The 144179-nt window shown below is 39.3% G+C and overlaps 2 protein-coding genes across 5 annotated transcripts; both read right to left on the reverse strand.

The window, feature by feature from the left end:
* Positions 1-6272: 6272 nt before the first annotated feature.
* On the reverse strand, positions 6273-84866 carry MAGED1 (MAGE family member D1). 4 transcript variants are annotated; one of them, XM_081042774.1, is made up of 13 exons: positions 12904-13091; positions 12302-12375; positions 10880-11593; positions 9530-10198; positions 9337-9400; positions 9029-9108; positions 8769-8860; positions 8482-8561; positions 8348-8390; positions 8031-8093; positions 7313-7427; positions 6687-7072; positions 6273-6483 (listed from the first exon to the last, which is right to left on the reverse strand). In XM_081042774.1, the coding sequence occupies exons 2-12, from the start codon at positions 12344-12346 to the stop codon at positions 6695-6697; spliced, it is 2343 nt and encodes a 780-aa protein (XP_080898900.1). In that variant the 5' UTR covers positions 12347-12375; positions 12904-13091; the 3' UTR covers positions 6273-6483; positions 6687-6694. The 4 variants fall into 4 exon arrangements, with proteins under 4 accessions (XP_080898900.1, XP_080898903.1, XP_080898901.1 ...); XM_081042777.1 differs by lacking the exon at positions 12904-13091 and adding an exon at positions 84741-84866 and having other exon boundaries at positions 6283-6483; positions 6965-7072; XM_081042775.1 differs by lacking the exon at positions 12904-13091 and adding an exon at positions 84741-84866 and having other exon boundaries at positions 6283-6483.
* Positions 84867-129699: 44833 nt separating this feature from the next.
* GSPT2 (G1 to S phase transition 2) lies at positions 129700-132205 on the reverse strand. Its single transcript, XM_081043642.1, has 2 exons — positions 132109-132205; positions 129700-132002 (listed from the first exon to the last, which is right to left on the reverse strand). Exon 2 carries the CDS (start codon positions 131989-131991, stop codon positions 130108-130110), a length of 1884 nt encoding a protein of 627 aa, XP_080899768.1. The 5' UTR covers positions 131992-132002; positions 132109-132205; the 3' UTR covers positions 129700-130107.
* Between the last annotated feature and the right edge of the window lie 11974 nt (positions 132206-144179).

Consider the following 144179-nt stretch of genomic DNA (forward strand, 5'->3'; position numbering starts at 1 on the left):
TTCTTCCTCTATGTCCCTGGCACCTTTTGAGCTGCTGCCCCAGCACTGGTGCTCAGCGCAAGTGAGTACATCAGCAAGAAAGTCTGTGTATGGGCCCTTTAAGTGGAATGCCTGGGACTCTAGATGTCCTCAGTCTCATCCAGTCACAATTTCCACTGGTTTTCAGTGATAAGTTATGGAGATTTCTCTCCCCAGCCTTGGAACTCTGGATTGAGGAACATGGAAACCCTCACTACTCCAGTGGGACCTCTGCAGCTGAGATATACCTCCCAGTTTTTAACTGCCACATGTGGTTGTGAGACCAGCCTGTTCTGCATCTCTGCCCTTTCTATCAGTCTCAAAGTGACTTCTTCTGTATGTCCTTAGTTGTAGGACTTCTATTCGGCTAGACTTCAGGTGATTCTCAATAACGGTTGTTCTGTAGTTTAGTTGTAATTTTGATGTGGTCATGAGAGTAGGTAAGCACAGCATTTACTCTATTTTGCCATGTATGATGTGCACCCACTTTTTTTCCCCAAACTTTCAGGGAAAAAATCTTTCATTTTAATTTTTTAATTCAAATTTTTATTTGTTTACATTTAGGTACTTGTTTTTTGTATTATAAAGGAATTTGAACATTTATTTTTTAACATGTTATGGTACAAGAAATTTTACGTAACAAATAATTACAAAACACAAGAAGATACAAGGTACAAGAAATTTTATGTATTGGTAACAAATTTATGATATTTATTAGAAGGCCAAGAACTCTTCATCGTTGCAAGTTCATCATAAGTTCAACAAAACTGATGATCCTATTCCAGGGTATTATTTTGCATACAGATATCATTATTGATTTCTAGAGTTACACTTTTAACTCATAAGCATAAATAAAATAATTAAAAACATTTATATAGATATGGAATTAGTAATACCCATGTATAATGCACATCATTATTTTTCCTTCACAAATTTGGACAAAAACGTGTGCATTATATATGGCAAAATACAGTACTTACTTTGCACACTTGACCAGAAATCCTGATCTCCTTATTTTAAGTTCAACTAATTTGGGACCTTAATTACATGTTGAAAATCACTTCACAGCAGTATCTAGATTAGTGTTTAATTGAATAACTCTCAGAAGGTCTATGTACATACGGGGGTTTGGGATCTTGTGGGCTATCCTAGAAATCTGTCTACCACAGTTTTGTCTACTACAAAAATGGCGGAACTGTATTATCCTAAAAGAAAATTGATGCCTTTAGAAAAGATGGATACCAATGAGACAGATATTCACAGAGTCCATTTGTCCAACATACTTTTTGCTATTCCATACTTTGGAAAAGTGACAACATGCAACTATTCTTCACACAAGCAAAAATACATTCATTCATCCCCTAAGGAGACAAACCTAAAGTCTTGTCAATCATAGCATCCAGGTCCAAGTTCAGGGTCTTCAAATGGCATCTGTTCTTCTTCCAGTTCAATACAAATACTCTATCAATATTCTTTAAGAAGGTGGGTAAATAAAAAGTCTTCCACCACCAACTCACCATATATAAAATAATAGGTAAAAGAGAGACAAATATAAAAGGGCACATTAAAACATATAAATATATGCATATTGTTGCAAAGATTAAAATATAGATAACTACTGAATTCTTCATTTCTAAAACTGGTAACAACGTCAAACTTGATATAAACTTTCTTTTCTTACTCTTCGTGTCATGTTTCCTGCCATCCAGTCAGCATATCTGTTAGATGGGTTCTTTACCAAGAGGAATGATTCAAACATTTATTTATGTGGAGCTCGAGTGATTAGTAGTCTTGCCTGTATGAGGTTGCTGTAGTTATCTGATAATTTTAAGCACTCTGGGATATGATAAGTCACCTAGAAGATGTTCATGTCTACAGACACACTCCTTTCTGCCCATATTATGTAGCAGCAACCCTACTTCCCCTTGAAAATTGAAATCAATCATCTTAACCAGCACAAAAGCCCCATTTTTGCCTATTTTCCCATTGGTATTAGGGTTCCAAAATCGCCAGGTGGCTATCTCAAATCAGCAGAATCATTGTTGAGTAACCTGAGAGAAACATACTTTTGGGGGCACTAAAATGTTTTAACCAGTATAGCCCAAAGTTGCAGGGATCAGAAACAACCATTTTGTGAATAAGTCTTGAGGGATAACTCTAACTTCCATCCTTTTGTTCTTAGACTTAGGAATTCTGGTTGACTAGATGCCATCATGTATATCAGTGGTCAGTTCAGAGCATATACCATATATTGTAAGACAACACCTCTAAAACACGTGTTGTCTGTCAACTGGTGTCATAGCTGTCTTCTATACAGTCATTTCTTCCATTGCATATGGACTTTTTTTTCTGACTGATGGAGTGCATGATAAAACCAGTGAATTCCATGGGCATAAGCCAATTACCACACTTTTTTAGTTTAAAAACGAGTCCCTTGATGAGAAGTGATGCTGCATGGAATTTTACAACTGTGAATGAGGCATTCTGTAAGATTACAGATGATGGTGCTGACAGAAGTAGTACAGGCAGTGAAGGCAAATCCATGTCTATAATACACATTTATGCCAGAAAAAATCATGAAACCAACTAACTCCTCCGTGATATAATGGGTCCAAATTAATTAACTGACCTCCAGATTCTTGGTTAGTCCCCTTGAGATTGGTAGGTATCAGGAACTCAGTATAGTGCTGGGAAATTGGGCATTCAGCAGTGGGGGTAGTCACATCAGCCTTTGCAAGGGGAAACCATGTTGCTGAGGCCATGCATAGCCTCCGTTCATGCCACCATGACCACTTTATATAGGTGCCTATTGAGCAAGCACAGGAGTCGCTGAGAAAAGAAGCTTCTTGACCTCCACTGAGTGGGTCATATTGCCACCTGATTGCTGAGAGCCTATTGGTGAGCATTCACATCTAATACTAGTAGTCTTTTGCTCCTGAGCAATCTCAAGAAGTCCATATACAATATCCCTAAATATGTTTTGTGTCTATTTCCCCAAATGTCCTCATTCAAAATCCCGTTAATTAGGATGAACCATTATCCCTGGACTTGGATCTGGATGCAACAAGTTATGAGACTAAGATTTTTCTCTTTGGAAAAGAGTGAATGTGCTTTCATTTGTATGAAGAATAACTGTATCATTTTACAGTGTCCTTTTTCCAAAGGCTGCAATGCTAACAAGTGTGTGTAGATATTGGGTCAGTGAACTTTAGTGACTATCTGTTACAATAAAAATCATTTTTATTTTTTACTTTTTATTCTTATTTAAGACTTACAAAAAAGTTTCAAGAATAGTAAAAAGAATTCCTGTATATGCTTAACCTAGATTCTCCAACCTTAACATTTTACTATATTTGTTCTATCCTCCCTGTTTCTTTCTACCCCCTCCCACACACAATTTTTAAAATAATTTGAGAGCACAACATGGATGGACCTAGAGTGTATTATGCTAAATGAAATAAGTCAGGCGGAAAGACAAGTTCTGTATGATTTCACTAATCTAAAATCTAAAAAAACAAATTCACTAATCTAGAATCTAAAAAAAACAAAACAGAAACAAACTTGTAGATACAGAGAACAAACTGATGGTTGCCAGAGGGGAGCGGGGTGGAGGCTGGGTGAAAACGGTGAAGGGGAATAAGAGGTACAAATCTCCAGTTATAAAAACAGTAAGTCAACAGTAACGTACAGCATAGGGAAAATAGTCAATAATATTGTAATGACTACATAATAATAACTTTGCATGGTGACGGTTACTAGAATTAGTGTGGCAATCACATCATAAAGAACATAAAATCGAATCACTATCACTATGTTGTACACTGGAACTAATATAGTATTATATGTCAACTATACTTTAATACAAAAACTAAGTTGAAGACAGAAAACAAATAAAAGTTAATGGGGCTTTGAGAGCAAAACTTCCTTCTTTCTCACACTGTTAATGTTGAAAAATAAAAAAATAATAAAATTTTAAAATAAATAAATATTTTGAAATTAAGTAACAAAGACATTTTCTTACAGGAAACAGTACAATAATCAAAATCAGACCACTAACATTGATATACTATTGCCTAATTTAAAGACCTTATTCAGATTTTGCCAACTGTCCAAATTGCACCTGAATTCCATGAGCAGGGAAGAGACAGACTCAAATCTCTTCTGGGGTGTGAACATGGCAGACGGTGTACTGAAGCCCAGAGTAGAGTGCCGTCCACAGGGATGGAACTAAGAGCGTTTTCACAGGCATTGGGCTTCCTCTGCCAGCCCCAAGCCCGTGATACCATCCCCCTCCTTCTTCAGGCTCCCCAGAACTCCCTTGTGACCTTCCACACCATTGTCCTCTAAATAAACATTACCTGGGACTGATGGCCCCAAGGCAGTGGCCCAGGACTCTTCCAGCATTTCACCATCTGACACAGCTCTGAGGATCTACAGAGCTCCATCATTATTATATAGATTAGATTGCTGTCCACAAGAGTTGAGGGAGGACACAGAGATCATCTCCTTTTATCTCCTTCCCATTGACAGTTGAACATGCTGAGAGTATTAGAGGAAAAGCTGGGAGGACATCCCATTGGTTGCTTCTTAGGCCTGTTTTCCTCCACACATATCTGAGCTGGTCTAAATTCCCCTCAGTACAGTGCAGTCACAACTGCACACAGCATGGCGCTGGGGGTGTGGGTGGTGATGGGTGGGGAAGGGAATGACATCTTAGGGAAGACCTGTGCTTTCCTGGGGGGGTTTATGGATGGACGGGTTGTTCTTTTTGAGGCTGCAAAGTGGAGTCCATCTACCTGAACGTGGAGGCTGTGAACACACACCGGGAGAAGCCTGAGGTAGGTGAGGGACTCCATGACCTAAGCTGGCACATGGCAAAAGCACCTGTCCCTACGGAAAAGCCACGCCAGTATCTCAGAGCTTGGGTGTTTCACACCATCACGTAGAATAACCAGCACCCAGGAATACTGGAACCACAGCGTTGGAGGCACCACAGAGAGGTGGGGCTAGAGCAACCCCTGCCAAAAGGCCTCTGGCTGAGATTCCCCCAGGCTTGCCTGAGAAAAGGTCAGGATCCAGGCCTGGCTGTAGGAGGGGAGCCTGGCAGTGAGGACAACAGACAGGGGAGGGGCTGGGGCTCCACCTGCTGTCTTCTTTATATCAATCCTGGGCTATCTCCTCTCTGAATGTGGACATCACCCGAGAACCTGAGAAACTCCTGGACACCATCCCTGCCCACTACTGAGTCCTTCCCAGGACGCTAAATTGCCTTTGCTTTTGCTTTTTTCTACCCCAGGAACTCCCACTTATGCCCTTACCTACAGGCTTAGGTACCACCATGCCTCTGAGGAAGTTATGGCCTAGGCCTAATTTCATTCTCAGCGAGAAAGCCGTTTCCAACAAAGACCTCAGCAACTCAAGCCTGTTTAGTCACAGCCAAAAGGCTGTCTGGCTCTGCATGGAGCTTTTTCTTACTTTCTCAATTCTTGCTCTGTAAGCAACAGTTTCCTCTTTTTCCCTACTGAAGGGGAGAAGAGATCATTGTGAGGCCTTCACTGTCCATAAGACCTTGTCTGAGTTGCAGGCCTGGTCCTATGGTGATGGGGATTGTGAGGTCTTTCTAGAGTGAGAGGCTCCTGGGCAGCATTTCCAGAGCCGAGAAGGGGTGTGGCCTGTGAGCCAGTCCCTTTATGGGCAATGTGGCTAGAGGTAAGAGATCTTCCTTCTCATACAGGAGACTTTGGTACCTGGCTTATAGTGTTGTCTGCTTCTACTCCTGCCCGGGTCCTGGAGTTATTTCACTTTCCACATGGATAATACAAATACAACCCACACCCTGGAGTCCCAAGAACATCATATCCAGGAACAGTTATCTTCTCTCCCCTTCAACCATCCATGCTCTGGACCTTCTCATTACCTGGAATCTTACCTCCTGTCTCCTTAAATTCAATTGTCTGACCTTCTACACGCTTTTTCATTACATCATCGCTTTTAGTGTCACTCTGGGACACTTAACAGCGTATCTGTCACATATGAATCACTTAAGTGATATTTATTAAATAAACCATATTAGTTCTTGGACCTCATTAACACTCGCGTTCATCAATTCCTTCCTTGTTTCTCATTAGCCAATCTACTCACATTTCTACCCATTGAAAGCTGATACACCCCTCCGGCTAGAACTGAGGCCCCATCTCTCCCATATAAACATGTTGATCTCTCCTCAAACATAAGGAAACAATGGGAGCACATCTAATTCATTTTGCAGTTTCAATGTTTATTTCTGATAACAAAACTTGACAGCACACAAGGGGAAAAAGCAATAGACAAGGAACAGCAAATAAATTTATCTTGCATGCCACTTGCATGTCAACAGGTTGTGGCTCTCTAGATAGCTGTGTTTAGAAGGAATCTGAGGTTTCAGCCTCACTCAGGGGAAAGACTATTGCAACTGATTAGCAATATCTGTAAACATAAGAAAAAAATTTAAAATCAATGATGTATGTCAAATAATAAGGAATATAAATACGAAACAGTGCTTCCCCATACTTCTCTTATCTCCCCGCCATGGGTTTCCTATGATTCCCAGCTTGTGCACATAAAAACATTCCTATAGTCCCTACATCTCCCAATGACTGTAGCTGCCCAATCCAAAGTGATATACCTACCCAACATCTCACTCAACCCAGAAGAAACCAATGGCACCAAAGTTGGCAGCAAAGTTGGCAGTGGCTGTACCACCAGGGCCAATAATGGGGCCGGCAAAGGTCTGAGGAAATCTGGAGCGGGCATTCTGGTGGTATCTGGCCCAGAAGGTAAATGGGATTCTGGACCAAGGATCTCCAAAATCTCCTTCCTCATCCCAGGTCAGCAGCTCAAACTCAATGTCATCCCAGCTCCAGGGCCCAGATACGGCCTCATCTCCAATCCCCATGCGGGTTCTCGCCTCAGCCCGGGCCTCGGCCTCAGCTGCAGCAGCGTCCAGAGCGTCCAAGGCCTCATCTGCAGCCTCCATGAACTGTGCAGTCCAGTCGCGAGGGTCTCTCTTCTGAACCTGAGATGAGGAATAGAAAATAAAACAAAACCAATAATAGTATTAGTTAATATTTATGAAGCACCTACTATATATTCATGCTCTACTTCATGCCACTGTTTGCTTAATAACAACCAATACCACTAGTAATGCAGCACCTACCATATGCAATACCTTAGATTTCATTCCTGCTCTGGACCATTCCCAGCCAGTCACACTTCACCCCTTGACCTATCAAGTCTGGAGAATTTCCTCTATTACCTCTGCAATAAATCTCAGCACTTTCATCTTGCTAGTCTCATGGTAGGAACGGAGGCCCCAGAGGAACTCATACTCAGGAGGGTTGCTGTTGGGCACTCGCCTATAGTCCAGGTACCTTAGAAAGAGCAAAAAGATCTCTGTTTATATCAGGGTAGAATGGTGGTCCATTAATGCATCATAACCCTAGATTTCAAATCCCAGATCTCAGGTAGCAAGTGCCCCCCGCCTCATTCTTAGACACAAACAGAATATTTATCCTCTAATAATCAGGCCTTTGAATTCCTGCATCAGTGTTTGCACACTAAGCAGTCACCTAGAGCTGCAGGGGAGGCTTGCATAGGGTCATAGAAAGGACAACACTTAATTTCACCCCCTATGTCAAAACTCTAGCTCCAGGTTCTTGCAGTCTTTTCAGTGAACCACAGATAGGCCAGCTACAATGATTACACTGCAGTACAAAAGCCTCAATCAGGCCCAGTCTTAGAGATGTCTACTGTGGGGATGGTGGACAAGCTTCACTTGCAAGATAACCGTACTGTAGAAAAATTCAACCACAAGAAGTATACTCAATAAATACTCTGAGTGCACATGTGTTTCTCTCTGTGTGTGTTTGTGTGTGTACAGTTAGTGTAAGAAATGAGCATGGGAAGGACTTTCTGAGGCTGATCAGTGCACAGAACTCAAGAAGACCAGACAAATTCCCTTAGGCATCACTTACTTCTGCTTTACAAACTCATAAGTGAGAAGTTTCCTCAGATCTCCAAGGAGGGGATGTCTCACCCTGATAGTAAAAAAAGAACCCATAATCAGAGACTATGACATTGCCCAAAGAAGAAAAAAGAGCTTTCCAGCACAGAGGTCAGAGACGAGAGAAAAGGCAAAGAATTCAGGACTATTTCCCCATCCTCCCAGGTCACATTCTTGGGGTCTATACCTCCCCAAATCCCCTAGACCACCAGGCTGATTCAATCCTGGGACCATCCTCTGTTGTCAGAGGGTGGTATAATTAGGCAAGAGATGAGAGCCCAGTCATACCCAGGACGCAGTCCCATCTTGCGTAGTGCCTCCCAGAGGACAGCTGCAAGGGGAGGCAAGGGGAGACAAGGGACGGAAAATGAGCATGGAAATCAGGCAGTAGCCAAACCCCAGCTGCAGGTCCAGCCACTCACCTTCACTGGCACGGTTGCCATTCATAAAGATGATGCCCAGAATCACTAAGAGGAGACCCAGCTTGGGTGTGTCTTTGGTCCTAAATAGTACAAAAAGAATATGCTTTCAGCAGACATTTTCACAAGACACCCCAGGCAGCTTACCTATATAGCTTCCCCAGTATTCCTCGGCTAGGGGATAATTCTACCCCAGCTCTGCTATGTGACCCTGAATCTTGGACCCTGACCTACTCCCTGAAAAAAGCACTACTGAGAAAGGCTATGTTCCACCTCCTTTCCCATCTTACGTTCCCAGTATGCCGGCCAGGGACTCAGGAGTACTGATGAGAATATATAGATGTTCTTCCTTGTCAATTTCCTTCAGCTGAATCCCAAATTTCTATAGGGAAAGGAAGACACTATGAAATTATAAAATCTAGCATAAGTTACCCATACTCAGTTGCTCACCTTCCTGTGAGATTTGCCCTAAACTCCCAGTAGGAATCCCATGAATCTTTGAAATCAAGATATTCCCCATCATTCTTGTCCCTTAGGGCTGCCTTCTCACCTTCTCCAGGACAAAGCATGCACGTTCAATGATTTCTGGATAAACATCAGTGTATTCACGGATGATATCCCTCAGCATTTCTGTAGGAGAGAGAAGGGAGCACCTTGGCTGAGCAGGGGCCATGGAGCTACAGTCCCTTTGCCAGCCCCACTGAGGAGAGCACAGTCGGGGTCCTCAAGGGTGAAAAAGGAAGAATCAGCCATGGAAGGAGGGAATTAAAGGGGAGGGTACATATTAGCAAAGGGATGTCCACAAAATATGGGGTGAGGGTAAGGGCGGAGCCACGGGAGAGGGCACTGGATGCCTACCTGAGCGCTTGATGGGCACCTTTGTGTAATCTTTAAGCATCAGGTACTTGACCAACTTGTTCGCCTGGGAGGGGAAAAAGAAATCTTTAAAGTTACAAGATATTTACAGAAAACTTGGTTGAGTTATAGATGAAAGGATAACAAAGAAAAGAGCAAGAGAGGGGAGAAGTGACTGCGGGGTTATAGTGCTTACTCTTTCCTGAAGAAGGGCCACGTCTCGGGGCTGTGAGGCACCCAGGTTCTGTGAGGCACGCGAGTTGGGAGAGGGGCGCAGATTTGGTGAGGGTCGTAGGTTCTGCCAATCAGGTGGAACTGGCCAATCGGTGGGGATCCAGTCAGGTGGTAGTGGCCAGTCGGTGGGAAGTGGCCAATCAGGCGGCAGTGGCCAGTCGGGTGGTAGTGGCCAGTCGGGAGGGCCTTGCCAATCTGGAGGACCCTGCCAGCCTGGTGGGGTCTGCCATCCAGGTGGGGTCTGCCATCCAGGTGGATTCTGCCAGGCCAGTGGGTTTGGCCAGACAACTGGACCAGGCCAGACAATGGGATTCGGCCAGATCACTGGGTTCTGCCAGATCACTGGGTTCGGCCAGATCACTGGGTTCTGCCAAGCAACTGGATTCTGCCAGGCTGGTGGGGTCTGCCTAGCTGGGGGGCTCTGACGTGCTGGTGGTGTCTGCCTGGCTGGCTGGTTTTGCCAGCCTGATGGGTTCTGCCAGGCCAATGGGGTCTGCCAGAGCACATTGGGAGGTGCGCCAGGTGGGTTCTGAGTGGTAACTGGAACTGGTGCAGACCGCCAGGTCCCTGCAGCCAGTGGGGCCCGTCTCTGATCCCCACTGCTGTTCTCTTCCACACTCAAGTTATTAATCTGCATTATCAAAGAGAAGGAAGATCCAGCGTCACCAATTGTTTCTGTGTCCTCACCCTATCTATTCCAGGAAGGCCCCCTAAAACCCTCACCTGTAGTGACAGCCTGACCCACTAGCCAATGGTCACCCTGAGTCCTGGGCTTGTCTTTCACTGTCTTCCAGGCAGGAGTTTCATCTCTGAACCAGGCCAGGAGCAACCCAAGGGTGGGGCCTGAAGCTGCTCCTCTTCCTATGTCCATCAGTGGCTCTGCTTGTACCACCCTGGACAAATCACTCAAGTCACTTCACCTCTCTGAGACTTACTTAGTTTCCTTCTCTGTAAAACTGAGACTATGATTCCTAACTGGTATGAAGTAGCGTGAAGATTTAATAAGTGAGATAACCTGTGTAAATGTGCCTAGCTCAAGACCTAACACATCATGGCTGCTATCAAAATATAAACTGAATTACATACAGGTTGTATATATTATGTCTCATCTCCCCATCAGTCTGTGGACATTCAGAGGGCCGGATTTATCACATTTACCTTATCATCCCCTATAATCTATGTAGCTGAATACAGGCAGATATAGACATAAATATAGACATAGATATCTCTATGTTTAGTTTTTAGAACAAGTAACAATCTCAGAGAAGAAAGGAAAGAGCCCAAAGCAAAGTGGAGCTAGCAGGGATCTCACCTTGCGGGTCCTCTTGCCCCGAATTATAGTCCTGGACTCCAGATTCTGAGCCTGGGAACCATCTGCTGATGTCCGTGCAGCTGCACCATCAGATTCAGAGATACCTGGGTCCGCCTCTATGTCAGCCTGGGAAGTGGCAATCTTGGCCTGGTTAACATTCTGGGTTTGGGTATCAGCTGTTGGGGACTTAGTGGTTTCATTCCAAGCCTTGAAGGCTGTCTTAGACTGAGTGTTCGCCATCTCACTGGCATTGAGAGACTGAGAAAAATTGTAGGTGGCATTTGGGCCCACCTTAGTAGTGGTATTTTGGGCCTTAAAGGCCATCTCAGACTTGTTGGCAGTTAACTCACTGGTGGTTGCTGCCTGGGAAAAATCATAGGCAGCATTTGGGCCCTTTGGGGTGGCATTCTGGGACATAAAGGCTGCCTTAGGCGGTGTCTCCTTGGCATTAAGAGCCTGAGAGAAATCATAGGCACCATTTGGGCCTTTTGTGGTGGCATTCTGGGTCTTAAAGCTTGTTTTAGGCTTGGCTGCAGCTGCTGAAACCTGATTATCAGCCATCTCACTGGCTGCTGGGGGCTGTGAACTCTGGGGGCTAGAATTCGGCCCGCAGGCAGCTGCTGGGGCCTGGCTGGTAGGTGGAGCCTCCGAGATCTGGATGGCCTCCATCAGAGTCTGCATAAGCAAGGTGCTGTCTTCTACGGAGGCCTCAGCCTGCAAATACAGGGGGTAAAATTAAATCTCTGGGCCTCCGAAGCGGGAACGAAGGGGTAGGGGGAGCAGCACAAGGGAGGTGCAAGTGGGTGGTTGGAGCAAAATGCAGGCTGAGGCAGAAATCTAGACCACAGGCTAGGTAAGGACAAAGGGAGGCACAGTGGTAAGAACACGTCAGGTAGGGGCTGAACGGCCAGGAGCTAAAAGCGCGGTGGGGTGGAAAGAGGAGTGGGGGTGAAGTTCAACAGCAAGGTGATCAAGGAGTGAGGTTAGAGCAGCAGTGCGCGGTAGGAGCGCTGGATCTGGGCGGTGCGAGGGTGCCCCCGCGAGGAGTTGAGGAGAATAAGGGGGGGGGTCGCAGGGACTGGGGAATGCAGGAGAGCGGGAGGGTGGAGGCGGGAGCTTGGGGGAGGGAGCGGCCGACTGCTCTACAATCGTCAGGACTATGGGGGGAGAAATGGTTCCTTATCCAACCCGCATTCTCTGGGCAGATTGCCCTGACTACTAACAGGGTCTCCTCTTTCTCAGAGCAGGGACTGATGGCTGGAAAGGGAAGCCCCTCCCCCCTCGATAAACCCTGGGAATTTGAAAGACGACAGAGTCAAGGCACGAAGAGGGCAAATCGGATCCAGGCGTTTGGGAGGCCAAAGGGGCCCAGGGGAAACTGTCGGCTGGGGAAATGGGATGGGGGAGGAGTGGAAATCTCACCTGGAAGCCGAGGAGGCCCGCACCACAGTCCATTTTCTGAGCCATGGCTCCTGTCCCTCTGGCAAGAGCAAAGCCTAGGGGGTGTGGGGGAGGAGCCGGGCGTTATACTAGGGAGGGCAAATACGAAGAATCAAATTTGGGGGTAGGGTGTTGGGATTTGATTGTGGGGAGGTGCTGAATGTGAGGGGAACGCGCTGCATCGATATGGGAAAAGTGAATGGGTGCCCAGAAGGAGGTTCTGAATCCCGAGAAGCTACTGACGAGGAGAAGCTTCCAATCCGGGTTAGGAAAGCAGATAAGAGTTCTGAATCTAGAGGGATTGGGTTGGGAGTCGCATTTGGAAAATTGAATGGAGGTTTCGAATAAGGAGGAATCAATCGTATAACAGTACAGTTCGAGGTCGAGAAATCTGGAGATTTTGAACGATGGGGAAGGGTTCAGAGAGCGAACAGGGGTTCTGGATAAGGGAAGATCGGGTGAGGGGTGTGAATCGGGGTTTGGGGAGTGGAAGGGGGATCAGAATCCGAGGTAAAGGGATCGGGATGAAAAAATGGGAGGCCCGCACCAGGGGGCAGATGCCCTGTCTGGGGGCTAATTCTCACCTTGCCTCAGGCCCCAACCCCAACCCCCTCGTTGCCTCCCTTCTTCACGACTCAAGAGGATCGGGATTGCAGTGCTCGGCCCTCAGCAGCCGCACCCTCTCCTTGTCCCGGAGAAAATGCCAGCGCGGCAGCTAGGACGACCCCGCCTCTTCGCCTAATATACCACCCACCGCCTCACATGATTGTGCGCATGCGCAAGAGCTGACCGACCAAATAAAAGTCTCACCGCTTTCCCAACAAAAGCCTCCTCCTGAACATCATGGTGCGCATGCGCAACGGCAGGCAGTGCCGCCCCTTTGCCAACACACCACCCCACCACCAACCAGGTCCACAGTATACAACGGTCCCTCCCCTTACTTTATATCCCCTCCCCAAAACAGATGCGCTGTGCCTCTAGGTCCCACCCCTTGCCCCACACACCAGCCCCCTACCTTTTCCGCAATGCGTCTCTGATCCATCCTTCCCCTCTTATGGCCCCTTCTGTCAGGTCAGCACGCATCTTCACCCCCTTGTCTAGCACCACTTAAGTCACATTAAGGAGGTCTCTGCAACAAGTGCCAGGCTACTTTGGGACTTAGGAAAAGGAATGGCCAAAGAGGATACACCACTGGAGGCAGAAAACATCTGCACACCATGCGACTCTACATGATACCCCAACAGCTCCCAGACTCAAGAACATTAGATTCTTTCCTGCCCTTTACGCAGCCCCCACCATGGGTTTATTTTATATACGGAGGTAGGGAAGACAGAAGGAAAGGAAGAGCACAGCTTCTACAACACAGGACGATCTGAGCTGGAGCTTGTCCTCTTACAGCCGCCCTGGGAGGTGAATGTCTCCATTTTACAGATCAAGACGCTGAGGCAAAGACACGTTGCATGAACTAGATCCAGTGAACAGAAAATGCAAAACGTGGGCCTGGGTCTTCCTGACTCCAAAGCCCATGTTCCATTAGAGTTGGCCTGGGGACTGAGACACCCTCCCCTCTTGTTGGAGTGACAACTCCACCCCCAACCTCCCCTGCCCAGTCAATGTCTGCCCAAACAAGCAAGGTGTGTGTTCTCTGAGACCTAAGCTCTTGCTCTGCACCCGGGAGGATACAGGTAGAGGCCTCTAGCACCACCTCTGCCTACTCTATGCAAGTCCATCCTACACTGAGTAGGGTCCACTTCAGCAGACTTTTTCTTTCTCCAATTGTGTATCCTCTCTGGCCATTCCTTTTCCTGGGCCCCAAAGTATTATAGATGATCTTAGCAGGAACCTAGCGCTTATTGCAATCAGAGACCCCACACAGAGACTTCCTTAAGTGGTGCTAGGCAAGAGGGCGGAGACGCTTGCCAACCTGATGGGAGGGGCCATGAGAGGGGAAGGATAGAACAGAAACGCATTGTGGAAAAAGTAGGGAGCTGGTGTGTAATGTAAGGGGTGGGTCCATTGCTCCTTAGGGTCCACTCCCCGCTCTGAATGGCCTCTTCGCAGAGAGTGGCACAAACACACTGTTCCTGAGGCCTTCCTGGTGCCCGCTGGAGTAGCTAGGACATTCACTTGTGTGTCTGAGCCATGGCAAGCCCTGATTCAGAGTAAATGTTTGTCTTGGTTCCCTCCATGGCTGGGCCTCAATTCCCAAGTGCTGGGCCACTCTATCACTAGCTGTGTGAGCCCACTCAGGTCACTCCACTTCTCTGAGCCAAGCTCTCAATATGCAAAATGGAAAGTGCAAGGAGCACTTACTGGGGTCTACCCAAAGACACACATGCTGCTGTGCTTCTAGAATGACTGGAGAGACTCGAAAAGGCAGAAAATGATATACAGATGTGAGATGACCCAGATTGAATGGGTATTTTCCAAAAATCCAAAGCAGATCTTTATACATTTCACATTTGTTCTGGCATCAGCTCCTGCCAGTAGTCTGCATATGAAAGGAAGCTAATGCTAGGAAGGATCCAAGCATTTGGTCCCCAAGGGCCAACATCAATTCTGCCTGGCTGGATGACTTTCCTCATCTGTTGCATAGCAACCTCCTCTGTCAGCTGCCTGTTTTTCCTCAGCACTTCCTCTGTAAAGTGTCTGCAGTGGGACGTGATCAGACTCAGTAAAGGAGGTCTGAAACACCATTTTATATGCTATTTGCTTCCATATCTGTATCTCCAGTCTTGACTTGGCCTATGAATTCTACATCCATAATCCAACTGCCTGCCTTACCTCAACTCTCCAATTGGATATGTCTCCGTATTAAAAAAACAAACACAATAAATTTATTGGGGTAACATTGGTTAATAACATTATATAAATTTCAGGTAGTATTTTCAAAATTAACAGGTAATAAACTGATTCTTTTGTATATATCCTCCTCTTCACCAACATTGTATTTCTCCTTTAGTTATGTCCTTCCCTCTCCATTAGAATAAAAGACTTTTGGGGAGATGGATTTTTTTCCCTTTTATTTGGGTTTTTCTGATTACTTGTTTGTTTTTCTTATTACTTTAGGTTGAAACTGCTCTTCTTTCCATAGGTTCCTAAAGTGGAAGTTCAGTTTGTTTATTTTATTTTATTTTTTGTTTTGTTCTCTTTTTTTTCAGTTACAATTGACATTCAGTATTATTTTATATCAGTTTCAGGTGTACAGTACAGTCGTTAGACATTTATATAATTTATGCAGCGATCCCTCAATTAGTCTAGTACACACCTGGCACTATATGTAGTAGTTGTTGCAACATTACTGACTATAATCTCTACGCTGTACTTTACATCCCCGTGACTACTTATATATGGAATCTAAAGAACAAAATAAACGAATGAACAAACAAAGCAGAAACAGACTCATAGATACAGAGAACAAACTGATGGTTACCAGAAGGGAGGGGATATGGGGAGCTGGGTGAAAAGGTAAAAGGATTAAGAAATACAAATTAGGGAGATGGATTTTTGTTTGTTTTATTAATTGCTGTATCCCCAAGACCAAGAACAATGCCTGGTATATTTTATGTGGTCAAAAAATACTAGTTTAATGAATGAATTATTCCCATCATCCATCCTGTTCCTCAAGCAAGAAACCTGAGAGACATACTTTTTTCCTTTCCTGTGATGAATTCACTTACTTTTCCTCATTATACAAATAATGCATATTAATCATTAAAAATTCAAACATTACCCAAATATTTTAGAAATTAAGTGAAGATCACTCCAAATCTCACCACCTTGATAACTACTATTAAGATTCTGATGCTACCTTTTAATATAACACTTTATGTATATATATTCTTACATAAATTGGATTATATTATATATGCCATAAATATTTTAAATTGCACTTTTTCTTACTGCCTCCCACTTCTTTCTTTCATTTCTACTCTCATCTGCTAGACATGAATTTTTAACATTTTTATATCCTTCCATGTTCAAAAAGTCATGTTTCTATTGTTTTATAAAAATTACGATTATACACACTTTAACGCATTTATTTCTTAGTTAATGCTAGCCTACCTCTGATTGATTCTTTTACATAGATGCATAATATTCCATAATAGGGATGTACCACAATGTAGTCAATCATTTCTCCCCACTTATGGTCATTCATTTCATTTTAAGGGTTTTTTTTGTTTTTTTTTGTACATACAAACAACATTGTGATAAAATACATGTACATATATCCTTACATTTTAATGCTTAATGTTTTTTATTCCTATGACACCAGATGCCTGAGAGTAAGACTGACATACTCTATAGCCCTTGGTATTATAATCTTTCCAATTTCTTTGCCAATGTGATGTGTGTTTTACTTGTATCTCCCTGTGGTTTTAATTTACATTTCTGATAAATAAGTAGAACACATATTCATATATTAATAGACCTATTAAATTTTTTTTGTAAAGTACTTGTGTAAATCTTTTATCTATTTTTCTTGTGTGTCTTTCTTTGTCTTACTGACTTTTTTAAATTTATTGGGGTGACAATTGTTAGTGAAATTACATAGATTTCAGGTGTACAATTCTGTATTACATCATCTATAAATCCCATTGTGTGTTCACCACCCAGAGTCAGTTCTCCTTCCATCACCATATATTTCATCCCCCTTACCCTCATCTCCCACCCCCCACCCCCTTACCCTCTGGTAACCACTAAACTATTGTCTGTGTCTATGAGTTTTTGTTTCTCATTTGTTTGTCTTGTTCTTTTGTTGTTTTTGGTTTATATACCACATATCAGTGAAATCATAGGGTTCTCTGCTTTTTCTGTCTGACTTATTTCACTTAGCATTATATTCTCAAGATCCATTCATGTTGTCACAAATGTTCCTATATCATCTTTTCTTACCGCCGAATAGTATTCCATTGTGTATATATACCACAACTTCTTTATCCAGTAAGACTGGTGCAGTCTTACTGACTTTTAAGACTTCTTTATACAGTTGTACAAATGCTTATTTAAAATCCTTAAGGCTAGATGTATTTCAATTTTTTCACATTTTAGTAAGGTAATACAGTATGTATACTCTACTACATAATAGTTCCAACTGCAAAAGCCACAAAGGCCAGATATTTACTTTTTCACATTCCATTAGCAACTAACAGAATATGATCTAGGGTTTACCACTATGGCAGGTCCTGAAGACCACACTCGGGGTCAATCATTTGCTAGGACTCACAGAACTCAGAAAAAGTGTTATACTCACGGCTATGGTTTATTACAGTGAAAGGATACTGATTCAAATTAGCAAAGCTAAAAGGCACACGGGGCAGAGTCTGGGACAAGACCAGGCATGAGCTTCCAGTTGTCCTCTCTCAGTGGAGTTGTGTGGCTAGTGTTTAACTTTCCCAGCAAGATGTGTGACAAACATGGAAGCTCACCTGAGTCTTGATGCCCAGGATTTTACTGGGGATCAGTCACGTAGGCCTGGAACACCTGTGTGGCTGACCTTAGTCACTCAGTTACCAGCCTATGCAGAGGTCAAACTAATAACACAAGGTCCAAGGCCCCACTATAAAATGCACTGTTAACATAAATGTAAACTATCTGCTGTGGTTCAAAGCCCCAGGTGAACAAAGACACTAATCAGGTAGGATATTCCAAGGGTTTAGAGTTTATCTCCCCGGACTTTGTCAAGAGCCAGACCTTTCTTTGGAATGTGCAAACCTTTTTGTGGAATGCATAGGATTTGAACACCCCAAACCTGCTGAGTCAACTCTTTACTGCATGAACAGTCACACCTCCAACCTGATACTTGGTTAGAAAGCACTTATTCAAAGATGGGATTCAGTGCCGTATCTATGAGCGTCGGAGCAGCAGCCACTAGAAAAATCCAGTTTCTAGGAGCAGCACTGGTAGCAGGGCCAAGGGCAGCATCTACTATCCAGTGTTCAGTGGTGGCAGTAATGGCATACAACCAGCTAATACTTTTGGCATGATTTTTTTAAATACAGCTGGGCCAGATTCTCTTAGCAAATTAGTTTATTAATTCTACCACTTTAAACAACTTTTAGGAACTTTTTATTTGAAATAATAATAAGTACACAGGAAATTGCAAACATTGTACAGAGAGGTCCTATGTACCTTTCAGCAGCTTCCCCCAATGGGTACATCTATGTAACTATAATACAATACCAAAGCCAGGAAATTGACATTGGTATGGCATGTGTATAGCTCTATATCACTTTATCCCATATGGAGGTTTCTATGGTAATCACCACAGCAATCAAAATACAGAAGTATTCCATCACCACAAAGATTTTCCTGTATTACCCCTTTAAAGTCACATTCACCACCTTTCCCTCCACTATCCCTAACCCATGGCAGCCATTAGTGTGTTCTCCATCTTTGTGATTTTAACATTTCAAAGCTATAAAATTGGAATCACATAGTATGCCACATTTTGAGTCTCATTTTTTCCCCACTCAGTATAATGCCTGTGAGATACATCCAAGTTGTTTTGTGTATCAATCATTTGTTCCTTTTTATTGCTGAGTACTATTCCATAGTATAGCTGTGCCACAGCTGGCTTGACCACCCACTGAAGCCACAGCTGGCTTGAGTGGCTTAATTCACCCACTGAAGGACATCTGAGTGATTTCCAGTTTGGGGCTATTATGAATAAAGCTGCTATAAATATTTGTTTACAATTTTTTCTGTGAACATAAGTTCTCATTTCTCTGGGATAAATGCCTAAAAGTGCAATATGCTGGCTTGTAGAATGTGTTAGTTTTACAAGAAACTGCCAGACTTTCCTAGAGTGGTTGTATTGTTTTACATTCCCACCAGCAATGTGTGAGTGATCCATTATCTCCAAATCCTTGCCAGCATCTGTTGTATTTTTTTAGCCATTCTGATAAATGTGCAATGATAACTCATTGTGGTTCTAATTTGCATTTCTCTAATGGCCAATGATGTTGAACATTTTTATATATGCTTATTTACCATCCACATATGCTCTTTGGTGAAATGTCTCTTCATGCTCATTGTCTAATTGGATCGTGGGCTTTTTTGGTTTTTTTGTGCGTGTTTTGTGTGTGTGTGTGTGTTGAATCTTGAGTTTACATATTTTATGTATGAGTCCTTTGTCAGATATGGTTTGCAAATATTTTCTCCCAGTTTTCTCCCAGTTTGTAGTTTGTCTTTTCATCCTCTTAACAGAGTTATAAAGCAACATTTTGAGGAAGTCCAATTTATTGAGGTTTTTTTTTTCTTTTTAAAGACTGGTTTTTGTATCATTTCTAAGAACTCTTCAACAAAACCTAGGACCTGAAAGTTTTATCCTATGTTATATTCTAAAAGTTTTATTATTTTAATTTATATAATTATATAACTTATATATAGAAGTCTGTCATCCATTTCTATTTAAATTTTGAATGAGATGTGAGGTTTAGGTCAAGGTACATTTGGGGGGACTATGGATATCCAACTATTCTAGCACAATTTATTTAAAAAGACAATCCTTCCATTGAATTATTTTGTACCTTTGTAACAAATCAGTTGACTGTACTTGTGTGAGGCCTATTTCTGAGTTCTCTGTTCTATTCCATTGATCTATATATCTATTCATCTAACAATACGACAGTCTTTATTACTGTAGCTATAAAATAGCCTTGAAATTGAGTACTATTTTATTCCTCTTTTTCAGAATTATTTTGTTATTCTAGTTCTTTTGCTTTTCCCACATACTGTGGAATAATCTGTATTTACAAAACCTCTTGCTGGGATTTTGATAGCAATTGCATTCAACCTGTGTATCAATTTAGGGAGAATTAACATCTTTTCTGTGTTGATTCTTCTAATCCATGAATACAGTATGTCTCTCCTTTTGTTTTGAACTTCTTTGATTTCTTCATCAGTTTTGCGTATTCTGCTGTTGCTGGGTGGAGTATTCTATAAATATCTAATAGATCGTATTGGTTGATGATGTTTGCTGATTTTCGCTGATTTACTCTCTAGTTGTTCTATCCATTGTTGAGAGATGGATGTTGAAGTTTCCAACTATGCAAACGTAGGTTTGTCTATTTTTACTGTCAGTTCTATCAGGGCTTTTTATTTGGATATTTTGCATCTCTGTTGTTTGCTGTTTACACATTTAGGATTGATATGCATTGTTGGTAAATTGATCCTTTCATGATTATGTAATATCCTTCTCTATCCATGGTAAATGTCTGCTCTGAAGTCTACGTTGAAGTCTACGTTGCTACTACTATCACCAATTCTGCTTTCTTTTTATTAATATTTGCATGGTATATATTTTAACATCTTTTTATTTTCAGCCTACTTTCATCATTATATTTGAATTGAGTTTCTTACAGACAGCATATAATTGGGTAATGTTTGTTTATTCACTCTGCCAATCTCTGTCTTCTAATTGGTGTGTTTAAACTATTTACATAGAGTTTAATTATTGATGTATTAGGGCTTAGTTCTCCTTTTAGGTTTTGTTTTTTTTCCTTTATTTTCCATTTCTCTTGACTTCCTGTAAGTTAAACTTTTTTTGTAGAATTCTGCTATGGTCTGAATGTTTGTGTCCCTCCAAAATTCGTATGTTGAAATCCTAACCCCCAAAGATGATAATACTAGGAGTTGGGCTTTTGGGAAGTGCTTAGTTCATTAGGTTGGATCCCTCATGAATGGAATCTTATAAAGTGACTTATAAAAGAGGCTTCAGAGAGATCTCTAGCCCTTTTTCCCATGTGAGGACACAGCAAGAAGGTACCAGCTATGAACCAGGAAGAGGGCCCTCACGAAATGTGACCACACTGGTGCATTGATTGTGGACTTCTCAGCCTCCAGAACTATGAGAAATTAACTTCCATTGTTTATAAATTGCAGTCTGTGGTATTTTGTTACCCAAATAGACTAAGATATATTGATTTATCTATAATGTTTTCGAGTATGTAACTTTGCATAGACTTTTGTAGTGGTTGCTATAGGTACCACAGTATTATATGGGGGTGCCAAAAAATGTGTACAAGTGAACACTTTGGTCAACATTGCCCAAGCAGTAGTTTGCCATAATCAGAAGTGTCTGGATGCTGATGGTAACCACTATGAGCACCTCTTGCGATTGCAGAAGTCAAACATGACTTGTATTCATCTTTTGTTATCAGTATATATGACACCTATGTTAAATATTTCATAGTAGACTGAGTACCCAACGCTCTGTTCATTTTTGTTTTTCAGTCTATATTTTTCTCTTTCGGTCAGATTGGATCATTTCTATTGTTCTATCTTGAAATTCACTGATTCATTCTTCTGTCATCTTTTTCAGCTGCTGAGCTCAGCACTTCATCCACTAAGGTTTTTTGTTTTGTTTTGTTTTTTCCTAAGTTCATGTATTGGGTTTTTCAGTTCTTAAATTTCTTTTTGATCCTTCTTTATGTCTTCTATTTCTTTTGGAGACTTTCTACTTCTTTGCTGAGCCTTCCTATTTTTTTCTACGAATGCTCACAATTGCTCATAAAACATTGTTATGATTGCTGTTTAAAAATCCTTGTTAAAAAATTACAAATAGAATTACCATATGACCCAGCAATCCCTCTCCTGGGTATCTACCCAAAGAATCTGAAATCATTTATACATAAAGACACCTGTGCTCCAATGTTCATTGCAGCTTTGTTTACGGTGGCCAAGACATGGAAACAACCAAAATACACAATAGAATACTATTCAACGTTAAGGAAAGATGATATAGGAACATTTCTGACAACATGGATGGATCTTGAGAATATAATGCTAAGCGAAATAAGTCAGACAGGAAAAGCAGAGAACCCTATGATTTCACTGATATGTGGTATATAAACCAAAAACAAGACAAACAAATGAGAAACAAGAACTCATAGACACAGACATAGTTTAGTGGTTACCAGAGGGTAAAGGGGGTGGGGGGAGGGAGATGAGGGTAAGGGGGATCAAATATATGGTGATGGAAGGAGAACTGACTCTGGGTGGTGAACACACAATGGGATTTATTGATGATGTAATATGGAATTGTACACCTGAAATCATGTAATTTCATTAACAATTGTCACCCCAATAAATAAATTAAAAAAAAAAATCCTTGTCAGATGATTCTAATATCTGTGTCATTTGGTGTTGGTGTTTGTTGACATTCTTTTCTCATTCAAGTTGTGATTATCATAGTTCTTGATATAAGTGTTTTTAAATTGAATCTTAGATAATTTGCTTATTATATTATGAGGATCTGGATCTTATTTAAATCTTCTGTTTTATTATATGTGGGAGGAAGTCCACATTCCCACTCAGCTTCCATTGACACTTGGGAGGGACGGGCTTCTTGTTATTGAAGGCGAAGTGAGAGTCCTAACTCCATGTTAAGCTTTTACTAATACCACTCTTGACTGGGAGAGACCTGGGTACCTAATTACATAGTGAATGGGTGTCATTGTTAGTGTTGGGTGGTGATAAAAGTTCTTACTGTCCACTAGACCTTCTTTTGACACCACTCCACTGATTAGGGGACATGTCCATTGGAAATGGAGATCCAGGTTCTCCACTGGTCTATGACATCATGAGGATTGAGCTGTTTCCACTCCCTCTTCACCCTTCTCTGACACTCTGTCAAGGGATTGGAGACCTCATTACAGACTGACAAGGGTGGCAGTATAGGGTCTCTAGCTGGCATTTGCTGGTAAGGGTGGGGCCATTGTTTTTCCTCTGGTATTTAGCTACAGTAAAGCAGTTACTGTCTAATTTTTATTTTGTCTTGCTATGCTGTCTTTGTCATTTGGATATAGAAAGACCAGACTTATGTTGGGGCTTTTTTGTTTGTTTGTGCCCTTTGGTGTTTCCAGTTTGCCAGCTTCTCCAGTAACTGGTCTGGGATATATGTGTCAAAAAGAAAACCCAGGGAATTCAGCACCATTTTGTGCCTTGGGATACAAGTTCCCTAGACAGTGTGCCATCTTATCTCCAACTTTCAGGGTTTTCTCAAATTATATATATGTATGTATATAAATATATATATATATGTATATATATATATATATATATATATATATATATATATATACACACACACATACATATGATGCCCAGGGATGAATAGGGAAAAGTACATCTACACTACTTACCCCTTCCTACTAGAAGCATAAGTCCCCAATTTCAGTGCTTTTTTAAAAAAAACATTATAACTATTGGGATTTCTAATGGACAATCTTACTGTACGAAAAAGAAATAATATGATCGCTTCTTTTACAATATATATGACACTTATTTTATTATGTTAAATGATTTGTTGAAACATCAATTAAAACATTGGGTAAGTAAATAACATCCCTTTCTTTTTCCTAAAATGACTTCACCATATCATTTCATATTAAGAATGTTTGTTGTGGGCTGGCCCGGTGGCTCAGGTGGTTGGAGTGCCTTACACGGAGGTCGCCGGTTCGATTCCTACATGGGCCAGGGAGCTGCGCCCTCTGCAGCTAAGATTGTGAACAATGGCTCTCCCTGGAGCTGGGCTGTGGCGAGCAGCCAAAGGTTGTCAGCAGGCTGCCATGAGGGACCAGTGCCTCAGCCGGAGGGAGCGGGAGGAGCACAAGGCTCATAATACCAGCATGGGCCAGGGAGCTGTGTCCTACACAACTAGACTGAGAAACAGCTGCTTGAACCAGAGTGGTGGGGGAGGCAGAAGAAGGGGGGAAAAAGAATGTTGCTTTTTTAGAATGAGTTTAAAAAATCTTATTTAGTAGTTTCATTCTCTTCCTATTTTACTTATAATTATTCATAATGCCTCCTTCTGCCGTATTCCCAATCTAATCCATCACCTATTTCTATTGATTCTACCATTTTAAGTACACCTTGATTCCATTCTGCTCTCTTACCTTTTACCATCTTGCTGTTAGGGGGAGTATGAAGAGAGGGAGAAATGAAGAGAAAAAAGTCAAAAAGAAAGAGATGGAGAGAGAGAGAGAGAGAGAGAGAGAGAGAGAGAGAGAGAGAGAGAGAGAGAGAGAGAGAGAAGAAGAAGAAGAAGAAGAAGAAGGAGGGAGGGAGGGAGGGAGGGAGGGAGGGAGGGAGGGAGGGAGGGAAAGGAAAGTAGAAAATAGGGATAAGAGAAAGGATGAATGGAAAATAGCTGTTGCAAGTAAATGGAATTATTAAGGTAAGGAGAAATAAGAGAGTGGTGAAAGAATGAATACTAAGTTGAAATGGAAAAAGCAGGAGGAAAGAGAATAAGCAAGTAGAATGCAGAAGGAAGAAGAGACATAGGATAGAAGAATGTGACAGAGAGGTGGGAGGAGACAGAGGTTAAGGAGTAGATGAAGAAGATAGGAAAATAAACAGAGAAGAAACAAAAAGAAGAAGGGAATAGAGGAAATCACTAGGGAGAAAAGAGAAGTGTTTGAAGTAAGAGAGATAGGGACGGTTGAGGGGAGGAGCAGGAGGAAGAGGAAGAACAGGAGAAGAAATGATGTAAAATCACCTTACTAATGCAGGTTTCATCCTGCAGAAAGAATGTTGAATGTCAGAAATTCCCCTTTTTCCTCAAATACCCAGTTCCCTTTATATTTGGTACCCAGCAAAAGTACCAGAGGTCATTTCTCACATGAAGTCACTCTTGCCCTGAGGTAAAACCATTGTGGTTTTCAACAAGTAAGAGCCATGTGACCCATGTTTTGAACAGATAAATTTGATTGTAATATGCAGCATTTATCATATACTTTCTGCTGCTGGTTGTTCATCAGGTGTGGATATTATCTGACAAATTCAGGTATTCAGGAAATGTAAGTTTTCTTTTTCTTGCAACTCAAATTAAATTTGATGTAAAATTTCCAATCTACTGAGCAGTCGAAACTCAAATCTCCAGCAGCATAGAATTTCTCTCACACTCTACACTCATTTTTTGAGATTGCGTCTAAGTTATGGGATCTTACTGTCAAAACATTACGATGGGTGATACTGTTGACTATCATATATCCATGCTGGCATTCACACCTTATCTAGTTCACCAATGTCTGTCCAAGCAGGTTGAATTGAGACTCATTCTTTACTACAAAGTCCCTTTGGGGCCTGATTCTCTCTGAGTGTGACATATACCACTCATACACATGGAAAATATTCTGTTGCTCCTACCATACGCTGGGCCTTGTTAATCTCTGTGAGGCTGTCTTTGTCTAACATATTCTTACACTCCCATGATACCCTGAGTGTAAGGAAACTATGTAAGGAGGCCTAAGGTTAAGAATGCCTATAGAGAAAGACAGCCTCTTCAATAAATGGTGCTGGGAGAATTGGATAGCCACATGCAAAAGAATGGAACTGGACTGGTATCTGTCACCATGTACCAAAATTAATTCAAAATGGATCAAAGACTTAAGCATAAGATCTGACACAATAAACTACATAGAAGAAAACATAGGTACTAAACTTATGGACCGTGGGTTCAAAGGGCATTTTATGAATTTGACACCAAATGCAAGGAAAGTAAAAGTTAAAATAAACGGATGGGACTATATGAAACTTAAAAGCTTCTGCACAGCAAAGGAAACCATCGACAAAATAAAGAGACAACCAACTGAATGGGAGAAGATTTTTGCAAACAGTGCCTCCAATAAGGGGCTAATATCCAAAATATACACGGAATTCATAAAACTCAACAACAACAAAAAAAACAACCCAATTGAAAAATGGGCAGAAGACCTGAAGAGACATTTCTCCAAAGAGGACATACAAATGGCAAATAGATATATGAAAAAATGCTCAACATCACTAATCATCGGAGAAATGCAAACAAAAACCACAATGAGATATCACCTCACCCCAGTTAGAATTGTTATCATCAACAAGACAAATAGTAACAAGCATTGGAGAGGCTGTGGAGAAAAAGGAACCCTCATACACTGTTGGTGGGAATGCAGACTGGTGCAGCCCTTATGGAAGGCAGTGTGGAGGTTCCTCAAAAAATTATGAGTAGAATTACCATATGACCCAGAATCCCTATCCTGGGTATCTACCCAAAAAATCTGAAAAGATTTATCCATAAAGACACGTGTGCTCCAATGTTCATTGCAGCTTTGTTTACGGTGGCCAAGACATGGAAACAATCAAAATGTCCTTCGATAGATGAATGGATAAAGAAGTTGTGGTATATATACACAATGGAATACTATTCGGCAGTAAGAAAAGATGATATAGGAACATTTGTGACAACATGAATGGATCTTGAGAGTATCATGCTAAGCGAAAGAAGTCAGACAGAAAAAGCAGAGAACCATATGATTTCACTGATATGTGGTATATAAAACAAAAACAACAAAAGAACAAGACAAACAAATGAGAAACAAAAACTCATAGATACAGACAATAGTTTAGTGGTTACCAGAGGGTAAGAGGGTGGGGGGTGGGAGATTAGAGTAAGGGGGATCAAATATATGGTGATGGAAGGAGAACTGACTCTGGGTGGTGAACACACAATGGGATTTATAGATGATGTAATACAGAATTGTACACCTGAAATCTATGTAAGTTTACTAACAATTGTCACCCCAATAAATTTAAATTAAAAAAGCAGAATAAATGCACAAACAAAACAGAAAAAAAATGCCTATAGATACCACACAACCATTTTTATTTTGTAGTCTTGTCCTCCCCTTGTCTTACTTAGGAAGTGAGGCACACGGCCACATTGCTAGAAGAACTTACAGAACTATCTGGGGTTTCTTCCCATCCCTGGAATATAGGGCCTAGATTTCTGTTTTTTATTTCAGAAGCCCACAATATCTCCTGACTCCTTGTTTTCCCCTCTGCTTTTCTTCCCAACAGAATCAATGTAAGGCTGGAGACACAGCCTTCACAAAAAGCACTAACAAGAAGAAAAAGCTGGACAAACTAAAAATTAATGACTTTCCTTAGGCCCAACAGAGAAATGAGGTTTTAGAGCAAACCACCTTACTGAATTTTGGGGGAGACAGGCAAATCCAGAGTCACAGATGAGATCTGCTTACCTTACATAGAAGCCATTAGAGAGAGCCATGAACTTGTAGGGACACTTAAATGAGAATTTTGACAGAAACTGCTGGAGGCTAAGTGTAGACTAGAATGAGAATGAGAAATTCCTGGGAGTGGTAGGTAGTCTAGGGGTGGAAGCACACTTTCATGGGCTTTATTTCTAGGAATATTTCCAGGTTCTCACAGTAAAGATTCAAAGAAAGATACCCTTGTGGTGCTGGCAGGACAAGGGGAAGAGGCCTTGTGAACATCCTTGTGAAATATGCCCAAGTTCTTCACCATAACAAAGACCTACTTTCCAGTAAGAAATATTACCAGAGCCTTGTCTTAGAGTCATCCAAGAGAAACATTCCTCTCACTAGCTTTCCTGTCTCACTAAAGTGGGGCATAGAGACAGGGGGCTATACAAGAAGAAATACCTGTAAAGATCACAAGCCCACTAAAACAGTGAGATTTAATTGGAATATTACAAAACACTCCTTTTCCCCATACCATACTACCATAACAATAGGGCTCCAGTATAACAACAGTGGATTACAGCTGAATGAACTGCAAGGCAAAGACTCTCTAAGGAAGAATACATAAGGAATCCCCAAACCAAGAGAGGATATTAAATTAAGGACATAAGAGGAATGGGGAGCCTCTGGCACCTATTGCTAAAGGAAACTTTAAACAAGGTCAAGTGCTAGCAAGATGAACGTATATCTCCATACGAGAAACCTGGGGAAAAGAATGTAAAAAGCAGAGCAGGATATTCAAGAACTGTGGGACAATTTCAAAAAACGCAACCTATATATAACTAGAACACCAGAAGGAGAAGAGAGAAAATGGAACAGAAGAAATATTACTAATAATAATAGCTAAAAATGTTCCTGAATTAATGAAGATAAATCACAGACCCAAAAAGCTCATAGAACACCAAGGAGGTAATACTACAAAATTTGCACTGAGGCACATTATAATCAAACTGCAGAAAGCCAAATACAAAGACAAAATCTTGAAAAACGCCAGAGGAAAATCAATGTCTTACTTAATAGCAGAACAAGGGTAAGAATTACAGAAGACTTCTCATTGGAAATTATGCAAGCAAAAAGAAAGTGGTGTAAAATATTTAAAATATTGAAAAAAAGTCCACCAGCTAGATTTTTATACTTACTAAAAATATCCTTTAAAAGTGAAAGAGAAATGAAGACTTTCCCAAACAAACAAAAACTGAAGAAATTCATCACCAATAGATCTGCCCTGCAAGAGGTGTTTTAAGATTTTGTTCAGGCAGAAGGAAAATGATACAGGGCAGAAACTTTGGAACTACAGAAAAACAGGAAGAGCATTGAAGGGGGAAAAATGAAGCTTTCTTTCAAAGAAGAAAGCAAAACTGCAATTATAGATATTTTGGGATGCTTTAATCAAAGGAAGTTTGTGTAATACATTTTTCCATTATTAAACAACTACAAGCAATTCTCAAACATAAACATATATCAAGGATAAAAATAAAAAGATGGAATATGTTATGGCTGACAACTAATAAACCAAAGAAACTGTATTAGTATCAGACATAATACTTTAAGGTGAAATGCTTTTAGATAAACATTTCACTACATGATGTAAATAAGATAACATACAAATCATGATTTTACAGAAGGGCAAAATGAAATAAAACCAAAATCATAGCATGATATTATAATACTCTTTTCTAAGTGAATGATAGAATAATTATACAAAATAATGGGTCCTTCTTGAAACTTCTACATAGCTACTATACACTGAGTCCCAAACATAAACTATTATGGTGCCTCAAGAAAACATAGGTACTAAACTTATGGACCTTGGGTTCAAAGAGGACTTTATGAATTTTACCTCAAAGGCAAGGGAAGTAAAAGCTAAAATAAATGAATGGGACTATATCAAACTAAAAAACTTCTGCACAGCAAAAGAAACCATCGACCAAAAAAGAGGCAACCAACCGAATGAGAGAAAATTTTTGCAAACAAAGCCTCCGATAAGGGTCTAATATCAAAATATATAAGGAACTCATACAACTCAATAACAAAAAAATACCAAACAATCCAATTTAAAAATGGGCAGAGGACCTGAATAGACATTTCTCTAAAGAGGACATACAGATGGCCAACAGACATATGAAAAAATGCTCAACATCACTAATCATCAGAGAAATGCAAATAAAAACCACAATATCACCTCACCCCAGTCAGAATGGCTATCATCAACAGGACAAATAGTAGCAAGTGTTGGAGAGGCTGTGGAGAAAAAGGAACCCTCATACACTATTGGTGGGAATGCAGATTGGTGCAGCCGCTATGGAAGGCAGTGTGGAGGTTCCTCAAAAAATTATGAATAGAATTACCATATGACCAAATAATCCCTCTCCTGGGTATCTACCCAAAAAATCTCAAAACATTTATCCATAAAGGTATATGTGCTCCAATGTTAATTGCAGCTTTATTTACAGTGGTCAAGACATGGAAACAACCAAAGTGTCCTTCGACAGATTTTTGAATAAAGAAGCTGTAGTATATATACACTATGGAATACTATTCTGCCATAAGAAAATATGAAATATTGCCATTTCCAACAACATGGATGGATCTTGAGATCATAATGCTATGCAAAATAAGTCAGACAGAAAAAGTCAAGAACCATATGATTTCACTGATAATGTGGCATATAAAGCTGAAAGCAACAAAGGCACAAGATAAACAAATAAGGAAACAAAAACTCATAGACACAGACGGTATGGGGGTAGGGAGGTGGTAGATGAGGGTAAAGAGGATCAAATACATGGTGATAGAAGGAGAACTGACTCTGGATGGTGAACACACAATGTGATATATAGATGGTGTATTCCAGAATTGTACACCTGAAATCTATATAACTTTACTAACAATTGGCACTCCAAGAAACTTTAATTTAAAAAAAAAAAAGAAAGAAAAATCATAAAAAAGAAACATGAGCACTACAGAATTCTTACACCCCTCTCCTATGTTTTCTACACTGGAGCTAACTTGATTTTTTATCTCCTTTATTTACACATGGGTAAGAATTTAAAAATAAATTTTAAAGTATGCCTAGTTGGTATTATGTATTGTGATAAGTGCTGGGGAAATAATAATGAGCAAAAACACGTGTATTACCTGCATTCAAGGACTAATGGATCTCAGTCTAATGTAAATAAACATAAATCCAGTCAGATTTGCACAGTTTTAAAAAAGTTTTAAAAGTACTGTGTTTTTGTTGATAATTTGCATCATGAGATCAAGCAAAGTGATATCTCAAGATTACATCAAATGATTTTGATATAAACTTAAATAGGTTTTACCTTCCCTCATACTGTACAATTCCCTTCCAGTTAATTCTTCACTCTCATCACTATAGCAATGAACATTTCATTAATAAGCAGAAGGTTATCAGAGAAGACAAGAGAAGGACACCTGCAAGTAGCATCTCCAAAGTTCAGTGTAAGGATGTTTGTTTGATATCTCATCAGATATCATTTGCCTCTGGAATCATACACCTCTGTCATTTACACTGGAAAGTTCACAGGTATATCTGAATGTTTTCATATACTTGGGATATAATTTAGCTCCATATGTGTCCTCAAGGTTCAGCATCAATATAAAACTTATCAACTGCCCAATTTGAGAATCATGAAGCATTAACAACTATACCAGATGTGGAGCTGGACTTAGACAAGTGATCATATATACTTAAGCTTACAACATTTCTTGTTTCTTTTACGAAACAAAGATCATCTCAAAAACATTGGAGAAATGGTCCATACCAACTCCAACATCGTACCCACCCACCCACAGGTGCAATGGTAATTAATATACTCCATCTGAGACTGTTTTTAGCACATAATGTTGTTACACTTCATTTTGACATAACATTTTCTATGACATTAAAAAGCCTTTGCAAATTTATTTATAATAACTACGTAATATCCCATGATATAAATTTACCTACTTGACTAATTAACAAGTGTTGTTTCCATTTATTTTTTTCATTAGATTATCATTGTGATCGCCCCCTCCCGCCCGCTACAAACCTCTGAGCATATCTCCAATTATTTCCTTATAGTATATTATTAGAAATGGAGTTACTAGGTCAAACGGGTATGAACTATTTTAAGGCCATTATTCAATAATACCAAAATGCTTTCCAGAAAGATTTTTATCAACAGTCGTAATGTAGAAGAGTTCTCATGTACCCTTGATGGTATTGAGAATCTGCTTTAAAAATATCGTTTCCAATTTGCTAAACAAAATATTTAATTGATTTAAATTATATTTCTTTTATGATTAAAAAAGGGAAATAAACTTTCTATGTTTGTTAGTCATCTGTACTTCTACAATGAGAGTTATTTAAATATTAAGGATATTAACCTATGTCTATCAAGTTTGTCACAAATACATTTTTTGTTTGTGGCTTGCCTCTTCATTTTGTTTATATATTCATGATCTTGGAAAAAAAACCCATTACTTTCTTTTCCATTGTCATTTCTTCCATTTTTTTTTTAATGCTAGGGATGTCCTTCCTCACCCAAAAGCCAAATGAATATTCACTTTTCTAGAAACTAATTTGGAAATGTGTATTCAGTACCTAAAAATACCTGTACTTTTTCAGTAATTTACCTTTGGAGATTATGTTCTAAGCGAGGAATTCTAAAATCTGAATTATTTTGGTGTTTTTAATGACAGAAGCATTCTTCTTTTGCCTTATGAAGTAAGAAAACACAATACAAATTTAACAGATTATTGAATGGGACTTTACAGTGGCTTCAGAATTTTGGTTAAAGCCACATTGCTAAAAAAACACTTTCCAGGTGTCCCCGTATTCTAAAGAGAGCCACAAGGGAGCTCTGAACACAATCCTATAGGGCTTATGCAGGGGCAGCAGACTAGTCATTCATGATTACTCATTCCATTCCTTCTCAGCCTAAATTTACTTAGAGACTAGAAAGAATTAGGGAAGAATTTATAGTGTTTGTGAGTCCTTGGCTTGGGAAAGAGTGTTTTCCTCTCCTTTGAGGAGATACGGGGCATGCAACTCCCTTGCCAAAGCCATGTAAGGAGGGATCCAAAGAATCACTTATAAAGACTTGGGAAATGTGCATGGGATAAGAACAGAGGGAAGTATTTTATCACATTTTGGATGTTCAATAGTTTATTTTCAGATAGAAATTTCTGATGATCACTCTGGTTTGACTTGCTCCTAAAGGCTTTTCAGCATTGACTACATTCCTACAGTTTGTCTTCATTATGTATTCCACTATACTGAATAACATTTGAACTCTGATTTGAAACACATGATCACTCATGATCACTACATAACATTTGAACTCATGATCATTACAATCATAGAGTCTATCTCTGCTGATGAAATTTCTGATGTTAACAAAATCTGAAGCCTGGCTAAAGGCTCTTCAATGCTCTTCACATGTTTTCTCACCATCATGACCTTGGTGACTTAGAGTCTCTGAAACTGGGCTGAAGCTATGATCATGTGACCCACTCCATGGGCTGCCCATCCTATGTATTGGTTCATTCTCATGTAAGACAGTGTCTGAGATTATAGCACAGTTTCTCTAATACTTATTAGTCTTGGAAGTTCCCTGGCTGAGACTCAAACCCAGCCCTGTATCTACTCCAAGCCTTTAACATCTATCCTTTGAAGGGAGGTTAATCTGCCTCTTTAACTTGTCTTTACACTCAGAATTTTCAGAGTCATGAAGAGTTACCCTTGGAATACGTGGTCACATTCCCTGTAATCCAAATTCTTCCTCAGATCCCTGACTTTGAATACATTTCTTATTTTTGTTCAGGCTCTTTCTCATTTGATAACAAAATTTAAAAAGTAAAACTGTCATTTACAAATGATACTTGGCAGCAGTGAAGAATCCAACCAGCTCAAAAGAGAGGAGAAAGAGAGAAAAGAAAAAGGAAAAGGAAAAGGAAAGAATTACCTAACAAGTCTCCACCATACTCATATAGCTTCCTAAGAGGCAAGCCAGGGATTGGATTTACCCTCCACCATGACAAAAACACTAAAAAAGGTGGGGAGGGGAATACGGAATAATGTTTTTCAAAACATTAGGCCATGAAGAATAGTAATCCTTAAGAGATTGAGGAAGGGAATGAGGTGAGCCTTTACTACTTGGGAGTTTCTAGTTCATGGTTCAGTGAGGTAGAATGCAGTCAGACCCCAGAGGATTCCCTTAGTTGAGGTGACAGAGATGAGAGACCAGAAAGATCAAGGGAACAGATATCAAAAAGAGAGCTGCACTTCGGGAGAACCCTGGAGATCTTTGAAGGATTTCCATTTTCAGCAGAGTACTAATCAGTGAATGCACATAAGGAAATTAGCCAAGGCTGGGGAAAGAACCTCCTGATAGGATTAGAGGGAAAAAGTGTCAGAAGCTCAAACAGGTCTGAGAATCATGCCTGTTTCCAACATCCAGAGCAGAAAAACTCATAATTCATGAGGCATGAGGCATGAGGTATTCAGATGGGCCTTACCTCAGTAGTCTGGGATAATTAGCTTTATGCAAAATGCTGCTGTGGTCCTGCTTAACAAATCTTAACAGCAAGACTCAAAAAAGATTTAACTGCTTCCACAAACTCGTAACTTTATCTCATAATAAAACTCAAGTAAGTAAATGCATAATGAAACAAAATATCCAGCACCAAAAGGTAGAAATTACCAAAATTCTACCAAAAGGTAAAGATCATAATGCCTGGATTCCAATAAAAAATAATCAGGCGTGTGAAGAAGCAGAAAAATGTGACCCATCATGAGGATAAAAGCTCATCTTACATAGATACTATATTTGGCAGAAAGCACATTTAAAAAGTTATTGTAACTCTTTATTCCATGTGTCCAAAAAGCTAGAAAAAAATGGCCATGTTTAGTAAAGAAATGAGACATATTTAATAAAGTACAAATCATACCTAGTGATAAAAATCATAATATTTGAGATGAAAAGTACCCTGAATGGAATTAACTAGTAAAGGTTAGTAAACTTGAAGATATAACAATAGCAAATATTCTACATGAAATAAAAATAAAATGAATTTTTAAAACAAAGCACAAGTGCCTTTGTTCATGCTGTTTCCTTTTCTGGGAACACTTACCCCCCCACCCCATCCTAACCATCCATCCACCCATCAACTAGTTATTTCTTAATCTGCTTTCTAGTTTGCGCTTAATCATTACTTCCTCCTTCCTTGACCTCCCTGAATAGGTCAAACCCTCTTTAAACCTATTCACAGAACCCTGTACTTCCCCTCCACAGTACTTATGACAGTGTCAATTTCACAAATATTTGGATCTGTGATTAATGTCTGTCTTCTTCACAAGACAATAATCTCCATGAGGGCAAAGAAAACATGTCTATTTTGGTTTACCATGATATCCCCAGCATCTCCAACTGTGCCAGTCATAAGTGCCCTTGCACCCTGAATCCTGTCTGTATCTGTTACCTCTGGGATTTTGATGTATTAATTATATCCTTTCTATATCTTCAACTTCTCCTTCTCTACTGGCTGCATCCCACACAACATCCTATCTTCCTTACTAAATTAATCTTGATTCTTATTATGGGTGACAATGTTCTCTGCTGTAAATTTTTATTTCCCAGACACCCTTGAAGATAGTGGTGGCCATGTGTCACAGTTTTATCCAATGGATGTAGGTGGAAATTATTGGGTAAGATTTTCAGGAAAGCTCCATATAAAGGAGACTAATTCTACTGACAAGGTATTTTGCCATCTCCTCTTCCTCATCTCCCTACCTGGAAAACAGAAATGATGGCTAGAGTTGCAGTAGGCATCTGGAAGCCTTAAGGGACCTGACAGATGGAAGCCACATACTAAGGATCATGGAACAACAACAAAAAAATACATGAGGGGCCTGAAACATTGATAAAATACTGAAGGTCCTGGATTTGGATTTGTTTTAGGTAAGATAAATATATCCCCTCATTATTTTAAGCAACTCATTTTCAGATCTGGCTTTTTTATCTCACCTTTCTCCTTATCCCCACCCCCCGCCCATCTACCAACCCTCAGTTTTTCCTCTTTGTCCCCAAAACTGTTTCTGATTAGTTCATTCACTTGTTCTTTTCTATAGATTCCGCATATAAGTGAGATGATATGGTACATGTCTTTCTCTTTCTGGCTTATTTTGCTTAACATAATTTTCTCTAGATCCATCCATGTTGTTGCAAATGGTAAGATTTCTTTTTTCTTTATGGCTGCGTACTACTCCATTGTATAAATGTACCACAGCTTCTTAATCCAGTCATCTACCGATGGGCATTTCAGTTGTTACCATGTCTTGGCTATTGTGTATAGTGCTGCAATAAACATGGGAGTGCATACAGATTTTTGAATTGGAGTTTTGGATTTCTTCGGATAGATGCCTAGGAGTGAATTACTGGATCATATGGTAGTTCCATTTTAAGACTTCTGAGATACATCCATACTGTTTTCCATAGAGGCTGCACCAATCTGCAATCCCACCAACAGTGCACAAGCGCTCCCTTTTCTCCACATCCGCGCCAGCACTTCTTGTTTGTTGATTTATTGATGATAGCCACTTTGACTGGAGTGAGGTGGTATCGCATTGTGGTTTTCATTTGCATTTCTCTGATGGTTAGTGAGGTTGAGCATTTCTTCATATGTCTGTTTGCCATCTGTATGTCCTTTTTAGAAAAATGTCTCTTCATGTCTTCTGCCCATTTTTTAATTGGGTTGTTTGTTTTTTTGGACTTGAGTTGAGTGACTTTTTTTATACATTTGTGATATTAACCCCTTATCAGATATATCATTGGCAAATATCTTTTCCCATTCAGTAGGATCCCTTTTTGTTTTATTGATGGTTTCCTTTGCTGTGAAAAAACTTTTTAGTTTGATGTAATCCCACGTGTTTATTTTTTCCCTTACTGCCCTCGCCCGAGGGGATATATCGGTAAAAATCTTACTCCGGGTAATGTCTGTGAAGTTTCTTCCTATATTTTCTTCTAGATATTTTATGGTTTCAGATCTTACATTTAGGTCTTTAAGCCATTTTAAATTTATTTTTGTATATGGTGTAAGGAGGTGGTCCAGCTTCATTTTCTTGCATGTCTCTGTCCAGGTTTCCCAGCAGCATTTATTGAACAGACTGTCTTTACCCCATCGTACATTCTTGCTTCCATTGTCGTAGATTAAATGGGCATATAGGCATGGATTTATTTCTGAACTCTCTATTCTGTTCCATTGATCTATGTGTCTATTTTCATGCCAGTACCATGCTGTTTTGATTACTGTAGCCTTGTAGTATAATTGGAAGTCAGGTACCGTTATACCTCCTACTTTGTTCTTATTTCTCAATATTCCTGAAGCTGTCTGGGGTGTTTCATGGTCCCATATAAATTTCAAGATTATATGTTCTATTTCTGTGAAAAACGCCGTAGGTAGTTTGATAGGAATTGCGTTGAATATGTATATTGCCTTAGGCAGTATGGACATTTAACTATATTAATTCTTCCTATCCATGAACATGGAATGTGTTTCCATCTATTTATGTCTTCTTTCATTTCTTTCTTCAGTGTCTTATAATTTTCTGAGTACAGATCTTTTACTTCTTTGGTTAAATTTATTCCCAGGTATTTTATAGTCTTTGGAGCAATTGTAAATGGAATTGTTTTCTTAATTTCTCCTTCTGATATTTTATCATTGGTATATACAAATGCAACTGATTTCTGAATATTAATTTTGTATCCTGCTCCTTTACTAAATTCATCTGTCAGCTCTAATAGTTTCTTGGTGGAGTCTTTAGGGTTCTCTGTATATAGTATCATATCATCTGCATATAATGATAATTTTACTTCCTCCTTACCCATTTGGATGCCTTTTATTTCTTTTTCTTCTCTGATTGCTGTGGCTAGAACCTCCAACACTATGTTGAATAGAAGTGGAGATAGTGGACAACCTTGCCTTGTCCCTGATCTTAGGGGTATGGTTTTAGATTTTCCCCATTGAGTATGATGTTAGCTGTGGGTTTATCATATATGGTCTTTATTATGTTGAGATATGATCCCTCTATTCCCACTTTCTTAAGGGTTTTTATCATAAATGATTGCTGGATTTCATCAAATCCTTTTTCTGCATCTATTGACATGATTATGTGATTTTTATTTTTCATTTTGTTAATGTAGTGTATCACATTAATTGATTTGCAGATGTTGAACCACCCTTGCATACCAGGGATGAATCCCACTTGATCATGGTGAATGATCTTTTTAATGTATTGCTGAATTCTGTTCGCTAGTATTTTGTTGAGGATTTTTGCATCTATGTTCATTAGAGATATCGGCCTGTAGTTTTCTTTTTTTGTGGTGTCTTTGTCTGATTTTGGGATCAGGATGATAGAGGCTTTGTAAAATTGTTTGAGAATCTTCCCTACATGTGGATTTTTTGGAAGACCTTGAGGAAAATAGGTGATAATTCTTTTTTGAACGTTTTGAAAAATTCCCCTCTAAAGCCATCTGGTCCAGGGCTTTTGTTTGTTGGGAGATTATTGATTACTGATTCAATTTCCTTGGTGGTAATCAGTGTATTCAGGTTCTCTGTTTCTTCTTGAGTTAGCCTTGGAAGGTTGTACGCCTCTAGAAAATTGTCCAATTCCTCCAGATTGTCAAATTTGTTGGCATATATTTGCTCATAGTAGTTTCTTTTTTTTCTTATTTTATTTTTAATTTTTCTTAATTTATTAGTTTCAGGTGTACAAGACAAGGTAATACTTAGACGTTCATCATTTATATCCCTCACACTGTGAACCCCCCTCCCCCCATCCACTATCCCTCCGACCTGACACTGAGCCATCACAAGTTTCTTAAAATTTTGTGTATTTCTGCGGTGTCTGTCGTCACTTCGCCTCTTTCATTTCTGATTTTATTAATTTGGGTCCTCTCCTTTTTTTAATGAGTCTGGCTAAAGGTTTGTCAATTTTATTTATCTTCTCTAAGAACCAACTCTTGGATTCATTGATCTTCTGTATTGTTTTTCTGGTTTCTATTTCATTTATTTCTGCTCTGATCTTTATTATCTCCTTCCTTGTGCTCCCTTTGGGCTTATTTTGATGTTCTTTTTCCAGATCCCTTAAGTGTGAAGATAAACTGTCAATTAGTGATGTTTCTTGTTTCTTTAGGTAGGCCTGCAGTGCTATGAATTTCCCTCTTAGGACTGCTCTCTCAGCATCCCATAGATTTTGGGTCGTCGTGTTCTCATTATCACTTGTCTCGAGATATCTTTTGATTTCTTCCTTCATCTCCTTCTCGACCCATTCATTGTTTAATAACATATTATTCAGCCTCCATGAATTGGTGTGTCTTCCAGTTTATTTCCTGTAGTTCATTTCTAATTTCATAGCACTGTGGTCAGAGAAGACAATTGGTATGATTTCAATTTTATTAAATTTATCAAGACTTGTTTTGTGGCCTACCATATGATGTATCTTGGAAAATGTTCCATGTGCGCTTGAGAAGAACGTGTATTCAGCAGCATTGGGGTGAAATGCTCTGAAAATATCAATTAAATCCAAGTGGTCCAATGTATCATTTAAGGCTGTTGTTTCCAGATTGATTTTCTGTCTGGAAGACCTGTCTTTTGTTGTCAGAGGTGTGTGGAAGTCCCCTACTATGATAGTGTTACTGTTGATCTCTGTCTTTATGTCAGTCAGTACCTCTTTTATGTATTTAGGCACTCCTATGTTAGATGCATAGATGTTTATTAGGGTTATGTCCTCTTGTCGGATTGATCCCTTTATTATTATATAGTGCCCATCTTTGTCTTTGAATATGTTCTTCATTTTAAAGTCTATTTTGTCAGATATAAGTATTGCAACTCCAGCTTTTTTTTGCTTCCATTTGCATGAAATATCTTACTCCAACCCTTCACTTTCAGTCTGTGTGTGTCTTTGATCTGAGGTGAGTCTCTTGTATACAGCATATACAAGGATCTTGCTTCCTTATCCACTGAGCCACCCTATGACTCTTGATTGGAGCATTTAATCCATTTACATTTAAAGTGATTATTGATAGGTACATAGTTGTTGCCATTTTTAAAATTTGTAGTTAGATTTTTCATCTTTCTTCTATTTACAGAAGTCCTTTTAGCATTTCTTGCAATGCTGGCTTGGTGCTAATAAATTCCTTCAGTTTATTCTTTTCTGGGAAACTCTTTATCTCTCCATCAACATTAAATGATATTGCTGGATAAAGCAATCCAGATTGTAGGCCTTTGTTTTCCATCACTTTGAGTATCTCCCGCCACTCCCTCCTGGCCTTCAGTGTTTCTGTAGAAAAGTCATTTGATAGTCTTATGGGAGTTCCCTTGTATGTAACCCTCTGTCTTTCTCTTGCTGCTTTTAGGATTCTCTCTTTGTCTTTAAGCTTTGCCATTTTAACTATAATGTGTCTTGCTGTGGACCTGTTTGGGTTTATCCTGGTTGGAACTCTCTGCACTTCCTGGGCTCGTATGTTGGTTTCCTTCATCAGGTTAGGGAAGTTTTCAGACATTATTACTTCAAATATGTTCTCAATCCCTTGGTTCCTCTCTTCTCCTTATGGTATTCCGATGATGCACATGTTGTTGCGCTTGATGTTATCCCAGAGGTCTCTTAAACCATCTTCATTGTTTTTTATTCATTTTCCTTTCTGTTGTTCTGTTTGGGTGATCTCTACTAACTTGTCTTCTAAGTCGCTGATTCGATCCTCTGCTTCATCTCACCTGCTGGTAATTCCTTCAAGTGAGTTCTTAATTTCGGTAATTGTGTTCTTTAGTTCTAACTGGTTGTTCGTTATTATTTCTACCTCCTTCTTTACTTCTAACTGGTTGTTCTTTAAGATTTGTACATCCTTCTTTATGTCATCTCTAAGCTCCTTAAACATTCTTATCGCCAGTGTTCTGAACTCTGTCTCTAATAGGTTGGTTACTTCTGCTTCATTTGGTTCCAGTTGTGGAGGTTTCTTCTGTTCTTTTATTTGGGACATGTTTCTTTGTCTCCCCATTCTGACTGACTCTCTGTGTTTGCTTTGATGTGTTAGGTAGATCCCCTAGAGTTCTTAGTTCTTGCTGGATTATCTTATGTAGTATGTGTCCTTTATATTTGACTTGCACTACTTCGTTCTTCTCCTCTGCATGTGCTTCAAAGGTGACTCTTGTGTTGTGAATATTGTCCTGTTAAAGAAGATCTTTAATTGCTTTTTGCTTGTGAGTAGATGGGTTTAACTCCTAGGCTGACTAGTTGTGAGACTTGGCTCTGTTCACCGCAGGGTCTTCTCCTGGGTGAGGGTTGACCATTTGAATGAGGTTTGACCTCTATGGGCTCTTGTGTCTGCAGAGAATTCCCTCTGGGTGTGTGACTTATAGGTCAAACTCAGTAATACTCTGGTTTGGTCTGGAATTGGCTTCTGGATATGTTGAATCTTTTGCCTCTTAAGCTGAGCCCTGGTAGGGCAGTTTCAGAACAAAGCAAATCACCAAGCACAACAACAACAACAACAACAACAACAACAAAGAAAAAAATTCAAGTACATTCACATGTAAAAACAACCTACAACCCCCACTCAACAGAGGCAAATATATCGAAGAAATAAATACAAAGCAAAGCAAAACAAAAAAACAATAAAAAACAAATACAACAACAACAAAAAGCAAACAAAAAAATACAAAAGTAAAAGAAAAAGAAAAAAGGGGAAAAGAAAGAAAAACCCACAAAAACAACAAAGCAAAGCAAACAAGGAGCAGCACCAGTCTTGGCTTAAGCCCACCAAGTAATCTCCAGGTTGTCCTCCGCAGTGCCAAAGAGTCCCCTGCCTATTGCGCAGGCAGCGCCGGTCACCTGGTGCCCAGAGTGATTTTGGGACTGTAGATTTAAATGTGAGGGGCTGAGGGGTCTGGATGACAGTTTTTAGAGAGTCAGTGCTGTTTCTGCCCTTGCTTGCACAAATGCATGCTGAGAGTAGCACCACCAGCCTTATGTCCAGTGCTCCTGAGACTTAGAACACTTCCTCCGCGTGTGTGGGTGGGGGCAGGTAGGAGATTTTTGAGCTGCTGAAAGCCAGAAGCTGCCTCTGCCACTTCTCCCTGCTGATCTCAGGGAGTGCCTCTGCAGTTGGCCTTGCCCCGCCCCAGGCCAGCCAGAAAGGGTGGGGGCTGGGGATGCAGGGGTCTTCTCTCGCCCAGACCAGCTGCATCACACTCCTCCCGCAGGCCCGAAAAGGTAGTGGCTGGGGGTGGAGGAGTCTCTTCTCTCCTAGCCCAGCAAAAATCACACTCTTCCCAGCCTCTTCCGTGGGTCAGAGCTGGCTGCCAATCTTCCCAGAGCCTGAGCACTGAGGCTCCTCTGTAATCTGACACTACTCCTCAGTTCAGGGGTCAGTTTAAGTCTCTGGAAAGGTGGGGGTAGGATTGGAAGAGCGGGGGGAGGGGCCCAGATGTTGAATCTGTGTTCTTTGTCTGCCCTAGGGCCCACTAGCTGCCTGCCCCTGCGGGCGAGATCATCCATGGGACGCAGGAAAGAGCCCACCTCCTGGCTTTTGTGTTCTCTGTTCTGCCCTGGGCTCCTGCGCAGCAGCGTGCTGTAGGGTTGCGGCTCTACCGTGGGGGGGGGTGCGCGGTGCATTTCCTCTCGCCCTCCTCTCTTCTCCCCCGCTCGCCCACTTAGCGCACCCCTAAGCAAACCTTCCAGGAGTCTCTTAGCTGTTCTCCTGGCTTCTGTGCTCTCCTTTCCGCCCTGGACTCCCTTGTGTCGTTGGAGCTGTGGGGGGTGCTGCTGCACTGCTGCTGTTTTCAGCGCGCGCTGCCGTGGGCGACTTTACTGGGGGAGTGCGCGTCTCCACCGGGGGAGTGTGCGTCTCCACTTCGCGCCCCTCTCTCCTCCTCCGCTCGCCCACTTAGCGCACCCATAAGCAAACCTGCCACGAGTCTCTTAGCTGTCCAGATCTGTTATTCATAGCCAAATACAATTCCAAATGCCCATCACAAAACATGAAACCTCTCTCTCTCTCCCTCTCTCTCTCTCTCTCTCTCTCTCTCTCTCTCTCTCTGTGTGTGTGTGTGCGTGCATGTTTAACACACTATGTCATTCATACATAATTCTTTCTATGACTTATATGATAATGACTATTATTTGACTTTTGATCTCCACACACTGCCTCAATTCTCTAAACTATTTCTGTAACACACACACACACACACACACACATTGTCTCTATTACTCCCATTTCTGCACCCACACTGTCTAATTCTATACTGTCATACACACAAAGTCCATACAGTGCCGTGACACTCACTGTCAAATACAACTAGCTCTAATCCTCATCATCACACACACCATCTCCATCATTCATGGTAACACCTACAATTATTCAATCCCTACACTATCACAGTGTCTAACCATATCCACTATCATACATACTGTCCACATCCCCACTAAAAAACCTTCAACATTCTCCAAAATTCCTTTCCCATATGCTCATGACATCTGTATATCATACCCACTCACAACCGACATCCACATCACTTCCAAGCTCACAGACATACTTTTCCCATTCCTAAATGACACTCGGAGACTCTGCATTTTCCCATCATACACTTTACTCAACAACTCCACTCAGGTATTCATGATTTCCACACACCAAATTGTCATACATGTACACTTTTCCATTCTCCATTATCATGCATGCTTACTGTACCTATCTGCCGCCACAATTATACACACTTCTTATTTCCCCCAGCATCACACACACACACAAACACACTAACCCTGTCACTTCCACCATGTAGTTATCTTCTATCATCATATTACACTTTCCCCATTCTACCCACTGTCTACATGCGCCTATTATTACCTGAAATGCCCCATTCACATTTTCACACACACAATGATCTCAGTGTCTCATTATCATTGTGTCCTCTCCCACTATTCTCTCTCCCTTCCCAGTTTCCCGCACAACCATATACACGCACATACACAATTCTCATCTGCCACGATATAATACACACTGTGTCCATGCATTCTGATCTTGTCCTGTCACTATCATTTACATTGCCCCTGCCTTCGTTTTCAGTGATTTCATACCATCCTACACTATTACTCACACTGTCCCCATTGTTACCATTATCATACATCCCTTGCTCATATCAGCCCCTCCATCCCACTATCACTCATTACTTTCCTCTCTGCATCAAACACATGACCAAGATCATCTACAATTTTACACATGGTTCCTATGCCCTGCAATCTCCTTCTCATTTTCTCTTTTCTCCCTTTCCTTTTCTTCTCTTCTCTCCCCACCCGCATACCACACACTTTCCCAATATGTGGATATTGCACGAACCCAGATATAATAAAGTTCTTACTTGAAGCTTTATTTAAAAGCTCTAGCAAGTGGAGGAACATACGCTCAAAAAGTACAATATGGAACGTTTCCACTTGGTAGATAGTTGTGAATGGATTCCTTTTGGTAAATTTGCCTTTAAGAAGCTTTTCTTCATGTTTTGTTACAGCATTTAGGTGAGGTTTTTAAATATTCCATTGATATGTCTTTAATATGATAGTATGCAGTTAATCTATTGGCACTATACTTAAGTCTTCCTAAAATATCCTAATAGCTTCTTTGTTAGAGCAAAATTGTGATATTTTTGGTCCTGAAGAGATAGACAGGTTCAAGCAAATGGCAATACTGAATATATCACTGAACTGTGTTAGAGAGAACACTTAATCTTTACTTCTCAGGTTTCCATGTGGAAGAACTTCAACTAGACTAACACTCCTGCTTTTCTTCCCACGGACGGAGGAATGAGTTATATGATTAGTATGCTTGGGAGAAATATCTGAGTGTGTTTGGTTCAAGCACTTGCTCTTTGCTTTTCTCTCAGGGGTCTGTGTGCCTATAGAAAACATGATTTCTCACTGCCTCCTTGCTGTGAAGTGATACCCATTTTTTCACTGGGGTCTTGCAGTTTTTCAGCATTGCTTGCAATTGTCTGGGTAAGTCTGCCCAATTCTCTGGTCCAGTATTAGCAAGTCCACATTAAAACTATCTTCTCCAATCAGCTTTCTTAGTAATGATAATGATTTTCTGATCTCCATTTATCTGATTCCTAAATTTATATTTCAGTTAGTTCTGAATCTAGGCAGGAAAGATAAGTATTTATTGATCCCTTACAATACCCATATGATTTGAATCATTGAAATCGTGTCAATTCTCTTTATTGGCTTTATCCAATGTTTTAATACAGAGAAGTTCCTAGGTAGCGTTTGGTACTGATTAGCACTCAAGAAAAACACTTGGCAGCAATTAAGATTAGGTCTAAATAAGGAAGTTGTATGTCTGCCACCCCTAGACTCCTGATTCCCCTGGATTAGGGAGTCCAAATTCTGAAGGGGTAGAGTTACCATAGTACAGTAGGTGGTACTTAATTAATCAGGATGGTAGAGAGCACGCACCATCTATTTTCCTTGGTCATACTGATGAGTCCTACGAGGGCATAACAAAAGCACTCTTTCATGGGACGGGGTGACAAACCTTTATATGAACTATTAGAAAGGGGTTTAGATATTCATCCAGATGTATGGAAGACTTATTAAAGAAAGACATATCAGTGAACTATTTCTTAAAGGGTAAAAAAAAAAACACAAAACCTTGTAATAAAAAAAAACTCTAAAATTTAGTCTGATAGATGAGCAGGGATAGTGGATGGGGGGAGGGGGGTTCACAGTGTGAGGGATATAAATGATGAACGTCTAAGTATTACCTTGTCTTGTACACCTGAAACTAATAAATAAATAAATAAATAAATAAATAAATAAATAAAGACAATCACCATTAAACTTAAAAAAAAATTTAGTCTGATAAGATGTTCTTGTTAACAAGTTCTTTGAAAATTTAGATATAACAGTCATTTAGCTCTCTTTTTTCCTTTTTGCTAGCTAGCTTTGTTCTAGCTTCTGAGCCCTTCCATACAAACTTAAATACTATGCTTGTCTGCTCTCAGTGAAAGAACACCATTTCAGAGTACAGTTTGTGTGAGTAAGCCCAAATATTGGAATTTTCACAGTTTTACTGTAGGACAGTGTTGTAAAGAAATGTCAACTATTCTCTGGAAATAAAGCAGTGTTGCTTCGACTTCACATGTAACCTCTTTTGCATAGGAACACTTTTCATACCTATACATAGTTGGTGTTCTGGTGGTACTGACCCAAATACACCTTGTCTAATCTACATGAGAGCTCACAAAGTGATCATTCATAAAAACAAACATACAAACAAACTATGTCTCAGCAGTAAAAGAGAAATGAAACAAAACTACTGGACAAGATATGTAAAACCCTGACTAAAGGGTAATATAGAATTGTATACTTGAAACCTATGTAATTTTACTAACCAATGTTACCCCAATAAATTTAATTTAAAAAATGAGCATAAAAACACCTAAGGAAAGTCGAGCACAGCACAGACAAACCAAAATTTTTCTGGATCTCAAAGCTTAAAAAAAAATTCCAGTTAAATAATAAAATGAAAGATTATGGTCACTGATGAGCCCTGAATTACTGGACTAGAATATCAAGTGCAAGATTTATATCAAAGCACTAAGCAGAAAGAAGTGATCATCATAATAATAAAGTAATAGATTCAATGAGGGACACATTGAGATATTTAGATAGTTCCAAGGGACCTTCCAGGTGTATGGGTGGGTGGATGGGGAGTTAAAAGAGAAAATAAACAGAAGGAAAGGAGACAATACTTAAATAAATGATGTAAGAAAATTTCCCTGAGTTAAGGGATGGGCCCGGCCCTCTGAATTCAAGACAAAATTGATTCAATGACTGACTCATTTATCCAGTCATCCATCCCTTCATTAATTTATGTTTCCACACATTAATTTAATTAATACATTTAATAAGGACCTATTATGTGTCTGGCATTGTTCTAGGCACTTGAGATGTATAATGTTATTAACCAATGTTACCTCAATAAAAAAAGGAAATAATCTGAAAATTTAAGGCAGGTCAAAGGAAATTATTAGAGTACAATAAAAAGAGACAAAAAGGTGGAAAGAACAAAAAAGAGTGTAATAGACTCAAACTGCTCTTGTTCAGCAATCACGTTGTCACAGCCTTGTCAAATTAATCACACCAAATCTTAACAACTACTGTACAAGGCACAAAATATAGAATTTCACTGATAGTAAAGAAAATCCTTTTCAGTCCTTTCTCCATTTCTATAAGCAAAATTGGGTTCCAGACCTGCTTTTTGTTTAAAACTAGCTAATAGAATTCCAGAATCTAACTTAACAAATGCAGGTCTTCACAATCAACAAAAGAAACTGAAAAAAAGTGAGAAGGCTCTGTATTCTCTTCCCAGCAGCTGTGGAGGGGTGGAAATGATTTTCCTTCACAATTACTTGAAGTAATCTAAATTTAAAAGATATTGAATTGATAATTTATTAAGAATGTCAATCTTGTTCTCTTTTACAATATGGAGGCTCTTGACTATTCATAATTGTTACCAACTGGTTCTACTCTGTTAATATAATTTTTTCCTTGGAAGTATTATTAAAAGAAAGGCATTTTATAAGACTCCCACAACTTTGGAAATTGATGCTTTGTTCTATGAAAATAACCTATAAAAGAAAAGTGTAATTCTAATTAGGTATCTTACTTGGTAATTCATTAACCTGGCATTGGTAGACAGAATAATGGCCACCCCAAAATGTCCACCTCCTGATCCTGTGAATATGTTACCTTCAATGGCAAATGGGACTTTGAATATGTGATTAAGGATCAAGAGACGAGTAAGTTACAGTGGATTACACTAATGGGTTGAGTGTAAGTACAAGAGCCCTTATAACAAGAAAGCAGGAGGCTCAGAGTCAGAGAAAAAAATATGACAATGAAAGTAGAAGGTCAGAGTCAAAGAGTTTAACATGCTATACTGTTGGATCTGAAGATGGAGAAAAGGCCTATGAACCAAAGAATGCAGGCAGCCTCAATGAGCTGAAAAAGCAAGGAAACAACCTCCCCCTAGAGGCTCTGGAGGGAGGCAACACCTTGATTTTCGGACTGCTAACCTCCAGAATTGTAAGATGATACATTTGTGTTTATTATCTATGTTTGTCATAATTTATTACTGCAGCAATAGGAAATTAATACATCTGGTGATGAATTTGTAATCACCATCTCTATATTTAGAAACAGATTAATACTTCTAAGATCATTCTGACAAATTAGGAAAGGATCATTGACACTTTTCTCTTCACCCGCAGGCATGGATAAACAAATACAAACCCACGATTCTGCGGGGTTTACAATGTAACAAATACTTTGAGATGATACATTTCTTTTAAATTAACAGTGTCATGATTTTTATTTCACCAGTGAGAAAAATGGAACTCTCAAGAAGTAACTTGCCTGAAGGTAACCGGCTACAAAGGCCAATATTTTTCTACTACAACTTGCTGCCTCTCAAACTGCTTGGGGTGTGATGTAATGAGGGTAGACCATCCAAATGTATTCCTTAAATAACCCATATCTGCACAAAGACTCAATGTTTGTGAGATTCTCTACCTTCTTTGCTTTAATTCCACACTTACAGTAAGCAACAAGATAGGTTTTTTTACTTTCACTTCCCAAATACCCAGATACCAGAACTGACATGCCCTGAAGAAAGGCCCAGAGTGTTCTGGTCACTGGAAAAAATATATTAGTGTAGAATGTGTGCTTTTCTCTGTATATCTACTTTACTCTCAGTAAATTAATTTGTATTTGTTTATCACCAAACTTCATTTCATCATTTCATAAATGCTAAAAACCAAATCCTGGACTGTGCTCAACTAACTGAAAAATCACCACCCTGCAGGTTCTTTTACTGAGTTCTGTTGGAACTTCCAAATAAAGGTAATTTCCTTTCTTTGATAACTTCAAAAGTATTTACACATCAAACACAGCTAATTAGAGCATGAGGCCTCAGAGATGTTCAAGTAAAATCGTTTAGGAAAAAAATTCTATTTTATTTTATACAGAAAGACATCAAATAATGGAGATAAAAGGACTAAAAGGTAAAATTACAATTATTCACAAGTTACATTAACAAATCAAAAAGACTATGATAAATCATTGAGCTCTATAATTATAATTCCTGCACTTTTAAATATGTTTTATATAAAGTTTATATAAAAACTTAACAAAATCTATAAACAAACAATTGGACCTAGAGAAAAGTTAGCAAGGTAAATGGATCTAAATACAACACACCAATGTTCACTGCAGCATTATTTACAATATCTAAGACACAGAAGCAACCTAAGTGTCTACAGATAGACAAATGGATAAAGAAGATGTACATAAATACAATGAAATATTACTCAGCCATAAAAAAGAATGAAACCATGCCATTTCCAACAACATGGATGGACCTAGAGGGTATTATGCTAAGTGAAATAAGTCAGACAGAGAAGGACAAATTCCATATGATTTCATTTATATGTGGAATCTAAAAAAAATAACAAACAAACAAAACAAAACAGAAATAGACTCTCAGATTTAGAGAACAAACTGATGGTTGCCAGAGGGGAAGGGGGTTGGGGAATCAGTGAAAAATGTGAAGGAGAATAAGAGGTACAAACCTCCAGTTATAAAATAAATAAGGCACAGGGATGTAATGTACCGTACAGGGAAAGCAGTCAATAACATGGTAATAACCTTGTATGGTATCAGGTGGTTACTAGACTTATAGTGATTATTTTGTTAGGTATAAAAATGTTGAATAAATATGTTGTACATCTGAAACTAATATAATATTGCATATTAAGTATAAACAATAGAAAAAATAAATAAAAACAATACACCAGAATCAAGCATTCCCATACACCAGTCACAATCAATTACAAAATGTAATTTTAAAATATTAGTAATAGCAACAAAAACTATCAGGTACACAAAAATATGTCTAACAAAATATGCATAAGACCCTTAATAGAAAATTATAGAATTTTTTTCAAAGACAAAAAATACCTAAAGGAGAGATAAGCCTCCTTCATTGTTGTGAAGGTGCCATTTCTGTCTATAATCTATAAATAAAATGCAGTTCTAATCAAAATTTCAATGTTTCTTAGAGGCCATGTTAAACTTATCTTAAGATTCATGTGGAAAAATAAAAGGCAAAGAATATACTTTTGAAGAAGAGGAATAAGGAAGGAGTCTTTCCCTATCAAATATTAAAATGCTTTACAAAGCTATAGTAGTTAACAGTATAGTATTAGTATAGAAATAGACAAATAGACAATGGAACAGAATAGAAAACCTAGAAGCAGACACATATGAGGTGTGTTCAAACAATACAGTGAATGTTTAAACTTTAAAAACAAAATATATTACAGTAAAAGACACATTGCCATTAATCCCCCTCAAAATACTCCCCCTCACTTAGAATACACTTACCCATTATTCTTGCTACTTTCTGAAGCAGTTCTGGAAGTCCTCTTTCATGAGTGTTTTTAGTTGTGCTGTCGTGGCTGCCTTGATGTCCTAAATCATTTTGATTTGGGGGAAGAGCCAGAAGTTGTACAGTAACAGATCTGGTGAATAAGGTGGATGAGGACACACCATAATGTTTTTATTTGACAGAAATTACCGTATACCAGAAGCGTTGTGTGACATGGAGCGTTGTCATGATGGAGGATGATTTACTGCACACTTTAAAACACTCCTTCTCTCAACCGTAGCTCACACCCAAGTGACCACCAAACAAGTTGAAACTTGTCACACATTGTTACCTAGGTTCGACATACTGCTTGCCATATTGAAGATCTCTGCCTTTCCATTCGATGGTACTCCGCAACAGCATTCACTGTATCTTTTGATCACAGCGGAAAGGCTCCTGTCACACATCATTTCTGGTATACGGCAATTTCTGTCAAATAAAAACATTACAGTGTGTCCTCATCCACCTTATTCACCGGATCTGGCACCATGCAACTCTGGCTCTTGCCCAAGGTCAAAATGACCATGAAAGGTAAACGTTTTGAATTGATTCAGGACATCGAGGCAGCCAGGACAGCGCAACTAAAGACACTCACAAAAGAGGACCTCCAGAATTGCTTCAGAAAGTGTCAGAATGATGGGATAAGTGTGCTTGAAGCGAGGGGGAGTATTTTGAGGGGGCTTAAAGGCAATGTGTTTTTTACTGTAATACATTTTTTAAATTTAGCATTCAGCATAGTTTTTGATCACACCTCATATATTACAACTTGGTATATTACAGAGACAGCATTAGAAATCTGTGGAGAAAGAATAGTCAGTAAAGAGTCCTGGAGCTACTGATTAATTATTCAGAAGAAAAGTAAGACATCTACATCATACCATAAACAAAAATAAATTCCAAGTGGATCATAAACTTAATTGTGGAAAGAAAATTATAAAAGTTTTACAGGAGAATATGGAATATCTTTATGAAATCAAGGTAAGAAAGAATTCCTTAAACAAGATGAAAAACACATGGCATATATAGAAAATGATAGTAATTTCATGGCATACTGGGGAAAATGGAAGAGGCTGCTATTCCATGAGGGCTAAGGTGATCAATATTATAGCATAGATTTAACCATTTATGAAATTATTCCCTTCTACTTGCCCACTTTCCCTATCTCTACTAGATCACAGAGTGGCCTCTCAACTGCACATTTCTTCAGGTACTACCCTAGCTAAAGGCTAGATGACATATCTAGGCTTCCATTATACATGGTCTAAAGACCATTTGCTCTCTGGTCCCCACTCATCCATTGCCAGATTAATGGCTACTTCTATGCAAAATTCATAACATGGTACCTTCCAGGAAGCCTTCCCTGAGCCTTTAGGACGAGTTAGAGGACCCTCCTCCATATTTCTACAGACAGCACCACACCCTGGTTTCTCCATCATAGCACTCCCTGCTACAATGTCTCACCAACCAGAGTCAGTAGATAATACATCTAATCCAACTATATGTCCTCATTACCCAACAAAGAGACTAGATCACTTCATTTTGCTTAATTGATTGATTGATTAATTAATGGTCTATCTAAATTTTCTAGGCTTTCAATCAATCTATCTTGCCCAATGGTATCCTAGCACTTCTGATAGTCTCAGACTATACATTTGCCTCTCTCACCTCTGACTTCCCATTTTGTTCACTCACACTTCTTTTCTGCCAGGATCCTAAGAAAATATTTTTATGATAACCAAGAAGACAAACAGAGAGAATGAAAAGTAGCAAGTCACACACATTTCCCCTTGAAGCTATCGGTTCACTGCTCTCCTTCCTACCTAGACTCTTTTCACATCTGCATGTAGAACATTTTGTCAATTTTCTGAAAGTTGATGAACTCATATACAACTTTTAATCACTGCAAGTGAACTTCTGCAAAATTCAGGTAATTAACAGTGCGCCATAAACAAACAAATATCAGGTGAGACTCTAGGAGGCTAACCCAAACATCTTCACTTCTATCTGGCCATATAAATAAACTAACCAAGGTTCTCAGTCTTTGAGACTCTGGGAAAGAAATAAGCCAGGGATCTCCCTAAGAAAAAGACTCCCTAAGGGACAGACTCTGGGAAAGAAAGCAACAAGCCAGCTCTCCTTGGAACTGGCTAATGATGGTTGTTCAAGAACCCTTCAAAGACACATGGTCTTCTAAGCCACTATCCCAGTCTTCATACTCTGCTATTCACAGATACTGGTTATCTCTGATCACTTCCTGGTTTTGATTCTTGACCCTTGAATCCGGGGAAGAGATAACTGAGTCAGCGCCCACCTACAGAAACCCTGGCTAATTGCTAAATTCCACTGTTTGGAGTTTCCAAGAAAGGGGAGCACTGTAGGATGCTAACCCTGCCCTGTTCATTCTCAAATGGCCTCAGAGGCTGGGCAGCCACACTTAATTCTGGGGCCCAATTCTTGGGCCTTGAGATTCTGGGAAAGATAGTACCAAACGAAGGTTCTCCTATGGAACCCCTTTGGAGTGGCTAAGGGCAATTGTTCCAGGATAAATGTGAAATAGTAACTAAATCCCCCATATCCATAGCAAATCACAGGTCCTGGCTACCCCTGATCATCTCCAACCCATAGTTTTCTGGCTTCAAGACTGTGGGGAAGAAAAAAACAAGGTATGAATCCTCATATGCTTTTAGTGGGAGTGAAAACTGGTGCAATCCTTTTGGAAATCAATTTTCTGTTAGCTAGTAAAGTTGAATATATGCATCAACTATTACCAAGTAATCCCTCTCCCAGATATATATCTTAGAGAAATTCATGCACATGTGCTACAGGAGACATGTACAAGAATGTTCTTAGCAGCAATGCTCACAATAGTCAAAAACGGAAAGAAATCCAAATGTCCATAAACAGTAGAGTATATAAATAAGTATGTGCACGCATGTCTGTATACTCAGACAAATAAATGATTCCCATAACAGTCAAGTCAGGATAAATGGTTACTTCTGGGAGAGATAAGGGTTAAGAATGGAGGCTTCTGAGTAACTCGCAATGTTCTATTTTTGGTCCTGGAAGGGTCTTTCATGGATGTTTACTTTATAATTATTCATTTAGTATACATTTATATTTATGCAAATTTTGTTATTTTTGTTATATTGCACAATTTAAAACATTTTTAAAAGAAAGAAAGAATCCAGGGCCTTCCTATGGAACTCCCTTAAAGCATTCCCTAATAGCATACTCGTATGCTTTCAACCTTTCTGAAATGAGGAACGATGTAATACAAAAAGCATCTACTCCTTTCTTTAAAAGGTATGGGACTGGCTATCCACATTTATTTGCAATAGGATTCTTGGAAAGGGACACCTGGGCAAGCCAGGGTCCTACCAATATTACCATTTCCCTTAAAGTTGCTAAGGGCAGTTGTTTACATCCCTCCAAGTATAGGAATCAATATAGAATGCTATCTTAGGTTCCCCTTACATTCAAGATTTTAGTACCAGTCCAGTCCTTTCCTGGCCCTGGTTAATGGCAAAAAAAGAAAAAGAAAAAAAAGTGTGTGAAGCAAAGACAAAGTTGAAACTAAGCTAGGGCCATCAAGGGATCTGCTGCAAAGCTGGTTAAAGGTAACCACTCATGCTGGCCATTTCTGCTTCCATTCCCTAAATCTTCCTCCTTTCTGTGAAACTCTGTTCCTTTGATCGTCATGTCAATCTATCTCTCAGTGACACTCACTCCTTCTTTTACAAAACATAGCATCTTCCTCGTCTTCCTCTCCACTCATACACACCCTATCTTTCCCACTATCTTTGATGATCCCATGGCTAACTTGTCCATCACCCCAACTTCAAATTTCCTGGACCTCTTGTACTCCAACTCATCTACCCACTGAACCTTGTCATCATCCAGAACTACTTTTCCTCTGAAATCTTAAACTCTAATATTCTACTCTGACTAGAATTTCTTGTCCGCCATTCTACCTTTTTAACATCTAATCTTTGGGCTTTGAAGTCTCTGTACAACTTTGCCCACACCCACCCACATATTTGCACAGCTTCTCTTTCTCTGGCTTCTTACAATCCTCCTGAGAATACACTCTTCCCTGATGAGATTAGATCCCGTGATCTACAACCTGATGAAATTGCATCAGTAACCTCAACAAACCACTTAGGCCCTCAAACCTTCGACTAACCACAATCATCACCATTACATTCACAAGTCTAAAATCAAACCCAATGTTTGCCTTCCTTGTTCCCTTGTTTGCCTTCTTGGCATCTGAGCATACCTGGGAAAAAACTAAAAACACTTCATTTCCTACTCAGGTAGGTGTTCATTGCTGCCCATCGATATTCTCTCATTTCCTAAACAAGATTGCAACCTTCTATTTTCCTCTGGCCCTTGGCCATTTCCTCTCACACTCCAGAATGCCCTTACTACCTTATTCACAGGGAATATAGAAGCACCAAGAAAGAAACTCCCTCAGTCTCTTGCCTTTCCAAAATCTAAAAAAAACAACTACAAAAAAAAAGCAACAAAAAACATCTCTCTGACCCTCCTTAACTTCAATGTCAAAAATGATGCCCTTTCGAATGTAATCAATAATGTTGTAAAGATTTTGTAGGGTATCTGATGGACACTTGTCTCATTAGGGAGACCACCTCAGGGAAGATGTAGAGGCCTGATCACTGCACTGTACACCTGAAGCTGAAATTGAACAATAATGAATGTCAACTACAAGTTATTATATATATATATAATATATATATATATAATGTATATATATATATATATATATATATATATAACATGTATATGTATGTATATCGTTACAAGAAGCGGAGTACAGCATTAGGAATAGAGACAGTGGAAATGTAATGGCTGTGTGTCATGTCAGAGGGATAGTGGATGGGGGAAGGGGAGTTGACACAGTATGAGGGATATAAATGATAAATGTATAACTATTACATTGTTTTGTGCACTGGAAACTAATAAAAAATAAATAAAAATTAAAATTCAAATTAAAAAATTGAAAAATGATGCCCTTTCTTTTGTTCATAGCCAGTCCTTTCACATATTCTATACAACACATCTTTTCCACATCTTGCCTCTCCATTATCCCCTTTCTCTCCAAATTTTCAACCTGTTTTTATCATCTTTTCCCCTGTAGAACATATACGAGTAAACATGTTCAAATCTCTCATCTTAAAAACATACATGTACCACCTGTTGTCTAATCTACTTTACACAGACGAGATCCTTGACACAACAGTCTACACTCCATCAACATTTCACCTATTACATTATTGGCCCTCTGAACTTTAGCCTTCATCAACACTGATCCATAACCGCTCACTGCCCTGGTTTCTCCTAAATCCCAAATCTAACAGAACCCTCTCAGTCCACATCTTACATAACCATGTAGAGAAATTTCATATTTTATATTAAAAAGCTTAAGAAACTAGTTTCAAAAAAAACCAAATGCAATGCATGCTGATTAGTATACAAAACCTGGCACAGAGAAACATACAAAAAGAGATAAGCATCTTCAATCATCATTCCACCCTCCCAGAGACAACTGTTAAAGCTACATTCTAAACTGTGGAAGAAGCTGAGCAATCATCTCACCTGCCCATACCCCAACCCTAGCCCCATACCATTAAATCCCAGGATGAAGAGAAGGAAGAGTTCTCAGATTACTCAAAGGTACACAACTGGACCTCATTGCCAAATGATGGACTTTTGAAGAAGAGCACAATAATCAAAACATTTGATGTGTTCTATTAAAGAAAAAGAATATTCCGATACTTGTTAAAATGATAGGAAAGACTTTATTTTTTTATAATATATTGGGGTGACAATTGTTAATAAAATTATATAGACTTCAGGTGTACAATTCTGTATTACATCATCTACAAATCCCATTGTGTGTTCACCACCCAGTCAGTTCTCCTTCGATCACCATATATTTGATCCCCCTTACCCTCATCTCCCATCCCCCACCCCCTGTGTCCTCTGGTAACCACTAAACTATTGTCTGTGTCTATGAGTTTTTGTTTCTCATTTGTTTGTCTTGTTCTTTTGTTGTTTTTGGTTTATATACCACATATCAGTGAAATCATATGGTTCTCTGCTTTTTCTGTCTGACTTATTTCGTTTACCATTATACTCTCAAGATCCATCCATGTTGTCACAAATGTTCCTGTATCATCTTTTCTTAATGCCAAATAGTATTCCATTGTGTATATATACCACAATTTCTTCATCCATTCATCTATCGAAGGGTTGTTTCCATGTCTTGGCCACCGTACACAAAGCTGCAATGAACACTGGAGCACACGTGTCTTTATGTGTAAATGTTTTCAGATTTTTTTGGGTAGATACCCAGGAGAGGGCTTGCTGGGTCATATGGTAATTCTATTCGCAATTTTTTTTTGAATTGGCCTCTTTTTACTTTATTGACATATAAACTGCATTTTACTTTTGGTATTTTGGCTTTTCATATTGAAGAAATTGACTGTGCTACAGTTAGAACTCAGCTCGTTCAACATACATTTCAGATAAAATATTACATAATTAATTTTTGTACTACTTTGGGTACATTCTGATAATATGCTTAGCTTCTTTCTGTAGGTAGCATCAAACTGGAGGGAAAGGATAGCATTATGGCTAAATACCTGGGCTCTGGAGGCAGACTATTTGAGTGTCTTCCTGGCTGGCTAATCCACTCAAGAAAATGCCTTTTTTAAAAAAATTAGTTTCAGGTGCACAAGACAAAGTAATACTTAGACGTTTATCATTTATATCCCTCACGCTGTGTGGACCCCCCTCCGCCCATCCACTATCCCTCTGACATCGCATCGAGCCATTACATTTCCACTGTCTCTATTCCTAATGCTGCACTCCGCTTCTTGTAAGTATGTACATACATACATACATACATACATACATACATATATATATATATTCATATATACATATATATATATATATATATACACACATATATATTATTACAGCTAGCATTCATTATTGTTCAGCTTCAGGTGTACAGTGCAGTGATCAGGCATCTACATCATCCCTGAGGTGGTCTCCCAAATGGGACACGTGTCCATCGGATACCCTACAAAACCTTTACAACATTTTTGATTACGTTCCCCAAATTAATTTTCAAAACCCCGTGGCCATCTTGGGGTTACCGACTGTTTTCTAATACCCTCACCTTCCCCCTTATCCACACCTCCCCCGCCCATCTAGCAACCCTCAGTTTTTCCTCTTTGTTTCCAAAACTGTTTCTGATTAGTTCAATCACTTATTCTTTTCTTTAGATTTGGCACGTAAGTGAGATCATATGGTATTTGTCTTTCTCTGTCCGACTTATTTCAATTAACATAATGTTCTCTACGTCCATCCATGTTGTTGCAAATGGTAAGATTTCTATCTTCTTTATGGCTGCGTAATACTCCATTGTATAAATATACCACAGTTTCTTAATCCAGTCATCTACCACTGGGCATTTCAGTGGTTTCCATGTCTTGGCTATTGTGTATACTGCTGCAATAAACATAGGAGTGCATAAAGATTTATGAATTGGAGTTTTGGATTTCTTCGGATAGATGCCTAGGAGTGGAATTGCTGGATCATAAGGTAGTTCCATTTTCAGATTTTTGAGATACCTCCATACTGTTTTCCATAGTGGCTGCACTAATCTGCAATCCCACCAACAGTGCACAAGCGTTCCTTTTTCTCCACATCTGCGCCAGCACTTGCTGTTTGTTGATTTATTGATGATAGCCATTTTGATTGGGGTAGGTGGCGTCTCATTGTGGTTTTTATTTGCATTTCTCTGATGGTTAGTGAGGTTGAGCATTTCTTCATGTCTGTCTACCATGTGTATGTTCTTTTTAGAAAAATGTCTCTTCAAGTCCTCTGCCCCTTTTTAATTGGGTTGTATGCTTTTTGGAGTTGAGTTGAGCAGTTTTTTACAGATTTGTGATATTAACCTCTTATCAGATATATCATTGGCAAATATATTTTCCCATTCACTAGGATCCCGTTTTGTTTTATTGATGGTTTCCTTTGCTGTGAAGAAACTTTTCAGTTTGATGTAATCCCACATGTTTATTTTTTCTCTTACTTCCCTCATGGGAGGGGATATATCAGAAAAAATCTTAACCAGGGTAATGTCTGTGAAGTTTCTTCCTATATTTTCTTCCAGGTATTTTATGGTTTCAGATCTTACATTTAAGTCTTTAGCCCATTTTGAATTTATTTTTGTATGTGGTGTAAGGAGGTGGTCCAACTTCATTCTTTTTGCATGTGTCTGTCCAGGTTTCACACCACCATTTATTGAACAGACTGTCTTTACCCCATCGTACATTCTTGCTTCAATTGTCGTAGATTAAATGGCCATATAGGCACGGATATATTTCTGGACTCTTTATTCTGTTCCATTGTTCTATGTGTCTGTTTTTATGCCAGTACCATGCTATTTTCATTACTGTCACTTTGTAGTATAATTTGATGTCAGGTATCATTATACCTCCCACTTCGTTCTTATTTCTCAAGATTGCTGAGGCTATCCGGGGTTTTTTATGGTCCCATATAAATTTTAGGATTATATGTTCTATTTCTGTGAAAAACGTCGTTAGTACTTTGATAGGAATTGTGATGAATATATATATTGCCTTAGGCAGTATGGAAATTTTAACTGTATTAATTCTTCCATCCATGAATATGGTATGTGTTTCCATCTATTTATTTCTTCTTTCATTTCTTTCTTCAGTTTCTTATAATTTTCTGAGTACAGATCTTTTACTTCTTTGGTTAAATTTATTCCCAGGTATTTTATAGTCTTTGGAGTAATTGTAAATGGGATTGCTTTTTAAACATCTCCTTCTGATGTTTTATTATTGGTATATACAAATGCAACTGATTTCTGAATATTAATTTTGTATCCTGCTACATTACTAAATTCATCTGTCAGCTCTAATAGTTTCTTGGTAGAGTCTTTAGGGTACTCTATATATAGTATCATGTCTTCTGCATATAATGACAATTTAACTTCCTCCTTACTGATTTGGATGCATTTTATTCCATTTTCTTGTCTGATTGCTGTGGCTAGAACTTCCAACACTATGTTGAATAGAAGTGGAGATAGTGGGCAACTTTGCCTTGTCCCTGATCTTAGGGGGAATGGTTTTAGATTTTCCCCATTGAGTATGATGTTAGCTGTGGGTTTATCACATATGGACTTTATTATGTTGCGATATGATCCCTCCATTCCCACTTTCTTAAGGATTTTTTATCATAAATGGCTGCTGGATATTATCAAATGCTTTTTCTGCATCTATTGATATGATCATGTGATTTTTATTTTTCATTTTGTTAATGTGGTGTGTCACAATAATTGACTTGCGGATGTTGAACCACCCTTGCATACCAGGGATGAATCCCACTTGATCATGGTGTATGATATTTTTAATGTATTGCTGAATTCTGTTCGCGAATACTTTGTTCAGGATTTTTGCATCTTTGTTCATTAGAGATATCAGCCTGTAGTTTTCTTTTTTTGTGGTGTCTTTGTCTGATTTGGGGATCAGGGTGATAGTGGCTTCGTAAAAAGTGTTTAGGAGTCTTCCCTCCTTCTGGATTTGTTGGAAGAGCTTGAGGAGAATAGGTGATAATTCTTTTTTGAACGTTTTGTAAAATTCACCAGTAAAGCTATCTGGTCCAGGGCTTTTGTTGGTTGGGAGATTGTTGATTACTGATTCAATTTCCTTGGTGGTAATCAGTCTATTCAGGTTTTCTGTTTCTTCTTTAGTTAGCCATGGATGGTAGTACGCCTCTACAAAATTGTCCGTTTCTTCCATATTGTCAAATTTGTTGACATATAGTTGCTCATAGTAATTTCTTAATTTTTTTTGTATTTCTGCGGTGTCTGTTGTCACTTCTCCTCTTTCATTTCTGATTTTATTAATTTGGGTCCTCTCTCTCTTCTTTTAAATGAGTCTGGCTAAAGGTTTGTCAATTTTGTTTAAATTCTCTAGAACCAACTCTTGGATTCATTTATCTTTTCTATTATTTTTCTGGTTTCTATTTCATTTATTTCCAGTGTGATCTTTACTATCTCCTTCCTTGTGCTCCCTTTCAGCTTATTTTGCTGTTTTTTTTTTCCAGATCCCTTAAGTGTGAAGATAAACTGTTGATTAGTGATGTTTCTTGTTTCTTTAGGTAGGCCTGCAATGCTATGAATTTCCCTCTTAGGACTGCTTTCGCGGCATCCCATAGATTTTGGGTCATCGTGTTTTCATTTTCGTTTGTCTCGAGATATCTTTTGATTTCTTCCTTGATCTCCTGCTTGACCGATTCATGATTTAGGAACATGTTATGCAGCCTCCGTGAATTGGTGTGTCTTCCAGTTCTTTTCCTGTAGTTCATTTCTAATTTCATAGCACTGTGGTCAGAGAAGACAATTGGTATGATTTCAAGTTTCTTAAATTTATCAAGACATGTTTTGTGGCCTAACATATGCTCTATCTTGGAAAATGTTCCTTGTGTGCGTGAGAAGAACGGGTATTTTGCAGTATTGGGGTGAAATGCTCTGAAAGTATCGATTAAATCCAAGTGGTACAATGTATCATTTAAGGCTGCTGTTTCCATATTGATTTTCTGTCTGAAAGACCTGTCCCTTGGTGTCAGAGGTGCGTTGAAGTCCCCTACTATGATAGTGTTACTGTTGATCTCTGTCTTTATGTCAGTCAGTATCTGTTTTATATATTTAGGTGTTCCTATTTTGGGTGCATAGACGTTTACTAGGGTTATGTCCTCTTCTCAGATCGATCCCTTTATTATTATATAGTGCCCATCTTTCTCTTTGAATATGTTCTTCATTTTAAAGTCTATTTTGTCAGATATAAGTATTGCAACTCCAGCTTTTTTTCGCTTCCATTTGCATGAAATATCTTACTCCAACCCTTCACTTTCATCCTGTGTGTGTCTTTTGATTGGAGGTGAGTGTCTTGTATACAGCATATACAAGGGCCTTGCTTTGTTATCCACTCAGCCACCGTATGTCTCTTGATTGGCGCATTTAACCCGTTTACATTTAAAGTGATTATTGATATGTACACTGTTATTGCCATTTTAAAATTTGTAGCTGGTTGTTTTCATGTTTCTTTTATTTACAGAAGTCCTTTTAGTATTTCTTGCAATGCTGGCTTGGTGGTAATAAATTCCTTTAGCTTATTCTTTCCTGGGAAACTCTTTATCTCTCCATCAACTTTAAATGATAGCCTTGCTGGATAAAGCAATCCAGATTGTAGGCCTTTGTTTTCCATCACTTTGAGTATCTCCTGCCACTACCTCCTGGCCTTCAATGTTTCTGTAGAAAAGTCTTTTGATAGTCTCATGGGAGTTTCTTTCTATTTAACCCTCTGTCTTTCTCTTGCTGCTTTTAAGATTCTCTCTTCGTCTTTAAGCTTTGCCATTTTAACTATAATGTGTCTTGCTGTGGACCTGTTTGGGTTTATCCTGGTTGGAACTCTCTGCACTTCCTGGGCTTGTATGTTGGTTTCCTCCATCAGGTTAGGGAAGTTTTGGGACATTATTACTTCAAATATGTTTCAATCTCTTGCTTCCTCTCTTCAACTTCTGGTATTCCTATGATGCACATGTTGTTGTGCTTGATGTTATCCCAGAGGTCTCTTAAACCATGTTCATTGTTTTTTATTCTTTTTTCTTACTGTTGTTCTGTTTGGGTGATTTCTGCTAACTTGTCTTCTAAGTCGCTGATTCGATCCTCTGCTTCATCTAATCTGCTGTTAATTCCTTCAAGGGAGTTCTTTATTTCGGTAATTGTGTTCTTTAATTCTAACTGGTTGTTCGTTATGATTTCTACATCCTTCTTTATGTCGTCTCTAAACTCCTTAAACATTCTTATCACCAGTGTTCTCAACTCTGTCTCTGATAGGGTGGTTACCTCTGTTTCATTTGGTTCCACTTCTGGAGGTATTTCTGTCCTTTTATTTGGGAGATGTTTCTTTGTTTCCCCATTCTGGCTGATTCACTGTGTTTGCTTTCATGTATTAGGTAGATCCCCTAGAGTTCTTATTTCTTGCTGGGTTATATTATGTAGAATGTGTCCTTTATATTTGACTTGCCCTACTTCATTCTTCTCCTCTGCATGTGCTCCAAAGGTGACACTTGTGTTGTGTATATTGTCCTGTTAAAGAAGATCTTTAATTGTTTTTCGCTTGTGAGTAGGTGGGGTTAACATCTAGGCTGACTAGTTGTGAGACTTGGCTCTGCCCACTGCAGGGTGTTCTGCTGCGTGAGAGTTGACCACTTAAATATGATTTGGCCTCTATGGGCTTTTGTGTCTATCGAGAATTCCCTTTGGGTGTGTGACTTGTAGGTCAAACCTGGTAGTACTCTGGTTTGGTCTGGAGTTGGCCTCTGGATATGTTGTATCTTGTGCCTCTCAAGCTGGGAGTTGGTAGGGAAATTTCAGAACAAAGCAAACCACCAAGCACAACAACAACAACAAAGAAAAAATCAAATACATTCACATGTAAAAACAACCGACAAACACCACTCAACACAGGCAAAGATATCAAAGATATAAAGACAAAACAAAACAAAAAGCAGCACCACTCTTGGCTTAAGCCCACCAAGTAATCTCCAGGTTGTCCTCTGCTGTACCCAAGAGTCCCCTGTGTGTTGTGCAAGCAAAGCTGGTCACCTTGTGCCCAGAGTGACTTTGCGACTGCAGATTTAGATGCTTGGGGCTGAGGGGTCTGGATGGCAGGTTTCACAAAGTCAGTGCAGTTTCTGCCCTTGCCTGCACATATGCACACTGAAAGTAGCACCACCAGACCTGTGCCCAGTTCTCCTGAGTCTTAGGGCACTTCTTCCGAGTCTGTGTGTGTGTTTGTGTGTGTGTGTGTGTGTGTGTGTATGTGGCGGGCGGGAGATTTCTGAGCTGCTGAAAGCCAGGAGCTGCATCTGCCACTTACTGCTAATCTCTGGGAGTGCCTCCGCAGTTGCACTTGCTCCGCCCTAGGCAGGCCAGAAAGGGTGGGGGCTGAGGATGGAGGGGACTTCTCTCTCCCAGCCCAGCCGAGTCACACTATTCCTGCAGGCCAGAAAAGGTGGTGGCTGGGGGTTGAGGAGTCTCTTCTCTCTTAGCCCAGCCAAAATCACACTCTTCCCAGCCTCTTCCCTGGGTCAGAGCTGCCTGTCAGTCTTCCCAGAGCCTGAGCACTACGGCCCCAGTAATCTGACACTACTCCTTAGGTCAGGGGCCAGTTTAAGTCTCTGGAAGGGCGGGGGTAGGATTGGAAGAAGGAGGTGGGGCCTAGGTATGTAGTTTGTGTTCTTTGTCCGCCTAGGGCCCACCTAGCTGCCCCCTTGCGGGAGACATCAGCTGTGGGATGCAGGGAAAGAGCCCACCTCCTGGCTTTTGTGTTCTCTGTTCCGTCCTGGGATCCCCTGCGTCTCTGCATCTGCGGGTGCCGGCTGCATTTCCACCGCCACAGGTATGGGCCGCGTCTCCACAGCCAAATGTGCAGGGTGCGTCCCCACAGCCACAGGTGCGGACCGCGTTTCCACCGCCACAGATGCGGTCCACGTTTCCACTGCCGCAGATGCGGGCCACATCTCCACTTCCCTCCCTTCCCTCTTCCCCTGCTCGCCCAATTTGCGCACCTTTAAGTAATCCTTCCACGAGTCTCTTAGCTGTTCCGTGTGATGAGCAAAGAGTTCTTTGATGGGTTATATGTCCCGTTTGTGATAAGATCCGGAGGAGAACTCAAAAAGTGTGCCCTGCTGCCGCCATTCCTATGACATCAGTTCCTATTTGTAATTTTTTGGGAAATCCACACTGCCTTCCATAACAGCTGCACCAGTCTGCATTCCCACCAACAGTGGATGAGGGTTCCTTTTTCTCCACAGCCTCTCCAACACTTGTTACTATTTGTCTTGTTGATGACAGTCATTCTGACTGGGGTGAGGTGATATCTCATTGTGGTTTTTGTTTGCATTTCTCTGATGATTAGTGATGTTGAGCATTTTTTCATATGTCCATTTGACATTTGTATGTCCTCTTTGAAGAAATGTCTCTTCAGGTCCTCTGCCCATTTTTCAATTGGGTTGTTTGTCTTTTTGTTGTTGAGTTGCATGTGTTCCTTGTATATTTTGGATATCAGCCCCTTATCGGAGGCACTGTTTGCAAACACCTTCTCCTATTCAATTGGTTGCCTCTTTATTTTGTCGATGGTTTCTTTTGCTGTGATGAACCTTTTAAGTTTCATAACGTCCCATTCATTTATTTTAGCTTTTACTTCCCTTGCCTTTGGAGTCAAATTCATAAAATGCTCTTTGAACACAAGGTCCATAAGTTTAGTACCTATGTTTTCTTCTATGCAGTTTATTGTGTCAGGTCTTATGCTTAAGTCTTTGATCCACTTTGAATTAATTTTGGTACATGGTGACAGATAACAATCCAGTTTCATTCTTTTGCACGTGGCTATGCAATTCTCCCAGCACCATTTATTGAAGAAGCTGTCTAGGAAAGACTTCATTAAGGACTATTGTTATGTCTCAAGACTATTGCAAAAAGGGGAGGGAGATCGGACTCAACTCTGAATACAATAAACACAGATGGGGATTTATACCCAAGAAGCAGACTGTGTCGGGGGACATGGAAAATTACTAAGAGGAGCCATCAAGGATAGGAGGATTCTTGCTAAACCAACTTAGGATTCTTGCTGAAGGCAAACCAGGGTGATGAGAGATCAAGGGTGAGGGGATTCTCGGTAAATTGACTTATCAGGATTGTTTCTCAAACTGGGTTAGGCAGGCCAAAGACAATGCCCAAGGGTAAGCTCTAGTTGAAAAGAGGGCTCAGAGGAACATGACTAAAGTTTGGTTAAGGAAAGAGCCTTGATTAACCCTTTTCTATTCTACAGCTTTCCTTGGGAAATGTTTCTCCACTGAAATGTTCTCTATTTTAGACCTATGGCAATGAGATGGCCCCTGAATACACAGGCACATATAGAATTATACACACGCAACACTAAGTACATGTATATGCACAGATCTATTTGATAGATATTATATGTATATAATGTCATATTACACTGCACCTTATGTATGTGTGTAGGAAAGTCATGTGATGTGTGAGAGAGTTGTGTGTATAAATATATATAATTTACATTATAACATTGTAATATATACACACACATACACACACACACACACAACCCTTTCTCACACATCGCTGACACACACAGTGTGCAGGGCAACATGACAGTATCTGTCCTGGACAGCTATACCTGTCCTCCTTACCAGTCTCCTACTGCCCCACTCATATCCACCCACCCAGTGCCTCATCAATACATCACAGAGGGGACCATATATATCACCTGCTTAAGACAACATCATTACTTCTCCCTCATAGCCTTCAGAGTGAAATCCCAGTTCTCTGACCTGACCTTTGGGGCTCTCAACATCCTGGCCCCTAACCATGCATCAGTTTTGTCTCTCCTTCCCTACGTAAAACTTTTGTTCCAGTTACAACCGACTACATAGATGCCTTCCTGTGAATTCTTCAAGATACCTCCCTCCCTCTTCCAGTTTCCTCTGACTGGAGCACCCTTCATAGCTCCTCTACCTACACACCACATCTACTCACTCAATATCAAGCATTATCTCCATTTTCCAAAGCAATTTCAGATGCCCCCTCTGTGCTCCCACAGCCTGTCACCCCCGACTTACCTATGCCCACCATAGTATTGATCATACTCTTTAGACATTGTCTGTTTAGTTACTCATATCTTCACTATAATGAATCTTCAAGGATAGGAAACCAGTCAGGTTCACCTTCACATCCCCTGTACCCAGCATAAGACCAAATACATGGTATAAATTGTTCTATAAATTTTTGCTAAATGAATGACTACAGAAAGAAATGAAAGCCATGCTTATTTTCAATGGAATGCTAGTGGAGTCATTCAAATGTATTCAAAATAGTGAGGAAAAGGGCACTAAAGGGCACCAAAAATAACAATAATTCCTGAGAACTCACACCTTGGTTTCTAAGTACCAATCCCTACTGAAAGAATACATGATTCCTCACAAAATGGCTGATTCCAGGGCAGGGGCAAGGAGTATACATGTTGAGCCTAAAATATCTTGTGTCAGAAAGCAAGGAAGCCAAGACCTAATGAAATCATGGAAAAAGGATACAGTAGCAAAAGGATACAGTAGCAAAAAGGATACAGAAGCAAAAAGAAAGGGCTCCTAATTTCTAAGATGACACAGTTTTAGCATTTAAAAAAAAATCACAATAGAGGGTCGGCCCGGTGATTCAGGCGGTTAGAGCTCCGTGCTCCTAACTCCGAAGGCTGTCTGTTCGATTCCCTCATGGGTCAGTGGGCTCTCAACTACAAGGTTGGCAGTTCAATTCGTCGAGTTCCGCAAGGGATGGTGGGCAGTGCCCCCTGCAGCTAAGATTGAACACGGCACCTTGAGCTGAGCTGCCACTGAGTTCCCAGATGGCTCAGTTGGTTGCAGCGTGGGCTCTCAACCACAAGATTGCCAGTTCAATTCCTCAACTCCCACAAGGGATGGTGGGCTGCGACCCCTGCAACTAGCAACGGCAATTGGACCTGGAGCTGAGCTGCGCCCTCCACAACTAAGACTGAAAGGACAACTACTTGAAGCTCAACAGCACCCTCCACAACTAAGATTGGTTGAAAGGACAACAACTTGACTTGGAAAAAAGTCCTGGAAGTACACACTATTCCCCAATAAAGTCCTGTTCCCCTTCCCCAATAAAACAAAAATCACAATAGACACATATAAAATACATAAAAGTCCATGAATTCCTAATGTTATTAAAGAAAACGACGAAGATCTCTAGGAAACCAACTCATTACTCTGAAAATAGGTAAATGAATAAAAGAAACATGTATCCTGACTTTCTTTTTATGAAATATATTTCAGGACAAAAAAAATAGCTATAAAGAAAAAGGTCTCTTTTACAAAATAATTCCAGCTAGAAGGATTGATAGAATTAGACCACTGTTTTCCAACCACTATTGACGTAATAAATTTAGACAATTATCTTCAATGGCTGTTAAATTGAACAGGAGAAAGTTTGGTAGGAAACAATACAATGGAGGATCAGGCTGATAACACCTGAAAACACAAATCAATCCCAGCACCAGTTAAAAAGGTAAAACCAGACATGATGAAATGCATACAAAGAGCATATCACTGCCTGAGATGATGCTTTTCCTTAAAAAAACAATTGAAAGTGAATCAGCCTCTAGCTCAAAATCCCAGTTGACCTGGAAACAAGGGGATGGGAAAACAAATGTCTCCTCAAGGAAGCAATCATCCAAATCCATTTGTCAATGGGACAAATGACTTAGTTTCTTTAATAAATCAATGGTCTTTAAAATAGAAGGAGCTATAGAGGGTTTCATAGGAAAAGAGACTTAAGAGAAAAATATCCAGTGGCAATAAAAAGCCCTTGCTTGGCTACAGACTTAACAAAGCTACTGTAAAAAGACATCTTTAAGAAAATCATGGAAATTTGAATATGAACAGAGTATTACATGATATAAGGAGTGACTGTTAACCTTATTAAGTATAAATGCTTAGTGGTTACTTAATATAATGCCCCTGTGAACTAGGGATACATAATGAGTTATTTTTCTGTGTATTGGCATGATGCCTGGGATTGCTTTAAAATAACAGCAGTGAAAAAAGTGGGTGAGGAGAAAAGATCAAACAAAATTGCCAAAATGGTATTAATTCTTGAAGTTGGGGAATGGATACATGCATGTTTATTTTACTAGTTTCTACTTAAAATATATTTGAAAATTTCAGTAATAAAAGCAAACAGACAGAGTCCAATGTGCAGGGGGTCCAGCTTGTCCCTTCCAAACTGGAAAGTTTGATCTACAGAAGAAATAATAACTGAAATGAATTGAAAAGTACTAAATATAAATATCCACAAGTTCAACAAAATAGAGAAAACAACAATAAAATCTCAACTACAAAATATATTAGTCTAGGTTGGATGATGGTTTTAAATGCAAGCTATATAAGGTTTGTTTGGGAAAAGAAGAAATTTCAAAATGGATTACATATTAGATAATGTCAGGGAATTATTGTTAATTTTTCTTGGTGAGATGATGGTAATTAAATTATTTACAAAATGTTCCTAAGATTAGGAGATGAATGCTGAGATATTTAGGGGTGAAGTACCATATGTGTTCCCCAAGTTGATCTATTAAAAGGTATGAAGCTGAAGCTGAATAATGTTGCATGTCAACTATATTTATATATATATAGTCACGGGATATGCAGTACACCATAGGGATTAGAGTTAGTGGAATTGTAATAGATATATATAATGTCAGAGGGGCAATAGATTGGGGGATGGAGGTTATCACTTTGTGAGGGGTAAAATGTCTATTACATTGTTTTGTACACCTGAAACTAATTTTTAAAAAAAGCCAGGAGGAATTTTTGTAAAAATTGACAAGCTGATTCTAAAATGGGAATGGAGATTCAAAACACCAAGAGCAATCAAGGCATTATTGAAGAAAAAGACTTCTTCAATGGACTTAATGACCATATGTAAGGTTTACTATAAAGTTATATTAATTATGACAATGGTACTCATACAAGGATAGAAAAATAAACCAAATGGAACAGAATCCAGAAACAAATCCACATATGTAACCCAATAATTTGATTTATGAAAAAGATGACACACTAGGATGGAAAGAGTGATCTTTTCAATAAGTGGGATGGGGTTGACTGGATGTCCATTTTGACACACACAAAAATGAGCCTTTAAGCCATACCCATAACTCATACTGGCAACATATACAAAAATCAATTGTAAATACAAATGAGAGACTAAACAAAAACACAACACAGAGTAAAATACCTTCATGACCTTGAGAAAGATGAGGATTTCTTAAGCAGGTCACACAAGCACTGGCCACAGACGGGGAAATTATGAATTGAACAATATCAAAATTGAGACATTCACTTCATCAAAAGACACCATTAAAAGGTTAAAAATGCAAACAACTGAAACTTCCAAGAAATAATCTAACAAAGTATTCACATCTGTCAGAGTATATAGAAAGATCACCTAAAAATCAATAAGAAAAAGATAGTCCAAGAGAAAAACAGTTAAAAAACTTGAACAAGCACCTCATAAAAAAATATACTGGTGAGATGTCACCAAAATGGCGGCATGATGTGAGCCTCTGTAAACCTCCCTTGGAATTTACAAGTAATCGAAAAACAATAACTCCACAAAAGACTCCCTGCACAGCAGACAGGCAAGAGGAAGAGGCCCACTACTGAATTCACCTAAGGTGGGTGAATCGCGAGAGCGGGGGCAGAGGGAAGGGAGAAGACCGGAGATGGAGCAGCACAGGCACAGGACGCAGACCTAGCTCAGTGCTCCGAGCTCGCTGCATCCCGGAACTACTGCAGCTGCGGGAGAGGGAAGAACTCGGACTGATACGGCTCCGCTTATGGCCCACAGGGCTGAGGGGGCAGCATATAACACGGCTGAACCGAACGCTCACGGCAGAGACCTCGGAGAAAAGACTGAGGGGAAGAAGGCTGAAAACGGTGGTTTAAGCCCTCACTGCTGAGCAGAGACCAGAAGCCTTAGACACTGAGACTAGCCGTCCTGTCTCTACCCTCCCAGAGCTCACCCCGCCCCCACCTGCCCGGTGCTAGAAGCAGAACACTAGCAGTGTCAGATCAAAAGAACAGAATACTTCGTTTTCTGAGAACTGTGGACCCCAGACATAAATTCGCAGCCCAACTAGTTCTGGCAAAGGGGAGTGAGCTGCGGAAGCAGGACCGGCTGTGGTGGTGGTCGCCTCCATTGCTCTGGGCCACCTATCACAACTCACCCCACCCCTAACCCCACATATCTGGCCAGATCCCTGCAGAAGTAAATAGAACTGCTGAAATACACGGGCTCTGAATCTGGTGCAGGAAGAGCTTTGGAACTTCAAAAGCTCTCCGCATACCCACATGGACACTGCACCCTGTGACCCAGGCGAACTATTAACAGAGGAGAAGCCCGTCTACCAGGGAATCCCCCCATTGTGTGAGAAGCTGGAATGGTGCAGAGAAAACATAGCACTACCGTGTGAGAGAGAGAAAAAAGTCTGCAGTCAGAGAGAAAATAAAACATTCTACCAACAAGTACTGGAAAACAAAAGAAAGACCTCTTCCTATTAACCTGTTGCAGAAACCACTCCTGTAGATGTCTAGGAAGAGAAATTATAAATCAGCAATTGCCATCAATAACCAATACAATATGACAGCTCAGAAATAAAGTGAAAAGTCTCCAGAAAAGGAACTTAAAGATATGGAAATATGTGACTTAAATGATAGAGAATTCAACATTGCAGTTCTGAAAAAACTCAACGAGATGCAAGAAAACACAGAAAGGCAGTTTAATAAACTCAGAAACACAATCAAAGAACAACATGAGCATTTTAAGAAAGAAATTGAAATTAAAAAAACCAACCAAATAGAATTTCTGGAGATTAAGAACTCAGTAGAAAAGAGTGACGTCATAGGAATGGCGGCAGCGGGGCGCACTTTGAGTTCTCCTCCAGATCTTATCACAAACGGGACATATAACCCATCAAAGAACTCTTTGCTCATCACGCAGAACAGCTAAGAGACTCGTGGAAGGATTACTTGAATTTGCGCAACTTGGGTGAGCAGGGAAAGAGGAAAGGGAGCAGAGTGGAGATGCCCACATCTGCGGCGGTGGAAACATGGTCCGCACCTGTGGTTGTGAGGATGCGGCCCGCACCTTCGGCTGTGGAAACGCAGCTGGCACCCGCAGCTGCAGAGACTCAGGGGATCCCAGGACGGAACAGAGAACACAAAAGCCAGGAGGTGGGCTCTTTCCCTGAGTCCCATAGCTCATCTCTCCTGCGGGGGGTGGGGGGCAGCAGGGTGCACCCTAGGGCGGACAAAGAACACAAACTCCATACCTGGGCCCCTCCCCCTCCTATTCCAATTCTACCCCCACCCTTCCAGAGACTTAAACTGGCCCCTGAACTGAGGAGTAGTGCCAGATTTCAGAGGAGCCGAAGTGCTCAGGCTCTGGGAAGACAGGCAGGCAGCTCTGACCCAGGGAAGAGACTGGGAAGAGTGTGATTTTGGCTGGGCTAGGAGAGAAGAGCCTCTTCCACCGCCAGCCACCACCTTTTCTGGCCTGCAGGAAGAGTGTGACACAGCTGGGTTGGGAGAGAGAAGACCCCTCCAACCCCAGTCCCCACCGTTTCTGGCCTGCCTAGGGTGGGGAAATTACAACTGTGGACAAACTCCCAGGGATCAGCAGTAAGTGTCAGCTCCCTGATTTCAGCAGTTTAGAAATCTCCTGCCCACCACACACACACACACACACACACACACACACACACACACACAGAAACGGAAGAAGTGCCCTAAGACTCAGGAGAACTGGGCACAGGGCTGGTGGTGCTACTCTCACTGTGCATATGTGCTGGCAAGGGCGGAAACTCTACTGACTTTGTAAAAACTACCATCCAGAACCCTCAGCCCCACACATCTAAATCTGCAGTCCCAAAGTCACTCTGAACACCAGGTGACCCGCTCTGCTTGCACAATACGCAGGGGACTCTTCGGTACAGCAGACGACAACCTGGAGAATACTTGGTGGGCTTAAGCCAAGACTGGCGCTGCTTTTTGTTTTGTTTTGTTTACTCTTTGTATCTTTGATATCTTTGCCTGTGTTGAGTGGGGTGTGTAGGTTCTTTTTACATGTGAATGTATTTGATTTATTTCTTTGTTGTTGTTGTTTTTGTTGTTGTTGTGCTTGGTGGTTTGCTTTGTTCTGAAATTTCCCTAACAGGGCCCAGCTTGAGAGGCACAAGATTCAACATATCCAGAGGCCAACTCCAGATCAAACCTGAGTACAACCGGGTTTAACCTACAAATCACAAACACAGAGGGAATTCTCTACAGGCACAAGAGCCCATAGAGGCCAAACCACATTTAAGTGGTCAACGCTCACGCAGCAGAACACCCTGCGGTGGGCAGAGACAACTCTCACAACTAGTCAGCCTTGGAGTTAACTCCTGCTACTCACAAGAGAAAAGTAATTAAAGATCTTCTTTAACAGGAGAATATGCGCAACACGAGAGTCAACTTTGGCGCACACACAAAGGAGAAGAACGAAGTAGTGCAAGTCAAATATAATGGACACATACTACATAAGATAACCCAGCAACAAACAAGAACTCTAGGGGATCTACCTAATACATCAAAGCAAACACAGAGAGTCAGCCAGAATGGGGAAACAAAGAAACCTGTCCCAATAAAAGAACAGAAAAACCTCCAGAGTGGAACCAAATGAAACAGAGGTAACCAACCTATCAGAGACAGACTTCAGAACACTGGTGATAAGAATGTTTAAGGAGCTTAGAGACGACATAAAGAAAGATGTAGAAATCATAACGAACAACCAGTTAGAACTAAAGAACATAATTACCGAAATTAAGAACTACCTTGAAGGAATTAACAGCAGATTAGATGAAGCAGAGGATCGAATCAGCAACTTAGAAGACAAGTTAGCAGAGATCACCCAAACAGAACAACAGAAAGAAAAAATAATAAAAAACAATGAAGATGCTTTAAGAGATCTCTGGGATAACATCAAGCGCAACAACATGTGCATCATAGGAATACCAGAAGGTGAAGAGAGGAAGCAAGGGATTGAGAACATATTTGAAGTAATAATGTCCGAAAACTTCCCTAACCTGATGAAGGAAACCAACATACGAGACCAGGAAGTGAAGAGAGTTCCAACCAGGATAAACCCAAACAGGTCCACACCAAGACACATTATAGTTAAAATGGCAATGCTTAAACACAGAGAGAATCCTAAAAGAAGCAAGAGAAAGACAGAGGGTTACATACAAGGGAACTCCCATAAGACTATCAAATGACTTTTGTACAGAAACATTGAAGGCCAGGAGGGAGTGGCAGGAGATACTCAAAGTGATGGAAAACAAAGGCCTACAATCTGGATTGCTTTATCCAGCAAAGCTATCATTTAAAGTTGATGGAGAGATAAAGAGCTTCCCTAAAAAAAAAATAAGCTAAAGGAATTTATTACCAACAAGCCAGTATTGCAAGAAATACTAAAAGGACTTCTGTAAATAAAAGAAAGATGAAAACAACCTAAATATAAACTTAAAAATGGCAATATGTACATGGCAAAGTACATACCAATGATTACTTTAAATGTAAATGGATTAAATGCTCCAATCAAGAGACAGGGTGGCTGAGTGGATAAGAAAGAAAGACCCTTGTATATGCTTTATACAAGAGACTCATCTCAGATCAAAAGACACACACAGGCTGAAAGTGAAGGGTTGGAGTAAGATATTTCATGCAAATGGAAATGAGAAAAAACTGCAGTTGCAATACTTATATCTGACAAAATAGACTTTAAAATGAAGAACATATTAAAAGACAAAGAGGGGCACTATATAATAATTAAGGGATCGATCCGACAAGAGGACCTAACCGTAGTAAACATCTATGCACCCAACTTAGGAGCACCTAAATATATAAAACAGATACTGACTGACATAAAGACAGAGATCAACAGTAACACTATCATAGTAGGGGACTTCAACACACCTCTGACACCAAGGGACAGGTCTTCCAGACAGAAAATCAATATGGAAACAACAGCCTTAAATGATACATTGGACCACTTGGATTTAATTGATATTTTCAGAGCATTTCACCCCAATGCTGCAAAATATACATTCTTCTCAAGCGCACATGGAACATTTTTCAAGATAGAGCATATGTTAGGCCACAAAACAAGTCTTGATAAATTTAAGAAACTTGAATCATACCAATTGTCTTCTCTGACCACAGTGCTATGAAATTAGAAATGAACTACACGAAAAAAACTGGATGACTCACCAATTCATGGAGGCTGAACACCGTATTATTAAATAAAGAATGGGTCAAGCAAAAGATCAGTGAAGAAATCAAATGTATCTCGAGACAAACAAAAATGGAAACACTATGACCCAAAATGTATGGGATGCCGCGAAAGCAGTCCTAAGAGCGAAATTCATAGCATTGCAGGCCTACCTAAAGAAACAAGAAACATCACTAATCACCAGTTTGTCTTCACACTTAAGGGATCTGGAAAGAGAACACAAAAATAAGCCCAAAGGGAGCACAAGGAAGGAGATAATAAAAATCACAGTGGAAATAAATGAAATAGAAACCAGAAAAACAATACAAAAGATGAACGAATCCAAGAGCTGCTTGTTAGAGAAGAAATTGACAAACCTCTGGCCAGATTCATTTAAAAAAAGAGAGAGAGGGGCCAAATTAATAAAATCAGAAAGAGGAGAAGTGACAACAGACACGGCAGAAATACAAAAAATTATAAGAAATTAGTATGAGGAAATATATGCCAACAAATTTGACAATCTGGAAGAAATGGACAATATTCTAGTGGCGTACGGCCTTCCAAAGCTAACTCAAAAAGAAACAGAAAATCTGAATAGACTGACTACCACCATGAAAATTAAATCAGTAATCAACAATCTCCTAACAAACAAAAGCCCCGGACCAGACGGCTTTACAGATAAATTTTACAAAATGTTCAAAAAAGAATTATCACCAATTCTGTTCAAGCTCTTTGAAAAAATAGGAAGGAAGCCTCCTAAACACTTTTTACGAAGCCACTATCACCTTGATCCAAAAATCAGACAAAGACACCACAAAAAAAGAAAACTGCAGAGCGATATCGATAATGAACATAGATGCAAAAATCCTCAACAAAATGTTAGCAAACAGAATTCAGCAATACGTTTAAAAGATCATACACCTAGATCAAGTGGGATTCATCCCTGGTATGCAGGGGTGGTTCAACATCTGCAAATCAATTAATGTGATACACCACATTAAGAAAATGAAAAATAAAAATCACACGATCATATCAATGCAGAAAACCATTTGATTAAATCCAGCAGCCATTATGATAAAATCCCTTAAGAAAGTGAGAATAGAGGGATCATATCTCAACATAATAAAGGCCATATATGATAAACCCACAGCTAACGTAATACTCAATGGGGAAAAGCTAAAACCATTCCCCCTAAGATCAAGAACAAGGCAAGGTTGCCCAATTTTTCCACTTCTATTCAACATAGTGCTGAAAGTTCTAGCCACAGCAATCAAACAAGAAAAAGAAATAAAAGGCATCCAAATCGGTAAGGAGGAATTAAAACTGTCATTATATGTAGATGACATGATACTATATATACAGAACCCTAAAGACTCCACCAAGAAACTGTAAGAGCTGATAGATGCATTTAGTAAAGTAGCATGATACAAAATTAATATTCAGACTGGAATCTAAAATGGCGGCATGAAGTGAGCCTCTGTAAAGCTCCCCTTGAATTTACAATTAATCGGACAAGAATAACTCCACAAAGGACTCCCTGCACAGCAGACAGGAAAGATGAAGAGGTCCACTACTGAATTCACCTCCAGGTGGGCGAATCGCGCGAGCAGGGGAGGAGGGAAGGGAGAAGTGTGGGGACGGAGCCGCGTGGGCGCAGGACGCCGACCTAGCTCAGTGCTCCAACTTGGCTGCATCCTGGAAATACAACAGCGCGGGAGAGGGAAGAACTCAGACTGCTAGGGCTCCACTTATGGCCCACAGGGGTGAGGGGGCAGCATATAACACACCTGAACCCAACGCTCATGGCAGAGACCTCACAGCAAAGACTGAGGGAAGAAGGCTGAAAACGGTGGTTTAAGCCCTCACTGCTGAGCAGAGAACGGAAGCCTTAGGCACTGAGACTGGCCCCCCACTCCCTACCCTCCAGAGCTCGCCCAACCCCAACTGCCTGGTGCTAGAAGCGATAAAGTAGCAGTGTCAGATCAATAGGACAGGATATTTGCTATTCTGAGAATTGTGGACCGCAGACACAGATTCACAGCCCACCTAGTTCCGGCAAAGGGGAAGGATCTGTGGAAGCAGGACCAGCTGTGGTGGTGGTCTTCGCCATTGCTCTGGGCCACCTCTCACAACTCACCCCACTCCGGACCCCACCTATCTGGGCGAATTCCTGCAGGAGTAAACAGAACTGCTGAAACATACGGGCTCTGAATCTGGTGCAGAAAGAGCTTTGGATCTTCAAAAGCTCTCCGCACCTCCACAGGGACGTGGTGCCCTATAAACGAGACGAACTGTTAACAGAGGAGAGGCCCGTCTCCCAGGGAAACCCCCATTGAGTGAGAAGCTGGAATAGTGCAGAGAAAACATAGCACTACTGTGTGAGAGAGAGAAAAAAAGTCTGCAGTCAAAGAGAAAATAAAATATTCTACCAATAAGTAATGGAAAACAAAAGAAAGACCTCTTCCTATCAACCTGTTGTACAAGCCACTCCTGTAGATGTCTAGGAAGAGAAATAATAAATCAGTAATTCCCATGAATAACCAAGGCAACAAGACAGCTCAGAAAGAAAGTGAAAAGTCTCCAGAAAAGGAACTTAAAGATATGGAAATATGTGACTTAAATGATAGAGAATTCAAGATTGCAGTTTTGAAAAACGTCAACGAGATGCAAGAAAACAAAGAAAGGCAATTTAATGAACTCAGAAATGCAATAAAAGAACAACATGAGCATTTTACGAAGGAGATTGAAATTTTGAAAAAAGAACCAAATCGAATTTCTGGGGATTAAGAACTCAATAGAAGAAATGAAGAATGAAATAACCAGCTTAGGTAGTAGAGTTGACCAGATGGAGGAAAGAATCAGTGACATCGAAGATAGAAACCTGGAAATTACACAGATGGAAGAAGAAAGACACTTGAGACTTAAAAGAAATGGAAAAGCTCTATAAGAACTTTCTGACTCTATCAGAAAGAGCAATATAAGAAAAATGGACATGCCAGAAGGAGAAGAAAGAGAGAAGGGAACAGAGAATATATTCAAACAAATTGTTGATGAGAACTTCCGAAATTTGTGGAGAGAACTGGATCCTCGAATCCAAGAAGCAAATAGAACACCTAATTACCTCAATCCCAACAGGCATTCTCCAAGGCACATTGTATTGAGCTGTCTAAAATCAACACCAAAGAAAGGATTCTCAAGGCATCCAGGGAAAAGAAGACGGTAACCTACAAAGGAAGGCCCATTAGATTATCATCAGATTTTTCAGCAGAAACTCTACAAGCCAGGAGGGAGTGGAACCAAACATCAAACTATTGAAAGAGAGAAATCATGAGCCAAGGATAATGTATCTAGAAAAGATATCCTTTAGATATGATGGAGGAAAAAAGACCTTTCCAGACATACAGAAGCTGAGGGAATTTTCTAATACACGACCTGCACTACAGGAAATATTAAAAGAGGCTACTGGAGCACCATCAACAGGGACAATTTGTGGCAACAGAAACATTAAAAGGGGGAGAGTAAAGGCCTGAACCGGAATATGGGAATGGAGAAAGTAAGCGTGCTGAAAAAAAGAAAAAAAAAGAAAATGGAATACTCTAAATATCAAACTTTCTTTTACATAAACTTAAGGGTAATCACTCAAAAAAAAATCCAGAACTTAAAAATATACTGTAATAAAAGAAGAAATAGAGGGAAACATCATAGAATACCACCACGCACAAATAATAGACAACAACAAAAAGGCAAAGAAACAATGGAGACACAGCCTTACCAGAAAACTAAAGATAGAATGACAGGAAATCCTCACGTATAAATAATAACCCTAAATGTAAATGGACTGAACTCACCAATAAAAAGGCAGAGTAGTAGATTGGATCAAAAAACTAAATCCAACCATATGCTGTCTCCAAGAGACACATCTCAGCTACAAGGACAAGCATAGACTCAAAGTGAAAGGGTGGAAATTGACACTCCAAGCAAATGGTACCCAGAGAAAATCAGGTGTAGCCATAATGATATCAGATGAAACAGACTTCAGGGTGAAAAAGATAACAAGAGACAACGATGGACACTTCATAATGGTAAAGGGGACTATAAAAAAAGAAGACATGATAGTCATCAATATTTATGCCCCCAATCAGGGAGCACCGAAATATAACAAGCAACTACTAACAGAACTAAAGGGAGAAATTGACCAAAACACAATTATAGTAGGGGAGTTAAATACATCATTGACAGTTATGGATAGATCATCAAAACAGAAAATAAAAAACGAAATAGCAGCCCAAAATGACACATTAGATGAAATGGACATCATTGACATATATAGAGCACTTCATCCTAAAACATCAGACTATACATTATTTTCTAGAGTACATGGAACATTCTCAAGGATACACCATATATTGGAACGTAAAATCAGCCTCAGAAAATTTAAGAAGATTGAAATCATACCAAGCATATTCTCTGATCACAAGGCTCTGAAATTGGGTGTCAACAGCAAAAAGAAAGCAGGAAAATGCACAAATACATGTTGATTAAACAACATACTTTTAAAGAATGACTGGGTCAGAGAAGAAATTAGAGGAGAGATCAAAATATACGTAGAAACAAATGACAATGAAAATACATCCTACCAAAATTTTGGGATGCAGCCAAAGCAGTTTTAAGGGGACATTTATATCATTACAGGCCTATCTCAAGAAACAAGACAAATCCCAAATAAACAACCTCATGTTACAAATAAAAGAATTAATAAAAGAAGAGCAAGTGAAATTCAAGGTCAGCAGAAGAAAGGAAATAACAAAAATCAGAGGATAAGTAAATGAAATAGAGAACAAAAAGACAATAGAAAAAATTAATGTGACAAAGAGCTTGTTCTTTGAAAAGATTAACAAAATTGAGAAACCCTCAGCTAGACTCATTAAGATAAAAAGAGAGAAGACACTAATTAACAAAATAAGAAATGAAAAATGGGAAGTTACAATGGACACCACAGAAATACAAAGGATCGTCTTAGAATGCCATGCAGGACTATATGCCACCAAATTCAATAACCTAGAAAAAATGAACAAGTTCTTAGAAACTTATAGCCTTCCAAGCCTGAACCATGAAGAACTGGAAAATCTAAACAGACCAATCACCAGTAACAAAACTGAATCAGTCATCCAAAACCTTCCCAAAAGCAAAAGTCCGGGACCAGATGCCTTCACTAGTGAATTCTACCAAACCTTCAAACAGGATCTAATACCAATCCTGTTCAAACTCTTCCAAAAAATTGAAGACGAGACACTACTCCCTAACTCATTTTATAAGGCCAACATTACCCTGATACCAAAACCTGGTAAGGACCACACAAAAAAAGAAAACTACAGACCAGTATCTCTGATGAATACAGAAGCAAAAATCCTAAACAAAATTCTAGCAAATCGAATACAACAATGCATTAAAAAGATTATGCATCACGACCAAGTGAGATTCATCCCTGGGGTACAAGGATGGTTCAACATATGCAAGTCCATCAATGTGATACATCACATAAACAAAATAAAGGACAAAAATCATATGATTGTATCAATTGATGCAGAAAAAACATTTGGCAAAATACAACATCCATTTATGATTAAAACACTTAACAAAATAGGTATAGAAGGAAAATACCTTAACATAATAAAGGCCATATATGACAATCCCTCAGCTAATCTCATAATTAATGGTGAAAAACTGAAGCCCTTTGCTCTACGTTCAAGAACACGACAGTGCTGTCCCCCATCACCCTTGCCTTTCAACATAGTGTTGGCAGTCCTTGCCAGAGCAATCAGGCAAGAGAAGGAAATAAAAGGCATCCAAATTGGGAATGAAGTATGTAAATTGTCACTCTTTGCAGATGACATGATGCTATATATAGAAAACCCTAAAGACTCCACCAAAAAGCTATTAGAAACAATCAACGAATACAGTAAAGTTGACGGCTACAAAATCAACATACAAAAGTCCACTGCATTCCTATATACTAACAATGAAATCTCAAAAGAAGAAATACAAAAAACAATTCCGTTTGCAATTGCAATAAAAAGAATAAAATACCTAAGAATAAACTTAACCAAGGATGTGAAAGACCTATATGCTGAAAACTATAAGACATTTCTGAAAGAAATTGAAGACACAAAGAAATGGAAAGATATTCCGTGTTCATGGATTGGAAGAATCAACATATTTAAAATGGCCATGTTACACAAAGCAATATACAGATTTAATGCAATCCCCATGAAAATCCCAATGGCATTTTTTCAAGAAATAGAACAAAAAAATCATCAAATTTGTTTGGAACCCCAAAAGACCCCAAATAGCCAAAACAATCTTAAGAAAAAGGAACAATACTGGAGGTATCACACTCCCTGACTTTAGCTTGTACCACAGGGCTACAATAATCAAAACAGCATGGCATTGGCAGAAAAACAGACACATAGACCAATGGAATAGAATTGAGAACCCAGAAATAAAACCACATAAATATGGACAGATAATTTTCAAAAAGACTCTAAAAACATACAATGGAGGAAAGACAACCTCTTCAATAAATGGTGCTGGGAGAATTGGATAGCCACGTGCAAAAGAATGAAACTGGATTGTTATCTGTCGCCATGTACCAAAATTAATTTAAAGAGGATCAAAGACTTAAGCATAAGACCTGACACAATAAACTGCATAGAAGAAAACATAGGTACTAAACTTATGGACCTTGTGTTCAAAGAGCATTTTATGAATTTGACTCCAAAGGCAATGGAACTAAAAGCTAAAATAAACGAATGATACTATATGAAACTTCAAAGCTTCTGCACAGCAAAAGAAACCATCGACAAAACAAAGAGGCAACCAACTGAATGAAGAAGGTATTTGCAAACAGTGCCTCCGATAAGGCGCTAATATCCAAAATATACAAGGAACTCATGAAACTCAAGAACAAAAAAACAAACAACCCAATTAAAAAATGGGCAGAAGACCTGAAGAGATATTTCTCCAAAGAAGACATACAAATGTCAAATAGACATATGAAAAAATGCTCAACATCACTAATCATCAGAGAAATGAAAATAAAAACCACAATGAAATATCACCTTACCCCAGTCAGAATGGCTATCATCAACAAGTCAGATAGTAACAAGTGTTGGAGAGGCTGTGGAGAAAAAGGAACCCTCATACACTGTTGGTGGGAATGCTGACTGGTGCAGCCATTATGGAAGGCAGTGTGGAGGTTCCTCAATAAATTACAAATACAATTACCATATGACCCAGCAATCCCTCTCCTGGGTATCAACCCCCAAAATTTGAAAACACTTATACGTAAAGACTCGTGTGCTCCAATGTTCATTGCAGCTTTGTTTACAGTGGCCAAGACATGGAAACAACCAAAATGTCCTGTGATATTTGATTCATCTATTAGATGAATGGATAAAGAAGTTGTGGTATATATGCACAACGGAATACTATTCGGCGGTAAGAAACGATGATATAGGAACATTTGTGACAACATGGATGGATCTTGAGTATATGATGCTAAGCGAAATAAGTCAGACAGAAAAAGCAAAGAACCATATAATTTCACTGATGTGTGGTATATAAATCAAAAACAACAAAAGAGCAAGACAAACAAATGAGTGTCAAAAACTTATAGATACAGAATATAGTTTAGTGGTTACCAGAGTGTAAGAGGGTTGGGGAGTGGGAGATAAGGGTAAGGGGGATCAAATATATGGTGATGGAAGGAGAACTGACTCTGGGTGGTGAACACACAGTGGGATTTACAGATGATGTAATACAGAATTGGACACCTGAAATCTATGTAATTTTACTAACAATTGTCATCCCAATAAACTTTAATTAAAAAAAGAAATTTCTGTATGCAGATTATGTTTTATAAAATAATAAAATAAAATAGTCTATATATTTTCTATTTGTTATTAATAAACAGAAAGGCAGGTAAAAAGAAAGAACCAGGTCAGGAATGAGTATCTTACAGACCCTAACTCCTTGAGTTCCACCACCATTTAGCACTGGATCTTGTTTTTATCAGTAAAATGACAATGATAATAGTGACCTCAGAGGGTGGTTTTTAACTTTAGGTGGCCAACTATATTTAAAATCTTGTCTGTTACAAACAAGCACTGAATTCATTTCCATTTATCATACCAAGCATTTATAGGCAACAAATAATGAACACAGAGTTATAAGAGCAATGAGAGAGGTAAGTAAATATGCTGAAGAATTGCACACAGTGTGCCACAAAGAAACAGACTGAGGATGGAGGTATATACATGTCTTCTTACTGGGGCTAGTAACTCACTATTCACCTAAATGGTAGCAAGAATCTAACTAGGAAAAAGAGAATATGGGGAAATTATGTGGGTGGATTAGATTAGTTGATTATGCAGAGTGTTGCTTAACAATATGCAGAAAAGTGACTGTGGAGGAGTGGGAAGTGCAGGAAGCAAAGTGAGCAACAAATGCAGAGACACTGGCATAGTTTTCCCATTAATATCTGTATAGTTCATGCCCTCACTTCCTTTAGGTTTCTACTCAAATGTCACCTTACCAGGAGGCCTTCCTGACCATCCTATCTAAAATAGGACAGCCCCTCCCCATCACAACCTATTACATATTTAATATATATTCATTTATTGTCTGTCTCTCAGCTATAGTTTGAAAACTTTGTTTTCAGGGCTCAATCCAAGAAGAGGATTTAACAATCATAAATATCTACACATCCAGTATAGGATCACCTAAATATATAAAGCTAATGTTAATGGGCATAAAGGGAGAAATTCACAGTAACACAATAACAGCACGGGATTTTAATACCTCACTCATATGAATGGTAGATCATCCCGACAGAAAATTAATAAGGAAATAATGGCCTTAAATGTCACATTAGGCAAGATCAACTTAATAAACATTTACAGAACATTTCATCCAAAAAGTGCAGGCTACAGATTTTTCAAGGGCCCATTCTCCAGAATAGATCATATATTAAGCCACAAAACAAACCTCAATAAAGACTGAAATCTTTTCTGACCACAATGGCATGAAGCTAGAAATAAATTCTAAAGGAAGAAAACTGGAAATACACACACAAATATGTAGAGATTAAACAACATGCTAGTAAACAACCAATAGGTCAAAGAAAATAAAAACAGGAAATCAAAAACTACCTTGAAACAAATGAAAATGAAAACAAAATTTTTCCAAATTTATGGGGTATTTTTGTTTTTATTTTCCACTGTTGTAGCCTCAATGTTTAGAACACTGTCTGGCACATAAAAGTTATTCAATAAAAAAATTACTGAATGAATAGATGGATGCATGCACAGTGGGTTGCAGCCAATGTGATGATGATATCTAAAACTGTATAATTATGACTTCAACAGAGAATAAAGAGACATCAGCAATACCCTTTGAAAAAGTTCCTAAGTGTTTTGATGTCATAAAATCTCTGCCTCATTGTTTATTCTAAAGGAACTGAAAACTATACCTGGCCTAGAAAAAAGAATCACCTCTTATTTTGGCAAACACAACACACTAGTTAGAAGAGGAGGAATAAATGCTTGTTCAAGGAGATACTTGGTTCAATTCTCCTTTAGAGCCTGAAAAAACCCTGAACATCATTATAAATTTAGTGATCATTTCCCTTCTCTTGGGTAAAGAGTTGAAATAATAAGCTGTGATTATTAACGGGTTCTCATCAGAGAAATTACACATGGTAAATGAAACAGAAAAATACATTTCACATTGCAACAAATGGGGGGGGGGAAAGACAGCTCACAATACAACAAAACAGATACTACCTGCAAAACTCTTAGGAAAAAAAATACTTGAAAAATCTGCCAGTTTGCTGTTCAATGTTACTACCAGAGACCAGAAAAGGACTTGCATAAAAAACCCAACTCATGAAATACATGTGTAATTGGATGTCATATCTGTCAACCATTTCTGCTCTATGAGAGGTTATAAAAGGGGTGGGAAATCTTCCATCTTCTAAAGCTGACACCAAGTTTTAGGCAAAACACGCTATGTTCGCATTACCATAAAAATTGGGGGATTCAATTCTATGCCAAAATTTTACATTTTTTAAAAAAGTCATGACTAGACAGCTGAAATCAATGCAATATCTGAAGTGTATTTTTTAAAGTAAAAATCTAAATAAAAGGATGTAGTAATTTGAAAGCGTCCCCTTTGTCTCTTAGGGCTCTAAAATCTGTTTCTTTGCGTATTTTTTAAAAGAAAATAGCCTTGACCATGAAATTGAAATCACACCCGATTTCTACAGTATATGATTCACTTGCCTCTGCAGGGAAGATTCAGGAGAAACCAGAAGCCTTCAGTGCGATAAAATACTGGGTCAGAAGGGGAAAAGAGGGAAGACTGTAGGTTAAGAGTGGGGGAAGAGGGTTGCAAAAGTTCTGAGGCTTAAAGGGGACTGAGTAGAAGGTAGGAGTAAGAGATAGGAAAAATCTGTGGTAGAGGGAATGAACCAGGCTCAGAAAGATCTGGAAGAGGATCCAGGATAAAGAGATGTGAAGAGTGACGAGGGATAAAAGTACCATAAAAGTCAGAAGAGGGAGGGGATAACGGCCTGCCATCTCTGGAGGATTAGGAGAGGAGATAGTGAGGCGATCAGAACCACAACCGTCAGAAATATCCTCCATACTGTGGGGATGAATTCTTTTTTCCACCCCATGTTGAAGCAAGGAGGAAAGCTTCCCTGGCATGTTTGAGCATTCACTGTGAGAATTACCAGTCCCTTCCTTTACACTCACCTTGATGAAGAAAGCCAGCGACTCCTCTACTGTATGACCGGAAGAGGTATTTTCTTTTGTTTGGCTGAAGCTTTCTTTAGCTTCTACTGCCACCCACCCAACCCCCACCCCTCACCCCTCACCCCCACCCCCGCACTTTCACTCCAGGCAGCTTCCTGTGCCTCTCTAGCAAGCTCTTGCAGGACGTTATCTCATTGGTTCTCTCACCAGATCAGAACCTGGATAGAGATGTAAACCGGCTGGAAATCGATCAACTTTTTTTAAATCCTAGCGCTCTGCAGTATCTCTGTCAAACCCCACCTATCCAATTTGTCACCTGTCCTTGTAATTCAGCTTTTTAAATACCTCCCTTACCCTTAGTCCCTTGACTCTTGAATGTCTGCAGTTTCATATTTACCATACCGGTTCACTGTTTTCTGGCATACCATTTTGGGAAATAAAGTTAATTTTTATTAGTAGCATACATTGATTTCAAGTTTAAAAAAAAAAAAAACTTAAATCTGAATCATTTTGTCTTGGAATGGTATCCAAAGAGTTATATGCCATACTCAAAATTCCAAATAAATAAGTGTGAACTCATTTAGAAAATATTCTTAGATACTTACATACCCCCACAAAGAAAAAAAATAAAGAAAATGACAGCTTAAAAAATGTTTCAGCACAATAATGAAATAATCCTTTCCCTGGTTAAAAGTTCAATATTGAATTACCTGCTGCCACCACCTACAAAAACCAATTCTGCTCAAAATCTGGACTCCAGTTCTTCTCTTTTGTGGTTATTTTTCACATGGGCCAAGATTTCTTTCCTAAGAGATTTTAAGGTTCCTTCTTTTTTTTTAAATTAAAGTTTATTGGGTGACAATTGTTAGTAAAGTTACTTAGAATTCAAGTGTACAATTCTGTATTACATAATCTATAATTCCCATTGTGTGTTCACCACCCAGAGTCAGTTCTCCTTCCATCACTATATATTTGATCCCCATTACCCTCATCTACCACCTCCCACCCCTCTTATCCTCTGGCAACCACTAAACTATTGTCTGTGTCTATGAGTTTTTGTTTCTCATTTGTTTGTTCTTTTGTTGTTTTTGGTTTATATACCACATATCAGTGATATCATATGGTTCTCTGCTTTTTCTGTCTGACTTATTTCGCTTAGCATTATAATCTCAAGATCCATTCATGTTGTCACAAATGGTCGTATTTCATATTTTCTTACCACTGAATAGTATACCATTGTGTATATATACCACAACTTCTTTTTTTTTTAATTAAATTTATTGGGGTGACAATTGTTAGTAAATTTACATAGATTTCAGGTGTACAATTCTGTATTACATCGTCTATAAATCCCATTGTGTGTTACCACAACTTCTTTATCCATTCATCTATCGAAGGACATTGTGGTTGTTTCCATGTCTTGGCCACCGTAAACAAAGCTGCAATGAACATTGGAGCACACGTGTCTTTATGTATAAGTGTTTTCAATTTTGGGGGTAGATACCCAGGAGAGGGATTAATGGGTCGTATGGTAATTCTATTCGAAATTTTTGAGGAACCTCCACACTGCCTTCCATAATGGCTGCACCAGTCAGCATTCCACCAACAGTGTGTGAGGGTTCCTTTTTCTCCACAGCCTCTCCAACCCTTGTTACTACTTGTCTTGTTGATGATAGCCATTCTTACTGGGGTGAGGTGATATCTCATTGTGGTTTTAATTTGCATTTCTCTGATGATTAGTGACTTTGAACATTTTTTCATATGTCTATTTGCCTTTTGCATGTCCTCTCTGGAGAAATGTCTCTTCAGGTCCTCTGCCCATTTTTCAATTGGGTTGTTTGTTTTTTTGTTGTAAATTGAATGAGTTCCTTGTATATTTTTGATACTAGGCACTTATCAGAGGCACTGTTTCCAAAAATAATCTCCCATTCAGTAGGTTGCCTCTTTATTTTGTTGATGGTTGCTTTTGCTGTGCAGAAGCTGTTAAGTTTGATATAGTCCAATTCACTTATTTCACATTTTACTTCCTTGCCTTTGGAGTCAAATTCATAAAACACTCTTTGAACTCAAGATCCATAAGTTTACTAACTATGTTTTCTTCAATACAGTTTGTTGTTTCAGGTCTTATGCTTAAGTCTTTGTTCCATTTTGAATTAATTTTGGTACATAGTGAGAGATAGCAGTCCAGTTTCATTCATTTGCATGTGGCTTTCCAATTCCGCAAGCACCATTTATTGAAGAGGCTATCTTTTCTCCATTGTATATTTTTTGCTTCTTTGTCATAAATTATCTGTCCATATTTATTTATTGGTTTTATGTCTGGGTTCTCAATTCTATTCCATTGGTCTATGTGTCTGTTTTTCTGCCGATACTATGCTGTTTTGATTATTGTTGCCCTGTAGTATAAGCTAAAGTCGGGGAGTGTAATATTTCCAGCATTATTCTTTTTCTTAAGATTGCTTTGGCTATTTGGGGTCTTTTGTGGTTCCAAACATATCTGAAGATTTTTTGTTTTATTTCTTTAAAAAATGTCATTGGGATTTTTATGGTATCACATTAAATCTGTATATTGCTTTGGGTAATATGGCCATTTTAACTATGTTGATTCTTCCAATCCATGAGCACGGAATGTCTTTCCATTTCTTAGTGTCTTGTTTAATTTCTTTAAAAATGTTTTATAGTTTACAGCATATAGGTCTTTCACATCCTTGGTTCACTTTACTCCTAGGTATTTTATTCTTTTTGCTGCAATTCCAAAAAGAATTGTTTTAACTTATTTTTCTGAGATTTCATTGTTAGTATATAGGAATGCAATGGACTTTGGTACGTTGATTTTGTAGCCGGCAACTTTACTGTATTCGTTGATTGTTACTAACAGCTTTTTGGTGGAGTCTTTATGGTTTTCTATATGTAGCAGCATGTCCTCTGCAAAGAGTGACAATTTACATACTTCATTCCCAATTTGGATACCTTTTATTTCTTTTGCTTGCCTGATTGCTCTGGTGAGGACTTCCAACACTATGTTGAAAAGCAGACGTGATAGGGGATAGCCCTGTCGTGTTCCTGAACGTAGAGCAATGGGCTTCAGTTTTTCACTGTTAATTATGAGATTAGCTGAGAGCTTGTCATATATGGCCTTTGTTTGTTAAGGTTTTTCCTTCTACACCTATTTTATTAAGTGTTTTAATCATAAATGGATGTTGTATCTTGTCAAATGTTTTTTCTGCATCAATTGATATAACCATATGATTTTTTTACATTAAAGTTTATTGGGATGACAATTGTTAGTAAAGTTATATAATAGTTTAGTGGTTACCAGAGGGTAAGGGGGGGGGGTGGTTGATGAGGGTAAAGGGGATCAAATATATGGTGATGGAAGGAGAACTGACTCTGGGTGGTGAACACACAATGGGATTTATAGGTTATGTAATACAGAATTGTATACCTAAAATCTATATAACTTTACTAACAATCATATGATTTTCGTCCTTTATTTTGTTTATGTGATATATCACATTGATGGATTGGCGTATGATGAACCACCCTTGTGCCCCTGGGATAAACTACACTTGGTCATGATGAATAAGCTTTTTAATGCATTGTTGTATTGGATTTGCTAGAATTTTGTTTAGGATGTTTGCATCTCTATTCATCAGAGATATTGGTCTGTAGTTTTCTTTTTTTTATGTTGTCCTTACTAGGTTTTGAAATCAGGGTAACGTTGGCATCATAAAATGAGTTAGGGAGTACTGACTCTTTCTCAATTTTTTGGAAGAGTTTGAGCAGTACTGGTATTAGATCCTCTTTGAAGGTTTGGTAGAATTCACTAGAGAAGCCATCTGGTCCCGGACTTTAGCTTTTGGGAAGGTATTGGATCACTGATTCAATTTCGTTACTAGTGATCGGTCTGTTTAGATTTTCCAGTTCTTCATGGTTCAGCCTTGGAAGGCTATATGTTTCTAAGAACTTGTCCATTACTTCTAGGTTATTGAATTTGGTGGCATATAGTCCTGCATAGTATTCTTGGATGATCCTTTGTATTTCTCTGGTGTCCGTGATAACTTCCCCTTTTTCATTTCTGGTTTTGTTAGTTAGTTTCTTTTCTCTGTTTATCTTAGTGAGTCTAGCCAAGGGTGTGTCATTTTGTTAATCTTTTCAAAGCACCAGCTCTTTGTCACATTAATTTTTTCTATTGTCTTTTTGTTCTCTATTTCATTTAGTTCTCCTCTGATTTTTGTTATTTCCCTTCTTCTTCTGACCTTGGTTTCACTTGTTCTTCTTTTATTAGTTCTTTAAGGTGTAACATGAGGTTATTTATTTGGGATTTTTCTTGTTTCTTGAGATAAGCCTGTAATGACATAAATTTCCCTCTTAAAACTGATTTCGCTGCATCCCAAAAATTTTGGTAGGATGTATTTTCATTGTCATTTGTTTCTATGTATCTTTTGACCTCTCCTCTAAGTTCTTCTTTGATCCGGTGGTTCTTTAAAAGTATGTTGTTTAATCTCCATGTATTTGTGTTTTTTCCTGCTTTCTTTTTGCAGTTCGTATCCAATTTCAAAGCCTTGTGATCAGAGAGTATGCTTGGTATGATTTCAATCTTCTTAAATTTGCTGAGGCTGATTTTATGTCCCTATATATGGTCTATCCTTGAGAATGTTCCATGTACACTAGGAAAGAATGTAGTTTTTTGTTTTAGGATGAAGTGCTCTATATATGGCAATGATGTCCATTTCATTTAATGTGTCATTTAGGGCTGCTATTTCATTATTTATTTTTTGTTTGGATGATCTATCCATAGCTGTCAATGATGTATTTAAGTCCCCCAGTATAATTGTGTTTTGGTCAATTTCTCCCTTTAGTTCTGTTAATAGTTGCTTGGTATATTTCGGTACTCCCTGATTGGGGGCATAAATATTGATGACTGTTATGTCTTCTTGTTGTATAGTCCCCTTTACCATTATGAAATGTCCATCGTTGTCTCTTGTTATCTTTTTCACCCTGAAGTCTGTTTCATCTGATATCATCATGGCTACACCTGATTTTCGCTGGGTGTCATTTGCTTGGAGTGTCAATTTCCACCCTTTCTCTTTGAGTCTGTGCTTGTCTTTGTAGCTGAGATGTGTCTTGGAGACAGCATATGGTTGGGTTTAGTTTTTTGATCCAATCTGCTGCTCTGTGCCTCTTCATTGGTGAGTTCAGTCCATTTACATTTAGGGTTATTATTGATACGTGAGGATTTCCTGTCATTCTATCTTTAGTTTTCTGGTAAGGCTGTGTCTCCATTGTTTCTTTGCCTTTTTGTTGTCTATTATTTGTGCGTGGTGGTATTCTATGATGTTTCCCTCTATTTCTTCTTTTATTACAGTATATTTTTAAGTTTTGGATTTCTTTTTTGAGTGATTACCCTTAAGTTTATGTAAAAAAAAGTTTGATATTTAGAGTATTCCATTTTCTTTTTTTTTCTTTTTCTTTTTTTTTTTCTTCAGCACGCTTCCTTTCTCCATTCCCATATTCCGGTTCAGACCTTTACTCTCCCCCTTTTAATGTTTCGGTTGCCACAAATTGTCCCTGTTGATGGTGCTCCAGTAGCCTCTTTTAGTATTTCCTGTAGTGCAGGTCGTGTATTAGAAAATTCCCTCAGCTTCTGTATGTCTGGAAAGGTCTTTATTCCTCCTTTATATCTAAAGGATATCTTTGCTGGATATATTATTCTTGGCTCATAATTTCTCTCTTTCAATAGTTGAATATTTGTTTCCACTCCCTCCTGGCTTGCAGAGTTTCTGCTGAAAAATCTGATGATAAAATAATAGGCTTTCCTTTGTAGGTTACCGTCTTCTTTTCCCTGGATGCCTTGAGGATTCTTTCTTTGTCGTTATTTTTAGACAGCTTCAGTACAATGTGCCTTGGGGAAGGCCTTTTGGGATTGAGGTAATTACGTGTTCTATTTGCTTCTTGGATTCAAGGATCCAGTTCTGTCCACAAGTTTGGGAAGTTCTCATCAACAATCTGTTTGAATGTATTCTCTGTTCCCTTCTTTCTTTCTTCTCCTTCTGGTATGCCCATTATTCTTATATTGCTCTTTCTGATGGAGTCAGAAAGTTCTTGTAGAGCTTTTTCATTTCTTTTAAGTCTCAAGTCTCTTTCTTCTTCCATCCATTTTCATTTCCAGGTTTCTATCTTCGATGTCACTGATTCTTTCCTCCATCTGGTCAACTGTAGTACCTAAGCTGGTTATTTCATTCTTCATTTCTTCTATTTAATTTTTAATCTCCAGAAATTCTATTTGGTTCTTTTTTAAAATTTCAATCTCTTTCGTAAAATGCTCATGTTGTTCTTTGATTGCGTTTCTGAGTTCACAGACTGCGTTTCTGTGTTTTCTTGCATCTTGTTGAATTTTTTTCAGAACTGCAATGTTGAATTCTCTGTTATTTAAGTCACATATTTCCATATCTTTAAGTTCCTTTCTGGAGACTTTTCACTTTCTTTCTGAGCTGTCTTTTTGCCTTGTTTTTTCATGGCAATTACTGATTTATTATTTCTCTTCCTAGACATCTACAGGAGTGGTTTCTGCAACAGGTTGATAGGAAGAGGTCTTTCTTTTGTTTTCCAATACTTGTTGGTAAATGTTTTTTTTTTTCTCTCCAACTGCAGCCTTTTTTTTTCCTCTCACACGGTAGTGCTTTGTTTTCTCTGCACTATTCCAGCTTCTCACAGAATAGGGGGATTCCCTGGGAGACGGGCTTCTCCTCTGTTAATAGTTCGGCTGGGTCACAGGGTGCAGTGTCCGTGTGGTTATGCAGAGAGCTTTTGAAGTTCCAAATCTCTTCCTGCACCAGATTCAGGACCCGTATGTTTCAGCATTTCTGTTTACTCCTGCATGGATCCTCCCAGATAGGTGGGGCCAGGGGCGGGGTGAGTTGTGAGAGGTGGTCCAGAGCAATGGTGACGACCACCACCACAGCGGGTCCTGCTTCCACAGCTCTCTCTCCTTTGCCGTAACTAGTTCGGCTGTGAGTCTGTGTCTACGGTCCACAGTTCTCAGAACAGGAAGTATTCTGTCCTTTGATCTGACACTGCTACTGTTCTGCTTCTATCACTGGGTAGGTAAGGGCAGGGCGAGCTCTGGGACGGTAGGGATGGGGCACCTAGTCTCAGTGCCTAAGGCTTCCATTCTCTGCTAGCCAGTGAGGGCTTAAACCACGATTTTCAGTCTTCTTCCCTCAGTCTTTTCTCTGAGGTCTTTGCCGTGAGCTTTGGGTTCAGCCGTGTTATATGCTGCCCCCTCAGCTCTGTGGGTTATAAGCGGAGCCCTAGCTGTCCGAGTTCTTCCCTCTCCCACAGCTGCGGTAGTTCTGGGATGCAGCGAGCTCGGAGCACTGAGCTAGGTCTGCGTCCTGTGCCCGCGTGGCTCCGCCTCTGCATTTCTCCCTTCCCTCCTCTCCCGCCCGCGCGATGCTCCCAACTTTAGGTGAATTCTGTAGTGGGCCTCTTCCTCTGGCCTGTCTGCTGTGCAGGGAGTCCTTTGTGGTGTTATTGTTGTTCGATTAGTTGTAAATTCCAGGGGAGCTTTACAGAGGTTCACCTCACGCTGCCATTTTGATCCGAGTTCCCTTCTTGTATTATTTTATAATTTAAATGTTTCCCAAATCCAAAACCAGACAAAAACAATATGAAAAAAGAGAGAGCTACAGATCATTATTTCTCATGAACTTAAAATATAACAAAACAACAAAATATTAAAAATAGAATACAAAAAATGAATTATACCCCGTGATAAAGTAGAATTTGTTCATCACTAAAGTCTCACCATGTATCACAGTTCTTGGCACGTTGCAAATGTTTGACACTGATTTATTAGGATGAATGAATGGATTAATTAATTAATTCTTACTGAACCATTCTTTCCACCCAGCAGTCCCATAGTCAGCTCAAATACAACATGACGAAAAATTGACTTATTAATTTATATGTTATTCCCACTAAACAAAATGCCTGGAACATACTCAATAATATGACAAGTAATCAATATTTACTGAAAGAATAAATGTATCAGTTAAAGACAGGCCACCACTATCCAACAATCCAAGCCAAAATGTAAAGGCCAGAGTGGTAAATGGCATAGACTTTGGAGTCAAATAGAATGACATTCAAATTCAACTTTGCCATTTATCAGGTGTTTGAACAGAAACACGTTTCTTAACTCCTCTGACCTTGCAAAGAACTTTTTCTTGCCATCTGCCTCACTGATAAGTCAATGCCATATGTTTCAGGTTTTTATGGGTTTTTGTTTCTGCAGCACTCCACTTACTGTACCATAGTTATTTCAGTCAGGTTAAGCTGGATTAGGCTGTTGTAATAAAATACACCAAAATCTCAGTGATTTGACACATCAACATTTATTTCCTGCTCATTATATATGTATATCATGGATCAGATGGGATATTTGCTCCATATTTTTCTCACTCAAGAACACAAAATAGTGGAAGTGGTACACGTTCTGGTCCTTCACAGCAGTAGGAAGTTAAAAGCGTGGAGAAACAGTCATTTGTTCTTAATTGCTCCCAAAAGTAAGTGACACTTTTACTTCCACTCATATTTTATTTATCACAGAAAGGGACATAGCCATGCTTAACTTTAAGAGGACAAGGAAGTGTGAAACTCCCCATTGCACAGAATTTCCTAGATTCAAAATTGATGAAGAGTAGTAATATTTACCAAAAATTTACTTAAATATTAATAAATGTTTGTCTCACGTGACGTATATGATCCATCAGCAAATCCTGTCAACTCTATCTTCAGAATGTATAATTTCCACTTCTTATCTCCTACAATATTGATCTCTGTCATGGATTGGTATTTCCAGAAAGCACATGCTGAGATGGTGTTAGGAGTGCAAAAATTATATTGGAGAGTATATTTGTAAGGGTTCTCCAAGAAACAAAGCCGGAGATTTATTGGAAGGAATTGGTTCACACAGTTACTGCCAACATCTTCAATCAGCAAGCTAGAAACCCAGGAGACCTGATGGTGTAGTTCCAGTCTGAGTCCAAAGGCCTCTGAGAACCAGGAGAGATGATGGTATAAGTTTCAGTTTAAAAGCTGGCAGTCTGAATACCAAAGGAGAGCTGCTTTTCCAGTTTTGAGTCTCAAGCCTGGAAAACACTGATGTCACAGCCCAATCAGTCAGACAGGAGGAGTTCACTTTTACTCCACCATTTGTTCTATTCAGGTCTTCAACTGATTGAAAGAGGCCAATCCATATTAAGGTGGGCATCCTGCTTTATTCAGTTCACCAATTCAAATGTTAACCTCATCCAGAAACACTCTCATAGACACACCCAGGAAAAATGTTTGAAAAATGTCTGTGTACCCCATGGCCAAGTCAAGTTGATATTAAAAGTAACCATCACAGGGACTAACACCTGTGAACTGAAAGGGAAAAAGAAAGATTCAGCAGAGGGAGCCATCAGAACATGATGCTGACCTGGAAAAGTCTTTCTCAGCCCAGTGAAGAGCTCTAGAGAAAATATTGTCTGTTAGAGGACCCCGTGTTGAGTGGAAATGGTTAGGCCCTTGTCGGACCACTTTGCTCAGACATTGGCTAGGAGTTGCCCAGTAAAAACCTTGATCTTGGCCACCCCCATCTTGTTCATTTATTGGGTGAGAGGGCCACAAGAGAAGACCAGGACTTCAGTTGGAAAGCAAAGGCAGAGTCTGAAGGAGCTAGCAGTTGGAGGATGTCATTAAACACATTCCTCTCTATTGGATGACAAGTTCCATAAGGAAGACAGATCTGACACGTGCATCTCAGATATATGTTCCACTCCATTATGATCTAAGTCATCATAATTTCTCACTTAAATAATTTCAGTAGCCTCTTAGCTAATTTCCTTGTTACCACTCTTTTTCCCCACATCCAGCTCCTGAGTCAATACTCCACACAACACCAGAAAAATCTGGTTGAAGTATAAGCTAAATCCCCCACTTTGCTCGACAACCTTCCATGCTCTCCATCTACTCAGGAGAAAAAATAACACATATCACCATTTCAGAGAGACCTTCATGACCACTACTACAAAAATAGCACCTCTCCAATGTTTATCAATATATCGTGTTTTATTTCATGCCAAATCTTACTACATTGAAGCTCATATATATATTTATTAATGTAAAATATACACATATTTAGACATATGTACACTAGAACATAAGAACTTGAGGGCACGAATTTTATTGATATTGTCTTCTATGCAGCCCTAGTTTCTAGAACTGTGTATTATCTAGTAGGTGTTTAAAAAATATATGTTGAGGGACATTTCTAATTCTTATATTCTTTCCTTCCCTGATGAAAAATAATCTCCGTGAGGCCCAGGGCTTGGTCTACTTAACTTTTGGATCTTCAGTTCATGGACTAGTGACTGGTACACAGTAAACATAAGTAATTATTTATAGAATGAGTAAATGATGACTACTGAGCCCCAAAATGTTCTATCCATCAAGGTGATGGATATGGAGCAATAATGATAAGCCAGGAAAATGTAGTAAGGTCCTTTAGATATAAACAATAAAGAGTAAGACTAAAAATATATATTATAAATTGTGAAAGTGTATATCAATTAAAAATTACATTGCATTATTGAATATAACCATGAATTTTGCTCAGAGAGTCAGGAAAACATATTACAGAGAGTAGTGTTCATGCTGAAAAACTCAGAATGAGGAGGGGTTAGTAAGGGTAAAGAGGGGAGAAAAGCAGGGTTCTTGACAGACAAAACACAGTATGTGCAAAGTCCCTGTGGCAAAAAAGAAATTGGAATGTTTGATAAATGGAAACAACAACTGATATTTGCCTTCCAGCCAAAAAGCACTAGGAATACACAGGTAGTTAAATAACTGAGTTTATTACTCTTTGCAGTGAATAAATGCATGGCATAGGGAACTGTGGTTGTGTTTCAGGAAGATCATATTAGAAAGAAACTATTATGGGATTTCAGTTTTGCTTCGATGATTTAGTTGTTCATGTCCCAAGGGAGAACAACATTAACTGTGAGTAGCAAGCCATGCTACCAGCAACAGAGACCTCCTTGTAAGTGTCAGGCCAGTGCCCAGATGTCAGGCACTGCTTTTCTCTTCCATATCACAAAAGAACAGAGAGATCTGGGGGAAAGTGGCACAAGGACCCGAAGATGTAGGCAGGGCCAAGCCACGCAGGGGCTAGAAGACCATGTTAACAGAGTTGACCTTTATCCTGAAAGCAAAGGGAAACAGAAGAGTGATGTACTTAAATCTGTGTGTCGAGGATTGTGGAGGATCTGAGATTTTATGCTACTTGCAAGCTTACAAGTTAATTTGCCATAAATTGACAGATGCTGAGAGCAGACAGAGGACTCCCGGGTGAGACACAAAGGACTTTGTTACTTGCAACAAAAGCAGTAACCAGAGCACCATGTTTGCACTGGTGGTACGTGTCCTCTAAGTCCCCTGGGACAATGAAGGTAGACTCATCTGGATGCCCGCACACGCAGAAGGTTGTGATGTAGGAGACGAGCCCTGAGCTTGAGAGATTTATTGCTTGGATAGTGAGCAGAAGCAATCCTGCCCCTTATGGGAGGTGTTCCCGCATCCCTCAGGATTCCTCAATACAAATTCAACCCTGAGAAACCTCCTGGATAAGAGTAGTTAGGGCTTCGAATTCTTGGCATATCCAGCAAAAACATGAACAAACACACAGGGCCCAAAGTGGATTTCCTCTCCCAACACTGTGTTTTATTAAAGGTCAACGTTTGGAGAACTGGTTCATTACATGGAGAAAGTGAACACTGGACCATCGCGTTATGAATTATTCTCATCAGCCTACAAAACACGCTATAATTTCTCCCATGTCGACCCCCACTTTCCCCTGTAGTTACTGCCCCACCTCATCACACTATTACTGGGGATAGGTAATGTAACAAACCCTAGGAAAACTCCAGTGATGAAAGTGTGTAAAGGGATGGTGGCACTTTGACGACTGAAAGAAGAGCCCCCAACCCCACGAGGAAGGAAGGACAGGTGGAGGAAAGTAGGATGGTGTTCTGGGCTGGCGACATGGAAGAAGCTGGCTCAATGGAAGCATGAGAACATCACCTCAAGAGGTGGTTTTGTATGCAGACAGCGTGGGCCTGGTGTAAGGGGACAGTACCAAGAAGAGAGGCGTGAACCCACCCACCAACATGCAGGCTACCTCTTAGAGAAAAGCTCACCCTGCTTTTTCTATGGGAGATGGAACTCCCTGACACACTTGGTTGCCGTGGGATCTGAGGTACTTGCCAGCTTCTGTGAACCACACGTGTCTCACCAGGACCGAGATACATTCATAATGGTCAGAGGCTTTGTTCTGAACTTGCTGATATCATCTGCAGATGGGTGAACAGCTGGCATATTTGGGCTTTAGGGATGGACTGGCACACACTTCTTCATCAAAGCTGTAAGAGGAGTACCCCTGTTTAATCTGTTGTGGTGCATGGTTCTATCTGTTGTGATATCTATCTGTGTTCATGATACACCTTTACACTATTTTAATAGAGTACTTAATAATTAGAATTCTCATACAATAGCTACTGATTGTTAATTGATAACATCCTAAAAAATACCGTCTCAATAATGATTTAGTACATTAATATTGAACTTGTAATGGTTAATTATACTGTGCCACGTACAATGTTAAGTACTTAACATATAAAATCTCATTGAAGTTTCACCGGAAAAGCTATGACGGTTTTTCTAAATCTGTTTTACAGATGAGGATACTGAAGCCCTAGTGAAGTTGAATAATGGCATAGGCGATCAGCTTTAAAGGCCTACAACTAGTGTAGTCCCACAGGGCCCATGCCAAGAACGGGTCGCTAGGCTTGTGGGTTAATGTTGCCTTCTTGATATTCTTAACCATTTTTCTTTGAATTTATGTTTTCTAAATGTTGTCTGATGGGACAGTGCAGTATGTGCTGTGAACCTGGAGCCTCAGCTCTCCTCCTGTCCAGGCCCACCAGCTCCCAGTCTCACTGGGACAAGGTCTGTGCTCCCCACAGGCCCATGGCCCCCCCAGCCCCAGACTCCCCCTCTTCTCCTGTCCAAGTGACTGCTGCTGCACTGTACCATGTGGCAGGGGCCTGAGTGTGGGTGCAGGAAGGGTTAGGGTTGAGAGTGCTAAGTCATGGGGTGAGCCACCTGGGCACCTGTGAGGACCTTGACGACATTAGCCAGCAAAAACAAAACACTGTGACAGGTCAAAAAAAAAGAAAGACTGTGAAAGCAAGGGACGCGGGGAATCTTTTCTCTGCTTTTTGAACGAGAAACCCCAGGTTTTCATTTTGCACTAGGACTCTCATTACATAGCAGAACCTGCATGGTGGAGAGAGTGAAAAATTCCGATTGCTAACTGCAAGCTTGTGTTATTGCTCTTTCCTTTCTGTTCTTCTCTTAAGGAGAATAAAAGAATGACTAGGTGATACATGCACGCATGGTATAAAAGTTCCAAAATGTGCAGTCAAAACTAGGACCAGATGGCTTCCCTACTGAATGCTACCTCTCAAAACCCACAAATATATACAGAGAGAATCAGAGCAGAGCTAAGTGAAAAAGAGAAGAAAAAGACAACAGAAAAATTAATACAACAAAGAGCTGGTTCTTTGAAAAGATTAATAGAATTGACAAACCCTTGGCTAGACTCACTAAGATATGAAAAGACACAAATGAACAAAATCAGAAATGAAAGAGAAATTACCACGGTTACCCCAGAAATACAAAGGATCATCTAAGAATACTATGAAGGACTATATGTCACCAAATTCAATAACCTACGAGAAATGGACAAATTCTTAGAAACATATGGCCTTCCTAGAGTGAATCATGAAGAAGTGGAAAATCTAAATAGACTGATCAACGGTAAGGAAATTGAATCAGTCATCCAAAAATCTCCCCAAAAGCAAAAGGCCAGGACCAGATGTCTTTACTAGTGAATTCTACCAAACATTCAAAGAGGATCTAACACCTGTCCTCCTCAAAACTGCAGAAGAGGCAATACTTCCTACTTCATTTTATGAGGCCAACATTACCCTGATACCAAAACCTGGTAAGGATAACACAAACACACACACACACACACACACACACACACACACACACACACTTACAGGTCAATATATCTGATGAATACAGAAGCAAAAATCCTGAACAAAATTCTCACAAATTTAATACAACAATACATTAAAAAGATTATACAGCACGATTAAGTGGGGTTCATCCCAGGGACACAAAGATTGATCAACATACACAAATCGATCAATGTGATACTCCACATGAACAAAATAAAGGGCAAAACTCATATGATTATATCAATAGATGCAGAAAAAACATTTGACAAGATACAACATGCATTTATGATTCAAACAATTAATAAATGGATATACAAGGAAAATATGTCAACATGATAAAGGTCATATGAGACAAATCCTCAGCTATTATCATAATTAACCATGAAAAACTGAAGCCTTTCACTCTACATTCAGGAACAACACAGGGTTGTACCATATCACCACTGTTATTCAACATAGTATTTGAAGTCCTAACCAGAGCAGTCAGGAAGAGAAAGAAATAAAAGACATCCAAATTGGAAATGAAGAAGTCAAATTGTCACTTTTTGCAGATGACATGATTCTTTATATAGAGAACACTAAAGACTCCACCAAAAAGCTATTACCAAAAAAAGATGAATACAGTAAAGTTGATGACTACAAATCAATGTACGAAATCCATTGTATTCCTATATACTTACAATGATATTTCAGAAAAAAAAAAACAACACAAAAAATTCCTTTTGCAATTGCAACAAAAAGAATAAAATACCTAGGAATCAACTTAACAAAGGATGTGAAGGCTCTGTACGCTGAAAAGTATAAAACATTTTAAAAAGAAATGGAAGAAGACACAAAGAAATAAAAAAATGTTCATGGATTGGAAGAATCAACAGAGTTAAAGAGGTCATAGTATCCAAAGCAATATACAGGTTTAATGCAATCCCCATCAAAACCCCAATGGCAGTTTTTAAAGAAACAGAACAAAACATCATCAGATTTCTAAGGAATCACAAAAGACCCCGAATAGAAAAACACTCCTAAGAAAAAAGAATAAGGCTGCTGGTATCACACTCCCTGACTTCAGCTTGTACTACAGGGGAACAATAATCAGAACAGCATGGTGTTGGCAGAAAAACAGACACATAGACCAATGGAATAGAATTAAAAACCCGGAAATAAACCCACATAAATATGGACAGATAATTTTTGACAAAGGAGGCAAAAACATACAATGGAGAACAGAAGGCTTCTTCAATAAATGGCATTGGGAGAATTGGAAAGCCAGGTGCAAAAGAATGAAACTAGACTGCTAACTGTCACCATATACCAAAATTAACTCTAAATGGATCAAAGTCCTAAACATAAGATCTGAAACAATAAACTGCATAGAAGAAAGCATAGATACTAAACTTATGGACTTTGGGTTCAAAGAGCATTTTATAAATTTGACTTCAACAGCACGTGAAGTAGTAGCTGAAATAAATGAATGGGACTATATCAAACTAGAAAGCTTCTGCACAGCAAAAGTAACCGTCGGAAAAAAAAGAGGCAACCAACTGAATGGGAGGAGTTTTTGCAAACAGTGCCACCAATAAGGGGCTACTATCCAAAATATACAAGGAACTCATACATCTACTCAACAAAAAGGCAATCAATCCAATTTAAAAATGGACAGAGGACCTGAAGAGACATTTCTCTAAAGAGGCAAATAGACATATGAAAAATGCTGAACATCACTAATCATCACAGAAATGCAAATAAAAGCCACAATGAGATATCACCTCACCCCAGTCAGAATGACTATCATTAACAAGAGAAGCAGTAACGAGTGTTGGAGAGGCTGTGGAGAAAAAGGAACCCTGATACACTGTTGGTGGGAATGCAGACTGGTGCAGCCACTGTGGAAGGCAGTGTGGAGGTTCCTCAAAAAATTACGAATAGAATTACCATATGACCCAGCAATCCCTCTCCTGGGTATCTACCAAAATAATCTGAAAACATTTATACATAAAGACAAGTGTGCTCCAATGTTCATTGCAGTTTTGTTTACGGTGGCCAAGACATGGAAACAACCAAAATGTCCTTCGATAGAGGAATGGATAAAAAAATTGTGATATATATACACAATGGAATATTATTCGGTGATAAGAAAAGATGAAGTAGGACCATTTATGACAATATGGATGGATCTTGAGATTACAATGCTAAGCGAAATATGTCACACAGAAAAAGCAGAGAACCATATGATTTCAGTGATATGTGGTATATAAACTAAAAACAACAAAAGAACAAGACAATCCAATGAGAAACAAAAACTCATAGACTCAGACAATAGTTTAATGGTTTCCAGAGAGTAAGTGGGAGGGGAGTGGTAGATGAGGATAAAGGGGATCAAATATATGGTGATGGAAGGAGAACTGACTCTGGGTGGTGAACACACAATGGGATTTACAGATGATGTAATACAGAATTGTACTCCTGAAATCTATGTAAGTTTACTAACAATTGTCACCCCGATAAACCTTAATAATAATAATAATAATAATAATAATAATAATAATAATAATAAAAAGTAGGACACTACCCTGGAAGTCACTTGTGGATTCGGGACGCATTGTTTTCAGCTCTTTGCTCCCTTAGGTTTCAGCATTTCCTAAGAGCGCCATTGCAAACCCTGCTCTGCTTCCATCCAATGTTGGCACTTTCTGACGCACCCACAGCCAGGATGCCACTCATCATGGGAAATGGGAATGGGATCCCAGAGAGTAGGATTCCTTGTGGTCTCCGGAACAACAAGGTCCCCATGAGACAGGCTGCAGCACCTTCACTGAGGAGGACAAGCGAGTGAGCTCATGGTTTCCAGTGGAGGTGCTCTGGGGTGGGAGAGAGGATCTCTTACCTAGAAGAAAAATGAGACTGAGCTGCCAGGGTTTGGCTGTGGGACTCAGGGGCCAGCCTATAGCTATGGTGTAAGAATATATGCTTGGGGTTATATGCGAAGAATTACTGGTTTTTATCTATGAGCCAAAAATGGAGCATGTTTTATACGCTGTTTGCATACAAGAGCTTCCCCAAACAACCATAGTTCCTAGAAAAACAGTTACTATTGATCTGTTTGTGTAGAAGACTCCCACTGCTTCCCTTCCTCTGAATGGTAAAGGGAAAACAATTATCAGTTTCTGGCAGGTGTGATTTCAGAAATTTTACCAAAGGTGTGGTAAGAGAGGCCAAATAAAAATGGACACAGGAAGGAGAGAATTCACGGTCTTTGGGTACGAGGTGATGATACACTCCTTCAGAGATAAGTTTGCCTCAAACTCGAGGTAACAAGCACTCTGTTTAGACACGTGTGAGTAAGGTCGAAAGCAGTGGTTTCTACTCTTGGTCACGCTTCAGAATAAACTGGAGAACTCTGTGGAAACACAGACCCCTGGACTCAACGCTAGGGGCCATTGAATCTGAATGTCTAGGAGTGACAGCTGGGAATCTATATTGTTTCAATGCTCTCCCAAAAATTCTGATGGGCAACAAGGTGGAGGAACCTCTGTTTCAAGATTGTGGTGAAAAAAGACAAAGCCAGTTGATCCAGGGTGTTCTCCCAGTCGCTGTGGAGCATATATACAAGTTCAGAAAGATGACAACACATAGGACCAAAGCCACCCATGGTTTGTTTTTCGCCCCGAACCAGCAATCCAGAAGAATGACTCAGAAATTTCTGTGGTTCGGGCTCTGTTTGGCCTTTTCTCTCTCTCGAAGATCACCTGATTGGATTGTTGCCAGGAAAAAAAGAGAGAAAAGTCTGCTATGACTTAAAAAATGTAGTTTGAGTCAGCTTTACTGGGCTTGCAAAATCAAGCAGGTAGAGTCAACCACATGTATGTATTTTGAGTAACAGAAGCCAAGAGGTGGGGCTTTTGAGCCACACTCTGTGGGAGGAAGGTGGAAATGACATGGGGAAATGAATTGCTTTTAGTCTGATGGAAAAATTTGTTTTGAAATGGTATAAAGTGGCTTTGAATAGTTAGAAAGTTGTTAGAGAGGTCTTAAAAACTAATTTACTGGTTCCCTGTCCATTCACTTAGTAATCAAGTAATGGTGGTAATAATGATAATCATCAAACATTTTACGTGACATCAGCATTTTTCATAGGCCTGTGAAAGAGCATATATCTGCAAGGGTGGTTTTGAGAAAACCATCATCAGAAGGGAAAGGAAAAGGAAGCTGAGAACAGTCTGTAATGGTAAATGGTGGATAAAGAGTCTTGCGCAAACCAATAGCGCCAAAGAAATGCTATTTTAGGAGAAGAAACACCAGTGATCTCTGACACTGGGCAGGTGCGCAGCCATGCATTCCCTTGTGTCTGAGCCTAATCATGCCAAGAAGACCCGTGAGACCTCAGCTTCTTTTCTGAGCAGCAGCTCCACGCTTCCTCCTGTGGGACTGCTGTGCCCTTTCCCTGACATGCTTTGTCCACTGGGCTCGCCCTTTCTACATAGTCCACTTCTTGCCCCAGATCCAGCCTGTCCTTCAAAGTGCTGGATAGACCTCATTCTCCCACAAGGCCTGGTGCCCTCTCTCCCTTCCCCTGATTCATATGGCACATGCCTCCTGTTAGAGCGATGCTTCCATTTGTCTCTCTCTCTCTACCACAGCGTGAGTTTATGTGTGGCAGTGTCTCAGTCTCCTTGGTTTTTATCTACGCCCCCCCCCCACCCGGGGCATAAGTTCCATGGGGAGCAGGGGCTATGTCCATTTTCTTTATTGTGTCCCCAGCACCACAACAATACTGGACATGCAGTGGGTATTCGGTAAGCATTGTCAAAGTAATGAGCATCATTCACCTACGAGCTCTTGTGCTTGAGGAATACAAGACACCTGCACTTTGCATCTGCATGCCAGTATCTGCAAGATTGACATGTTGCATTTGCAAGCACCTCATTCACTCTCAGTTTGTGGCGAGGGAATCTTCTTTTACTTTAGCTCCCTGAAATTCCTTGGAGATTCTGAGCCCAAAAGTTAAAAGATAGCTTTATCCCAAATGGAAATCATAGCTCAGTATCCTGGATCACAGGGGAAGAAGATTCAAATATGACATGCTCTTTCCTCCCCCTTCAAGTAAATGTGTTCTCTCCCTTGCCGATTGCCATTCATTCTGAGAGGCTCAGAACGCTTTGTCCTTAGGGAGGCTGTCACTCTGGTCCATCGTGCTATTCACTGTGCTTTTCTGTGCCTCTCCAAAGAGAATTAAGAGCCCTGTTTATGTACTGGTTTAGAACAGCCGGAAGAGGTCACAGTGACCACGGCCAGATATTGAGGACAGTAGATAAGAGCACAGGTGTGTGGATTAGGCTGGACCTGGGTTAGCATCACAAGATGATTGCGAGGTTTAAACAGGGGGATGTAGGAAGAGTTTATCCCAGTCAATTAGCCATTATTCCTATTCTATATTCTGTCTCTTTATGCACCCCTGTTCTCAGGAAGCCCAGACCTCAGGGGACCGTGAGACTTCCGTAAGTCAAGCAGCCAGAGAATTTCACTCTTCTCTCACTTCCATGTTCAGTAGGAAGCAGTTACAGAATTATGACCCTCATGCCCACTCCCTCAGGAATGGGGAGTGAAAAATCTCCAGGAGGAATTGGATAGGACAAGGGTCTCAAGGACTGGGTGGTTCTTCTCTATGTTAAAATGCAGCACAGTGTTTCGCAGCTGCAACTGTAACAGGGTAAGCTCGACAGGAACCCAACTGGATACGTATAGCTAAGTGCAAAGAGAAAACCAACACATAATTAACCAAATAGTGTATACAAGCAATGACTAAACCTGCCTTCCAGGAGACAGGGCTTTGGATGTGAATCTTCTGTCTCCTTTACTTGCTGCAAGAAAATAAATCTAGCCAACGGCAACCCTGTCTTGATCTCAAGAAGAACAGCCCAAGTGACGAATGAATGCCTTGTGTTGGGTAACATGCCTGCTCCTTTTAATGGTCATCCATGTCTCCTTCGTGTCACTATTGGGCTTCCACTTTCCTAGGCATTTGCCCATTAATGGTAGGCTTTGCTTTTTTGTTGTATTTATTTCATTTCATGTTTTTTCTCCTCTTGCCTATGAGTATTGGCATTTCTTTGTTGCACATCTGGAATCCAATTCAGGATGTGTGAGCGATGAAAAGATAGAGCGGGGAATTCACCACAATGTAGATCTTCAAGTTCTCAGCTTCCTGTCAGACCATCTTTTCCTTTCCACTGTTTACAGTCATTTTATGATTGTCTGTTAAAGTATTCCAAAGGTAATTGTTTGATTTTGGAGGTGAAAAAACAGGAAAAAGTGAATCTATACTCTCTTCCTCACGAACCCAAAGTCCCTGTAGATATTTTTATGAATTCAAATCTATGAAATGCTCCTAATCTTCTGTTCCTTTAGACATTCTTTATTAATGGCTAGCTATGAGAAATGGTCAAATTAGGAAATCTTTCTCCTCTTTCCTTCCCTCTATGTTTGCCTGAATAATGTTAACCATATTTACATCTATTCCACTTGATTTGTTACTTTTATGAAGGTTTAGCTCTCAACAACAATTCAGTTGCCATAGGTTTTTTTTTTTTAAATTAAAGTTTATTCGGGTGACAACTGTTAGTAAAGTTACATAGATTTCAGGTGTCCAATTCTGTAATACATTATCTATACCTCACATTGCGTGTTCAACACCCAGGGTTAGTTCTCTTTCCATCACCATGTATTAGAGTCCCTTTACCCTCTTCTAGAGACTCCGCCCCCTTTACCCTCTGGTAACCACTGAACTATTGTCTATGTCTATGAGTTTTTGTTCCTTCATTTGTTTTGTCTTTTTTTGTTGTTGTTTTCAGTTTTATATACCACACATCAGTGAAATCACATGGCTCTCTACTTTTTCCATCTGATTTATTTCACTTAGCATTGTATTCTCAAGATCCATCCACGTGGTCACAAATGGCACTACTTCATCTTTTCGTATGGCAGAATAGTATTCCATTGAGTACATATACCATATCTTCTTTGTCCAATCATCTATCGAAGGACATTTTGGTTGTTTCCACGTCTTGGCCACCATAAATAAAGCTGCAATGAACATCAGAGTACATATATCTTCATGGACAAATGCTTTCAGAATTTTTGGGTAGATACCCAGGAGAGGGATTGCTGTGTCATATGGTAATTCTATGCTTAATTTTTTGAGGAAGCTGCACACTGCCTTCCATAATACTGGTTGACTGAAGTCCATACCCTACCAATATGTTTCAAACAGTCATTAGAATAAAACTCCCTGAGTTAATACATGTTCAAAATTGTTTGCCTATTGCTTTTATACTTGAGCCTCTGATTGGTTGTGTAAAAATATTGGCGGTCGCACATTCTTCCTTGACGATTCTGTAGGTTTTGCTCCACCAATGTTTGGGTTCTAAATCACAGAATTGCACTGATATCTGGTAAGAAAAACCTGTGATATTAATATTTTGGGAGAAAATCCTGCATATTTATTTTTAAGAAATACATTTAAAAATCATGTGAGGGTAATTTCCCACTTCCAGCTATGGACGTGATGAAATAGTTTGTTTCAGTCCCATTATCTCATGGGAAAGAATTAAAATCTGGATAAAAGAAAAACTATTCAGCCTGGAGTCATCAGGGAATTTCTTCTGTGTCCAGGACATCAGGGTAGAAGAATCTGAAGAGTAGGGAACCTCACTGAGGGGAATCCAACATTTTTGTGCTGCATTTGCCCTCAGGGAACTTGCGGAATCCTAAACTGCTCTGGGTGATTGGACTTCACACAAAAGGCAAAACACCCACCCCACTGAGAGGCAGATAAGTCAGCTCTTCAGAAAACGTATGGGGCGAGGGAAACAAAACTTGGAGTCAGGCTTACAAACCAGTCAATACTTCAGAAGTCAAGATCTTGGGAAAAAGAAAAGCACACAGAAGTGACACCTACATTGGGTAGATTTCTTCCTTGAGGCATTTGTCCATACCTAAGCTGCTATAAGACATGTGACTAGAAAAGCTAAGCAGGCAGCCGGTTTAAAAAAAAAAGTCTCAGCGTATTTCTCAGCAGTCCCATCGTGTAGTAGATGATGAAACTGAGTTCATAATGGCTTGGTGCGATGTCAGAGGGTTAGTGGATGGGGGGACGGGGGTCCACCCAGTGTGAGGGATATAAATGATAAACGTCTAAGTATTACTTTGTCTTGTGCACCTGAAACTAATAAAAAAAAGAGAGAGAGAGAAAACTGAGTTCAGAACTCACCAAAAGGAGGGCCCCCAGTAAACACCTCAAGCTGACATCCAGGACCCCTGGAGAGCTGCAACCTGGGGGAGGGAAAACCAGAGGCAATCCAAGCCTCAGAAAGCCTGAAGCAGCCTGAGTCCGCTTAGTCCCTGACTGGAGTGATGAGACTGCACCCATACTAGCAGCCTGCCTGAGAGAGTGAAACTTCTGTGGAGGGAGAAGCATCGTCCAGGGCCATTTGACTTCATCTTAAACAATGCCTGCGATTAACTCAATCACCAGATGTATCAAAAATACAAGTTAAGAGAAGTAGAGAAAAGAAATTATCCAGAAGACCCAATATCGGAATGATCAGACATGGGCAGTGAAATAATTAGGATTAATATGTTCAAGAATATGGATGACACAGTAATTCCACTCCTAGGCATCTACCCGGAGAAATCCAAAGCTCCAATTCAAAAATCTGTATGCACTCCTATGTTTATTGCAGCACTTTACACAATAGCCAAGATATGGAAACAACCGAAATGCCCATCGGTAGATGACTGGATTAAGAAGCTGTGGTACATTTATACAATGGAGTATTATGCAGCCATAAAGAAGAAAGAAATCTTATCATTTGCAGCAACATGGATGGATCTAGAGAACATTATGTTAAGTGAAATAAGTCAGAAAGAGAAAGACAAGTACCATATGATCTCACTTATATATGGAATCTAAAGAAAAGACTATGTGAATGAACTAATCAGAGACAGTTTTGGGGACACAAAGAAAAAACCGAGAGTTGTTAGATGGGTGTGGGGGGGGTTGGGGATAAGGGGAAAGGTGAAGGGATTTGGAAGCAGCTGGTAACCACAAGATGGCCTCAGGGTTTTTTTGAAAATTAATTTGGGGAAGGTATTCAATAATGTTGTAAAAATTTTGTTGGGTATCCGACGGACATGCGTCCTATTTGGGAGACCACCTCAGGGATACTGTGGATACCTGATCATGGCATTGTACACCAGAAGCTAAACATTAATGAATGCCAACTATAATTTTATATATATAATGTGATGGTTCAGTGTGAGGTCGGAGGGATAGTGGATGGGGGGAGGGGGGTTCACAGTGTGAGGGATATAAATGATGAACGTCTAAGTATTACCTTGTCTTGTACACCTGAAACTAATAAAAAAAAAAGAATATGGATGACAAAATTGAGATTCCATCAAAAAATTGCAATTTAAAAACCAGCCAATCACATGGATACACTGAAAATGGAAAACTGAAAAACACAATTACCAACATTCAGAATTCAACATTTGCGTGTAACGACATATCAGAAACAACAGAATAGAGGGAAAGGGAGAGAAAGGATTTGGGAAAGGACAAGAAAAAGGCTGACAGGTGTGTAGGGTTTGTCCCTAAGACCTCATAGATACAACTTCTGCATAGAAAGGACAAGGAGAGGCGATGGTTTAAGTGACAGCTGATACCTTATGGAGCCCTTGCTGTTTTCATGGTGGTAAAATATATGTAGCATGCAATTTGTCACTTTAGCCACTTATAAGTATACAATCCAGTGGCATTAATTAGAGTCACAATATTGTGAAACCATCACCGCTATTTCCAAACCTCTTTCATTACCCTGAACAGAAACTCTGTACCCACTGAACGATAACTCCCCCCTCCCCACTCTCCCCTCTCACCTAGCCCCTGGTATCCTGTAATCTAGTTTCTGTCTCTATGAATTTGCCTATTCTAGACATTTTCATACATGTGGAATCATCCAATATTTGTCCGTTTGTGACTGGGTTACTTCACTTAGTATAATGTTTTCAAGGTTAACCATCTTGTAGCATGTGTCCTAAAGTCACTTTAAAGGATAGAAATACGGTTTCCATTTCCATTTGGGTCCGTAAGAAGAAATTGAAAACCAACCGTAGGCATGTGCATAGCTCTCTGTATACCTTTTCAGTCACATCTCTGATGTTTCAGGGGAATGTTGAGGCAAAGATTAAGTAAGATTCCGCTCTCTTTGATAAGCCTTCCAAGTAAGAGATGTGATGTTTCAACATATGAGTAGGTGAGATGCTCTGACTTCTACAAAACAGGAGAGAGTTAAAAGGTTTTTCATCACAGACCATTTATTTTCCACTCAAGATTAAATTAAGTTAGGTAAGAAATCATCTACACTGATTTCTCAGACCTCTAATGGTGAAGTTTCTTTTATTAGTGGATGAATTACTTTGAGATCAGAACAGAGAAATTGTCACTCCTCTCCAACCGTCATCAAAGGAACTCAGCCATCTCAAGTCAGGGAGACAAAAACAGAGGTGTTTCCAGGATCAGTCTCTGTGGACACAACCTGTTCACCATTTCTCTCCCTTTAGGTGACCCTTCTTCTCATATACACCAAGATGATTGACAGCGGTAGCACCCAGACACTCCATTACTTCTCCTTAATCATTTGGGTGTCTGAAGGGTACCTTTACTGCAAAACAGATTCTACAGCTAGAAGCATGTAGGGAAGCATTCAGGGAAGCATGAAACTATCAACAAGATATAATAGAATTAATAAAGAAGGGACATTCTATTGTGTGTTCTGCTTCCTTGCTCTTAACGCACCTGCAGTACCTACTGTGAGCAGACATGTTTCTGCCTTGTAGTGCCTTGATTTTTTAGGGAGAGTTTAGTAAGAGTACAGTAGGTTATCAGAAGAAATAGGAAATGTCACATGTCAACTGGTGAGTCTGCGGGATTATGATGTCTCAATCGTTGTTCACCTGACATGTGAAAAAAATGATTAAAATTTAACGGTATATTTTTAAACCATCCAAAGATTCAATCGTGAGTCGGTCGAATGATGGGAATCTCCCCCTCTTCTCGTGTTCTTCAGAACAGACTCACACAACGATAACTGTCAGTCTATAAATAGTGTCTAACTACACGCATCTAGAAAATTAGGGGATAGGGAAGGTTCAACTGGAATGATCCACATCTGAAGTCACTTAGCTCTAAAGGATGGACATTAAGGACTGCAGGGAAATGAGTCACAGAATTCTGGCATTGGGTAAAACATGGTAGCAATGTAGACATAATAAAAATCAGTTATTCAGGTCCATGAATGGCAACCTGTTATTGATTCACACCATGAGAACTTGTCAGTCTATAAATAGTGTCTATCTACATGTATGTTCTTAATTAGGGGATAGAGAGGAGGGTTCAATTGCACAGTTTTATAGCTCAAGAGACTCAAATCTTAAAGGATCGAGTTTAAGGACAGGGAAGAATGAGTCACAATATTCTGATATTGCATATAACATGGTATGGGACCCAAACTGCTATAATGAAAGAACACTTGCCTCTATGGACAGCAATGTGTTATTGGCATGAAGACCAATTGTGTGGCATAAGAAAGGCATTGTAGGAACTCTCCTTAACGTTCTGACAGGACCTGAGTTGACCCTGCAGTAATTCATCAGATGAATGCACCTCAGGCTCATTTCCTGTGAATAGGAGATCAGACCTACTGACAATTTGATCAGTGTAGCAGCACCTCTGAGTATGGTGAGAGCATCATACCTCACACTAGCATTAGGCCCTGCATTCCTTTATCATTGCATAACTGAGTTCGTGTGATCCCAGTTATGAAATGTGACACTGGTGTGCAGAATGTATAGTGTGGGACAGGATCAGTTCTGAGCCATCATCTGAGCCCTAACTCTGCAAGCGTCTTATGCCATTATAGTAGTAGCCAGAATCAAAATATGTCCCCTTCTTACATTGGAATATGTTTAGCACTGTGCTGAGCCAACAGTGGATTTCATTCCCTTCTCCTGTTAATGTTTCCCACAGTGATTTTGGTAAGCCAGAGAAGTGGCTGTTATCAGCCATAGGAGAGGGGTAAAGTAATATGTTGTAGAGCCACTAATCCGAACCCCAACTAGCCACCTCACCCCCTCTCTATGAGTCTCTGTCTCCTCATGCATAACATGTAGATAATGACAGTTACCTCATTTATAGGGTTATTGTAAGGATTAAACAAGGTAGCAAATAGCAGGTGTGAAAGTGCTTAGATAGAATATGTGACTCACTCGTGTGAGTTTATTCCCTTCAGTGCTTATTTCATCTTTACCCCTGATTTCGTTTTGACCCAAGAAGCTCTGCTACTTCTTTCTTGCTGGATTTGTTGGTTTCTGTCCCAATAATCTTCCCTACCAATGCACTATGATAAGAAAAACTGATTATGTTCAAAGAACTATGTCCAGTCCCAGGGTGGGACTCAGGATTTCCCCAATCCATTTATGGTTACCCCACTCCCTTTTGTCAGATAATAATTTTCCAGCCTCCTCAATAGGTAAAGGTAGCTATGAGACCCATTTTTTCCCAATTAGATGTATGGGGAATGTTTTTGGGACTTCTGTGTTATATGCCATTTTTTAATAAGAAGGACAATGGGACAAGAGGAGGATGGTACTTAATATAATATAGAGATACTTGGAGCTTTTGCAGCCTGTGTGACAGCATGAGGTAACACTCTCAACCTGCTGAAACTAGTGGAGCCAGAGGATGGAAGCCATCGTGTCCTTGTGTCATCTTTGAATGGGTACTTACAGACTTCTTATCACACATACACACAAAATAGTTATGGCCTATTTTGTTTATACTTTTGGTTTCAAACTTCAGCTTAAACTCATTTGAAGTTAACTTTTACAAATACTAATACCAGCCTTATATCCAGAAATTCTGACTTCATTAGTTTACATTGGGGCCTTGGATATTTTGTAAAACTTTGTTATAAATACTTTCAAACTGATAAATGACAAGTTAAATATAATAAAGAACCTACATTTAAATCCCACCCAACTTCAACAATCATGAACTCTTTGTCAATTTTCTTTTATCTACACCTACTAACTACCTCTACCCCTCCAGGTTTTCTTCAGGAAAATCCCAGACATTTTATCAGCATATATATCAGAATATAACTCTCAAAGATAAAGATACCTTGAAAATACTACTTAATTAATGTAATACATGCCATTATCATGCCTAAACAATAATTAATAATTTAATATCTTCAATATTCATTCACAGATAAAGTTTCCCTTACTCTCTTGAAAATGGTAATATTTTCACTTTGTTTTCTTCAACTCTGGATCCCAGTTAGTCTCACGCATTGCAATTTCTCAAAATATCTATTAATTCTTTGTAAAATTCTCTCTCTCTCTCTCTCTCTCTCTCCCTCTCTCTCTCTCTCTCTCTCTTCTTGTGAGAAGTAAGTCATTTGTTATATGGAATTATCCATATGTAGGATTTGTTAATTTCGTTTCATTGGCATCATTTAACACACTCCTCTGTCTCTTGTCTTCCTTGTAAATTGGAGTTTAGATCTAGAGTCTTCTTTTGACTCAGTCTTCATATTTCGGCAAGAATGTCGCAGAGATAGTGTTGCATTAGTCCATTAGAAAGCACATACTGTATGGTTATCCTTCTTTTTGTAATGGGAGCAGATATTGGTGTTCATTGCCTAGAGTGCTTGTGTCATTTAAGGCTTAAAATTGAGATGTTTTAATTCTATCTATTCGTTTTCATTTATTAGGTGTAATTCTTCTTCGATGAGAAATTTCCCACTATTTGGTAACCAATTTTATCATTCATATGCCAAGCCCAGGATAATTGCTTCATTATTTGCTTCTGCTTACTCAATTTCAAAATAATGAATTAATTTCCTAGCATTTAATAATGGTGACTATGAGGTCTTTGTTTCTTTAAAGCTACTATGGACCCAATAATGATGTTTTAATCCATTTTAGTTATTATTCTTATTGATACTCAATTTGTCCCTATTTGGTGCAGACTCATAATCTGAATCTGCCTACACAGGGGAGAGTACAAAGCAGGTGTTTAGTAAATGTGTGCTGAAGTATGTCAAATAACAGAGTGAGGCATATTGACATCATACTTAATTGTTTTATTGTAACATTATATTACTGTGCCCATCCCTTCACCAGATGTGTGAAACCTTTTGCTATCTTTGGTGTTATTCAAGTATCACTACATTTGGAGACAGAAAAATTAAGACTTAGTCTCCTTCATTGGATCTTTCTACTTGTTTACGGGGACGAGTTACCTTAACTAAGCTCATGGATTTGATTATATTTTGGCTTAAAAAATCTATTTCCCCACATTACCATTAATTCTCACTCAATGCTCTTTTCTCCGTGGGCATCTGTGCCATCAGTTGCTACTGCTCTACTTTCCAGAAACTTACATAGCTCAAATTTCCTCTTTCCCCAACACATCTCCTCCTTATCATTGTTTCAGCACTCCTATGAAAGTAGTTTGTCAATAAATCACCAAGGGTCTTTACTCTGTTTCTTCATCTCAATGGTTTTTCCAATTATTAGTGTGCATTTTGAGGGCTGAGTGTTTGTGCCTTGGTCATATCAAAGACCCTTTGGTGACCAGGCCTCCTTTTCCCCAAACATCAATTTTCTCATTTCTAACATGGGGCTAAGAACTACCTCTTCTGTGTCATTGTGAAAGGAGCTCTGCAAAAGTTCATTACAACATTAGGAAGCATACAAAGTCCAGGATGTGTAAAACATTTGTACCTATGATTACTTGAATACAGGCTGCTGTATAAGAAGTGTTGAATTAAATGTAGGGGAATTAGACAACCCCTTGAATTTATCCCATTACTCTGAGAGAACACAGTAATATCTACACAAGGATTACTAAGATATACACAGGAATTGGTTGGCTATTATGTTAATGTGTAGAGATACTTTCCGCCTTTTAACTCCTGAATTAGATTACTTTCTGGGTGGGCTACTCCAGCACTTGGCTATCAGGCAATTCAATTTTTTTTAGTAGCAATTGTGGATAGTGGTAGAAAATGAACAAGACTGAGTGACTAATGATCCCAGTTTTCAGAGTTCTTCGTATTTCCCACATGAATTTTGTGTGAATTAGTTTGAAAGCAATAGGATAATAGTGTCAGGTTTGGTTTTGTAGTTCCATCCTCATCTAGCACTGGAAACATTGGATGAATAACTTCCCACAGTATGGTGTAGACATTGCAGGTAATGGGCACTGCCTTGAGTGGACTTATATTTTTCCTATTTAATCCCCCAAATTAGGCTATTTACTGAGTGAGTTATTCCCACATTTGGCTATCGGGCATTTCAGCCCGGACTAATGTTTCTCTCTCATACCTTACTGTAATAGTGGTGGGCAATGGTGTCTGAGAAATGATGAAGCTATTGAAGTGACTTATAATTCCAGCCTCCATAGTTCTTTGTGGCCTCTTTGCATCCTTACAACTGTAGATGAGGGTGTAGCTGTAGACGAGGATTCAAACAAGGCCTGACAGTGAGAAAAACGTTTTACTCAGACGCTAGGCCCCCTCAATGCAGTTGCTAAGGGAGATGATGCATCCTGATTGTGTTGTTGCCATGGTAACTCATGCACTTGACCAAATCTTGTTCAGACTTGACACACCAAAGGCAGCTTTTCCTCAGCAGCCAGCATCATCTCCTTTGTCAGATCAGAGTGAGAAAACAGAGCCAACAGAAACATTTTCCCAGAGATATTCACTACCCTATAAGATATTTGCCTCCATAGTTGGAATTCTGGAATTTTTATTATTGTTAGCAGGTATATGAGCATACAGATTATTTGTATAATGGTGTACTGCATGGAGAACACCAATTGCTCCCCACTGCTGGAGGAGCATGCAGGTCAGATATTATTCATAATTGGAATGAACTAGAATAAAGATAGCTAGAGCTTATTGAGAACTTTCTATCTACAAGGCTCTACTTGTCTTTATAGGTAGCTTGATTAGCACTAGCTTATTATACAATGTATAATCCTAAAATAATCAATGTATGAGATAATGGTGCATGAATCAAAACAGATAGGAACAGAGAACAGACAATCTGATAGGTGACAAATGGTTTTTCAAAGTGGTTTTAATTTAGCTTTCAGTTACTATAAGTAGATATGATCATCTTTTCATATATTTAAGGGAAATTCATGTCTTTTTAAAAACTATTTGTTTAGGCTTTTGCCATTTTATGTAATGGATTTATGGTCTTTTTTACTTGACTTTAAAGATTACTTTGCATTTAATTGGTACATTAGCTTTTTATCTTTTATATACTTTGAAAATATGCTTTCCAGATTGGTTATTTAATTTTTATTTGCTTGTCTTTTTGTTTTTGTGCTTTGTCAGACCAAAATATTCCTTCTTCTTTATTTGTAAGTAGATCATTTGTCAATTTTCCTTTGTGTTTGGATTTTGATTCCTGGACAGAAGTCCTTTCCACACTCTTAGATTATTAGAGAATCTACTTGTATTCTCTTCTAGTATTGAAGAGCTTCATTTCTACATATATCTCTCTAAACCATTTGGAGATTTTATTTTTTATGATGTGAATTATGGATTGAATTTTGTCTTTTATTAAACGGTTATCCAGTTCCAGCAGTGTTTATTAAAATGTTTATTTTTCCCTAGTGATATGTCATGTCACCTATATTGTATATTGTTTCAATATGTACATGGGTATATTTCAAATCTCTCTATTCTGTTTCATTTAAGTGTCGGTACTATATGGTTTGAATTATGAAGACTTTATAGTATGTTTTATTCCTGGTTGGGTTGGTCTTGCCTCATGGAATGCTATTTTTTTTTTTCGTAGTGTATTATAGCTATCTTGCGTAGTTCTTGTTTTTTTTCTCCAAAGGAACATGAGAATTAACCTGTCTTCCTCTAGGAGATAGAAAACAACTTGCTAGTACATTTTTTATATTAAGAATGCATTAAATTTGTGAACCGAATATATCTTAATGTTGTTGAGCCTTCTCATCCAAGACCAGAAAATATTTTCTTACTTTTCATAGCTTTCAGGAGTCTTTAAACTTTTCCTCATATAGCTTTTCCACATTTCTTGTCAAGTTTATTCCTAAGAATGTTGTCTTATTTGTTGCTATTATAAATGAGATTCTCTCTTCCATAATATCTTGTTTCTGGTTATTATATATATATATATATATATATATATATATATATATATATATATATATATATATATATATATATAAAGCCATTGATTTTTGTATACCAGTTCATATCCTCCTAAATTTACAAAATTGTTTATTGTTTGTGTTAGTCTTACCACTGTATTTCTCAACTTGTTCAAGTAAAATATATAATCTACAAATAGAGATTCAATTTTTTCAATTCTTATACCTATAATTATTTTTTATAGTGTTTGTTTTCTAATTGTGTTGGCTAATAGTTCCACGACAAGTTTGAATAGTCAGAGCATGGACAACATTTCCTTGTTCTTGACCTTAGTAGGAATGCCTGTTTGTTTCCCATTAGAAATTTAAGTATTTACTTATATATATATATATATATATATATATATATATATATATATATATATATATGACATTTTTGTGTGTGTATGTGTTTCTGTATCTAGACCTCTAGAAACACACACAAATATATATAGTGTATGTGTACATACATAGAAGGCACCCATGATTTCCTATTTTGTTGAGCTTTTTTTTTTATTTTGTTTTGCTATGATTTTTTTTTTTTTGAATGAGTGTTGAATTTCATTGAATTCTTTTTCAGGATTTCTAGAGATTTTCATATGATTTTTCTTCTTAGCTCTATCATAACATGTATTATATTAATAAATTTCTTAATTATTGAATCATCCCTAATTGCCTAGAATGAATCCCACTTGTTCGTGCTGTATTATTTTCTTAATGTTGTGTTAGATTCTGTCCACTGATGTTAAATTTAGGAGGTTTGCATCAATATTCATAATGGAAATTGTTCTATAACTTTCTTTTATTATACTGTCTTTATCAGGTTTTGGTATCAATGTTATAGCCATTTCATAAAAATAATTAAATTTCTCTTTTGTTTTATTAGTTTCAGGTGTACAAAGCAACATAATTGTTAGACATTTAGACCCCTCATAAAGTGATAACCAACCCACAAGCTACTACCCCTCTGACATCTTATATAGCTGTTACAATACCATCAACTATCTTCCCTATGCTGTACTCCACATCCTGTGACTATATATACATATATATTTAGTTACAGTTGACATTCAATATTATTCTACTTCAGCTCTTCAGGTGCATAGTGCATTGGTCAGGCATCTACACAGTCTATGATGTGATCCCCCTGATAAGTCCAGTGCCCATCTGGCACCTTACATGATCTTTACAACATTGTTGATTATATTCCCCATACTGTATTAACTATCAATTTTACTTATTAATGCCTTCACCTTTTTCACCTTGACCCCAACCCCATTCCCATCTATCACATTGATAGATCTAGTACCTATCTGGCACCATACATAGTTATTACAATATTGTTAACTATATTCCTTATGCTATATCCTACATCCCCATGACTACTGTATAACATCCAATTTGTTCTTCTTTACTTCCTTCCCCTTTCACCTATCTTTAACCCTCCGTTCCATCTTAAAAAAGTCCATCTAAGAGTCCTTGTAATACTGGTTTAGTGGTGATGAACTCCTTCAGCTTTTTCTTGTCTGGAAAGCTCTTTATCTGTTCTTCAATTCTAAATGACAACTTTGCTGGGTAGAGAAATCTTGGTTGTATGCCATTGCTTTTCATCACTTAGAATATTTCCTGCCACTCCCTTCTTGCCTGCAAAGTTTCTGTTGAGAAATCATCTGACAGACTTATGGGGGCTCACTTGTAGGTAACTAGCTGCTTTCTTCTTGCTGCTTTTAAGATTCTGTCTTTGTATTTAACGTTGGCATTTTAATTATGACATGTCTTGTTGCTGGCCTCTTTGGTTTTATCTTGTTTGGGACTCTCTGTGCTTCCTGGACTTGTCTGTCCATTTCCTTCACCAGGTTAGGAAAGTTTTCTGTCACTATTTCCTCAAATAGGTTTTCAATTCCTTGCTCTCTCTCTTCTCCTTCTGGTACCCCTATAATGCAAATGTTGGTATGCTTGATATTGTCCTGCAGGCCCCTTAAACTCTCCTCAATTTTTTGGATTTTGTTTTCTTTTTGCTGTGCTGGTTGTGTGTTCTGTGCTACCTTATATTCTGCATCGCTGGTTGGATCCTCTGCTGCATCTAATCTACTGTTTTTCCCTGTAATATATTCATCATTTCCATTATTGTATCCTTTATTTGTAAGTCATTCTTTTTTATGGTTTTTATGGTTTCCATCTCCATTTTTATGAAATCATTAAGCATTCTTATAGCCAGTATTTGGAACTCTGCATCAGATAGATTGCTTATCTCCATTTCGTTTAGTTCTTTTTGTGGAACTTTGTTCTGTTCTTTCATTTGGAACCTGTTTCTTTGTCTCCCCATTTTGGCTGCCTCCCTGTGTTTGTTTCCATGTGTTAGGTAGGGCTGCTATGTCTCCCAGTCTTAGTAGTGTGGCCTTATGTAGTAGGTGTGCTTTGGGGCTCAGTGGTGCCATCTTTCTGGTCACCTGAGCCACACACTCCAGGTGTGTCCCTTGTGGGTTGTGTGTGCCCTCTCCTTGTAGTTGAGCCTTGGTTGATACTTGCCCAACAATGTGAGGGACTGACCCTTGCGCTCACTGGTTTTGAGGACTGGCCTTGACTATAGTGGAAATGTAGTTGTGCAGTGGCTGATTCTACAGAGCAGGATCTGCCTCAGCAGGACTCTGGTGCCTGCCCAATCCTCCCCTTGGGTGTGTCATACTTGGAGATGGCTAGGTGATGCTCCAGCTCATTTTGAAGCTGTCCACTGGTAGCGCCAGCTCCAGGACCACCTTGGAGGTGATCTGCTGTAGGTCAACTTCAGCCACACTCCATGCCCCACCTGGGGCCACCTAGCTGGAACTGAAAAGAAATCTTCAGATGGCTGCCACCTGTGCTGTCCCTGGAAGCGCCTTGAGAGGCCAAGCCACGAACCAAGGCCAGCTGCCACTAGTCTTGGTTTAGGGCTGCTCAGCCAGAGGCACAGTACATGCTCAAGCCAGGTGCTGCTTTTCTGGGTTTCACGTACCTTTGAGAGGCCCTAAGAAACTCTGCAGTTTGAGCCAAATCAGGCTGTCTGCGTAAGGATGCCACTGAAAGCAGCCTGGGTGTACCTGAAAGTTGCCACTTGTGTTCATACACCGGGAAGGGGGAAGACTCAACAAAGAAACAATAGTCTCCGCCAGCTCCCCAGTCCAGGAGAAAGCCACCTCTCCAGTCCCTGTCGCAAGCCAGACATCTCAATTCTCACCATTTGTCTCTGCCGCCTTTCCAGCTGCTGCCCCAGCACTGGAACTCAGAGTGAATGATTCTGTTGATGAGTAAGTCTACATGCAGTCCGTTTAAGAAGAGCGCCTGTGAGTATAGCCTCACCGTCTCCCTCAGTCACAATCTCTGCTGTTTTTCACAACCAAAAATTATGGGGACTTCTCTACCTGGCACTGGTGAACCCTAGGCAGGGGTGGGGCTGGTATCTCTCACTCCTGTAGAGGATGGGGGTACCCTCACCGCCAAAATACCCCTCCCAATCTTTAAAGGTCACATGTAGGTGTGGGACCAGCCCATTCCAAGTCTCTGAGCTTCCTACCAGTCTGAAGGTGGCTTCTTCTGCAAGTCTTTAGTTGAAAGTTTTCAGTTCAGCTTGATTATAGGTTATTCTCAATAATGGTTGTTTTGTAGATTCGTTGTAATTATGATGTGCTTGTGAGTGAAAGTTAACACAGAGCTTACCTACTAGACAATTTTGGTTCTCTCTATCAAATTTCTCTTTTTTGTTTTGGAATATTTCATGTAGTATTGAGAGTAACAACTTATGTAGCATTGTGATTAGTTGGTGGTTAAGTTTTGGTAAGTTCTTCTGTGAAAATTTTAAGGTCTGTTGCTTTTCTGTGAGGAAGTTACTTAATAAAGTTCCCTATTGTATGGAAACTGGTTTCTTTAAGATCTCTATCTGGGGTGGCTGGTTAGCTCAGTTTGTTAGAGCGGGGTGCTGATAACACCAAGGTTGCCATCCCCCCCGCTCCCCCCGCATGGGCCACTGTGAGCTGTGCCCTCCAAAAAAATAAATCTCTGTCTCAATTAGAGTTATTTTTAACAAATTATTTTTTCCTAGGAAATTATACTTATCATTTAGGGTTTTCATTTATCGTGCAAAGAAGTCTTTTGTTCTTATTTAAAATTTTTCTCTAAATGGTTATTTTCCTCTTTTCATTTATTTTGTGTATCTATGTTTTGTACTTATTTCTTGATTACATTAACTAGTGTTTGATTCTTTAATGTTATTTTAATTAAGAATTCATAAAATATTACCAAAAATGCTCAACATCACTAATCATCAGAGAAATGCAAATAAAAACAACAATGAGATATCACCTCACCCCACTTAGAATGGCTATCATCAACAAGACAAATAGTAACAAGTGTTGGAGAGGCTGTGGAGAAAAAGGAACCCTCATACACTGTTGGTGGGAATGCAGACTGGTGCAGCCACTGTGGAAGGCAGTATGGAGGTTCCTCAAAAAATTATGAATAGAATTACCATATGACCCAGCAGTCCCTCTCCTGAGTATCTACCCAAAAAACCTGAAAACATCTATACGTAAAGACACGTGTGCTCCAATGTTCATTGCAGCTTTATTTGTGGTGGCCAAGACATGGAAACAACCAAAATGTCCTTCGATAGATGAATGGATAAAGAAGTTGTGATATATATATATATATATATATATATATATATATATATATATATATATATATATACAACAAAATACTATTCGGCAGTAAGAAAAGATGAAATAGGACCATTTGTGACAACATGGATGGATCTTGAGATTATAATGCTAAGCGAAATAAATCAGACTGAAAAAGCAGAGAACCCTATGATTTCACTGATATGTGGTATATAAACCAAAAACAACAAAAGAACAAGACAAACAAATGAGAAAGAAAATCTCATAGACACAGACAATAGTTTAATGGTTATCAGAGGGTAAGTGGGGAGAGGGGTGGTAGATGAGGGTCTAAAGGGGATCAAATATATGGTGATGGAAGGAGAACTGACTCTTGGTGGTGAACACACAATGGGATTTATAGATGATGTAATACAGCATTGTACACCTGAAATCTATGTAACTTTATTACCAATTGTCTCCCCAATAAACTTTAAAAAAAAAAAAAGAATTCAGGGCTGGTCTGGTGGCTCAGGCAGTTGAAGCTCCATGCTCCTAACGCCAAAGGCTGCTGGTTTGATTCCCACACAGGCCAGTGCCAGATGGCTCAGTTGGTTGGAGCACGGGCTCTCAACCACAAGTTTGCCAGTTCAACTCCAGCAAGGGATGGTGGGCTGTGCCCTCTGCAAATAACAACAGCAACTGGACCTGGATCTGAGTTGTGCCCTCCACAACTAAAATTAAAAGGACATCAACTTAACTTGGAAAAAAAAAGTCCTGGAAGTACACAGTGTTCCCCCAATAAAGTCTTGTTCCCCTTCCCCAAATTAAAAAAAAAAGAAGAATTCAGTATTTGGATTTAATTAGGCTTATATTTTTTCCATTTCTTATATCTTTAATATTTCTTTTATCTTTAGTATTGCTTTCGTGTGTCTTCCTTCGCTTTCATTTGTTGTTTTGCCTAACTTTAAGAGTTGAAAATTTAATTCACTAATTTTATTTTAAGTTTTTATTGACATAAATATTTGACTACTAAATTTCCTGCAATTTTGGTTTGTATTTTCCCATTCACTCAAGAGCTTTAATAGAGATTTTTATGGGATCAACATGATTCTGCTGTGTGACTCTGCTGCCCTTAACAGAGTTTTTAAATTTTTCTGATAGAAATACTCATTTTTAATTTACCTTCATTGCATTCTGGGGGAAAAAATGCTGGTTGTGTTATTTCTACTTTATTTAATTTGATGACACTTTCTATGTGACCTAGCATGTGGTAGTTTTATGAATACTCCTTATGTGATTGAGAAGGTATTTTTCTATTGTCTAGCTGTAAAAATGGATATATATCCAGGAGATATACCTTATTGATTATGTAGAATTAGGTCCAGTTTTTCCCAATCAGACTTTTTGTGGGCCACCTTAGGGGGATAAAAAGAGAGGAGCTTGGCACACAGAAATAGAGAGGGGTGCTTTCATGTGGAGGCTGGTACAGAGCCAGAGTTGTAAGATTCTCTTGGCAATCATAAGCACTCATTTATTCAATAAATGTTCAAAAATGTAATCTTTTACAATCCATTTTTCATTTAATTCAGGCTTCTTAAAAGGTACAGACATGTCTAACCACAGCTAAAATCTCTGTCATACTTATTGTTATACTGCTTTAATTTCCTTCTCAGCACTCAGTACTCCTCTGCTCATATTTAATTCTTATTTTCTTTAATATATCTCTCCCCACTGAAATACACACTTTATAGGAGCACAGATTTTTCTATCCTATCTATACCGTGTGTCACATAGTACACTCCAAATAAATGTTTGCTGCACAATGTATGAATTATACCCAGTCCATGCCTTCAGAGAATGAAACATTTGAGGTAGGGACAGGCACAATAATATATTTTTAAAAGAAATCAACAAAATATGATACTATTATACTTTACTACTTCATTCAACACATTTAATAAGTACCTACTTTGTTCTAGCCCCTCTGCTAGCCACTGTGGATGGAGAGATGAATGCAGTACAGTACCTGATCTCTACTAATATTGAATGGAGTAAGAACATCTCAATTCTCAGAGAAAGACAAGTACCACTTATATGCGGAATCTAAAGAAAAGAATATGTGAATGAACTAATCAGAGACAGTTTTGAGGACACAAGGCCTCAGGGTTTTTCTTTTGAAAATTAATTTGGGGAAGGTATTCTATAATGTTGTAAAGATTTTGTTGGGTATCCGATGGACATGCGTCCTATTTGGGAGACCACCTCAGGGATACTGTGGATACCTGATCATGGCATTGTACATCAGAAGCTAAACATTAATGAATGCCAACTATAATTTTATATATATAATGTGATGGTTCAGTGTGAGGTCGGAGGGATAGTGGATGGGGGGAGGGGGGTTCACAGTATGAGGGATATAAATGATGAACGTCTAAGTATTACCTTGTTTTGTACGCCTGAAACTAATAAATAAATTAATTAATAAAAAAAAAAAAAAAAAAAAGAAAAAACCGAGAGTTGTTAGATGGGTGGGGGGGGGGGATAAGGGGAAAGGTGAAGGGATTAGGAAGCAGCTGGCCTCAGGGTTTTTTGAAAATTAATTTGGGGAACTTATTCAATAATGTTGTAAAGATTTTGTTGGGTATCCGATGGACATGCGTCCTATTTGGGAGACCACCTCAGAGATAATGTGGATGCCTGATCATGGCATTGTACACCAGAAGCTAAACATTAATGAATGCCAACTATAATTTTATATATATAATGTGATGGCTGGGTGTGAGGTCGGAGGGATAATGGATGGGGGGAGGGGGGTTCACAGTGTGAGGGATATAAATGATGAACGTCTAAGTATTACCTTGTCTTGTACACCTGAAACTAATAAATTAAAAAAAAAGAACATCTCAATTCTCAAAGAGACTTAATAAGCATATTAACAAATTATAATTCATGAGCATAAACTGGATCTTGAGTTGAAAATCAAGTTCAAAAAAATTATGACAAAATTGGAAAATTAAAACTGGAATACTATTTGAAGATACTTAGGAATTATAGTTATTTTTTACATGTGATAATGTTATTGCACTTACATTTGTAAAGTGTCTATGTCATTTAGAGATACAAAAGGAAATAATCTTTTATTAAGTGATATGATGTTTAGTACTAGCTTCCAAATAATCTGTGGGTGAAGAGAAGTGGGTGGGAGTATATAAGAAATAAGATTGACAAAGAGCTCTTAACTGTTGAAGCTGTGTGAGATCTACATGGGCTCTTTATAATATTACATTTTGCCATTTGTCTGACACTATAACACAAAGTGTTTTTTTTTAATGTCCAAAGCCACAATACATGCTAATTAATCAGAATTTTTGGATATGTAGCTGGGGCATTTGTATTTCTAAAAGCTACTTTCAAATGAGTTTATTATGCAGCTAATGTTTAGGATAATAGTATAAACAAACAGGGCCTTACTTTTTTTTTTTTTCCACTGTGATAAGAAGTCTGGAAGTACTTGCACTGGTTCAGGTGGTCAAAGATGCCACAAGAATACCACAGCTCCCAAACTCCCGCTCAACAATTTTCAGCAGGTTGACTTTATGGCTACATGCTTGTCTCAACATGGCTGCAACAGCTCCAGCGATCACTAGCATATTCCAAGTACCATCATCCTCTTCTCTCACATCTATTCTTCTTATTAAGAAACAGCTTTTTCTATAGCAGAAGTCCGTAACACATTTCCTGTATACCTCATTGGGAAGAACTGGGCCACATGGCCCCTTCAGGTATAGGGGAAGCTGGAAAAACCATCATCTGACAAAGGGCAATGGGATAGCCATAATTGCATTGGGGAAATCCTGAGGTCCACCCCTCCCCACCAAACCAGACATACATGTTTTTTAAAATGCTCAGTTTCTCTTACCATAGGAAATTGGTAGGGAACGCTGTTGGGTCATCAATCAAAATAACCAGTGAGAAGCAGCAGATCTTCTAGGGTCAAAAACACAGTCAAGGGTAAAAACTGAATATACACTAAAGGGAGTAAACTCACAAGGATTGAGCCACATACTGTTTCAAGGCACGTTTGAGCCTGCTACCATGTTCAGTCCTCACAACAATCCTATAAACGAGGTAACTGGCATTATCTCCACGTTATGCATGAGGGACCAGAGACTCAGAGAGGAGGGATGAGGTGGCTTGTTTAGGGTTCTGATTAGTGGTTTTATAGTGCATTACTTTACTCCTCTGTCATGGGTTATAGTCCTTTGGCTTACCAAGATCACTATCTGAAACATAAACAGGGGAAGCACAATAGGTGCACTATTTGCTCAGCACAATGCTAGACATATTCCATGTCAGGAAGGGGACATATTTTGATTCTGGCCACTTCTCTGATGATGGGATCTTCTAGCAGAGGTTGGGGCACTAGTGTGGCCAAGAGCAGAACTTCCCTTCATTGTAGCTGGTACTAGTCTGCACACTCAGTCACACGTGTTATCTGGGATCCCACTAACTCAGGCATCGGTACATGGTGTGGAGCTTCACACCCATACCTGGGGGTCTGTGAAGCTGGCAATGTCACCATCCTCGGAGTTGGCTACCATGCTGCCAGTATTGCCAGCAGTTCTGACCTTTGTCTTATGGATGAGAGTAATGTGCATTCATCTCCTAGCCACCTGCAGGCCCACTCAGATTCTGCTATGAAAGCAGTATGACCTTTCTCATGCCCTCAACTTCCCTCCACGTCTTGAATACTGTGCCATGCATAGAGGCAAACAGTTCTTCTTGAATTATATTAACTTTTGGTCACTGCAACGTTTTACTCACCACCAGGATCTTGTGAAGCCACCTCTCCTCCATCCTGAATCACCCATCCATTAAGGTTAGGGCCTCCTTAGCGGTATCTTCTGCCCTTTAAACCCTGTGTGTTCCCTTCTTAACGGTGTGAAATGTATGCTTGCAGCTCATCTACTCTTTCAGACCAGAGTTCTTTTTGGATGGGAATGGTGCTTTCTGTCATTAGCATCACTCAGGAGCTAAGTCTTTAGAAGTTTAAAAGTGTATCAACATATTTTATTTCACCTATTCATTTATCCCCTACCAAATTGGCAAAAAAAAGCTAGTGCAGTTTAGAAAGCTAAATATATGTTATTAAGCATCAATTAAAGCAGGGTGCAAAAAGAAATACAAAGGTAGAAATCAAGCATTAACCTTTAATCCAGGGACTGTCTGCTCAACCTGCAGGAGCCATTGGGGTCTTTGGTTCATCATTTGCCATGTGAAATGTCTTTTTCTTCTGTAAATTTATTGGTGTAGCCAAAGTCACTGATAAACCATGGTAGTGCTAGTAAAAGCAGTCTCATGAGGAGATAATTAAGTCTCTGTTAGAGACTAGAAGAAGCCTTGTCCTAAATGTGAAAGAAGAGCAATAAATGGATACATATTGGATATAGTATCAAGGGCAAGATACAGTGACAGTTGTCTCATTAGGGAGACCACCTCAGACATAATGTAGATGCCTGATCACTGCACTGTACAGCTGAAGCTGAACAATAATGAATGTCAACTATAACTTTGTATTTATATGTAGTTACAAGAAGCGGAGTACAGCATTAGGAAGAGAGGCATTGGAAATGTAATGGCTCTGTGCAATGTCAGAGGGATAGTGGATGGGGGGAGGGGTGTTATCACTGTGTGAGGGATACAAATGATAAATGTCTAACTATTACATTGTTTTGAACTCCTGAAACTAATAAAAAAAGTTAACAAGAAAAAGATACAGTGACATGATTATGTGCAGCAGCCTAACCTTGGACAAATTTTTTGTGTTTTCTAATGCTAAAACTGGGGGCAGGTCTCAATATACTCTGCTTGTACTTTTGGAGAAGTTCAGCTATCAGAGAATAATCTTCACTAGAAAGCTGAGAAATGTCTGCAAATTATATGTGTATATAAATTCTGATTGTTTGATGTTGATCTGAATAGAAAATAAGGGGCTTTGCAAACCTCTTTTGATTGATGTCTGATTCTTAGACCCCGAAACTTTCACCCACTGACTTAAAAACAACAACAAAACCTATACAATTTTTTAAAGGATAAGTGAAGGAAAAGAGAATCCCCCTGGAATTCAGACAAATTTCTTCTCAAACAATCTGGCATTGTTGAATTCAGGATAGACCTGTGAGGGAAGCCAATAGTCAATATTCTATGGGCTATAGTGTAAAATTGTAAGCCCTCTTGCATGTAAACAAAGCATTTTTTCCTCATCCATGGCAAGTTCACACAGTAGGTTGTCTCTCTTTTTCCACCCCCTTTCCCTTGTTGATTTTGGTGATCTGGTGAACATTAACAAACACACACACGGGGGGTTTTGAAAAAACGCCTCTCCAGAATTCTAAGGCAAGTCCTCTCTCCCCACTCCGTGGACTTAGTGGTGTCCCTGGTAATGAATCTTGGGTCAAAGTTTTCTTCCCCCCAGTGGCCAACCATGAGTAAATATTGTAACTGAAAACTAGGACAAATGGAAATATGCCAATAGTCTTAACAGAAAATATAGAAAGAACCATACTGAACATAAAACAGGCACTGGATCAATGTGGACATGTTCAAATGCTCAGGTTTTGGCAGAATTTCTGTGGTTGTTGGATAGTTTCTTCTTTAATGACCATGAAATAAACGGTAACTAATCATCTCCCTGCTGTTAAACAGTTAACTTTAACTAAAATGAGTGAGTTGAGTATTTGTACTATAAAATGTTTGCAAGTACTTTTAAAACAGAAGGTTCTTGCATTGTACTAAGCCAGAATTATGATATTGTGAAGGGAGGGTCTATTTTGAGAAAGGATTTGTCTTTGGAAGACAGGAACATTAACCATAGTGGATATTAAAGGCACTGGCAATTTGTACTCGGTACCAGAGAAAGATACTCAGAGTGAGCAATGTGGAGGTCTGCTAGCTTCTACCCAGACCAAACTTTCCCCTTTCTTTCCTTCTTGGGTCTTCGCTGAAGTACAGAACAAGTTGGCCCCTTTTCCTAAATCTCCTCAGATTTCTCCCATAATGACCAGAGAAGTAAAGAACCTTGGGAGACAAGTTGCCAAGAGCCAATGGGTAAACACTTAACTGTATTAAGAAAGCTTGAAGTAGGAAATTCATAATGTATTTTACAGCATGCAGCCAGGAGAGTCTACGTTATCTTGATTGCCAGGAATTTGGGATGAATGACAGTTCAGTTAAATTGGTCTGAATTGGAAGAAATAGGGGACTTCTGAAGGGACACTACTTTGTACGCCCTGAGGAAACTAGTACTGTGCTTGTGAATGACCCCTATTTGCAGTATTTGGAGAACACTACCACATATTAAGAACTAGAAAGGAAGGTACTCAGGAAGTTAGAAAAAATACTACCATGAGTTTATATCTACTTTTCTAAAGAGCCAATGTGGGATCTCCTACCACCTGAATAATCTGCTTCTCACTGAAAGGAATTGATTTCTAAAATCTGTTTACAAAGATTTATGTCCTGCTCTGAAAAATTTTAAATACAGTTTAGGTAGAGTTCCTGGTAGAGAAATTGCTATACAACTGGCTAATGAAAAAGACATTTGGGAGCCAGTTTTTTTTATGGGAAATTATCCAAATTGGATGGAGAAAAAAAGAATTCAGTCCTGCCTTGTGGCTTTAGCCGATTAGAGCAGATATCCACAATAATCCCATTGGTAAATTACTAAAATTGCCAAACAATGAGACTGATGTAGCATCAGAAATACGTTTTAAAAAGTGGCTTCCAGTGCAAAACTTTTAGCAAACACTGGATTGGCCTGTATTTTGTACCAAGTTTAGAGCACAGAGACAAGAGAAGGAACACTAAAAGAAAGATAAAACTCTTGCCACTGACATTCTAATTATTAAAGGACTGGGTCCAAGACAATATAAGGCACATCTCTGTGGATCAGGTTAGCTGACATACGACCAAAGAAAACTCATTTTCCATGTGGTTACCCTACATATCTATGATGGATGATTCACAGAATCATGCTACTGATGCTCTGACAAGACCAGTGGCTATCTAAGACAGGTTAGACATCCTGGAGTTACATGGGGAAAGGGACCATGGAGAAGAGGACACTGCCTTTGCCTGCAGACACTCTGGCAACAGTTTCCACCCCTGTTCAACTAGCCCATGAGTGTGAGGAATTGGCTTTGCACACCATTGGGCAGGTGTTTCCATTGGGCCACTACCCACTTACCAAGACTAAAAGTTCTTGCAGCTGTTGATAGCTATGCAGGTTGTAAGGCCACTCTCCTGGCAATAAAAGTATCTCAGTATACACAGTTGGTGTTTTCAATATGCTGTTCAGAGACAAGTCCATTATCTCTGACCCAAAATGTGGGTTGTGATCTGATTGCCAAAATGACCTTCCATCTTTCCTACTAACCCCCAAGCACTGAAGAGTGGTGCAATGGTCTCGTTTCCCAGCTCAGGACCCTCACTAATCCTTACTTTTCAGTAAATGACTTACAGCCCTATTGCAAGCATTTATCTCCTCAGTAATCATGCCCCTTATTGTGTTGTGTCCCACATCCCAAGTCTTATGGTCAACAAAACAAAGGGGTGTGTTAAGTGGGGAAGCAGAAGAGCTCCTTTATTGACTTGGACACAGAAAACAAAGATGATTGGAGAGAGCCCTAAACTAAATTGTTTTCAAAATTAAATTGTTTCCTTAATACAAACATGTACATTGCTTGTAAATGCCTGATTTAAAACAATGAGTGGTGTTTTAAAAAACTCAATAAAATGTATTCATTTATTTCAGAAAGTAAAAAAGCTAATTGAAAAGTATTATACACAAATTTTCAAAGTATTCAAAAGAATTTCAAATACTGACAAGAGTTTCAAATGGAACATTTTATTCACGTTAGTTGTCTTTTAAACATTTACACACACACTGACACACTCTGGTCTGTGTGAATAAGGGTTGTCTAAATATAAGGGAAATGAAAAATTAAAAAATATATTAATTTTTCATTGTTACAGACAATTACATACACATCACTTACAAAGCTATTACTGATTTTGTCCAAGGAAGCAGAATGGTATAGGAAGAGGAAACTTGTAGGTAAGTTCATTAGTGGCATAACTAAGATCTCAACATGAGAAAGCTGACAAAACACGGATTTTTGCTGTGAAATTTCTCTTTGCAAAATATGGAGAAAAGTCTGTCAATGGCCAGTAAATAGGAGAAGGTGGTGAATTTTTGTAGTCAATTCTCACAGTATTGTGCAGGGTATCAAGAAAACTGCTTAGTCCTTCTCTGGGACCAGCTTCAGAACTTTTCCAATTGCAATGGTCTTACCTTCATCTCTTAAAATAAAACGACCCATCTGAGGAAAATCTTTGAATGTCTCAAGGCAGATAGTTCCTGCTGTCCTTAAACGGGCAATGCATACTTGATCTTGTTTCACGAAGCGGGGCCGGGTCTTACTTTTTTCTCCGGATTTTTTGTCAATCAAGGAGATTAAGGCTGTTATTTCAACTTCCTCAATACAAGTATGAATGTGCAGCACTGCATTATAACCTGGGCAGATGATGGACTTGTGCTCAATAATCACTATCTGAACATCAAATGTGCGTCCAGAATGGCAAAGATTAGTAGGGTCACAAAGTATGAATCCTGGAAGAATCTCTTCTTCTTCAATTCCCTTTAGTCTGATTTTAAGGTTTTCACCTGGGGCTACATAATCAGTCTCAGCATCATCAGAAAGTATTCCAAGAACTTCCACATTGTGCTTGTTTGGCATCATCACAAGCTGCTGGCCTTTAAAAATGGATCCTGATTCCAGCTTTCCCAGGACCACAATGCCCATATCCTTGTACTTATCCACAATTGGCAGTCTAATTGGTCCATCAATTGATCTGTTGAAGTTTGGCATATTATCCAAATACGGAATAAATGGTAACCCAGTGTACCAAGGGCAGAAATCTGACTGCTCTTTAATATTTGCCCCAGTCAGCCCTGAGCAGGGCATAAAGTGAATGTCCTTTTTGGGACTGAAGCCGACCCTTTTCAAAAAGGGCATCAGTTTTTCTTTACATTCTTCATATCTCTCGCTGCTCCAATTTACTGTGGGATCATCCATCTTATTAATAAGCACTATTAAATATTTTACCCCTGCTGTTTTTGCCAACATTGCATGTTCTCTTGTCTGTCCACCTTTTTCAAAGCCAGTTTCAAACTCTCCTTTCCTGGCAGAAATGACCAGGACAGCCAAATCAGCTTGAGAAGCACCACCAATCATATTTGGGACAAAACTCTTGTGGCCAGGGGCATCTAAAATTGTGAAATGTTTCTTTTCTGTTTCAAAGTAGGCACGACCCACTTCTACTGTTTTACCCTTGTCTCGTTCTTCCTGATTTGTATCTAAGGCCCAGGACAAATACCAGGTTTCTCTGTTTTTTTCTTTAGCTTCTCTTTCATATTTCTCAAGTGTTCTTTTGTCAACCATTCCTGTCAAAAACATTATCTGTCCTCCAATGGTTGACTTGCCAGCATCTACGTGCCCAATGAATACCACATTTACGTGTTCTTTCTTAGAAGCACCTGAGGGTACGGCCACAGACTTAGATTTTCTCATTACCTCTTTCTCCATCATTTCCTGGCCACTTTCTTCTGGAGGCCCTGAATCTCCTAAGGAACTACCCCCTGGCTCAGCTTCACTTACTTCTTTATTGTGCTCCCACGACTCCTCTAGGACCATCTCCACCTCTCCGTTTTCTACAACAGGTTCTGAAAGTTCCATGTTAACGGCTGAATTGGAACCTTTATGCAACACTATCTGTTCCTCTTTGGAATGTTCCACAGGTGCCCCCCGTCCCAGCCTTTTACCTTGAGGGTCCCCCGCGCTGGCGCAGGTTTCCTCGATGCTGGTAGTGTCGGCCCCGGGGGTCTGCGGCTGGGCCCGGCCCCGCAGGAAGGACGGCACAAACTCCGCGGCATGTACATTAGGCACGAAGGGTTTGGCGTTGACGTTGAGCTGATGGCTGAAGGCCGAGCTGAGGTGCTCACGCTGGGCCTCGGCCCCCGCCGAGAAGGCTCGTTCCCCGCTGGGGTCTGAACCCGGGGCTTCCATGTCCACCTGGTCCCAGCAGTCGGGCGCCGAGTCGCTGCTGCTGCTGCCCGTATCCATAGTCTGAGGACCTGATGGGTGGCGGGGAGGGAGCGGGGTCAGCGGGACAGAAAGAGCGGGCTCTGCCGACAGGGGGAAGGCAGCAAGCGCGCAGGGCCTAGGGGTAGCGACACGAACCTTAGCGGCAGCTCAGAGGCAGCTAAGTCCCGACACTGCATTCGCAGCTGCGGAGGCGGCAGCAGATATGGCGGCTCAAGCCTCTCCTCCTGTGTGTGAGCGGATCTCCTCCCCCAAACCCCAACCACTTCCGACTCCTCCACAGCCGACCCAGCGCCGGGGGTGAATTGACCCCTCACTGCCTTCCGTACACCCAGCCTCCTTAGTTCTCAGTCTTGGGCTAAGTCTAAAAGTATTATTTTCAAAATGAAAATTTGTAGTTATTTTGTTCACATGATCTGGGACAGCAGTTTTACCACAATTTAAAGATTAAGCTCAGACAGGCACACCTGACTTACAATTCTGCTCAGAGATTCAAGTCAAAATGAAAAATCCCACTGAACAAATAGATTCAAGATGTAGGTTAACTACCTAGAAACCCAACAACCAAAGAAAGAAATACATCATGAAGATGTATTTCATCTTCATGAAATAAATGAAGATGTAGCTAACCCTAGGAAATACAACTTTGGATCACTCATTAATTTGAAACCCAGAGGTCTTTTTGATTTTCCCTTTTTCAGTGAACCCCCATAAGCCTGTAACTTTTGCTGATGGCTTCTACGGGTGTAAGAATGGGGTTGTAACATCTTTTCATGTCCAGCACTCTGGCTGCCTGCATGGAAGGAATTCCCAAGGAGAACCTTGTCCCAGTGAAGCTGCCCAACCTACAGCATTTGTGCTGGTGCCTGGACAATGGCATCACATAGACAAGCACTGGACTCAGATCACTTTTATTCTTCTGACCAGCTGTATTCTGGGAGTACCTGCCCTACTCCCCAGCACCTCCTCAGAATACACCCTAGGTCCACAGACTTTCCTGACTCATTCTAGGGGCCTGGAACCCCACTCACTGCTGGTAATGTGTTTACTCTAAGAAACAATCAGTGTCATGTTGGAACCTTCCTCAGTTAATGGCAATGGCATGGGGTTATGGGTGTCAGCCTAATTAAACCAATTAAGAGCACTGAAATGGACAAAATACATAAGACCTTAACCAATAGAATCTCAGTCTCAGAAAGAGTTTGTAACACTTGGGCCAAAGCCTGGAAGAGCTAGTTTTTAAATTATCTTAATGTAGGTCAAACTGAAATAGAAAAAGAAAAAGGATACTGGGAAAATACAATTTGCTAGTACAAGATGAACTCATAGAGTTGGATACTAAATAAATCCAAGTCAAAATATTATAAAAATTAGTAACTGATTTATGACTTAAGTATTGTGTTCTCCAGAGTTTAGGGATAGGAAAAAAATGTCCTATATCTAACATACTTGGATCCTTGATGGCTTCATTCTGGGGCTGGCACTATTTTACTACCTCTGTGCTGTTCCGAAGCCATTAGATACCAAATCCCTTCATTCTTTTGCCTCAGGTAATGGCTTAATTATTTGTTGTCACATAAAGAGAATGTGCACAACTATTCACAATGACTAGGGAGAACTGAGAGGTTGAATGGAGATCTTTGGACAATACTCCACAAAGGTGCTGGAGCCTTTCTTGGGCATTCTGTAATCCTAGGATAGGTTTACTAAAATGTCTCTGGGGGAACTTGTCCAGGTTTAGGCAGTTGTATTTACATAAGGTTAGTAATAGCAAGGAAGCAGGAAAGACCTGGGAAGTTTCCTTTGTCTGGGGAATTGCACTGACCACGAGAATATTAGCATGACTACTCTGTTAAAAAACAGAGGATGCTTCTCTTTTAGAAATTAGAGGGAAAATGAGAAATAGTGAGTGGATGTCCTCACAAGCCATCCTCCTTGGGGCTCAGGGAAAAGCAGGTCCACCCAAGAAAGAGAAACATTGACCAAGCTGTGTACACAGAGACTAACCTTGGACAAAACTTTTTTGGTTTGTGTGATGGAGTGATTGTATCCAGTTTATCAGCCTAGAACTGTGAAGGAGTTCATTCAGTATATGAGATAATTCTCTTCACCAAAAGCCTTAAAAAAAAAAAGCAGGTAATATCGAGCCATTGTTTAATTTAGTAATTTTCCGCTTTAAAATATTTTTATTGTAAAATATAGCACAAATACAGAAAACCACATAAAACAAAATTATAGCTTATTGACGTAGAAAGGAAACATGCTTGTATCCACCACCCAAAGCAATAATTAGAAATTTGACAGCCAAACCAGAAGGCTTCTCTGTACCCTGTCCAATCACAACTCACTCCGTCCACCCCTAAATGTAACCACTATCTTAACATTTATGGAAATCACCTCCATGATTTTTCTGTATAGTTTTAGCACATAAGTGTATGCTCAAATACTACCGTTCAATTTTGCCTAGCTTTTTTGATATTGTTAAGTCTCTCATAATCTACAGGTTCACTTTTTTCATGTCATTTACTCATTGAAGAAAGTGGATGGTGTGACTTGTAGAATTTTTTACATTCTTGACTTTGCTGATTGTATCCTTATGATATAGATTAGAATATTTCTTTTTTTCTCTGTATTTCCTATGTATCAATAATTGGATCTATGATCTTGATCAGATATAGGTGCTATTTTTTTGAGCAAGAATTCTTCAAGGGGGATTTTGAGTATTTACTTAAAGAGGCACATAAGGTCAGGTTGTGACTTCTTTTACAGTTAGCAGTAATTGTGATAATTGTGTAGACACATATCATTAGGGGTTGCAAAACTGTGATATTGTCTTTGTCATTCTTCCTTTATTAACCAGAATACTACTTTAAAACAAGTTCCCTTCATCAACAATTTTGTTACTTTGAGGTACAAGTTGTAAAGGAAAGGCAGGGAAGTGCTTATTTCTCTCTATTTAGAGTTTTCAAAATAATGATTGGTTGCCTACAATCATTCACAGATGACAAATAAGGATATTTCAAAATAATAATTATGGATTATTGGATTTACATATATTTGATGTGTTTTAAACAATTTCCCTTACTGTACTTATTGATGTTAAGATGGTCCATTATTGGCCAGTGGAAACCTCTTCAAGTTGGGTTCTGAATCATTTTGAGACTATGCTAGTTGTCTTCGGTGGTTTATTAACTGGTATGACAAAATGTATCAGACCGATTTTATACATTTCTACCAAACCAGGAATACTGTTTCTCAATGACAACAGGGAACGATAACATTAGAAAATAAAATACTAATTTGATTTATCTCACCTACACATATAGTAGTCAAAATACGACTACCATCAACATAATTAGAGAAAACGTTTTTTCATAAAACCTCCATATTCACTATCAGTATGTCATAGTTGAACTGCATCTATCTGATAATAACTCATTTTGTTGAGTGTTTCTTAGGCATAGGTTTATTTCAATTATTTTCTATGAATTCTCTCATTTCATTTTCCATACCATTTTGTGAAGAAGGTAATCTTATCACTCTATTTTACAGATAAGAAATGGATGTTTAGTGAGGCTGAATTAACTAAGGTCACATAGCTAATAAATAGTAAACTTGGTTTTCAAACACAGGATATAATGCTAAGGCCATACTGGCTTGTAGCATCTACATATACTAAAGAGAGAAAAAGGAGATTTGGCAGGTTTAAATCACAAATGGGAAAAGAGGGTAAAGTCTTAGATTATCTGGAGAGAGTGGAAACATGGGTGAATTTAAGAGAGAAAGGACATTCTGTGAATTTCTTTTAGGACTTATGTTTTCTTCCTAAAGTAGGAGATGACCCTGTGGAGATTGTGAGGGAGGATTGCAGTAAGAAAAATGAGAAACAGGAAAATTTAGAATTGACTTTTGGGGTGTGGGAGAGGTGGCTGTCTTAGGGAATAGTAAAATTATTTTCTTAAGAATTCCAATTAGGGGTGGCCAGTTAGCTCAGCTGGTTAGAGCATGCTGCTAATAACACCAAGGTGGCCAGCTCAATCCCCACATGGGCCACTATGAGCTGCACCCTCCTTAAAAAAAAAATTCCAATTAAACAAAAGCAGTTTAGACTGGAAAACATAATACTCCCAGGTTTTGAGATTACCCTCTTCCCCCAACATGCACTTAGCATCACTGGGTGGCCTAGAGCACAAGCAAAGTTTTAAGTTTCATCCTGGTTTAAGTAATAGTAGTGTCAGATAGGCTGAAAGTGTCAGGAAAATATCAAGGGGCTAATGAACACAGGGTTAAGAATACTGTGTTACATGCCCTTTATTGAGTCCATAGTGGTTCTAAAGAAACAAAGACCCCGTGGTCACTATTATTAAATGCTAGGAAATTAATTCATTATTTTGAAATTAGGTAAGCAGAGGCAAATAATGAAACAATGATCCTGGGTTTGGCACATGAACTATTACATTGGTTATCAAATAGTAGATGGGGGAAGTTTCTCATCGGAGAATAACTCCATCTAATAAATGAAGAAGGATAGATAGAATTAAAACATCTCCATTTTAACTTCAAATGACTCAAATGCTCTAGGCAATGAGCACCGATATCTGTTCCCATTACAAAAAAAAGGACATCCGTACAGTATGTGTTTTCTGATAGACTAATGCAACACTATCTCTGAGACATTCTTGCCAAAATATGAAGAGTGAATTAGATGAAGAATCTAAATATCTAACTCTCTGTCACAAATGGCAGGATTTCCTGCTTTCTCATGGCTGAGTAATATTCCATTGTACATAGTATGTTCTATTTATCAAGAAACAGAATCTTCCAGAGAAGACCCCTACAGATTCCCCATCCACTTCATTGGGCAAAACTAGGTCTCATGGCCACCATTAAGTGTATGGGAGGCTGGAAAAACCATCATCTGACAAAATGGAATGGGATAGCCATGACTGGATTGAGGAAATCCTGAACATCGTACTTTTAAAAACAAAGTCAGTTTTTCTTACTGTAGGGCACTGGTAGGAAAGGCTATTGGATTGGAAATCAATAAGTCTAGTGAGAATAAGAAGCAGGATTCCAGGGTCAAAAAACAGTCAAAAGTAAGGATTGAATATGAACTGAAGGGAATAAATTTACAAGGATTGAACAACATACTCTTTACAGACACTTTTGTACCTGTTACCTTGTTCAATCCTCACAATAATCCTATAGATGAGATAACTGGCATTATCTCCACGTTATGAATGAGGGACCAGAGACTCATAGAAACGGGGTGAGGTTGCTAGTTGGGGTTCTGATTAGTGGTTCCACAGTGCATTATTTTCCAGCCATCATGGATCGTAGATAGTCTTGTCTCTAGCTTACCAAATTTACCATTGGAAACAGAAACAGGGGAAGGAAAAAAGGTCTACTATCTGCTCAGCACAGTGCTAGGCATACTTCATGACAAGAAGGAGACATATTTTAATTCTGGCCATTTCTCTGATGGTGGGAGATGGTGGAAGACATGCGGCTGACAGAGTGGCTTAGAGGTGATCCTGCCTGTATGAACTGAATTGTATATTGAAGCCCTAACCCCTAGTACTTCAGAATATGACTGTGTTTGAGATTTGGGCTTTGAAGATGTAATTGAATTAAATGAGGATGTTAGGTTAAAACCTCCTTAAATCTGACTGGTGTTCTTATAAGAGGACAATAGGACACAGAAAGAAACCACGGGTGAATGAGCACAGTGGGGTGACCACGGGAAGAGGCAGCAAGAGCGTGTTTATGGGTAAGCCCAGGAGAGAGGCCTCAGGGGAAACCAACCCTGCAGACACCTTAATCTTGGACTCTCAGCGTCCAGAACTTTGAGAAATAAATTTCTGTTGTTTAAGCCACCCAATCTGTGGTTATGGCAGCCCTTACAAATTAATACACTGTAGCCACACCACCTCTGTGGCCCATTCTGCAAAGTCAAATGAAATAGGATAAGTGGGATCACAAGAAATCAGCCATGCACTGACACAGGAGTGCAGGGCCTTACACTCTACTAGGGAAGCTGTGAAACTTGGGAATCTTACGATACTTAGAGGTGGCTGCCATGTTGTCATATTGCCAGAAGGTCTGATTATCTATTCACAAAGAATGACTCTGATGGGCATTTAGTTCAATGAGCACATATGGAGCCCAATTCGGATCTGACCACAATATCAAACAAAGTTCCTAGAAGGCCTTTTTTGTGCCCCATAACTTTACTTAATGTCAATAATAGGTTGCCATTCATGGAGCTGAATAACTGATTTTTATTATGTCTACATTGCTACCATGTTTTACCCAATGCCAGAATTCTGTGACTCATTTCCCTGCAGTCCTTAATGTCCATCCTTTAGAGCTAAGTGACTTCAGATGTGGATCATTCCAGTTGAACCTTCCCTATCCCCTAATTTTCTAGATGCGTGTAGTTAGACACTATTTATAGACTGACAGTTATCGTTGTGTGAGTTTGTTCTGAAGAACACGAGAAGAGGGGGAGATTCCCATCATTCGACCGACTCACGATTGAATCTTTGGATGGTTTAAAAATATACCGTTAAATTTTAATCATTTTTTTCACATGTCAGGTGAACAACGATTGAGACATCATAATCCCGCAGACTCACCAGTTGACATGTGACATTTCCTATTTCTTCTGATAACCTACTGTACTCTTACTAAACTCTCCCTAAAAAATCAAGGCACTACAAGGCAGAAACATGTCTGCTCACAGTAGGTACTGCAGGTGCGTTAAGAGCAAGGAAGCAGAACACACAATAGAATGTCCCTTCTTTATTAATTCTATTATATCTTGTTGATAGTTTCATGCTTCCCTGAATGCTTCCCTACATGCTTCTAGCTGTAGAATCTGTTTTGCAGTAAAGGTACCCTTCAGATACCCAAATGATTAAGGAGAAGTAATGGAGTGTCTGGGTGCTACCGCTGTCAATCATCTTGGTGTATATGAGAAGAAGGGTGACCTAAAGGGAGAGAAATGGTGAACAGGTTGTGTCCCCAGAGACTGATCCTGGAAACACCTCTTTTTTTGTCTCCCTGACCTGAGATGGCTGAGTTCCTTTGATGACGGTTGGAGAGGAGTGACAATTTCTCTGTTCTGATCTCAAAGTAATTCATCCACTAATAAAAGAAACTTCACCATTAGAGGTCTGAGAAATCAGTGTAGATGATTTCTTACCTAACTTAATTTAATCTTGAGTGGAAAATAAATGGTCTGTGATGAAAAACCTTTTAACTCTCTCCTGTTTTGTAGAAGTCAGAGCATCTCACCTACTCATATGTTGAAACATCACATCTCTTACTTGGAAGGCTTATCAAAGAGAGCGGAATCTTACTTAATCTTTGCCTCAACATTCCCCTGAAACATCAGAGATGTGACTGAAAAGGTATACAGAGAGCTATGCACATGCCTACGGTTGGTTTTCAATTTCTTCTTACGGACCCAAATGGAAATGGAAACCGTATTTCTATCCTTTAAAGTGACTTTAGGACACATGCTACAAGATGGTTAACCTTGAAAACATTATACTAAGTGAAGTAACCCAGTCACAAACGGACAAATATTGGATGATTCCACATGTATGAAAATGTCTAGAATAGGCAAATTCGTAGAGACAGAAACTAGATTACAGGATACCAGGGGCTAGGTGAGAGGGGAGAGTGGGGAGGGGGGAGTTATCGTTCAGTGGGTACAGAGTTTCTGTTCAGGGTAATGAAAGAGGTTTGGAAATAGCGGTGATGGTTTCACAATATTGTGACTCTAATTAATGCCACTGGATTGTATACTTATAAGTGGCTAAAGTGACAAATTGCATGCTACATATATTTTACCACCATGAAAACAGCAAGGGCTCCATAAGGTATCAGCTGTCACTTAAACCATCGCCTCTCCTTGTCCTTTCTATGCAGAAGTTGTATCTATGAGGTCTTAGGGACAAACCCTACACACCTGTCAGCCTTTTTCTTGTCCTTTCCCAAATCCTTTCTCTCCCTTTCCCTCTATTCTGTTGTTTCTGATATGTCGTTACACGCAAATGTTGAATTCTGAATGTTGGTCATTGTGTTTTTCAGTTTTCCATTTTCAGTGTATCCATGTGATTGGCTGGTTTTTAAATTCCAATTTTTTGATGGAATCTCAATTTTGTCATCCATATTCTTTTTTTTTATTAGTTTCAGGTGTACAAGACAAGGTAATACTTAGACGTTCATCATTTATATCCCTCACACTGTGAACCCCCCTCCCCCCATCCACTATCCCTCCGACCTCACACTGAACCATCACATTATATATATAAAATTATAGTTGGCATTCATTAATGTTTAGCTTCTGGTGTACAATGCCATGATCAGGTATCCACAGTATCCCTGAGGTGGTCTCCCAAATAGGACGCATGTCCATCGGATACCCAACAAAATCTTTACAACATTATTGAATACCTTCCCCAAATTAATTTTCAAAAAAACCCTGAGGCCATCTTGTGGTTACCAGCTGCTTCCAAATCCCTTCACCTTTCCCCTTATCCCCAACCCCCCCCCCACACCCATCTAAAAACTCTCGGTTTTTTCTTTGTGTCCCCAAAACTGTCTCTGATTAGTTCATTCACATAGTCTTTTCTTTAGATTCCATATATAAGTGAGATCATATGGTACTTGTCTTTCTCTTTCTGACTTATTTCACTTAACATAATGTTCTCTAGATCCATCCATGTTGCTGCAAATGGTAAGATTTCTATCTTCTTTATGGCTGTGTAATACTCCATTGTATAAATGTACCACAGCTTCTTAATCCAGTCATCTACCGATGGGCATTTCGGTTGTTTCCATATCTTGGCTATTGTGTAAAGTGCTGCAATAAACATAGGAGTGCATACAGATTTTTGAATTGGAGCTTTGGATTTCTCCGGGTAGATGCCTAGGAGTGGAATTACTGTGTCATCCATATTCTTGAACATATTAATCCTAATTATTTCACTGCCCATGTCTGATCATTCCAATATTGGGTCTTCTGGATAATTTCTTTTCTCTACTTCTCTTAACTTGTATTTTTGATACATCTGGTGATTGAGTTAATCGCAGGCATTGTTTAAGATGAAGTCAAATGGCCCTGGACGATGCTTCTCCCTCCACAGAAGTTTCACTCTCTCAGGCAGGCTGCTAGTATGGGTGCAGTCTCATCACTCCAGTCAGGGACTAAGCGGACTCAGGCTGCTTCAGGCTTTCTGAGGCTTGGATTGCCTCTGGTTTTCCCTCCCCCAGGTTGCAGCTCTCCAGGGGTCCTGGATGTCAGCTTGAGGTGTTTACTGGGGGCCCTCCTTTTGGTGAGTTCTGAACTCAGTTTTCTCTCTCTCTCTTTTTTTATTAGTTTCAGGTGCACAAGACAAAGTAATACTTAGACGTTTATCGTTTATATCACTCACACTGGGTGGACCCCCGTCCCCCCATCCACTAACCCTCTGACATCGCACCAAGCCATTATGAACTCAGTTTCATTATCTACTACACGATGGGACTGCTGAGAAATACGCTGAGACTTTTTTTTTAAACCGGCTGCCTGCTTAGCTTTTCTAGTCACATGTCTTATAGCAGCTTAGGTATGGACAAATGCCTCAAGGAAGAAATCTACCCAATGTAGGTGTCACTTCTGTGTGCTTTTCTTTTTCCCAAGATCTTGACTTCTGAAGTATTGACTGGTTTGTAAGCCTGACTCCAAGTTTTGTTTCCCTCGCCCCATACGTTTTCTGAAGAGCTGACTTATCTGCCTCTCAGTGGGGTGGGTGTTTTGCCTTTTGTGTGAAGTCCAATCACCCAGAGCAGTTTAGGATTCCGCAAGTTCCCTGAGGGCAAATGCAGCACAAAAATGTTGGATTCCCCTCAGTGAGGTTCCCTACTCTTCAGATTCTTCTACCCTGATGTCCTGGACACAGAAGAAATTCCCTGATGACTCCAGGCTGAATAGTTTTTCTTTTATCCAGATTTTAATTCTTTCCCATGAGATAATGGGACTGAAACAAACTATTTCATCACGTCCATAGCTGGAAGTGGGAAATTACCCTCACATGATTTTTAAATGTATTTCTTAAAAATAAATATGCAGGATTTTCTCCCAAAATATTAATATCACAGGTTTTTCTTACCAGATATCAGTGCAATTCTGTGATTTAGAACCCAAACATTGGTGGAGCAAAACCTACAGAATCGTCAAGGAAGAATGTGCGACCGCCAATATTTTTACACAACCAATCAGAGGCTCAAGTATAAAAGCAATAGGCAAACAATTTTGAACATGTATTAACTCAGGGAGTTTTATTCTAATGACTGTTTGAAACATATTGGTAGGGTATGGACTTCAGTCAACCAGTATTATGGAAGGCAGTGTGCAGCTTCCTCAAAAAATTAAGCATAGAATTACCATATGACACAGCAATCCCTCTCCTGGGTATCTACCCAAAAATTCTGAAAGCATTTGTCCATGAAGATATATGTACTCTGATGTTCATTGCAGCTTTATTTATGGTGGCCAAGACGTGGAAACAACCAAAATGTCCTTCGATAGATGATTGGACAAAGAAGATATGGTATATGTACTCAATGGAATACTATTCTGCCATACGAAAAGATGAAGTAGTGCCATTTGTGACCACGTGGATGGATCTTGAGAATACAATGCTAAGTGAAATAAATCAGATGGAAAAAGTAGAGAGCCATGTGATTTCACTGATGTGTGGTATATAAAACTGAAAACAACAACAAAAAAAGACAAAACAAATGAAGGAACAAAAACTCATAGACATAGACAATAGTTCAGTGGTTACCAGAGGGTAAAGGGGGCGGAGTCTCTAGAAGAGGGTAAAGGGACTCTAATACATGGTGATGGAAAGAGAACTAACCCTGGGTGTTGAACACGCAATGTGAGGTATAGATAATGTATTACAGAATTGGACACCTGAAATCTATGTAACTTTACTAACAGTTGTCACCCGAATAAACTTTAATTTAAAAAAAAAAAACCTATGGCAACTGAATTGTTGTTGAGAGCTAAACCTTCATAAAAGTAACAAATCAAGTGGAATAGATGTAAATATGGTTAACATTATTCAGGCAAACATAGAGGGAAGGAAAGAGGAGAAAGATTTCCTAATTTGACCATTTCTCATAGCTAGCCATTAATAAAGAATGTCTAAAGGAACAGAAGATTAGGAGCATTTCATAGATTTGAATTCATAAAAATATCTACAGGGACTTTGGGTTCGTGAGGAAGAGAGTATAGATTCACTTTTTCCTGTTTTTTCACCTCCAAAATCAAACAATTACCTTTGGAATACTTTAACAGACAATCATAAAATGACTGTAAACAGTGGAAAGGAAAAGATGGTCTGACAGGAAGCTGAGAACTTGAAGATCTACATTGTGGTGAATTCCCCGCTCTATCTTTTCATCGCTCACACATCCTGAATTGGATTCCAGATGTGCAACAAAGAAATGCCAATACTCATAGGCAAGAGGAGAAAAAACATGAAATGAAATAAATACAACAAAAAAGCAAAGCCTACCATTAATGGGCAAATGCCTAGGAAAGTGGAAGCCCAATAGTGACACGAAGGAGACATGGATGACCATTAAAAGGAGCAGGCATGTTACCCAACACAAGGCATTCATTCGTCACTTGGGCTGTTCTTCTTGAGATCAAGACAGGGTTGCCGTTGGCTAGATTTATTTTCTTGCAGCAAGTAAAGGAGACAGAGGATTCACATCCAAAGCCCTGTCTCCTGGAAGGCAGGTTTAGTCATTGCTTGTATACACTATTTGGTTAATTATGTGTTGGTTTTCTCTTTGCACTTAGCTATACGTATCCAGTTGGGTTCCTGTCGAGCTTACCCTGTTACAGTTGCAGCTGCGAAACACTGTGCTGCATTTTAACATAGAGAAGAACCACCCAGTCCTTGAGACCCTTGTCCTATCCAATTCCTCCTGGAGATTTTTCACTCCCCATTCCTGAGGGAGTGGGCATGAGGGTCATAATTCTGTAACTGCTTCCTACTGAACATGGAAGTGAGAGAAGAGTGAAATTCTCTGGCTGCTTGACTTACGGAAGTCTCACGGTCCCCTGAAGTCTGGGCTTCCTGAGAACAGGAGTGCATAAAGAGACAGAATATAGAATAGGAATAATGGCTAATTGACTG

This window comes from Rhinolophus hipposideros, assembly GCF_964194185.1.
Source record: "Rhinolophus hipposideros genome assembly, chromosome: X".
Taxonomy (NCBI): Eukaryota; Metazoa; Chordata; class Mammalia; order Chiroptera; family Rhinolophidae; genus Rhinolophus; species Rhinolophus hipposideros.

Bases quoted from the DNA above. Each gene is read 5' to 3' on its own strand.
- MAGED1 (XM_081042774.1), bottom strand. From the start codon at position 12,346: ATGGCTCAGAAAATGGACTGTGGTGCGGGCCTCCTCGGCTTCCAG. The intron at 10,199-10,879 runs GTGAGATCCCTG...TTGATAATGCAG, and splicing joins GGGGCAAGAGGACCCGCAAG to ATTAATAACTTGAGTGTGGA. The intron at 8,861-9,028 runs GTGAGAAGGCAG...CTTTCCCTATAG, and splicing joins CATGCTTTGTCCTGGAGAAG to AAATTTGGGATTCAGCTGAA.
- GSPT2 (XM_081043642.1), bottom strand. From the start codon at position 131,991: ATGGATACGGGCAGCAGCAGCAGCGACTCGGCGCCCGACTGCTGGGAC.